Source organism: Oncorhynchus nerka, linkage group LG6 (assembly GCF_034236695.1).
Source record: "Oncorhynchus nerka isolate Pitt River linkage group LG6, Oner_Uvic_2.0, whole genome shotgun sequence".
In the NCBI taxonomy this organism is placed as follows: Eukaryota; Metazoa; Chordata; class Actinopteri; order Salmoniformes; family Salmonidae; genus Oncorhynchus; species Oncorhynchus nerka.
In genome coordinates, this window is record NC_088401.1 from 20,358,555 (window position 1) to 20,481,438 (window position 122,884).

Here is a 122,884-nt window from a genome sequence, read left to right on the forward strand (position 1 = left end):
TAAACAGAAAACAAAACACTGGGTTTAAAGGGGAAGAGTGTGTGAGGAAGTGGGAAGGAGAGCAGAAGAAAGGGATTGGGGGAAATGATCTAACAGCTCTATTCCACAGAGAAAAGGAGTGGAAAGAATTGGAGCATAAGAGAGAGAGAGAGAGAGAGCTGCTTTTGACCTTTTTCCTGTCCACGACCACTCTCTTACTTACCCTTTTTGGATTATTAAGCATCTTAAACTCCAACCATCTGCCTCCTGGGTCTCGCTGTGTGTCATGATAATAATCCCTCCCTTCAATACCTGTGTCAATGCTCTGATTGGACGACATGGCCTCGTTGGCCCCTCTGACGAAACCCATGGCAACTTCCTCAATGCTCATCTCTGATTTGCCACCCATGACCCTGCTGTTGTGTGAATAGACGCTCCCGTTGGCACTGCTCTGGGATTGGTTGGTGGAAAGGAAAAGGTTGATCTCGCGGGTGAGCTGGTGGAAGTGCTTCATGGTGTCATCGCTGAACAGAGGCTCGTCCTTTCCCGGACCAAAGATCCTGGGGAAGAAGGAAGGGAGCAGGCGGCCCAGAACCAGGTTGCCATCCGTCGCGTCAGAGAACAACCTATGGAGATCAGACAAGAATACCTGTATATTAGACCAGGCCTTAGACCACAGTCTACAAGTCAAATATTTCTGTCTTCTGTGTGGTACTACCAAACCAAAAGTGTAGGGCTGGTTCATAATATAGGCAACACTATAAAGAACACACTTCCATACACCCGTAGCAGGAGTCATACCATACCAACCGTAGCAGGAGTCATACCATACCAACCGTAGCAGGAGTCATACCATACCAACCGTAGCAGGAGTCATACCATACCAACCGTAGCAGGAGTCATACCATACCAACCGTAACAGGAGTCATACCATACCAACAGTAGCAGGAGTCATACCATACCAACCGTAGCAGGAGTCATACCATACCAACCGTAGCAGGAGTCATACCATACCAACCGTAGCAGGAGTCATACCATACCAACCGTAGCAGGAGTCATACCATACCAACCGTAGCAGGAGTCATACCATACCAACCATAGCAGGAGTCATACTATACCAACCGTAGCAGGAGTCATACCATACCAACCGTAGCAGGAGTCATACCATACCAACCGTAGCAGGAGTCATACCATACCAACCGTAGCAGGAGTCATACCATACCAACCGTAGCAGGAGTCATACCATACCAACCGTAGCAGGAGTCATACCATACCAACCGTAGCAGGAGTCATACCATACCAACCGTAGCAGGAGTCATACCATACCAACCGTAGCAGGAGTCATACCATACCAACCGTAACAGGAGTCATACCATACCAACCGTAACAGGAGAACATAAAATGGTTTTGTAGGTTACTACTCCACCAGAGCCGTATGTAAAGTTCCCCCTCCCCCACCCAATCAACCTAAAGATGGGGTAGGGGAAAACATGTTCCGTATAGATGGTAAATGTCCGTACATTTTTATTTAACTGAGTGGAACGGATTAAAGACAAATCTGTATCCTGGACAAAGGGGTAGATAGAGTCAAAGGGTAAAAGCTGGGGGTGATGGGGTGTATGATAAACAGAAAACAAAACACTGGGTTTAAAGGGGAAGAGTGTGTGAGGAAGTGGGAAGGAGAGCAGAAGAAAGGGATTGGGGGAAATGATCTAACAGCTCTATTCCACAGAGAAAAGGAGTGGAAAGAAGGGGAGCATAAGAGAGAGAGAGAGAGAGAGCTGCTTTTGACCTTTTTCCTGTCCACGACCACTCTCTTACTTACCCTTTTTGGATTATTAAGCATCTTAAACTCCAACCATCTGCCTCCTGGGTCTCGCTGTGTGTCATGATAATAATCCCTCCCTTCAATACCTGTGTCAATGCTCTGATTGGACGACATGGCCTCGTTGGCCCCTCTGACGAAACCCATGGCAACTTCCTCAACGCTCATCTCTGATTTGCCACCCATGACCCTGCTGTTGTGTGAATAGACGCTCCCGTTGGCACTGCTCTGGGATTGGTTGGTGGAAAGGAAAAGGTTGATCTCGCGGGTGAGCTGGTGGAAGTGCTTCATGGTGTCATCGCTGAACAGAGGCTCGTCCTTTCCCGGACCAAAGATCCTGGGGAAGAAGGAAGGGAGCAGGCGGCCCAGAACCAGGTTGCCATCCGTCGCGTCAGAGAACAACCTATGGAGATCAGACAAGAATACCTGTATATTAGACCAGGCCTTAGACCACAGTCTACAACTCAAATATTTCTGTCTTCTGTGTGGTACTACCAAACCAAAAGTGTAGGGCTGGTTCATAATATAGGCAACACTATAAAGAACACACTTCCATACACCCGTAGCAGGAGTCATACCATACCAACCGTAGCAGGAGTCATACCATACCAACCGTAACAGGAGAACATAAAATGGTTTTGTAGGTTACTACTCCACCAGAGCCGTATGTAAAGTTCCCCCTCCCCCACCCAATCAACCTAAAGATGGGGTAGGGGAAAACATGTTCCGTATAGATGGTAAATGTCCGTACATTTTTATTTAACTGAGTGGAACGGATTAAAGACAAATCTGTATCCTGGACAAAGGGGTAGATAGAGTCAAAGGGTAAAAGCTGGGGGTGATGGGGTGTATGATAAACAGAAAACAAAACACTGGGTTTAAAGGGGAAGAGTGTGTGAGGAAGTGGGAAGGAGAGCAGAAGAAAGGGATTGGGGGAAATGATCTAACAGCTCTATTCCACAGAGAAAAGGGGTGGAAAGAAGGGGAGCATAAGAGAGAGAGAGAGAGAGAGCTGCTTTTGACCTTTTTCCTGTCCACGACCACTCTCTTACTTACCCTTTTTGGATTATTAAGCATCTTAAACTCCAACCATCTGCCTCCTGGGTCTCGCTGTGTGTCATGATAATAATCCCTCCCTTCAATACCTGTGTCAATGCTCTGATTGGACGACATGGCCTCGTTGGCCCCTCTGACGAAACCCATGGCAACTTCCTCAACGCTCATCTCTGATTTGCCACCCATGACCCTGCTGTTGTGTGAATAGACGCTCCCGTTGGCACTGCTCTGGGATTGGTTGGTGGAAAGGAAAAGGTTGATCTCGCGGGTGAGCTGGTGGAAGTGCTTCATGGTGTCATCGCTGGACAGAGGCTCGTCCTTTCCCGGACCAAAGATCCTGGGGAAGAAGGAAGGGAGCAGGCGGCCCAGAACCAGGTTGCCATCCGTCGCGTCAGAGAACAACCTATGGAGATCAGACAAGAATACCTGTATATTAGACCAGGCCTTAGACCACAGTCTACAACTCAAATATTTCTGTCTTCTGTGTGGTACTACCAAACCAAAAGTGTAGGGCTGGTTCATAATATAGGCAACACTATAAAGAACACACTTCCATACACCCGTAGCAGGAGTCATACCATACCAACCGTAGCAGGAGTCATACCATACCAACCGTAGCAGGAGTCATACCATACCAACCATAGCAGGAGTCATACCATACCAACCATAGCAGGAGTCATACCATACCAACCGTAGCAGGAGTCATACCATACCAACCGTAGCAGGAGTCATACCATACCAACCGTAGCAGGAGTCATACCATACCAACCATAGCAGGAGCCATACTATACCAACCGTAGCAGGAGTCATACTGTACCAACCGTAGCAAGAGTCATTCCATACCAACCATAGCAGGAGTCATACTATACCAACCGTAGCAGGAGTCATACCATACCAACCATAGCAGGAGTCATACCATACCAACCATAGCAGGAGTCATACCATACCAACCGTAGCAGGAGTCATACCATACCAAACGTAGCAGGAGTCATACCATACCAACCGTAGCAGGAGTCATACCATACCAACCATAGCAGGAGTCATACCATACCAACCATAGCAGGAGCCATACTATACCAACCGTAGCAGGAGTCATACTGTACCAACCGTAGCAGGAGTCATTCCATACCAACCATAGCAGGAGTCATACTATACCAACCGTAGCAGGAGTCATACCATACCAACCGTAGCAGGAGTCATACCATACCAACCGTAGCAGGAGTCATACCATACCAACCATAGCAGGAGTCATACCATACCAACCATAGCAGGAGTCATACCATACCAACCGTAGCAGGAGTCATACCATACCAACCGTAGCAGGAGTCATACCATACCAACCGTAGCAGGAGTCATACCATACCAACCGTAGCAGGAGTCATACCATACCAACCATAGCAGGAGCCATACTATACCAACCGTAGCAGGAGTCATACTGTACCAACCGTAGCAAGAGTCATTCCATACCAACCATAGCAGGAGTCATACTATACCAACCGTAGCAGGAGTCATACCATACCAACCATAGCAGGAGTCATACCATACCAACCATAGCAGGAGTCATACCATACCAACCGTAGCAGGAGTCATACCATACCAAACGTAGCAGGAGTCATACCATACCAACCGTAGCAGGAGTCATACCATACCAACCATAGCAGGAGTCATACCATACCAACCATAGCAGGAGCCATACTATACCAACCGTAGCAGGAGTCATACTGTACCAACCGTAGCAGGAGTCATTCCATACCAACCATAGCAGGAGTCATACTATACCAACCGTAGCAGGAGTCATACCATACCAACCGTAGCAGGAGTCATACCATACCAACCGTAGCAAGAGTCATACCATACCAACCATAGCAGGAGTCATACCATACCAACCATAGCAGGAGTCATACCATACCAACCGTAGCAGGAGTCATACCATACCAACCGTAGCAGGAGTCATACCATACCAACCGTAGCAGGAGTCATACCATACCAACCGTAGCAGGAGTCATACCATACCAACCGTAGCAGGAGTCATACCATACCAACCGTAGCAGGAGTCATACCATACCAACCGTAGCAGGAGTCATACCATACCAACCGTAACAGGAGAACATAAAATGGTTTTGTAGGTTACTACTCCACCAGAGCCGTATGTAAAGTTCCCCCTCCCCCACCCAATCAACCTAAAGATGGGGTAGGGGAAAACATGTTCCGTATAGATGGTAAATGTCCGTACATTTTTATTTAACTGAGTGGAATGGATTAAAGACAAATCTGTATCCTGGACAAAGGGGTAGATAGAGTCAAAGGGTAAAAGCTGGGGGTGATGGGGTGTATGATAAACAGAAAACAAAACACTGGGTTTAAAGGGGAAGAGTGTGTGAGGAAGTGGGAAGGAGAGCAGAAGAAAGGGATTGGGGGAAATTATCTAACAGCTCTATTCCACAGAGAAAAGGAGTGGAAAGAAGGGGAGCATAAGAGAGAGAGAGAGAGAGAGAGAGAGAGAGAGAGAGAGAGAGAGAGAGAGAGAGAGAGACCTGGGATCAGAGAGGGGAGGTATGTAGGGTCACGACTATAATGTCACATCTCCCTGTAGACGGACTAGAGTGACTTCCACCACATAGACAGTCATGCCCTGGGGAAGTTATGTACTGCCATCTAATGTTTATCTACTAGAGTCATAGGTAGTAACCGTGTGTTAATGGTTTAAGTTACATAAATTACAAAAGGAAAGAAAATATATTTGAATCATTGTACTTCCAAGACCTTCAAGCGGCTGGGTAGCCTAGCGGTTAGAGCGTTGGACTAGTAACCGGAAGGTTGCAAGTTCAAATCCCAGAGCTGACAAGGTACAAATCTGTCGTTCTGCCCCTGAACAGGCAGTTAACCCACTGTTCCTAGGCCGTCATTGAAAATAAGAATTTGTTCTTAACTGACTTGCCTAGTTAAATAAAGGTAAAATAAAGCAACAGACTGTGTACAGTCTATGTAAACATACAGTACCAGTCAATAGTTGGACACACCTTCTCATTTTTCTCTATTTTTACTATTATCTACATTGGAGAATAAAAGTGAAGACATCAAAACTATGAAATAACACATATGGAATCATGTAGTAACAAAAAAGTGTTAAACAAATCAAAATATATTTTATATTTGAGATTCTTAGTAGTAGTAGCACCCTTTGCCTTGATGACAGCTTTGCACACTCTTGGCATTCTCTTAACCAGCTTCCTGAGGTAGTCACCTGGAATGAATTTCAATAACAGGTGTGCCTTCTTAAAAGTTAATTTGTGGAATTTATTTTCTTCTTAATGCGTTTGAGCCAATCAGTTGTGTTGTGACAAGGTAGGGGTGGTCTAGTGGTTAGGATTCTGTGCTCTAACCCCCTCGGCCCAGGTTCAATTCCCGGTCAGGGAACACACATTTACGGGCTTCTGAGTGGCGCAACAGTCTAAGGCACTGCATCTCAGTGCCAGAGGCGTCACTACAGTCCCTGGTTTGAATCCAGGCTGTATCACATGCGGCCGTGATTGGGTGGTGCACACGTGGCCCAGTGTGATCTGGGATTGGCCGGAGTAGGCTGTCATTCTTAACTGACTTGCCTAGTTAAATAAAAAATATAATAAATACAGAAGATAGCCCTATTTGGTAAAAGACCAAGTCCATATTACGTCAAGAACAGCTCAAATAACCAAAGAGAAACAACAGTCCATCTTCAAGTGACAGACACATTTCAACATCAACTGTTCAGAGGAGACTGCATGAATCAGGCCTTCATGGTTGAATTACTGCAAAGAAACCACTACTTAAGGACACCAATAAGAAGAAGAGACTTGCTTGGGCCAAGAAACACAAGCAATGGATATTAGACCTAAAAACTAAAAACATTTGTCATAAGAAGCTAGCTCCCTGGTATACAGAAAATACCCGAGCTCTGAAGCAAGCTTCCAGAAAATTGGAACGGAAATGGCGCCACACCAAACTGGAAGTCTTCCGATAAGCTTGGAAAGACAGTACCATGCAGTATCGAAGAGCCCTCACTGCTGCTCGATCATCCTATTTTTCCAACTTAATTGAGGAAAATAAGAACAATTCAAAATTTATTTTTGATACTGTCGCAAAGCTAACTAAAAAGCAGCATTCCCCAAGTGAGGATGGCTTTCACTTCAGCAGTAATAAATTCATGAACATCTTTGAGGAAAAGATCATGATCATTAGAAAGCAAATTACGGACTCCTCTTTAAATCTGCGTATTCCTCCAAAGCTCAGTTGTCCTGAGTCTGCACAACTCTGCCAGGACCTAGGATCAAGAGAGAGACTCAAGTGTTTTAGTACTATATCTCTTGACACAATGATGAAAATAATCATGGCCTCTAAACCTTCAAGCTGCATACTGGATCCTATTCCAACTAAACTACTGAAAGAGCTGCTTCCTGTGCTTGGCTCTCCTATGTTAACATAATAAACGGCTCTCTATCCACCGGATCTGTACCAAACTCACTAAACGTGGCAGTAATAAAACATCTCTTGAAAAAGCCAAACCTTGATCCAGAAAATATTGGCCTATATCGAATCTTCCATTCCTCTCAAAAATGTAAGAAAAAGCTGTTGCGCAGCAACTCACTGCATTCCTGAAGACAAACAATGTATACAAAATGCTTCAGTGTGGTTTTAGACCCCATCATAGCACTGAGACTGCATCAGACCGAGGCTCTGCATCTGTCCTCGTGCTCCTAGACCTTAGTGCTGCTTTTGATACCATCAATCACCACATTCTTTTGGAGAGATTGGAAACCCAAATTGGTCTACACGGACAAGTTCTGGCCTGGTTTAGATCTTATCTGTCAGAAAGATATCAGTTTGTCTCTGTGAATGGTTTGTCCTCTGACAAATCAACTGTAAATTTCGGTGTTCCTCAAGGTTCCATTTTATGACCACTATTGTTTTCACTATATATTTTACCTCTTGGGGATGTCATTCGAAAACATAATGTTAACTTTCACTGCTATGCGGATGACACACAGCTGTATATTTCAATGAAACGTGGTGAAGCCACAAAATTGCCCTCGTTAGAAGCCTGTGTTTCAGACATAAGGAAGTGGATGGCTGCAAACTTTCGACTTTTAAACTCGGACAAAACAGAGATGCTTGTTCTAGGACCCAAGAAACAAAGAGATCTTCTACTGAATCTGAAAATTAATCTTGATGGTTGTACAGTCGTCTCAAATAAAACTGTGAAGGACTTCGGCGTTACTCTGGACCCCGATCTCTCTTTTGACGAACATATCAAGACTGTTTCAAGGGCAGCTTTTTTCTATCTACGTAACATTGCAAAAATCAGAAACTTTCTATCCAAAAATGATGCAGAAAAATGTATCCATGCTTTTGTTACTTCTAGGTTAGACTACTGCAATGCTCTACTTTCCGGCTACCCGGATAAAGCACTAAATAAACTTCAGTTAGTGCTAAATACGGATGCTAGAATCTGACTAGAACCAAAACATTTGATCATATTACTCCAGTGTTAGCCTCCCTACACTGGCTTCCTGTTAAGGCAAGGGCTGATTTCAAGGTTTTACTGCTAACCTACAAAGCATTACATGGGCTTGTTCCTACCTATCTTTCTGATTTGGTCCTGCCGTACATACCTACACGTACGCTACGGTCACAAGACGCAGGCCTCCTAATTGTCCCTATAATTTCTAAGCAAACAGCTGGAGGCAGGGCTTTCTCCTATAGAGCTACATTTTTATGGAATGGTCTGCCTACCCATGTGAAAGACGCAGACTCGGTCTCAACCTTTAAGTCTTTACTGAAGCCTCATCTCTTCAGTGGATCATATGATTGAGTGTAGTCTGGCCCAGGAGTGTGAAGGTGAACGGAAAGGATCTGGAGCAACGAACCACCCTTGCTGTCTCTGCCTGGCCGGTTCCCCTCTCTCCACCGGGATTCTCTGCCTCTAACCCTATTACAGGGGCTGAGTCAGTGGCTTACTGGTGCTCTTTCATGCCGTCCCTAGGTGGGGTGCGTCACTTGAGTGGGTTGAGTCACTGACGTGATCTTCCTGTCTGGGTTGGCCTCAGGACTACCTGGCATGATGACTCCTTGCTGTCCCCAGTCCACCTGGCCATGCTGCTGCTCCAGTCTCAACTGTTCTGCCTGCGGCTATGGAATCCTGACCTGTTCACCAGACGTGCTAACTGTCCCAGACCTGCTGTTTTCAACTCTCTAGAGACAGCAGGAGTGGTAGAGATACTCTTAATGATCAGCTATGAAAAGCCAACTGACATTTACTCCTAAGGTGCTGACTTGCTGCACCCTCGACAACTACTGTGATTATTATTATTTGACCATGCTGGTCATTTATGAACATTTGAACATCTTGGCCATGTTCTGTTATAACCTCCACCCGGCACAGCCAGAAGAGGACTGGCCACCCCACATAGCCTGGTTCCTCTCTCGGTTTCTTCCTAGGTTTTGGCCTTTTTAGGGAGTTTTTCCTAGCCACCGTGCTTCTACACCTGCATTGCTTGCTGTTTGGGGTTTTAGGCTGGGTTTCTGTACAGCACTTTGAGATATCAGCTGATGTACGAAGGGTTATATAAATACATTTGATTTGATTTGGAAATCTGTCCTTGGTCTGATGAGTACAAATTTGAGATTTTTGGTTCCAACCGCCGTGTCTTTGTGAGAAGCAGTGTAGGTGAACGGATGATCTCCGCATGTGTGGTTCCCACCGTAAAGCATGAAGGAGGAGGTGTGATGGTGCTTTGCTGGTGACACTGTCAGTGATTTATTTAGAATTCAAGGCACACTTAACCAGCATGGCTACCACAGCATTCTGCAGCGATCGCCATCCCATCTGGTTTGCGCTTAGTGGGACTATAATTTGTTTTTCAACAGGACAATGACCCAACACACCTGCAGGCTGTGTAAGGCCTATTTGACCAAGAAGGAGAGTAGTGGATTTCGGCATCAGATGACCTGGCCTACACAATCACCCAACCTCAACCCAATTAAGATTTGGGATGAGTTGGACCGCAGAGTGAGAGCTTCTGCTAAATGACTTAAATGTAAATGTAAATGTAAGGAAAAGCAGCCAACAAATGCTCAGCATATGTGGGAACTCCTTCAAGAATGTTGGAAAGCATTCCAGGTGAAGCTGGTTGAGAGAATGCCAAAAGTGTGCAAAGACGTCATCAAGGCAAAGGGTGGCTACTTTGAAGAATCTAGAATCTAAAATATATTTTGATTTATTTAACACTTTTTTGGTTACTACATGATTCCATATGTATTTTTCCATCATTTTGATGTCTTCACTATTATTCTACAATCTAGAAAATAGTAAAAATAGAGAAAACCCCTATCATTTGACTGGTACTGTACAGATATGTTGAAAGTCCATATTTATGCAGTGTTTGAACCATACTCTGTGTGACCCAGATGTCCTGACTGACCTGAGGAAGAGTTGCCGCCTGCCGCTACTGTGTTGATGTCTAGCTGAGGGGCCTGCAGGGTGCGTGGTGGCCTCAAACACGTGCTCATACTGCCCCGTGTAGCAACTCACATCCGTAGAGGTGCCTAGATGGGGCACAGCGTATCTGTTAGGGGCACGAAGAGTTTAAAAGAGCACAAGTTCCTCCATCAGCCCAGTATTAGTGAAATGCTTTGTATTTTTGTCATCAAGGGCATGCTTCCTGCTATGATGTGTGTAGCCTCCTATGATCCTTTTGACCCCTTTACTTCACAATTCTCTCTCCGTGTCAACAACCCCTTAACCCCTTTCCCTGTCCCCAAGCTATATCGACCACATTTGGCCCCCTCCCCCCTGCCCCTCTTTAATTGTAATTGTTTCTGTTTCCTTCCTCTCTATTGTGGCTGATCTCCTCCTCAACCCCCAATGTCGAACCCGATGACAGGCTTCTTATCTGTCTGGCTGTAGGAGGTGATGGCGTAGTCCATCACGCCAGCGGCAGGCCCAGGCATCACTGCCCGGGACCCACAGAACCGCTCCATGGGAGTGAGACCTCTATCAGACTACATGAAGAGAACACACATCCGACAGCAGAGAGAGGAGGGGAGTACAGGAGGTTGAGGGAGGCAGTCACGTCAACGTGTGTGTACAGAATGTCACTATAAGTGCTAAGTTAATACAGCTACATAACATTAGGCTAGAAGAATAAAACACACATGCATTTACAAAACCACACTGACTGACTTCAGGGGCTCCTGAAGTTGCAAAGTTGACTCATTAACTCATACTGGTTGAACAGCGTGTTAAAAAAGCCTTTCTGTGCACTCCCTTCTATTGAAATGTGTGTTCTGTGGTTATCGGAAATGGCATTAAGTCCCGAAGGTGCCTTTTCAATATACTTACATCCAGTGACTTGACTTCCTTTACAGGTTGAAACTAGGAGTAGAAAGAACCCTGTACGTTAACAAAGTAGATATAAGAAAGGGGAGTGAAACTTGAGTATCTATATGTCAGGAGAAAAGGGAGTGAAACTCAAGTATCTAGAAAGCAGGAGAAAGGGGAGTGAAAGAGGAGGATAAGAGGCCCAGTTTCTGCTTATAACTAAGTTAAGTATAGCTATAAGAAATGTAAGATGTGTCAAATAAATGATATCCAGCTCAGGGCTCCAGCATTTGGTTTGCTAACTTGCTAGCTAAGTGGCTTGATGTCAAGATCAAGCTTCTTGGTTACAGCAGAGACATTCAATCCCCTCCTGGATCAAGATCCCTGTTGCCTAAATTGTTTTGTGCATTACCAGAAGTGGCCCTTGTATGCACTTCCGGTAATACTGATGCCGGAAGTGAGGAGAGCACAAAACAGAGAGAGGAGCAGACAGGACAGAGAGAGGAGAGCACAAGACAGAGAGAGGAGCAGACAGAACAGAGAGAGGAGAGCACAAGACAGGGAGAGGAGAGCACAAGACAGAGAGAGGAGAGCACAAGACAGGGAGAGGAGAGCACAAGACAGAGAGAGGAGCAGACATAACAGAGAGAGGAAAGCACAAGACAGGGAGAGGAGAGCACAAGACAGAGAGAGGAGCAGACAGAACAGAGAGAGGAGAGCACAGGACAGAGAGAGGAGAACACAGGACAGAGAGAGGAGCAGACAGAACAGAGAGAGGAAAGCACAAGACAGAGAGAGGAGAGCACAAGACAGAGAGAGGAGAGCACAGGACAGAGAGAGGAGAGCACAAGACAGAGAGAGGAGAGCACAAGACAGAGAGAGGAGCAGACAGGACAGAGAGAGGAGAGCACAGGACAGAGAGAGGAGAGCACAAGACAGAGAGAGGAGAGCACAGGACAGAGAGAGGAGAGCACAAGACAGAGAGAGGAGAGCACAGGACAGAGAGAGGAGAGCACAAGACAGAGAGAGGAGGGCCTACAGCAGCACCTAGATCTTATGCACAGATTCTGTCAGACCTGGGCCCTGACAGTAAATCTCAGTAAGACCAAAATAATGGTGTTCCAAAAAAGGTCCAGTCACCAGAACCACAAATACAAATTCCATCTAGACACTGTTGCCCTAGAGCACACAAAAAACTATACATACCTTGGCCTAAACATCAGCGCCACAGGTAACTTCCACAAAGCTGTGAACAATCTGAGAGACAAGGCAAGAAGGGCATTCTATGCCATCAAAAGGAACATAAATTTCAACATACCAATTAGGATTTGGCTAAAAATACTTGAATCAGTCATAGAGCCCATTGCCCTTTATGGTTGTGAGGTCTGGGGTCCGCTCACCAACCAAGACTTCACAAAATGGGACAAACACCAAATTGAGACTCTGCACGCAGAATTCTGCAAAAAATATCCTCCGTGTACAACGTAGAACACCAAATAATGCATGCAGAGCAGAATTAGGCCGATACCCACTAATTATCAAAATCCAGAAAAGAGCCGTTAAATTCTATAACCACCTAAAAGGAAGCGATTCCCAAACCTTCCACAACAAAGCCATCACCTACAGAGAGATGAACCTGGAGAAGAGTCCCCTAAGCAAGCTGGTCCTGGGGCTCTGTTCACAAACAAAAACACACCCTACAGAGCCCCAGGACAGCAGCACAATTAGACCCAACCAAATCATGAGAAAACAAAAAGATAATTACTTGACACATTGGAAAGAATTAACAAAAAAACAGAGCAAACTAGAATGCTATTTGGCCCTACACAGAGAGTACACAGCGGCAGAATACCTGACCACTGTGACTGACCCAAAATTAAGGAAAGCTTTGACTATGTACAGACTCAGTGAGCATAGCCTTGCTATTGAGAAAGGCCACCGTAGGCAGACATGTCTCTCAAGAGAAGACAGGCTATGTGCACACTGCCCACAAAATGAGGTGGAAACTGAGCTGCACTTCCTAACCTCCTGCCCAATGTATGACCATATTAGAGAAACATATTTCCCTCAGATTACACAGATCCACAAAGAATTCGAAAACAAATCCAATTTAGAAAAACTCCCATATCTACTGGATGAAATTCCACAGTGTGCCATCACAGCAGCAAGATTTGTGACCTGTTGCCACGAGAAAAGGGCAACCAGTGAAGAACACACACCATTGTAAATACAACCCATATTTATGCTTATTTATTTATTTGTGTCCTTTACCATTTGTACATTTTTAAAACACTGTATATATAATATGACATTTGTAATGTCTTTATTGTTTTGAAACTTCTGTATGTGTAATGTTTACTGTTAATTTTTATTGTTTATTTCACTTTATATATTATCTACCTCACTTGCTTTGGCAATGTTAACACATGTTTCCCATGCCAATAAAGCCCCTTGAATTTAATTGAATTGAGAGGAGAGCACAGGACAGAGAGAGGAGAGCACAGGACAGAGAGAGGAGAGGAGAGCACAGGACAGAGAGAGGAGAGGAGAGCACAGGACAGAGAGAGGAGAGCACAGGACAGAGAGAGGAGAGGAGCGAACAGGACAGAGAGAGGAGAGCACAGGACAGAGAGAGGAGAGCACAGGACAGAGAGAGGAGAGCACAGGACAGAGAGAGGAGAGCACAGGACAGAGAGAGGAGAGCACAGGACAGAGAGAGGAGAGCACAAGACAGAGAGAGGAGAGCACAGGACAGAGAGAGGAGAGCACAGGACAGAGAGAGGAGAGGAGAGCACAGGACAGAGAGAGGAGAGGAGAGCACAGGACAGAGAGAGGAGAGGAGAGCACAGGACAGAGAGAGGAGAGCACAGGACAGAGAGAGGAGAGGAGAGCACAGGACAGAGAGAGGAGAGCACAGGACAGAGAGAGGAGCGAACAGGACAGAGAGAGGAGCAGACAGGAGAATATAGATTGAGGGGGGGAGCCCACACAAGACAAACATGTATCATATTCCTCTCAAGCCAAAGGAAGTAGTTGTTGCTAACATTACCTTTAAAAAATAAATAAAATGCCACTTCTGACAAGTCCTGTGTGTGTAAACTGACCCTGATAGGTTCCCATCACTGAAAGCCGTCATACAGGTTGCGCTGACCATCCATCCCAGTTAGCAACTGCAGCTGTGAGAGATTTGTCAATGCATTAAGACATCTATATACAGTATCTGGTTTAGGAGCCTAATGACCTAAGATAAAAATGCATCATGACAATTGACAAAGATATACTAACACACTTGAGAAAGAGTGAAGTCATAGACAGGTTTGCACAGCTGACAAATAGGCGGTATAGTTTAATGCTACCCTCAACAGGAATATAGCTTTACACAGTTCCAACATAATCCAAAGGATGGCAGTCTAAAATCCCAATCCTGCTATACTGCAACTACAACATTATTTCATGCAAAACATTCATTTGTGGTATAGGCTGCCACCTTTTGGATTATGTTGGAACTGCACAGTGCGCGCAGCACAAACTCACATTAGTTATAGGGCGCCACATTGTCAATCAGGCATCTTGCATTGGCCGTGCAGCATTTTAAAGGAAGTTGTCAAGGAAGTGCGTTTGTGTTTATAGGAAACCTCCCGCCCTCACCTACCGTCAACCAATCATGTCAATGCGGTGCTTTACGGAGCCCTCCGCATTGTTACAAACATTGAGTCTCACAGCGATGCGGTACTGAGCTCAAATTGACCTCTGCGTGCCTCTAGAGGCTCCGCAATTTGCGTCACACCATACATACATGGCAGTAATGTGACCAACATCAACATGAGGCTTTTTGTTGTTGTTGCCAATCACGATATAGTTATGCACTTGTTATTTGTACGTGCTAATAGATTCTTATAAATATTAACAATCGCTACGCAATTAACTAACACAATATTCAATGGGTTTACTGACCACAGTCCGTTGAATTAATATTAAGAAGTGTTGATAATTTGGCGTCATGATTAGCACGGAACATGGAAAAAAGCAGTGAGATATGCAACATAGAGTTATGTTTCTGCCAAATGTTCACTGCTAGCGTGCGGGGCGCTTCATTTCGGTCGCGCAGGGATGAAATCACCCTCCTCCCAGTCAGCCCCAGGTCTTCAGGGTTGAGTCCCGGGTGTTCTGAAACCCTATTCTTATTGACATTGAAAGTCAATCTTACAGATATGCAATTTATTACGGTTTGTAGTCTTAACATCTGGTGCATAATAATCACACATTTGCCAGAAAATGTAACATTCGTTTTTTAAAGTTTAATATATTTTCTCTTGCGACATATTCAAATTCCTTTATTAATCACATTAGCAAGCAATAATTATTATTTTGATGGCAAACCGTATTTAGCTTTTTAGGTCGTTAGAAGTTAAATCGAGATTACTCGAACCTTTATGGAAAAAGGGTTTATTGGCTAAATGTAGCAATTTCCCTCTGCTGCAAAAATGTTTCGGGGTATCAGGCCTTGTGGTCAGGTTTCGAGTAGTCCTTATACTGTACATTTTGTGGGCACCTGCTCGTTGAACATCTCATTCCAAAATTATGGGCATTAATATGGAGTTGGTCCCCCCTTTGCTGCTATTACAGCCTCCATTCTTCTGGGAAGGCTTTCTACTAAATAAAACATTGCTGCAGGGACTTGCTTCCATTCAGCCACAAGATCATTAGTGAGGTCGGGCACTGATGTTGGGCGATTAGGCCTGGCTCGCAGTCAGCGTTCCAATTCATCACAATGGTGTTCGATGGGGTTGAGGTCAAGGCTTTGTGCCAGCCAGTCATGTTCTTTCACACAGATCTCCACAAACCATTTCTGTATGGACCTTGCTTTGTGCACAGGGGCGTTGTCATGCTGAAACAGGAAAGTGCCTTCCCCAAACTGTTGTCACTAATTTGGAAACACAGAATCGTCTGGAATGTAATTGTATACTGTAGCGTTAAGATTTCCCTTCACTGGAACTAAGGGGCCTGAAAAGCAGCCCACGACCATTATTCCTCCTCCATAAAACTTTGCAGTTGGCAATATGCATTGGGGCAGGTAGCGTTGTCCTGGCATCCCTCAAACCCAGATTCGTCGGTCCGACTGCCAGATGATGAAGCGTGATTCATCACTCCAGAGAATGTGTTTCCACTGATCCAGAGTCCAATGGCAGGGAGCTTTACACCACTCCAGCCAACGCTTGGCATTGGGTATGGTGATCTTAGGCTTGTGTGCGGCTGCTCGGCCATGGAAACCCATTTCATGAAGCTTCCGACAAACAGTTTCTGTGCTGATGTTGCTTCCATAGGCAGTTTGGAACTCGGTAGTGAGTGTTGCAACCGAGGACAGACTATTTTTACGTGCTAAAGCACTCAGCTGTCCCGTTCTGTGAGCTTGTGTGGCCTACCACCACGTGGCTGAGCCATTGTTGCTCCTAGATGTTTCCACTTTACAATAACAGGACTAACAGTTGACCGGGGAAGCACGTGAAGGGCGGAAATTTGACAAACTATCTTGTTCGAAAGGTGGCATCCTATGACGGTCCCACGTTGAAAGTCACTGATCTCTTTAGTAACGCCATTCTACTGCCAAGGTTAGTCTATGGAGGTTGCATGGCTGTGTGCTTGATTTTATACAAATGTCACCAATGGGTGTGGCTGAAATAGCCGAATACACTAATTTGAAGGGGTGTCCACATACTTTTGAATATACAGTGGGCTCCAAAATTACTGACACCACTGACTAGCAATGCACAAACAACACTTTAAAAAATATAAACAATATTACTATAGAAACTCAAAATACCAACGTGAGAAATACTGTACTTTTTTAATGTTTCAATGGAACCAACCAAAATCATACAATTATTTAATACAAAATACATTTGACCAAAATCAAGGTTTCATAATTATTGGCACTCCTCATTTAGTACTTAGTGCAACCACCTCTGGCAAGGATAACAGCATGGAGTCTTTTCCTGTAATGTTTGACAAGGTTAAGGAACATATCTGGAGGGATTTTGAACCATTCCTCTATGTAGATCCTTTCAAGATCCTTCACATTCTTGGTTTTGCGGTTATCAACTGTCCTCTTCCACTCAGCCCACAGGTTTTCCATTGGATTGAGGTCCAGCAACTGAGATGGTCATGGCAGAACATTGCTTTTGTTTTCACAGAACCATTTCTGTGTGGATCTTGAGGTATGTTTTGGGTCATTTTCTTGTTGGAAAGTCCACCTACGGCCAAGTCCCAGACTTCTGGCAGAGGCAACCAGATTGTCAGCCAAAATTGCCTGATACTTGGTGGAATTCATTATGCCATCAATCTTAACCAGTGCCCCTGGACCTCTGGAATTAAAACAGCCCCAAAACATCACTGACCCACCACCATATTTCACCGTGGGTATGAGGTGCCTCTCCTTGTATGCATCTCTGTTTTGACGCCAAACATGTCGATGCTTTATCTGACCAAAACATTCAATTTTGGTCTCAACTGACCAGAGCACCTTCTTCCAGTCATAATTTAAATTGTTTGGCAAACTCCAAGCGCTTGTGTCTGTGTCTTGGGGTCAGAAATGGCTTTCTTCTAGCAACCCTTCCAAAGAGCCTGTGGTTGTGGAGGTGTCATCTGATGGTGCCTTTTGAAACCTGGTGACCCCAGACCAAGGCCTGCCATTCTTTCACAGTGATTCTTGGGGATTGTGTTGCTTCTCTCACCATCCTCCTCCCTATCCTGGGGGGCAAATTGCATTTGTGTCCTCTACCCGTGAGGTTTTCAACTGTTCCATATCTTTTGAATGTTTTAATAATTGCCCTGACAGTGCTCAGTGGTATATTTCATCGTTTGTGGATCTTCTTGTAGCCATTAACAGATTTATGAAGGCCTACGACCAACTGTCTCTTTTGAACTGCCAGTTCTTTTGTTTTCTTCATGGTGTTGGATGACAAAGGGATATTGCATGCGTGTTACCTCATTTTTATACCCTTGTGAAACAGGAAGTGATGTAATGGCTCAATACAGTTCCTTAAGACTTAAATAAGTGGAATTGAATTCCTGGTTTAATTTTGGTAGATGTTATTTACAATAATCTTTAAGGGTGCCATTAACTGTAAAACCTTGATTTGGAGGACATTGATTTTTAATTAAATCAAATTATTTTGGTGGGTTCCATTGAAACATTAATAAAGTACAGTATTTCTCACGTTAGTATTTTGAGTTTTTCTCTATAATTATATTGTTTATATTTTTGAAAGTATTATTTGTGCATTGCCAGTCAGGGGGGGCCAGTAATTTTGAAGTTCACTGTATAGTGTGGTCCACTGAACTGAACATGCAATTGAAGCACCCCTTGCCACCTCTGTTGCCTTGGTGATGCAGAAACGAGAGACCACATATGTGCCTGTTTTATAAAAATCTGGGAATATTTGACCAAGGAAACATTTCTGGTTGGTCTCAGGGAATGTAAAACTGTTAAGGGAGACTTTTAAAATGTGATTGAGCGAAGTAACAGCAAATATATTAAATAAGCAAGGAGAGCCTCACAAGTTTGATGAAATTACCTTATATATTTTAGTTTAATACAGCAATTTACTTACTTTTATAGGTCTTCACCAAAATCATAAAATCATATTAGGCCTAACTGTCCTCTTCCGAAAGGATTTGATATGATTGGTTCACAATAGGCCTATTACATTGGGCTAACACCTTGATTACACCGACAGCACCATTACATTTTGGTACACCAGAAGTCCATTAATTTCTAATGGAACGCTGCGTTTGCCTTACAGCATCGTCTTGCAGTTGCAGTGCTTTCTGCATGTGTAAACGGCTTGACAGAAATGGTAGCAGAAGGTGAACTTTTGTTGCAAACATATCCAGATGATGCTGCATAACATTTTGTGCAATGACGCTGTAGGTGTGATCGAGTCGTTAGGCTACTACATCCTTGATGTACACTGAGTACACAACACGTTAAGAACACCTGCACTTTCCATGACATAGACTGACCAGGTGAATCCAGGTGAAAGCTATGATCCCTTACTGATGTCATTTGTTAAGTCCACTTCAATCAGTGTAGATGAAGGGGAGGAGACCAGGTTAAATAAGGATTTTGAAGCCTTGAGACAATTGAGACATGGATTGTGTATGTGTGCCATTCAGAGGGTGAGTGGGCAAGACAAAAAATATAAGTACCTTTGAACGGGTATGGTAGTAGGTGCCAGATGCACCAGTTTATGTAAAGAATTGCAACGCTGCTGGGCTTTTCATGCTCAACAGTTTCCCATGTGTATCAAGAATGGTCCACCACCCAAAGGACATCCGGCCAACTTGACACAACTGTGGGAAGCATTGGAGTCGACATGGGCCAGCAACCCTGTGGAACGCAATCGAAACACCATGTAGAGTCCATGTCCTGACGAATTGAGGTTGTTCTGAGGGCAAAAGGGGGTATTCTTCTCTGCTCATAGAGGAGTACTAAAGGCCTAGTTAAATTGGCAATGTAGGCCTGAATGCAAAACTAATGCATTGCATTGTGAAATGTTTGCAATAAACTCATGATCACTCACTAAGCAAATCCTAAACCTTGTCATATGATGGTCATCATCTTTTAGCTAGGGGTTAATCTCGATTTATCAGGGGATGCTGCAGCACCCTCAGAATCCCTACTTCCACGCGGCTATGGAAGCGAGCTCCCCTATTGTGCAGTGTATCTCAGAATCTTCATTGACGTGCTTGAGGCAAGCCTCATCTCTCTTCCTGTGTTGTCACCTTTCTGAAACCAGATTTACAGCTTTTTAGTATCAGCTAGCTGCAACAGTTGCCTGGCTACCCTGACTCCTTGCTCCTGCCATGCCCACGGACTTAGTTTCTTCTCCACAATGAAAAAAGGGAATAAAGGGGAAAAGTTAATGAAGTATGTAGCGAAAGACAGAGCATAGTAAGAATTTGGCGTGAGTTGTCAGACTACTGCAACAGATGACCATCATATGACAAGGTTTAGGATTTGCCATAGTAGTGTGATCATGAGTTTACTCTAAACATTTAGCAATGCATCAGTTTTGCATTCAGGCCTACATTGCCACTGACTGACATAAAGCTACCTATAATGAAAAGCCTCACAAATTCTGGCATTCTATTCCTCTGTAGGTTACATAATAATAACACATACTAATATTTGTTACATTAAAGGAGCCGATCTGGTAAAAGATAATACAAAGACATTTTTTTTTTTTGTACCATCTTTGAAATGCAAGCGAAAGGCCATAATGTATTATTCCAGCCCAGGCACAATTACGATTTTGGCCACTAGATGGCAGCAGTGTATGTGCAAAGTTTATATTGATCCAATGAATCACTGCATTTCTGTTAAAAATTTTGTATAAAGACTGCCCAAATGTGCCTAATTGGTTTATTAATACATTTTTAAGTTCATAACTGTGCACTTTCCTCAAACAATAGCATTCTTTAACTGTAATAGCTACTGTAAATTGGACAGTGCAGTTAGATTAACAATAATTTAAGCTTTCTGCCCAGATAAGATATGTCTAGGTCCTGGAAATTTGTTTTGTTACTTACAACCTTATGCTAATCACATTAGCCTACGTTAGCTCAACAATCCCGCTGGGGTGACACCGATGCTTTAATGCTTTATCATATTAGATTTAATTAGAGAGACTAAATCTTGTGTTTAGAGTGGCTTTATTGACACACTGTTTTAAAAACTCACTATGGCACACAGCAGTTACTGAGCAAATCTGATTATTCCATGAAAACTGGCAGATAGAAAGTGTTTTCTTGGCATTCATACATTTGTCTGTCTGTAACCAGAGCCTGTGAGTAATAAATAGAGCAAAATAGAACACTTAGTCTTGGAAACAAATCTACATGACAGAGCCTGGCATTCATTCAGAGGTGCTAAAACATAGAAAAACATGCAGAAGTATTCATTTCACATGAACTCATGTACTTTCAAAATGGCTATTAATTGGCACACAACGCAGTGCAGTTTGAAACAGAGATTGTTTGTTCTGTTTCTTATGTCCAGTTAGAACACAGTACGCTCTCTGTTACAACCCCAGAATGCGGTCATTAGTATTAGACTTTGGCTTTGAGGGCTGAAAAAGTTAAGTACACTTAGTTTAATGTGTCCCTGAACAGTATTGCATGACTCGGGCTGCATTTAGACAAGCAGTACAATTCTGGTATTTTTTACACTAATTGGTATTTTGGCCAATCACATCAGGTCTTTTTCAGAGCTGATCTGATTGGTCAATAGACAAATGAGTGAAAAAAATATCAGAATTGGACTGACTATCTAAACACAGCCTAAAGGGAGAACAGAAACCAACAGAAAACGTGCATAGCTAAATGTGCAGTGCAATCATCAATCCTTTGAGTGACACACACTTAATTTGTCCTATCTCACTCTTAACGCACACATCCCTCATTGTCTTTCTCAGTGGCAGTTCTGACACTTTGGGTGACATTTTTGGTTGTTGATGTTACAGCGGCAGCCTCCGCTGGTGTCTCCCGGACCCTGGGAGGAAACAGAAGCACATTAGATATTTTATTGTCACACCGGATAGGTGCAGTGAAATGTGTGGTTTTACAGGGTCAGCCATAGTAGAACGCCACCCATGGAGCAAATTAGGGTTAAGTGCCTTGCTCAAGGGCACATCGACAGATTTTTCACCTTGTCGGTGTGGGTATTCGAACCAGCGACCTTTCAGTTACTGGCCCAACCCTCTAACTGCTAGGCTACATGCTACGTTGGACACGTAGCAGACAGATGTGAAATGTCTGCATTACAGGTGACCGGAGGAGCACAACCATGCTAAACTGAACAGGAGGGGCGGGCTCTTACCCCAGGTCCCCAGCGAGGCCCCCTGGTGACCCAGCAGATCTCACTGTGACAGACAGTGCAACGCAGCCAATCACAGCCCTCCTTTTTCTGCACGATGATGCCGCACTGTGGGCAGTGCATGGCCTCCCCGGAGAGGACCAGGGTCTGAGAGAGACACGGGTATTACATGTTAATATAACAGTTATCTGTTAATATGAAATCAGCAAAGTCTTACTAACCTGAAAACTAACAATCCTTCCCCTAAAATCTCATTGTCCTCAATACTTTGCTGAAATCGATCTACAGGTATAAATTGTGTGTGTAAAAGTGTCTGTGCGTCACCTTGAGCAGATCTCTGGTTCTGCGGGCTGCCGAGTCGTTCTCAGCACGGGTCGTAAGGTCATCCTGGTACTGCTTACAGTCCATCCCTTCATGAATCGCCTGAGAGACAGACAGAGTAGAGAAAGAGGTTTGTTCAAATCCATGGTGTATGCAATCATTGGTGAATGTAAAGGTGATGTGTGTGTACCTTGCAGAGCAGGCAGTTGTGCTTGTTGCAGACGGGGCAGTGGAACACGTTGACGGTGTCCTCGTACACACACCACCCGGCACAGTCTGGGCTGGCACAGTGGTAACTGCCCTCACAACGAGACTCTGCCACAGACAAGCCTCTCTGCAGCCAGCGCTCGTACTCCTCTTCCGACACCAACTGGTAGGCAGGAAGGAATGAAAGAGCAGAGAGGAGAGAGATGATTAGATGACTGATGTATCGTGGGTTTTCTGGTTTGCATTAGCCAGACATTGGGCAGTGTGTTATACAGTATGTCTCTAATATCCAATGGGCCATCGTGCAGCTACTATTAAATACATTAGAAAGAAGCCAGTGATGTCACCACTCACGGCTCTGATCTCTCTCCCCTGCAGGGTGCAGTCACAGGCGTACGTGTCATCACGGTACGGACAGGCCACCTCCGGGTCCTCACACATCAGGACTACTGAGCGCAGGCAATCTCTGTGAACACAACACACTGGCTCCATCTCTGCATAAGAATCTCATCTCACCCACGCCATTCTTGCACAGTGTGAAATCCCCCCCCCCCCCCAATTCTTGTAGAAAGAAAGAATCCGAGGGGTATAAGCAATATGATGTTATAGCTGCACTTAGCAGCTCTCTGGGAGGCTAAGTGGAGTTTCCACCACATTGCTAACACCGCTCCAATGCTTTCAGATCACCTAGTGTCTAGGGGAGGGTCACTAGGTGGAGGGCCAAGAGAATTGTCTGAGTGGTACCTGCAGAAACAGTGGAGACACTCTCTGAGCAGGACTCCCTCCCCAGGCTGCAGGTCCAGGTAACAGATCCTACAGTCCACAGCATCTGGGTTGGGCACCAGGTCCTTTCCATCCAACATCACCAGCCGGGCAAAGTTCTCCCTCCGCTCTGCTTCCCTCGCCTGGGGTGGTGGGGATCCACAATATACAACAACACACACGTTGAACACGCAGGTTGTACACAAACATTGTTCAAACACACAGAAGTTCATTTAGTTTTCTTGCTTTATTACAGTTAAATACACATTTTAAATTGCAACAACATGGATGTTTTTTTGTTCTACATTCAGTCAAAAGGCCTTCATTATTTATTAAATTGTGCATTTGGAAAGTTAACACATTAAAAACAAACAGCCATTGAAGTTGTCCACTTGATGACCCTGACTGTAACAAACAGGCACAGACTGTGCAACACAGCAGTTCTTTGTCTTCTCTGAAATAGTAAGTTTCAACTGGTTGGCACACACCAAGCAAACTAGGCCTACATGGATTTGCAGTATAATTACATAATTCATTACAAACATGCAAAGTTACATTTACATTTTAGTAATTTAGCAGACGCACTTATCCAGAGCAATTTACAGTATCAATTATAATTATGTGCCTTGCTCAGGGGCACATCGGCAGATTTTTTCACCTAGTCGGCTCGGGATTTGAACCAGCGGCCTTTCGGTTATGCTCTTAAACGCTAGGCTACCTGCTGTCCTATATACAAAGCCTTTGACATACAAGAGCCATGATTCTTTAATTTGCTTAAGTCATACAAACACACTTCTGTGCAGATAAACATACACCACATGAACAAAAGTATGTGGACACCTACTCGTCAAACATCTCATTACAAAATCATGGGCATTAATATGAAGTTGGTACCCCCCTTTGCTGCTATAGCAGCCTCCTCTCTTCTGGGAAGGGTTTCCACTAGATGTTGGAACATTGCTGCGGGGACTTGCTTCCATTCAGCCACAAGAGCATTAGTGAGGTCGGGCACTGATGTTAAGCGATTAGGCCTGGCTCGTAGTCGGCGTTCCAATTCATCCCAATGGTGTTCAATGGGGTTAAGGTCAGGGATTTGTGCAGGCCAGTCAAGTTCTTCCACACCGATCTCTACAAACCATCTCTGTATGGACCTTGCTTAGTGCACAGGGGCATTGTCATGCTGAAACAGGAAAGGGCCTTCCCCAAACTGTTGCCACAAAGATGGAAGCACAGAATCGTCTAGAATGTGATTGTATGCTGTAGCGTTAAAAAAGATTTCCCTTCACTGGAACTAAGGGGCCTCAACGAAACCATGAAAAACAGCCCGAGACCATTAATCCTCCTACAACAAACTTTAGTTGGCACTATGCCAGCTTTACACCCCTCCAGCCGACGCTTGGCCTTGCGCATGGTAATCTTAGGCTTGTGCTCGGCCACGGAAACCCATTTCATGAGGCTCCAGATAAAAACATTTTTTTGTGCTGACGTTCCCGAGGCAGTTTAGAACTTGGTAGTGCTAGTGAGTGTTGCAACCAAGGATAGACGATTTTTATGCGTTAAGCACTTCCCCACTAGGCGGCCCCGTTCTGTGAGCTGTGTGGCCTACCACTTCATGGCTGAGCCGTTGTCGCTCCTAGACATTTCCACTTCACAATAACAGCACTTACAGTTGACCAGGGCAGCTCAAGCAGGGCAGAAATGTTAAAACCTGACTTGTTGGAAAGGTGGCATCCTATGACGGTGCCACGTTGAAAGTCACTGAGCTCTTCAGTAAGGCCATTCTAATGCCAATATTTGTCAATGGAGATTGCATGGCTGTGTGCTTGATTTTATACACCTGTCAGCAACGGGTGTGGTCGATATAGCCAAATCCATTCATTTGAAGGGGTGTCCATATACTTTTTTATATATAGTGTATTTGTATCAAACAATGTCAGAGGATAGGTAGCCACAATGCTATGTAATGTACAATCACTGAGATTCTGTCACAACATGAATGAGTATTGCTCAGTAGCGTGAGTGTATGGGTTGAAGAGAATGTTTACAGTGGCAAAATATAGAAAGTGTGTGTGCGCGTCTGTCAGTCAGTGTCTTTCTGCGATGTTACGGAGTGTGTGTGTGCCTGTAGTCCTGGGCCAAGTTTTCCAGTAGTGAGTCATTTTGAGCACCCGCGCCCCTCAGCGCCTCTCTTCTCCCTTTCTCCTTCAAAAAACAAAGAGACAGAAGAGAAGAGAGTCAGCCTTAGAGCCCATCCTACCATCCCTGGTCGTCTCAACTCCTGCTACTCCTACGGAGCCTACCTTTCCCTAAAAAACTATGCACTGTAATTAACTGTAAACTGTGTGCATGTGCAAGACTGTATGTGTGTGTCTAGGTTTCTACACGTCCTGTTGACACTGTCTGACAGCTTGCATTTCCTGCTGTATGCACCATATGAATGTGTTTAGGTGCACGAGTGTCTGAGTTTGTGTATGTGTTCATGAGCATAAAACATCCTACCTGCTGGTACTGTCGGACAGCTTCTTTCTCCTGCTGTATGCGGTGAAGCTCCAGAGGGTCTGGTTTGTAGCTCCCAGGAACAGTATAGCTCTCTGGACGGTCTGTACTGCAGATCTCACAGCCAGGCCGCGTGGGCTTGTTTATGTACGTGCAAGAAGGGCAGGCCCAACCCTGAGACACACAGCGAGACTGTCTTTACAGGTGTGTTGCTGGAAACCTACTGTATGTCAACTTACTGGATCTAGGTATGCATGCAATAGTTAGTCAGTTAACACCAAGGGGTACTGTACAGAGCTTGTGTGTACCTGAGGCCCTGATTTCTTAGGGTTAAGTGCTTTGGTGAGTTGCGGCATCTCCAGGTTGATGAGGTCTTTGATTTCACTGATTTTCAGCCTCTCTGCCCCGGCTCCATTTGGCCCCGCTCCATTTGGCCCCGCTCCATTTGAACCTATCGGAACAAAGCTCGGTCAGGAGGAAGCCAACACAATGGGTCCTTCTGTCAATGGTGTGTATGTGCGTGCATTTGTGTGAGTGTTTAACAGTGTCACCCATGCTGCTGTGGCTCAGTCTGGGGGGCAGGGTGCTGTAACCCCTCCAGTCCTGGGATGTGGGGCCGTTGCTTGGGGTCTCAAGAGGAGGGGTAGCGGGGGTGAGGAGGGCTCTTTCCTGGTCCTGCTGGAGCAGCTGCCGTGTGAGACGGGCGTGGCGGGCAGAGAGGAGGTACAGGAAGGCCGTGTCTCCATCCCTACGCACCCCGTAGGACGCGAGAGAGCGCTGGTCTGCACACAGACATTGGCCAATCACCCAGCGCTGCACCCGCGGATGGAAGCCATACTCCAGGAATACCTAGAGGACAGAGGGACAGACAGAAAAGGTACAAAAACTAAAAACACAGGTAGAAAGTAGGTTTACATTATGTTGAAACTATTGTAGAGCTTGATACTGTTAAGAGTTTTGAATTCAAACTTTTTAAAAATGTAATTCTTATTTAAGCTGTTCAGACTGACCTGCTGCTTGAGTATTGCGATGGTCGCGTGGGGGGGGACTTTCACTGTGACACAACAGGAAGACGAAGAATCTTCGACCACTACAGCCAAGCTTTCACAGAAAGATACAATCGTCATGAACTACTAAAATATGCATTTCCTGTCATCGCACCAGTTCACACAATATTCTGACTCCTTCAATAACTTCCTGTTCTATTACCCAGTAGCTCGTTTGCTCTTAACTCTCTCACCTAAGATCTGTGTCTCCGTAGCTCCTCTCAGAGGGCTGGATCTTCAGCTCTGCCTGCTGACGAGCCAGGGTGGCAGCGTAGATGGAGGCCGCCTGGATGTCACCAGCCTCGATGGCCCTGGTCAGCTCAGCACACATCTCCTCTACAGATGAATGGACACAAGGTTGAAACACAGAGTCCGGGACAGTGAGCAATTGAAAAAGAGTAGAAACTTGGCCAATACACTACTGTACACACACACACCCACTGAGGGCTACCTGTGCGTGGTAAGGAAGCAGAGCTGGGTGTCTCCAAGACCTCCAGAGGAAGTTGTCGGTCATCAGTGGGAGGGCTGTCGGACACTGAGGGGTCAGGAGAAGAGAAGACAGGGGACTCAGGTTATTCGAGCACAGAAAAGATGGGAGGAGAAGACAGTGAAACATCTGATCAAAGATAACAGAGGCAGGAAGAAAGTAGACTAACCCCTGTGTGCCTCTCTGAGTGACGATATCACCACGGTGGCCCACTCCTGAGCCTCCTGCTCGCAGCGGAAGTTGAAGCTGATGCGGTCGTGAGGGGGCATGAACAAACTCAGCTCGTGGCATTTTGGCGATTTCACCTCATAGTGCACCGACCTCAGGTCAAACTCTGCAATGGACTGGAAGACACGGAGGGGAGAGAGTGAAGTGATGCTCATTTTATCACACTGAAATTAGCTGCCTACCACTGTTTGTTCCATGGTAGTATGTTGACTTTAGGTATTGCACTGATGTCATGTTGGAATTACCTTTGAGCTCTGTTTTTGGGAGAGAATGATTGGACAGCACTGCAGCCTATAGACCTAGTCAGTGGGAATGCCTTTGGAAAGTATTCAGACCCCTTCAATTTTCCAAATTTCTAAAATGGATTAAATAAATACAAATCTTCAATCTACACACAATATCCAATAATGACAACGAGTAAACGGGTTTAAAAAAAAACAGAAATACCTTATTTACAAAATTATTCAGACCCTTTGCTATAAGACACGAAATTGAGCTCAGGTGCATCCTGTTTCCATTGATCATCCTTTTTCCATTGATCATGCTTTATATGTTTCTACAACTTAATTGGAGTCCCCCTGTGGCAAATTCAATTGATTGGACATGATTTGGCAAAGGCACACACCTGTCTATATAAGGTCCCACAGTTGACAGTGCATGTCAGAGCAATAACCTCAAGCCATGAGGTCAAAGGAATTGTCCGTTGTGCTCCGAGACAGGATTGTGTCAAGGCACAGATCTGGGGAAGTGTACCAAAACATTTCTGCAGCATTGAAGTTTCCCAAGAACACAGTGGCCTCCATCATTCTTAAATGGAACAAGTTTGGAACCACCAAGACTCTTCCTAGAGCTGGCTGCCCGGCCAAACTGAACAATCGGGGGAGAAGGGCCTTGGTCAGGGAAGTGACCAAGAACCCAATGGTCACTCTGACAGAGCTCTAGAGTTGCTCTATGGAGATGGGAGACCCTTCCAAAAGGATAACCATCTTTGCAGCACTCCACCAATCAGGCCTTCATGGTAGAGTGGCCAGACAGAAGCCACTCCTCAGTAAAAGGCACATGACAGCTCGCTTGGAGTTTGCTAAAAGCTCCAGAGCGCTCACGACCTCAGACTGGGGCGACGGTTCACCTTCCAACAGGTCAAGCACACAGCCAAGACAACGCAGGAGTGGCTTCGAGACAAGTCTCTGAATGTCCTTGAGTGGCCCAGCCAGAGTCCGGACTTGAACCCGATCGAACATCCCTGAAAATAGCTGTGCAGCAACACTCCTTATCCAACCTGACAGAGCTTGAGAGGATCTGCATAGAAGAATGAGAGAAACTCCCCAAATACAGGTGTGCCAAGGTTGTAGCATCATACAAGAAGACTCAAGGCTGTAATCACTGCCAAAAGTGTTTCAACAAAGTACTGAGTAAAGGGTCAGAAATACTTATGTAAATGTGATCATTTTTTAAATGTAAAAAATATATAAATGATGTGGTGGTGTATAGATTGATGAGGAAAAACACGATTTAATCCATTTTAGAATAAGGCTGTAACCTAACAAAAAGACAAAGGATCTGAATACTTTCCGAATGTACTGTATAACTACACTACCGGTCAAGTTTTAGAAAAACCTACTCATTCAAAGGGCCTTTATTTTTTAAAACTATTTTCTACATTTTAGAATAATAGTGAAAACATCAAAACCATGAAATAACACATATGGAGTGACCAAAAAAATAAAGCGTTAAGTTCATCCTCTGCAGCACCTCTGGTTCTTCCTTTCCTGTGGCGGTCCACATGAGAGCCAGTTTCATCATAGCGCTTGATGGTTTTTGCGACTGCACTTGAAGAAACGTTCAAAGTTCTTGAAATGTTCTGTATTGACTGACCTTCATGTCTTAAAGTAATGATGGACTGTCTTTTCTCTTTGCTTATTTGAGCTGTTCTTGCCATAATAAAAGACTTGGTCTTTTATTTTTATTTTATTAAAACAAAATAATAATAATAATTACCCCTTTTTTCTCTCCCCAATTTCGTGGTTCCAATTTCCAATTGTTGTAGTAGCTACTATCTTGTCTCATCGCTACAACTCCCGTACGGGCACGGGAGAGACGAAGGTTGAAAGTCATGCGTCCTCCGATACACAACCCAACCAGCCATACTGCTTCTTAACACAGCGCGCATCCAACCCGGAAGCCAGCCGCACCAATGTGTCGGAGGGTACACCGTGCACCTGGCAACCTTGGTTAGCGCCCGGCCCGCCACAGGAGTCGCTGGTGTGCGATGAGACAAGGACATCCCTACCGACCAAGCCCTCCCTAACCCGGACGACGCCAGGCCAATTGTGCGTCGCCCCACGGACCTCCCGGTCGCGGCCGGTTACGACAGAGCCTGGGCGCGAACCCAGGGACTCTGATGGCACAGCTGGCGCTGCAGTACAGCGCCCTTAACCACTGCGCCACCCTGGACTTGGTCTTTTAACAGGGCCATCTTCTGTATACCACCCCTACCTTGGGAAATAAAAAAATAAAATCAAAATTCAACATTATGTTTGTTTTAAATCCTTTTAAAGTACCATAGCAATTACAGTGAGAAGGGGTGCTACATGGGGATACCTAAGGGGATCTCTAAGCAATTCAATCAGATCTTTTTAAAGTCCTTAATTAAGAAAGCCATTTCGAGGCGGACAAACAAACAAAAACAAATTGCACAGCCACAACACAACTGATTGGCTCAAATGCATTAAGGAAAGAAATTCCAGAAATTAACTTTAAACAAGGCACACCAGTTAATTGAAATGCATTCCAGGTGACTACCTCGTGAAGCTGGTTGAGATAATGCCAAGAGTGTGCAAAGCTGTCATCAAGGCAAAGGGTGGCTATTTGAAGAATCTCAAATATTAAATATATTGTGATTTGTTTAACACTTTTTTTAGTTACTACATGATTACATGTGTTATTTCATAGTTTTGATGTCTTTACTATTATTCTACAATGTAGACAATAGTAAAAATAAAGAAAAACCCTTGAATGAGTAGGTGTTCTAAAACTTTTGACCGGTAGTTTATACTGGACAAAATTACTAAGTGTTGGTTTCATGAGCTGAAATAAAAGATTCCAGAAATGTTCTATGCACAAAAGCTTATTTCTCTCAAATATTGTGCACAAATTTGTTTACATCCCTGTTAGTGAGCATTTTGTCCTTTGCCAAGATAATCCATCCACCTGACAGCTGTGACATATCAAGAAGCTGATTAAACAGCATGATTGTTACACAGATGCACCTTGTGCTGGGGACAATAAAAGGCCACTCTAAAATGTGCCGTTTTGTCACACAATACAATGCCACAGATGTCTCAAGATTTGAGGGCATGTGCATTCGACATGCTGACTGTAGGCATGTCCACTAGAGCTGTTGCCAGATAATTTAATGTCAATTTCCCTACCATAAGCCGCCTCCAACATCATTTTAGAGAATTTGGCAGTACGTCCAACCGGCATTATAACCGCAGACCACGTGTAACGTAACCACGGCAGCCCAGGACCTCCACATCCGGCTTCTTCACCAACGGGATCGTCTGAGCCACCTGGGCAGCTGATGAAACTTTGGGTTTGCACAACTGAAGAATTTCTGCACAAACTGTTTGAGACCGTCTCAGGGAAGTTCATCTGCATGCTCTTCATCCTCACCAGTCTTGACCTGACTGCAGACCGTCTCAGGGAAGTTCATCTGCATGCTCGTCATCCTCACCAGTCTTGACCTGACTGCAGACCGTCTCAGGGAAGTTCATCTGCATGCTCGTCATCCTCACCAGTCTTGACCTGACTGCAGACCGTCTCAGGGAAGTTCATCTGCATGCTCGTCATCCTCACCAGTCTTGACCTGACTGCAGACCGTCTCAGGGAAGTTCATCTGCATGCTCGTCATCCTCACCAGTCTTGACCTGACTGCAGTTCGGTGTCGTAACCAACTTCAGTGGGCAAATGCTCACCTTTGATGGGTACTGGCATGCTGGAGGTGTGCTCTTCGCAGATGAATCCAGGTTTCAACTGTACCGGGCAGATGGCAGACAGCGTGTATGGTTTTGTGTGGGCGAGCGGTTTGCTGATGTCAACATTGAACAGAGTGCCCCATAGTGGGGTTATGATATGGGCAGGCATAAGTTAAGAACAACGTAAACAATAGCATTGTATCGATAGTAATTTGAATGAGATACCGTGATGAGATCCTGAGGCCCATTATTGTGCCCTTCATTCTCCACAATCACTTCATGTTTCAGCATGATAATGCACAATCCTGTTGCAAGGATCTGTACACAATTCCTGGAAGCTGAAAATGGCCTGCATACTCACCAGACATGTCACCCATTGAGCATGTTTGGGATGCTCTGGATCAACGTGTACAACAACGTGTTCCATTTCCCGCCAATATCCAGCAACTTTGCACAGCCATTGAAGAGGAGTGGGACAACATTCCACAGGCCAGAATCAACAGCCTGATCAACTCTATGCTAAGGAGATGTGTCACGCTGCATAATGCAAATGGTGGTCACAAGATACTGTCTGGTTTTCTGATCCAAGCCCCTAGCTTTAAAAAAATAAGATGTGACCAACAGATGCATATCTGTATTCTCAGTCATGTGAAATCGGTAGATTAGGGCTTAATTCATTTCTTTCAATTCTCTAAATTCCTTATATGAACTGTAACTCAGTCAAATCTCTTGCGTTTATATTTTTGTTCCGTGTATTTTGTTGAACTATAAATTGTTTCAAATAACTATGTGACAGTTCAATGCATGGCAGCCAAATGTAAGCATGAGACCAGCGATAATATCTGTTGTTTTAAAACCCTCTGTACACACGTCTGCCTGCCTGCCTTGGTAACGCTGGTAATAATAAAACATCACGTGACATGTAACTTTACTCCATCGAGTTTTAGCTGACAATTTCAAAAACTATTTTTAATGAACACCATTTTGTAATTAGTCAAAAGAAATACCCATTATTTGTCAACATGGCTGACAAATGACATTAATTGAAATCCGCCTTTAACCTTTCTCTCTCTTACCACACTCCGACCCGTTGTTCCGCTGGTGTCCCGTAGCGTGAGACGGAATTCCCCGGACTTCCCGGGGTCCATACTGAGCTGTAGACGGAGTGACTCATCACCTGCCCCAGGAAGACACAGCGGCCGAATACCAGAATGGCAAACTGATACCCGTACCGACATCAAGACAGTATGGCAGCCAGTTTGTGAGGCCCCATAGCCAGGGATTGATGAGGACGGGTCCGGCGGTGGAGTGTGAGTAGTCCACCCGCCTGAGCTCAGCGACATTCCACCAACAGCCTCATGCAGTGTTTGGAGACGTCAAGACACCGTTCCCGGTGTGTTTAACACCACGCCAATATTGTCAGCAACGATTGCTATTAGTATTCCCATAAAATGTGCCGTTTCATCGTAGTCCCTCCATTTACCAAGCTCACAACAACAGCACCGATGAACGACCAGCTAGCTACCAGGAAGTGCGCACTCTGTGTCACTGTTTGTTTGGCTGGCTCTCTCGTGCTGCCAGTGCTCATCATTTGCGCCCCCATACGTTGTACCCATGTACTGCACAACATGGCTTTTCTGCAGGTCCAAAAACGTTTAATTTCCTCAATTTCTCAAAATCAGGTTCACAAATATACAGTATATGTGATGTACTCCTATACTAAATTGTATACATATTTTTAAAACTTGGACCTGCAAATTGTAGTGGAGACAATTGCGTATATGGTTGACCTACTTTCAACAAGACCTTAGCAGATAGAAATGTCTGAGGACTGCAGCACTAATGTCATGCCATCAAAATGTTGCTTTTTTTTGGCCCCACAGTTGTAGTCCAACAACTCAGACAATTTCTAATCCAGTGTTCCTTCATTTAGGCCTGGTGAAACAGCGACCCCCATTGTTTACATTCATGTGTGCGCCAGTGGAAATGGAATGCACATATCCATTGAAGATGCCTGGAAAAGTCCACATCATATCCCTGCACTCACACACACACTGAAATGGGGGAAGTCTGGTCCGCTCTGGTCACTTCCTCTTGCTGTATGGAGACCAGTCAGCCAGCCTGGTCCTGAGATGTGCGTAAGGGAATTTCCATTTTTTTACACCCAACGTTTAACCTAAATCCAATGTCATGGAATTCAAGTTAGTTGACAGCTCAAGCAAATGTAAATCGAAACTAGACCTTGCAACACTGCTGCGTTTTTCACACTCAACAGTTTCACGTGTGTATCAACAATGGTCCACCACCCAAAGGGCAGGGGGGGACTCAATATTAGGAAGGTGTTCGTAATGTTTGGTATACTCAGTGTATATCCCTCTCCCACAGGGGAGTCCATTGAGGAGCTATACCTGTCTGCTAATGTGTTCCTGGAAAGGGGTGCCATGTTTCACTATGATGAGCCCCTGGGCCTGTCCGATATCCCCTGCTTCACCTTCTGCTCCCGAAAGAAAGACAGCAGATCAGGGCTGGGATTCAATCAAACCCAGTAGCTACCAAAAAAAACAAAGGCGTAAATACAGAAATGCTGTTTTGTTTGAATTGAGCCCCATGTCAAGAAGAAAAGCAACCTTAAAAAGTACATATTAAGTCTTTCTCTTGCATTAACTGCAGTTCACGTTACAGGGCGGGAAAGTGTTTGCTATGCTGTTAAATGCATTGATAGGATAGATAGACAGGACGCATTAGCAGGATGCACTGTAGCACAATGGTGTGCAGAAGGGAATTATACGTTTTATAGATTCATGATTAATATAAAGGTTTGTTTCACTTGGATGTATTTCTTAAACTTTAAAAATAGGGTGTATTTATTTGCAGAACTGATTGTTTATGAAAAAACATTTAAGTTGAATCTGGACTACCTACCATGGGTGAGCTTGTGTGCATCTGTGAAAATGTTGCTCTTATATTTGTGAAGTACCTATTTGGACACATTCCTGTGAAGTGCATATTATAACCTCATTCTTCCTCTGCTCCCCTCTCCAGAGATGACTTGATGTGCATGCTGTTGTGGTGAACCAAAATGCCTACCTCATTGCCTGCTTCAATCTCACTTTAATAACAAAAATAGGCCAAGGAGAAGGTTTAATGTGAATTAGATTACGTAGGGAGGAGAGGAATAAATACACTGTGACAACACCATTATGTACAGTTTTTGGATAGTGTGTGTAAATGTTACTGACATACTGTAACTCATGATGTACTTAGATATTAGCAACACTAAAGATGAGTAATTTCATAATTGTATATATTTTATAATTTCAGTTTGTGACTAAACAAGCAATGTAGAGAATCATTGTACCATCTAAACCACTGAAATATCGTTTCAATTTCCAAAAATATTGTATTTTCAGCTGTTTGAAGCTGGTGTACAAAACCTAAAGTAAAAAATGCAAAGGAAATTTAAGAACAGAAAGCATAGAAATAATGCATATAGACTTGCTTTCAATGAGAATGACAGATCTATAACTACATTTCTATGTGAATTTGGTCAGTCACCTCAAAAATGACATATTGCAGTTTTAAGCCTAGTCCTGGATTTACAACCCCTTTGAATTAAGAATCTCCCATAAAAATGCTTATTCTTAGTCTAGGACTAGGTTTAATCTGTGTCCGGCAAACTGGCCCATAGTGAACACAAGATGAAACTCTTGATTCAAATAGACCTGCACCGTCATTCAAATAGCATGCATTAGAGATTCATGATTTGTGAAGGTGCATAATGTCTGTCCAATTACAATTTGTTAATGTATAAATCCTGTATTAAATTAGTTCTTTGCCATTTGTTCTGAATGTCAGGTTCTCTGATTCTGTTAATTGATACAGATTTCAACATACAGTAGAACAAGTTACGTTTCTAAAAGTTCTGACTACTGTTGATTTCAAAATGACAACTCTCTCTTAAAATAAAAGCTTCAAAGGCAAAAATGTCCTCTGCCCGAAATATACTCTCTGATTATGCAATCCCCTACAGAAGGGTAGTGAGCATACATCAGCAGTTTCCCATTTCGCCCACTAGAGGTCCTACTCTTTTCAATGTGAGAGTAGAGAAATGCACAACGTTCAATGCCAAATGTGAGAAGTTCCTTGGTTTTGATTGTTTCCATATATTTCACTTTTTATTGTCTTTACAGTCAATTTTTGTCTCTCAAAAAGTGAAATATATGGAAACAATCATTTATTTTACCAGGCAAGTCAGTTAAAAACAAATGTGTGGACATTCCAAGCAGAATATGCTTATTTTTGGCTTAAGGGTCACTTTTGCAGAAGGCTTGAGTCTGTTTTCAGCACCAGTCACTGATATTGATACTGCTAAAAGTATTTCCTGTTGCCATAGATTAAAGAGGTTCACGCCAAAATGTAAGGTCTTCAGTAGACCAGTAGATCAGTTTCAAAATTATAAAAAACTAAATGCATTGAGGCTGGCTTTGAAAACTGAATTTGGTTTTATCTGCCTGTATCTGATGCACTTTGTGTGGCCTTTGCTCTCATGTTTGTCTGAAAGGTGGCAACTGGAAAGCATCCTCAATAACAGGTGTGGAGCCATAGCAATCATCCCTACAGTTCTGCACAAGGTTGAACTGTCTCACCTCAGCCGAAGTTACCGCCATTTTGGTGACTCATGTCATGACCGAAACACACACACACACACACACACACACACACACACACACACACACACACACACACACACACACACACACACACACTGAGACTAGCAAACAGGTCGATGATTAACTCCTCAAGCCAGGAACACATGCACCTCACACACACCACTATCAATTTCCACATGAAGCATGGTAAGAGAATTCCTAAAACTAAAAAAGTTGTTTACATGATGTTCATGTACTGCTACTGCTGTGACAAATCCCAAGGTTGTTTCATCACAGATTGTGTGATGGCCTTTGGGCATAGCCTTTAGTAGGACAGACAGCCACGCTGTGGGACAGGTCAGATCTCAAAGCACTCGAGCACTCCAAACTATTTGGATCCCTTGACAGGGTTGAAGGAGGCTTCATGTTACTGCCTACTCTCTCTCTCTCGTCCTCCCCTCCCACACACACTCTCTCTCGCTCTTTCGTCCTCCCCTCCCTCCCTCGCTCTCCCCTTCCCTCTCACTCTTCTATCCTACTACCGTTCAAACTTGCAAACATCTCGTTTGTCACCTTTTATTCCCCCTAATATCAGGATAGTGTCAGCATTGGCAATAAAGGTTTCACATTTATCCAGAGAAAACCATTTAAAATAAGTGTTTCTTATTGGACAAGTCCAGGTGGTCCCTCCCTGTTTCAGTCTGTATTCTTCCGTTCGGTGCCCAATGAACACAGCCCATGTGATAGGTTCTTCAAAAGGGTATAGTGGTGATTTGGGGTTGGGGAAACTTCTCTAACCAGTAGGAACCAAGCTGACAAGAAACCTTCCTAGAACATAAAGAACATTTACACCTAGTTCCTGGTTTGTTAGATAATAACCTTCTAACATTATTTGAATATTCCTATTCAGGCATGGAATTAAATTAGAGTTCTTGAAATGTTGCTAGACTGTCTTTAAGAAATGTTGTGGAAAAAACGCCTGTTGCCTAAGAGACTTCAATTGAGGAATGAGTCAGACTCTATTGCACTGACCTGTCATCTCTCCAAAATCCTAATAACCCACTGGGCACACCACGTCATTTCCATGTTGATCAGTGAAATTAAAACCTATTTTCACCCACCACAAAAAGACAGATAAAAGTTTGTTGAATTCCTAATGTGTTATCACAATGCTTTCAACCATGCAAAAGCACAACTAAATTCCAATTGCAAATACATTTCTGATTTTTGGTTTAGTTGTCACCTAAATGTGTTATCACTCGCTTTCAACCATTTAAAAGCACAACAAAGTTCAAATAGGAATACAATGTCAGATATTTTGCTAATTTATACAATTTAATGTGTTCTCACTGTGCTTTATCTAATCGCACAACCAAATGACCAGTATTGCCAGTATTGCAGTTGAGATTACATTAAAGTACATGGTGCAAGTGATCAATGCCATTTGAGATTCTGCACAGATTATTATAGCAATTGTAAATCTCTCCACAGACATGTGACCTTTGCATGCTATCTTGAACATGCACGCTTTCTATGATTACATTAGAAGAGATTTGTTGTTACAGTAACCTCAAAATGCAGACATGGTTGTGTTACTCATTTTAAAGTTGAATAAATGTGGTTACATTAGTTTGTAAGATAGCTTTAACTTTAGGCTATTTACTCTATTACAAAGTGATATTGAATTGTGTTTGGTTGTCATCTCAACCAAATATCAACATTTGAAGGAGATGTATTTTCTGCTTGGATAGTTTTATCTGTGCCACTAAGTCTGGCATTAATTCCAGTTTGTCAACAAATTAATAATTTAAAGAACAGGGCTAAAGCAAACTTTAAGTACAGTTTGATATCATTTAGTCCTATTCTTTAACTTAGATTTTTGGTTGAGATGGAGATGTGAATCCAACATATTAATGATTAACTTGTAAGATGCAATTTGAAATCCACCAAAGCTTGAAACCCTAAGCCTATATGTGTTATCTATTTTAATTGAACCCTGGTTGAAATGAAACAATAGCTGTTGATGACTTCGCAAATGCTATATAGTGTAGGTCTAAATAGCATCACTGATGATATGACTGATGGTTACATTTCATTTGCTCTGTTAAACATACCCTTTGGAATGACTTCGATAGCAACAGTGAATCTATTTAGTGGAGATTTCTCAACAATCTCCCTCACGATAGCACATTGGTAGTGCATTGGCAGGGCTTGGTTAAAACCAAAAGGATACCTGTAGATAGATTAACTCATCACTAGGAGGTGCTGTCCAGCTTATTGTTTTTTTCTTATTGTAGATATTACGTTGAATATCTGATGATGTTTCAAAGGTTGAATATTGGTTACCATGATGACATAATCCTGTGGTTGAAATTTTAGTTGAGGGTGATGACTTTTTGCAAATCCAATGTATTTTCCACGTAGAGTCCACGTCACAATACATTATTGACAAATTAAGTTGAAACAACGTTGATTTAACCAGTTTGTGCCCAAAAGAAAGAGACGTTACCAAAGAGAGAGAGGACATTCTTGCGCTTGTGGCTAATATATACTGTAGTTTCCCAATGTAATTGTTGCTATTCTCTTCACCTCTTCATTTCCATGTATTCCATCCAAACTATTTTATGAATTGACACAAAGGTAGATTAAATGCACTTCAATCAGTAACCCTTATCTTGGGGTCAAGGGTGTTATAGACATAATAACCAAATTATGATTTATTTGTAATTAATGTAATACAAATTAAAACATAAATGGATGACAGATGGATTAGGATGTTTGCAAAACATTTGAGAGATCACAACTTCACTCATCCTCATTTTTTAAGTAATTTTTTTAGCCAAATATACCATACACTTTAAAAATGGACTTAATTAAGGGCAAACTGCGACTAGGAAGTGGGTGCACACCATTTGTTTGTGCATATTGCGCCCCGTAATAAAGAATGAATCAGCAAGTTATAAAGAGAGAATTTACAAGTTGCCCTCATGCACGAAGAGTCTCTGTGCAGCTATAGTGCATTGCAGACTTCAAGGCAAACAACTGTTACCTACAAATCATCCGTCACCAATGGAAACCGGTTTTTCACCACTCCCCCTGTCCTCTTTGCATTTACTTACAAGCACATGCTGGAGCCAGCCAGGGCAACATCTTTAACAACCTGTTTAATGTGTTTCACATAACTACTTACTTTAAGCACAAAGTCCATTTCTGCAACACATATATGTGTCAAAAATTCAATAGAAGTTTTAAGCAGTTAAATAGACTCCATAGGAAAGGAAACTAGACAGTCAGTCCACAGTCAGTTGAGTAAGTGCAGCATGTGCTTGTCATCCCCCACACAACCAACAGGTGTTTATCTCATGTGACTGTCGATGGTGCGAGGGTAGAGTCAAATACAGTGTAATTACTGTGTGTACAGGAAGACAGCGTCAAATAGTTTTTAAAGTTAAAACATAGTGACCCATATACGTCGAGTGCTATCACTTTTTCGACTCTTGGAAAAATGCGCTCGAGCGCGGTTCAGACCAGTCTGGAACTTGTTTTACAGAATGTGAGATGCTGTGGTCGCCTCGCCCACGATGGATGAATCCACCCTTTTGTTACTGTCGAATTGGGATAGTTGTTCCCAGCAACGAGTTGAAGCCATGATTACGTTCAATAAATAACATCACTCTCATTTTTGTGGGTTTTGTGACTGAAGAAAGGCACACTGCCATTTCTGGCAACTAAAATACGCACGTGCGCGCACACGCAATCTCAACTATTGACCACCATCAAGTATAGGCATGCTACAGGTCTTACTGGAAACTCAAGTCAAGTTGATGAAATTGTCTTTTATTATCATAAAATCACATACAGCTTTTTAAAATGCCTATTTGAGAGTTTTGATGGAAGATCATCAAGTTTGAGCAACCTAAAAATTAAAATGGTTATTTAGCATACAAGCCCTTGAAGACAAAGACTGATACCATTAGGGGAAAGGCAACACGTTGGTGAATCAGTTCAAGGCAAGCATGCACAGCAGCTTGAAACTAAATGTGCTAATTACACAAAAATATAAATCATTATATTGCTATGGCTAATTGTTTGTCAATATTGTTCATTGGAATTTGAAAGTAAACACTATTAGATTAGTGATGTAATGTAATTACGTTTCATCGCAGGCTCATGAGGCTGATACTGTGAGTATTTCCTTTATATAGGCTAGGCACTGCAGAATGTGTGTGTGTTTATGTTAAACATTCAAGTTAGAAAAAAGTATATTTATAAACTACTTGACTTGGACTGAAATAGGCTCCGGTACTCATTTTGGGTGCCGGTAATGTTTATATTTAGGTGCAGGAGCTCCACAATAGTTTTGAGGTAATATTCTATAAGAGTAACAGGAGCTCATGCAGTAGAACATTTGAGATGTTGGTACTCAGCTCTGGTGAGCTCCTGCCCAAGTCAAGCACCGTTTTTAAAACTAAATTGATGCACATTATGAATGTGTAAGAAGGTCCATATTTGCCTTTAATTGAATAGCTCACCAATGACCATCTTTCTTTAACTCTGCATTGGCAAATACAGTGCCTTCAGAAAATATTCACACCCCTTGACCTTTTGCACATTTTGTTGTGTTACAGCCTGAAATTAAATTAGATTAAATTGAGATTTTTTGTCACTAGCCTACACACGATATCCCATAATGTCAGAATGAAATTATGTTTTTCAAAGTCTTTACAAATGAATTAAAGATGAGAAGCTCAAATGTCTTGAGTCAATAAGTATTCAACCCCTTTGTTACAGAAACCTAATATGTTCAGGAGTAAAAATGTGCTTAATAACAACTCATAATAAGTTGCATGGACTCTTGTGTGCAATAATAGTGTTTAACATGATTTTTGAATGACTGCCTCGTATCTGTATCCCACACATACAATTATCTATAAGGTTCCTCAGTTAAGCAGTGGATTCCAAACACAGATTCAACTACCAAGACCAGGGAGGTTTTTCAATGGCTCACAAAGAAGGGCACCTATTGCTAGATGGATTAAAAAAAGCAGACATTGAATATCCCTTTGAGCATGGTGAACTTATTAATGACACTTTGGGTGGTGTATCAATACACCCAGTCACTACAAAGATACAGACGTCCTTCCTAACTCAGTTGCAAGAGAGGAAGGAAACCGCTCTGGGATTTCACCATGAGGCACATGGTGACTTTAAAACACTTATAGAGTTTAATGGCTGTGATAGGAGAAAACTGAGGATGGATCAACAACATTGTAGTTACTTCAGAATACTAACTTAATTGACAGAGTGAAAAGAATGAAGCCTGTACCGAATAAGAATATTCCAAAGCATGCATCCTGTTTACAACAAGGCACTAAATTAATACTGCAAAAAATGTGGTAAAGCACTTCACTTTCTGTCCTGAATACAATGTGTTATGTTTGCAGAAAATCCAATACAACACATTACTGAGTACCACTCTCCATATTTTGAAGCATGGTGGTAACTGCAACATGTTATGGGTATGCTTGTAATTTTTAAGGATAAAAAATAAACAGAATGAGAGCTAATCACAGGAAAAAGCCTAGAGGAAAACCTGATTCCGTCTGCTTTCCACCAGACACTGGGAGATTACTTATTAACCTTTCAGCAGGACAATAACCTAAAACACAAGGCCAAGTCTACACTGGAGTTGCTTACCAAGAAGAAAAGGAATATTCCTGAGTGTCCGAGTTAAAGTTTGACTTAAATCTGCTTGAAAATCTATGACAAGACCTGAAAATAGTTGACAGAGCTTGAAGAGTTTTAAGCTCTTAGGGGTGTGAATACTTATGTAAAATAGATATTTCTGTATTTCGTTTTCAATAAATTTGCAAAAAAAATTGAAAAACATGTTTTCACTTTGTCATTATACTACCAGTATTGTGTGTATATGGGTGAGATTTTTAAAAAAAATCAATTTTGAATTCAGGCTGTAACAACAAAATGTGGAATTAATCAAGGGGTATTAATACTTTCTGAAGGCACTGTATGTTAGGTATCTTCTTTGATTTTAAATTAGCTATAAAAAAATAAGATCTAAGATCTCACTCCCAAGATCATATGTTTGCCAGATGTTTTAAAACCTCCTGAAGTGGTCTATCAAGATGAGTCCATGTCTCAACCCTATATTAATAGAAAAGCTAAGCACCATCTAATTTCTTTAATTTATTTGGTGCATATCTTTTCCATTCAGTTGGGGTTGATTGAGCATACAGCTGGATAGAGCCTAGAGTTTAACTTTCTTAGAATGTTTAGTGATCAATGGTCAGATCAATTTGCAATAAGTGTCTTCATAAGTGTCATAAGAATGAGGTGATGCAAACAAAATTACATCCAATTCATCATATTTTGTTTTTTAAAATCTAGCACTAAAAACATCCCAAATTAGCATCCTTATTATATATCATTCCTGAAGAATCACTAGGCCTATTTGCTTGGCAATGGCTATGGAGGTTTAGGTTAGGTATAATCAACAGAAGCCACAATGACCAAACTCTCTGTAGGCTAGGCCTATCCTCTCACATTCACTATTCAGCTCATTAGGCCTACATGAAAGTTGTTCGCCTAGATTTATAATAATTAGTAGCCTAATGTATCTGACTACATCTCAATGGGGCCCAGACAGTGTGAGGGCTGTGCAGGCTCCTACCAGCTCAGCTGCATAGAGGGGAGGGAATGTTTGTCGGCCAGTGGTTGATGAGTAAAGGCACAGGGAGGGGTCTGTATCCAGAGAGGAGGGCTTGGAGGAATGTGGGAGTATGCCAGCACCAGTTGAAACTAAATTTAACAATTTAAACTAGTTAAATATAGTTTGCTTATGCATCCATCACTGGATCCTGTACCTACTTAAACGTGATTTAATCATTACACTTACTTAAAAGATGATAGGTGTGTATTCTTGTTCGGCTTTTATTTTATAAAACGCATATGTTCATCGTTCAAAGTTGCCCCATAAAGAAATGTTGATCAACAACAAAGTTCTAGAACTTTAAAGGGCTCGAGTTTCCTCGGCGTGCACTTCCTCTCTCGACAAGTTTTCATGTTGAGGGTACCACGCCGCTCGATAAAACTTTTTGCTCTTTTGAGACCCCTCCTGTAGAGATGCTTACTGGCTTAAGTCTTGTGGAAGCAGCCTCAGTAACACGTCCCCTTGGAGACTAGCAGGAGCAACACGTGATGCGTCTTACTTATCAGGTTAGGGGAGAGGAGAGAGCTGCGCTTTGGGGACGGTCAGAGAGGATAGCGAAATAAGTGTTTTCCTCTCGTCTCTGGACTCTTTCTTCTATCTTCCTTTTTAGGAATTTGGAAGAAAGAGGGGGGAACAAAGTTGTCGAACTTTGCACATCCTCAGAAACGCCATTTTGATTCCTCTCCGGAACAACTTTGCAGCTTCTTTTTTTTTTCTTAGCCCATCATCACCATCATCAGTATGTCTCGGCGTAAGCAGCCCAACCCCAACAAAGTCAAACGTAAGTACCTAGCTAGCTTATCGGCTTATTCTCTCAATTCTGCCTTATTTGTCTGGTTTAGTCGATATGTGATGTTAATTGCGTGTTTGGCGAAGTTTACAGTTGTTGTGACAAAGTTGTAAAACTTCGAAAAGCGACGTGGATAGGATAGTTTTCTCGACTCCCATTCGCTTCCTAGTTTCGCTGAGGACCTGATGCTCATCCATGATTAAAACGCCTGAGCGATGGAATTTCTCTTCCTTATATGATTATTCGTAACCGACGAGGTTAAGTTACTTATCGCCACTTAAAATTAACAGAAATTTGTTGGAGTTCTAACTTCCATCATCGGTAACGTTTGTTTTAATTCTGGGGGCTCGAGGTGGAGGTTCAAAGTCTGCTAGCTTGCTAACTAACCGCCTGTTGCTCCGCTCGAGCATCCATATCTTCAGTGCACTTTGATCGAGCCTAGCTACAGCTTAGTGGCCATGTGTCGGTATAGCTAGTTAACGTCTTGACAAGGTCAAAATGTTTCGAAACTTATTTGTTTTTCAAGAGTAGCCTGTGTGTTAATTCGATTTATTCAATGATTCGATATCATTATTTTTTCATTGTTCAGGAAGTAAACATAATAGTTATCCGCACTCATCACGCCGCTTGTTATCCTGGTCTATATTTGTCCTAATTATTACATCACTAGAATTAAGAACGTCATTATTTGTCTTTAAACATTATACAATTATCATTCAGTGATATATGCTAATTCATTTTGCATCATCTACGAGGTTGATGTGTGAAGTGTTTTTTGGTGATCATTTATGGTTCTTTTTATTTTTTGTTACTCTTTTAGACGCTCAAAAGTTACTCAAGTAAAGTGAAGAACTGATGCGTTTTTGTCTCTTGTGGAACTGCAACGTAGCGAGGGCTGGTTAGATAATGGTTGCTAGGCATTTTTTTTTTCATTTGTCCCTTGCTCTCGTCGACTACTGTGCGCATATAACCGCATTGGGTAAAAGTGTAACTTTGTCTCTACTGTGTTTCTCTGTTTGCAATAAGTTATCTGGTGATAGAGAAATTACCTGTTGATATTTGCATTGCATACTTTTTTTTGTTGGGGGTTGAAAATAGAAGCAACACGGTTTTAGAGCGTTCGGTGGTCGATGTTCCTCTTCTCTCGAGCTCTCTGACCACTTGGAAGAAGACAAGGAGGAGAGTGCTGATCTGGATGAGCAGTTCGCATTCCATTACGAAATTCTACACTGTAGTCGAGTAGGTCTACGACGACAGCGGGATCAAACGCACTCATTTTGCTGTAGGGAAACTCGCCATCCAAATCTAGACACTATCAAAGATGGTGGGTTTATTTCAGATGAAGAAATACTGAAGTGTGAATAGTTTAGTTGAATGTGTGATGAAACTAACACCTCAAGGCAACAGGAGGGGACGACGATGATGATAATGATGTGTGTGGGGGTAGTAAGCAGGATGCGTCAGTTGACTTAATTGCTTGAAGTGAATTGAGGAAAGCCTGATATAGGCTAGACAACTTTGGTTTAAAAAAAGTACTTTTTCTGTGGTAGAGAAAGATGAGTCTGTCCTGGTTTAGGGCCTGCAGTCATACTCATGCAAGGCCATGTAAATAAAATGGCAGACTAGATCAGAGGAGAATGCTTTTGCACTGTCAAGAAGACAGTTGGTTTAAAAATAAATAATGTAATCATCCCTCATAAACTATCATGTTCTTTTTGGAGGAAGTTATATAGATGGTGTGATTGAATAAATGATCAACAATTTGGCTAATTGACAACATTTGAGTCAATTGGAGTTGTACCTGTGGATGTATTTCAAGGTCTACCTTCAAACTCAGTGCCTCTTTGATTGACATCATGGGAAAATCAAAAGAAATCAGCCTAGACCTCAGAACAAAAATTGTAGACCTCCACAAGTCTGGTTCATCCTTGGGAGCAATTTCCAAATGCCTGAAGGTACCACGTTCATCTGTACAAACAATAGTATGCAAGTATTAACACCATGGGACCAGGCAGCCGTCATACCGCTCAGGAAGGAGACACGTTCTGTCTCCTAGAGATGAACGTACTTTGTGCAAAAAGTGCAAATCAATCCCAGAACAACAGCAAAGGACCTTGTGAAGATGCTGGAGGAAACGGGTACAAAAGTATTGATATCCACAGTAAAACGAGTCCAATATTGACATAACCTGAAAGGCCGCTCAGCAAGGAAGAAGCTACTGCTCCAAAACCGCCATAAAAAAGCCAGACCCAAAACAGATGGAATCATGAGGGAGGGAAATTATGTGGATATATTGAAGCAACATCTCAAGACATCAGTCAGGAATTTAAAGCTTGGTTGCAAATGGGTCTTTCAAATGGACAATGACCCAAAGCATACCGCCAAAGTTGTGGCAAAATGGCCTAAGGACAACAAAGTCAAGCTATTTGAATGGCCATCACAAAGCCCTGACCTCAAACCTATAGAAAATTTGTGGGCAGAACTGAAAAAGCGTGTGCGAGCAAGGAGGCCTAGAAACCTGACTCGGTTACACCAGCTCTGTCAGGAGGAATGGGCCAAAATTCACCCAACTTATTGTGGAAGGCTACCCAAAACGTTTGACCCAAGTTAAACAGTTTAAAGGCAATGCTACCAAACACTAATTTATTGCATGTAAACTTCTGACCCACTGAGAATGTGGTCAAAGAAATAAAAGCTGAAATAGATAATTCTCTCTATTATTCTGACATTTCACATTTTTTAAATAAAGTGGTGATCCTAACTGACCTAAGACATGTCATTTTTTACTAGAATTAAATGTCAGGAATTGTTCAACTGAGATTAAATGTATTTGGCTAAGGTGTATGTAAACTTCTGACTTCAAATGTAGTTGATAAATGATCAATGTGGAATCACACTTTAAAAGAGGAGGTCCCGTTGTATGTCCTCAGCTCTCCACCCTCCACAAGGTCTCCAAATCCACTGCATTATTGGTACTCATGACCCTTGCCTGTTGACAAAATAGACTAGCTATGGGTCTGTTAGGCCTAGGAGTCTGGGGGCAAGTCAGTTTGAACAGTAAAAAAAAAATCTTGATGTGGGATGCATAGAGTGCAATAATGTTTGATTTCATGTGATGTTGACCAGTTGTAGGTAGTTACACACGCCAGAAGGCTAAAGGCATCTTTATGGTTTAAGTTTGTTGGACTTGGATCTTACTCCAGCAAGAACGTCTTACTTACTCTTTTGGTTAGAAATGGCAGTTTGACTGCATGCCATCTTGTGGTGTTCCATCTCTGCAATTTGATGTGATAGGCTTTAATGTAGAGATGTTTGTTTTGTCTTCGGCCTAGATGGTCCTAATAATAACAATGTCATTATACACAGAGTACAAAACATAAAGGACACCTGCTCTTTCCATGAGATAGTTTCCATGTGAAATCACCTGGTCAGTCTATGATCCCTTATTGATGCCACTTGTTAAATCCAATCGGTGTTGATGAAGGGAAGGAGGCAGGTTAAATTGAGACATGGATTGTGTATGTGTGCCATTCAGTGTGTTTGGGCAAGACAACAGATTTAAGTGCCTTTGAACAGGGTATAGAGTACCACAGTGTGGTATGGTATTTATTAGGATCCCCATTAGCTACTCTTCCTGGGATCCACGAGTCATAATGCCCATAAAACCTAGCTGTCAAACAAGGAAATGGTTCCAATAGTTTTTTCACCATTCATATTTCCCATAGGGGATTTTAGAAACACCTAAAATAAGGGCTGTGTTTCGTGTAGGTTTACCCTGGCGTGACGTTTTGATAACTGTGTAAATCTATCTAGGACAAGGGGCCCTTTATCAATATATTCACCTATTTATCCCCCCAAAATGAAATGCTAATGTGGTGATCATAAAGAACTACAAATTCTATAATGATCTGGACGAGACTGCCGCATCGAAGCGAAAGGTAAGAATCTCTGGATTAACTATCTAATGTTAGCTAAATTTAGTAATGAGCAAATTGGCTACATTTCTTTTAAATTAACAATACGGTGAACTGCCTTGTGCATGTTTTAAATTGACACAATACCTTTTAGAAAGGGTGTCAGCTAGAAATGACATGCAGGGATTTGTAGTTTTTCTTGATGTCTCCTTTGATGCTTATTAGTATTTTCGGATCTGAGAGTAAATGGAGCCGACTATATTGATAAACGTCACTTTGTCTGAGAGAGATTTACATGGTTATCAAAACGTCACGCCAGGGTAAGCTTACATAAAACACCGCCCTTATTTCAAGAGTTTCTAAAATTCCCTATTGGAAAAATGAATGGTGAAAGAATGATTGGAACCATTTCCCTGTTTTGACCGCTAGATTTTATGGGTATTATGGCACCTCCACTGTGAGGCTCTATGGTAGTTGGTGCCAGGCCCACAGGTTTGTGTCAAGAACTGCAACGCTGCTGAGTTTTTTACACAACAGTTTCCTGTGTGTATTAAGAATGGTCCACCACCCAAAGGACATCCAGCCAATTTGACACAACTGTGGGAAGCGTTGGAGTCAACAAGGGCCAGCATCCCTGTAGAATGTTTTTGACACCTTGCGAAGTCCACACCCTGATGAATTGAGGCTATTCTAAGGGTAAAGGTGGGTGGTGCAAGTCAAAATTAGGGCTGGTTAAAGAATTTAAATAAATAGGCCACTCAAGGGAATGATTAGTCCAACTAAACACTTGATAAAATCCAGATGTGAACCATGGATTTTCTAGCATCACTGAAACGATAACACAAGTAATTAGGAGTTTGGGTGAGCTAAAAGGACAATCATTTATATATTCTTTGACAAAAAAACAAGTCCGCTGATCAACATTCCTCCCAATAAGGTTTGGGCCAGACGAGGATGCTGTGAGCTCCCTCTAAGAGAGGTAATTAAGAGCCTTCACCCCCCCTCCCCTCCAATCGGGTCCCTTATGCTCTCATTAGCCCACCATTTAACCTAATAATAACCCACCCATACCCCCAAAGACACCTACTTAAACACAATGTCCCCTGATGGCAAGCCGACAGTCAAGTCCCTTCAACAATGCAGGGCATTGGTATTAGCCCCCCCCCCCCCCCCCCCATTCTTTCTCTTCTCTCATTTAGCTGTTAACCTGTTGTTCTCTCTCCTATTCCAATGATTTAGCCTCAGAGATGTATGGGTGGAACCCCCCCGGGAGACACAGTCAAAATAAAAAAGTTGTGGTATTAAGACACGTTTTCTCTCTCTTCCTGGTGGAGATGGGTCGTGGTTTCCCCAAGGGTACAAATGGTTTGGCCCTTTGGCTCCCAGAGCTATTTTTAACCAGCCCTTTTTAGATAAGATTAAGTTCCATCTCCTGGCCGGCCAGTGGGGCATGGAGGGGACACAGGGATTTACTTGTAGGTGCAGGAGGAGGAAGGAAAGAGGGAACCTGAGGAAGATGGTTTCCAAAATGGAATCTGGGGTTGGGCCTCACTGTGCCACAACGCCCCTCCTCCTCTTAAACCCTCTTTGCTCCGGAATTTCTCAAATGTAGGGTACTTGTAGCTGCTACATTGAAAATTGAAGTAATTCACAACGTATTTACTTTGCGATTTTGGGAAATGGTTAAGTTCATACATTTTACGCCTTGATGCAGTTGTTACTAATCAGTGACTACTTGTTTAAATATGACAATGCACTGTATTGCACCTCATATGTTACATACCCAACATTATTGATGGGAATGTTGGGGAGGCTCCAGGTACGTGTGGGTGTTTAATGGGGATGCGGTAACAAAGTCAAGTGAGATGACAGAAATTTGAGAAGTGGACAAAGCGGCTAAGTAGGACGGTGTCGGTGCTTCCATTGTGTGCACATAGGCCGCTTTAAAGGGATGTTTTCATTGGGACCGAGGTGGGAATGGTCTTCTTTTACAGGTGTGTGAATGTACGCTGCAACTAACAAACACTCACTGAGGGACCTTAACAGTAGACATTACAACATGTCCCTGGGTTGAATCCTTAGTTAGCCCTGCTATACTCTGCCTGTGGTCTAGGCCCCAGTGTAAATATAGGCCTAGTGGTGAGGCTCGGTGATATTTGTAGGCACAGTTACACATTTGTGGTATAAGTCCCAAATCTAGATTAATATCAGTGTCTTTTTATAGGCTATACTTGGCTGTACAGATAATGTGCAAAGTAGGTCCTAATGTTTATGTGGCCCGTCTCTCCAGGTACTATTGCATCACAATGCTGGATTCGGGAAACATTTGGATGAATTGATTGCTGCCATGACTACTACAAGCCACTACTAGAAAATCCATACCATCCATCCTACATTGGTGAACATTACATTTTTTGTTGATGATGAATGGATGGATGCCTTTATTTGTTGTTACGGGTACTAGGTGACCTATTTTACTTGCAACCCTTGCCATTACAACCAGGTAGCACCTTGGTTGTCCAATAGTTCTCCTCTCTCTCGTCGATCCGCAAAAGTGTGTTGTTAATATTGGCTAAGTCATCCATCTCACAGGGTGTGTCCAGGGTCTAACTGATAAGCTGCAGGGAGGGAGGGAGGGAGGGAGCCCTGCATCGGGGTGATGTCTGCCCTGTCTCAGTGCAGAGCCCTACGTGTTCTTTATCCCTCTGCCCAGCTCCGAGCTGTCACTACCCACCCCCCCACCCCCACCCCACACACACACACACACACGTATACACCACAAACATACACACACCCTTCCCAACCACCGGCCACCACCTAGTCTTCAACCTCCAGCACAGGCTGCAAATAAAGCAGGTATTTACTGTGGGTTCAAAGTCTAGCTCGACGGCTGTGTCACTGATGTGAAAGAATGCCACAAGGAGGAGGAGGAAGGGGGTAGAAAAAATGAAAATGGAGGCTGCAGCAGGACCTGGGGTGAAGCATGGGGGAGACAGGAAGTTAAACTGCCTCCTTTTCGAAGTGGTGGGGAAGAGATGGAGGAAGTGGAACAACAATGGGTCTGCTCTCCAGTGTTGTCCCCTTCTCCCAAGTCAGCCTGTTTCCAAGCAGCTAGCTCTGTCTCACAGGTGAGAAATAAAGTTTCAAGTCTTTTTTTGTTTTGTTTAAAATTCTTTATTTGAGTTCTAGTCCATTGACTCCTATTTACCTGCAAAATAACCCTAAAAATACTCTTACCACAAAGTGGACTGTCTTTCCCCCTCCACAAGTAGCCATCTCTCTGTGTCGGCTGTCTCGGAGAGGAAAGGGTTAACACGGTAGAGAGAGTGATGGAGAGGAAAAGGGGAGGCTAAATGGAGAGTGCGCAGTAAGAATGTCTCCAGCTCTTTCGCTGTCCCTCCCTCTCTCTCCCTTTCTGCCTCCTCACTCTGTCTTTACCTTTCTCTCGCTCTCTCTCCCTCTCTCTCTCTTCCAGCCCCACATCGCTCCCTCCCTCCATCTTTCTTGCTGACTAAACAGTTTTGTCAGCTGGCAGTTGCTCGCAGGCTGAGGATTTGCGATAGCTTCTGGAGGTTAGGGGGAGGGGGAGGGGTGGTACTCACAGGCAGCACTTGTTGCTCACTGGAGCTAGGCAGGGGAGGGAAGGAGGAACCAATGATGTGTGTAAACCCTGGATGACTGACAGGGGGCGCTGTATTGAAGCCACTGCGCAGCCATCTTGGTACTCCTACTCCATTGTAAAAGAAAGATTTTGGAAGCTATATAAATGTATTTATAAATGTCTAAATTAGTTTTTGACAAGTTTATTCTATTACAGACAACTTTAATGCATACTTATAAATGACATGTGAGCTAAACATAAATAATAATAATAATATATTCCTTAAAGTATATTTTTTAGAGAGTACTAATGTTACTGTCCCCACTACATCAACAAAATACTTAAATACTGTATAATTCCTTTCATTCCTATGGAGGATTGCTCCTACTGGGGAGTGCCAATATGGCCGACCAGTGGCTTCAACGCTTCAATGGCCAATAGATAGCATCAGCAATCCAGGGTTTATATACGTCATTGGGAGGAACAGAGTGAGAGACCGAGGGAGAGTGGGGGAAAAAAGTGAGTATGGCAACCTCATCGTCCAACCAGTTTTGTGTGTGTGTGTGTGTGTGAGAGAGATGAGAGAACATGCAAATATAACATACTTTATCACCAACACAGCCAGATTACTGCAATTAAAGTTTTTGAACTTGTGGACATAATGTTTCAGGCAAACATTTTTTTTATACTACCTAACATTGTGTGGTGTCTTTAGAATGTAAATAAATCTCTTGAGAAATGTAGTCAAATGAATGGATGATTATAGGCTGTATCTGCTAGTTGTAATCGAGAGAAGGCTCTGTTAGTCTGTGTGTCTCAGACAGTCAGTCAGCTGCACAGAGACGATAAATATTGAAGGAAGAGCTGCCCTAATGACAGCCCACCTGAGCGCTGCATGCTGGGAAAAGATGCCAGTGAGGTCAGAGGTGACTGCTAATATTGTGCAGACGTGCTAATATAGCTTTGAGGCTTCTGACTGAATGTACACCCAATCTATTTCCTGCAGTTTTATATTTTCCTTCATTGTGCATAACTATGGTGGAGCATTTTGACATGCACCTGATTCGTGTTACTTTTAACTCAAGGTTTGGAGGTTTAGGCTAACTTCGTTATGTTTTTCTGTATACCTTGGTTTCTGGTACAAAAGAATAAAGAATAAAATAAAAAATTGAAGTCCAAGGCAATATTCACATTTCCTTTGCATTTTAATTGTTAAACCCAACTCCACCTAGGTAATCCCTATTAATCCTGCTAGGCTAGCCCTGTGTAATGCCTCTTCAAAAGGGCATCCTTGGAAGAAACACTGAGCTGCCACTTCCTTGTCCCATTCTCACTCACACACACACACACACACACACACACTAGCCGTCTTTCCCTTCATCAGTTGAAAAGGTACCATTTGTTTGTTCTACAAACAGACGGCACACCTTGTCTCCATCGAGACCGGAGCACATGCCCCCAGACTTGTTGCTTGTCGCTCCTCCTTGGCCATGAAAGGAAGTTAGCTCCATACACCTTCACTCACACACACACACTTTCACTCACCCCCCCACACACACACACACTTTCACCCCCCCCCCCCACACACCTTCACTCACATCCCCCACACACACACCTTCACTCACATCCCCCACACACACCTTCACTCACATCCCCCCCACACACACACACACCTTCACTCACATCCCCCCCACACACACACACCTTCACTCACATCCCCCCACACACACACACACACACACACACCTTCACTCACATCCCCCCCCCACACACACACACACACACACACACACACACCTTCACTCACATCCGCCCCCCACACACACACACACCTTCACTCATATCACACACCTGAGAGCATCCCTTTGCACAGCTGGGTGGGGGAGGGGACAGGGATTATGGGATGGGAGAGGCTTTAGTGTAGGAGGAGACTGGGGGGGGCAGCAGAGTATGACTGCTTGGTGTTACTGGGTTTTTTTTCTTCCTGTTTTGAAATGATTCAGCGCTTACAGCAAGTAGTTTTGAACTAGCCTAGTCCTATATAAATGCACAATTTCTTTCAAACATTTTCAGGAGAGAAACAAATTTAGAGGAAAACACAAGAACTTTTCATTCTTACTGACAGGAGGAACTCTGTTTTGAGTTTCAGTTTTCTCTTAAAAGTCCTCTGGTTATTAGACATGCTCTCATCATCAGCCGTGAGACAGACAAACCACACAGACTTTACAAGATGGGGTAATCTCTGTGACGTCGGCTACACACGTAACTCTGTATCATGTCGTTCCACTGGTTATAATTCAACCCCTCCCTGCCTGCTTCTGTCTCACATCACAGAAGGAAAATGGTGTCGCAAAAACAAACATTTGCTAATGAGATTAAACTATTTGTTTCGAGACAGCTTTTGATTATGATTGGACAATGGATAAAGATGCGCACTGTTTCCAAAATACCTCCTCCGTCCTAAGCAGAGATGGAGCTGGAGAGGAGGAATGAAAAGAGGGGGAGAGGGGTGCTTATTAGTGGGGGGATGGATAAGAGAGGTGTGTGGGGTGGGATAGGTGTGTTCACTCCGTTGATCTGAAGTTAACACTTTCACCCCCCCAACACACACTGGGAGTAGAGTTGATGGGATAGGCTCTCTTCTGACATGCCCTGGAGGCAGTGCACACAAAGGCAAAAACACGGTCCTTTCTCTGGGTTGAAACCTGGCCTCTTCTCCCTCCACCCCCCACAACAGGAGCAGCTCGCTCCCACACAATGGAGGGACCTACCTTTAAAAGCTTAAACCCTGCCCAGACAACACTGGTTATATATAGGCCACACACAGGACTACTTTTTAGCCCCCCCTTCCAGTCCAAGTATCACCAGCAAAGACCCTATTTCATCCTCCCCCATCACTCTCCTGAGCTGTGCTCTTCCCAGCATCCTCGGCTTGGCGTGAGGTCGCGGCACCTCCTTCAAAGAGGAATTATAATTAACCAGCCATTCAGACCAGCCTGCCAGCCAGCTCTCCTCCTCTCTGCCCCCCCCCACCCCCAGGTACCAAAGTTCACCAAAGTGGAATCATAAACCCTGTCCAAGGAGAACATTAGACATCTTTCACAGCTCTCCCGCAGGCATTGGTGCCCAGTTGAAAACCAGGTTAAGGCCTTCCTTCGAAAGAGCAGCTGCATCAGGACAAAAGAGGAGACTTTGACCCCTTAATGTTGCTAACTACTTTCCACTGAGATGAGTGCACTCCCTCCTAGCTCTTGCTCCTTCACTAGGTATTGAACAGTAGTTGGCCAGTTTTGTCTTTGTCCATCATTCATCCTTCCCTGTCTACTGACAAACGCTTTGCTTGTTATTTGTCGCCAAATACCATCAAACATCCTCAGTCCTCTGAGTCATCAAGGCGGTCTCAATCAACACCATCTCTGGAAGATGATGCCATTTCAGGTCCGTTATGTCCAGATATGTCTCCACTTTCTTATCTTTTCAGAGCAAGGTCACCAAGCTTGTGATGCAATGACTCAGTCAGCCCCCTCAGTGTTGAAGACTGTAACAGTGTAGCAATGCCCCGGAGACGGGAGTGTTATGGCCCCGGAGACGGGAGTGTTATGGCCCCGGAGACGGGAGTGTTATGGCCCCGGAGACGGGAGTGTTATGGCCCCGGAGACGGGAGTGTTATGCTCATTGATCCCTCTAATGATCCTAATGGAGATAGACTTGCATGTTGACAATTAAAGGCTCTAAGGAATTGTGTTGGTTTACGTCTGTACCGCCATTTGGTTTGTTCGGTCATTGATGTATTTTGTTGCTGGGACTTAGCATTACTGTGTCATTTATCAAGATTAAGACTACTTAATTCTGTCAGTGCAACGTTTTTGTGAATATTCTTGACATCATATTCTAAACTCAGCAAAAAAAGAAATGTCCCCTTTTCAGGACCCTGTCGTTCAAAGATAATTAGTAAAGATCCAAATAACTTCAGATTTTCATTGTAAAGGGTTTAAAGACTGTTTCCCATGCTTGTTCAATGAACCATAAACAATTAATGAACATGCACCTGTGGAACGGTCGTTAAGACACTAACAACTTACAGACGGTAGGCAATTAAGGTCACGGTTATGAAAACTTAGGACACTAAAGAGGCCTTTCTACTGACTCTGAAAAACACCAAAAGCAAAATGCCCAGGGTCCCTGCTCATCTGCGTGAACTTGCCTTAGGCATGCGGCAAGGAGGCATGAGGACTGCAGATGTGGCCAGGGCAATAAATTGCTATGTCCATATTGTGAGACGCCTAAGACAGCGCTACAGGGAGACAGGACGGACAGCTGATCGCAGTGGCAGACCACGTGTAACAACACCTGCATAGGATTGGTACATCCGAACATCACACCTGCGGGACAGATACAGGATGGCAACAGCACCTGCACAAGTTACACCAGGAACGCACAATCCCTCCATTTGTGCTCAGACTGTCCTCAATAGGCCAAGAGAGCCTGGACTGGTGGTTTGTAAGGCCTGTTGTAAGGCAGGTCTACACCAGGCAACAACGTCGCCTATGGGCACAAACCCACCATCGCTGGACCAGACAGGACTGGCAAAAAGTGCTATTCGTTGACGAGTCGCGGCTTTGTCTTACCAGGGGTGATGGTCGATTTGCGTTTATCGTCGAAGGATTGAGCGTTACACCGAGGCCTGTACTCTGGAGCGGGATCGAGGGGGAGGGCCCGTCATGGTCTGGGGCGGTGTGTCACAGCATCATCGGACTGAGCTTGTTGTCATTGCAGGCATTCTCAATGCTGTGCGTTACAGGGAAGACATCCTCCTCCCTCATGTGGTACCCTTCCTGCAGGCTCATCCTGACATGACCCTCCAGCATGACAATGCCACTAGCCATACTGCTCGTTCTGTGCGTGATTTCCTGCAAGACAGGAATGTCAGTGTTCTGCTATGGTCAGCGAAGAGCCCGGATCTCTATCCCATTGAGCACGTCTGGGACCTGTTGGATCGGAGGGTGAGGGCTAGGGCCCCCCCCCAAGAAATGTCTGGAACTTGCAGATGCCTTGGTGGAAGAGTGGGGTAACATCTCACAGCAATAACTGGCAAATCTGGTACAGTCCATGAGGAGATGCACTGCAGTACTTAGTATCTGTAACAGTCAGTACATTGACTGTTACTTTTGATTTTGAGCCCCCCCCTTTGTTCAGGGACACATTATTCCATTTCTGTTAGTCGCATGTCTGTGGAACTTGTTCGGTTTCTCAGTTGTTGAAATATTTACACATGTTAAGTTTGCTGAAAATAAACGCAGTTGACAGTGAGAGGACGTTTAATTTTTTTTGTGGGTTTGTAAGTGTGTGCTGGTTGTGATGCTGTTAGCCTAGGCCTGACTAGTCAGAATAGTATGCCACCAGAGACATTTTGAGATGGAGGGACAATGTCAGGGATAAATAGAACTCTGAGAGGGAAAAGAAGACTTCTTCCTCATGTCATTCTTTGCTGAGGAAATGGGCCATCCCACAAGACTGCAAAATCTTTTGGACTTCCCCTGAACAGGAAATGGTGGCTAGTGGATGTTTTTCAGCTTTTCATAATTATGATTAGCACTTGTGTGCATCATTAGGGGAATTGTTGTCAGAAGGCGAGGGGAAATAAACTGGTTCAGAAAGAAGTAGTTGACAAAGAGAATAATCCAAATCTAGTCAAAGCTTATCCTTATGGCACTCCCTAAGCCAGCACTTCTATCCCAGTAAACATTCACTTTTTCTTTATCAGGCCTTGTGCTCCACGAGGAGGCACTTTGCTCAGAGCCTTGAGGCAGATATCAGAGCAGGAGCCTCCTAGATGCTAACATGTCTAGCATCACTATTAAACATGGAAAGCAGAAACAAGCTGGCTGTCTTTGTAACTGTTCCTTACTGCTCCATTCTCCCCCTCCCATAGTGTGTTGGGGGGAGGGGGGGGGGGTGTGTGACTTTGAACACTTTCAAGCCCTGAAAGTAGCCCATCTAGCCCATCCTGCTCTACCACTCAATAATGTCTGACATGCAACAGGCTCCATCACTGCCTAACTTGGGCAAACATTGAGCTGGACAATGAGGATGTAAATGAGATCTTTACACTCAGTCAGCTGAAATGTTACATGTCTTTTATTTCCCCACACAACACTGGGCAGAAGACCAGGGCTCATTGTGACCAGCCTCTGATGCTCTGACCCCTCTGGGCTGTAGGGGTCCCTCTGTTTGGGCCACAGACTCTAATAGTTCTACGCATTGTGTGCTGGTGGGTGTATTGGTCATGCTTTCAGAAAATTATTAATCACTTGTCTGTTTTTCTTGCTTTCTTTCTTGTCAAGACTCCATCTTAAGAATCACAATTCTAGACCGTAGATGATCACAAGTACTTTTCAAAAAAATGTTTTTTTTATGACACTTGTTGGATGGGTGTACTTTACCATAAGATGGCAGTTTATTTCTGTGCCCCCCCCCAAAAAACTGCTCTATGTGAAGTTCCAGCATCTCCACCTCCCACCCCACCCTCTAGATGAATCACTCCCTTGTAGGAGCTCATGTCCCCAGGCAGTAAGGCAGGCAGAGAATCCATGTAGTGAGATCCCAGCACTGCAGGAAGAGGGGAAAAAAAAACAATGTGACTCTTATTTCAGAGGGGAGTAGTGGGGGGGAGAAAGGCAGACAAGACATGATGTGATGCTGCTGCTGTGGGAGTCGTTTCAGTGTAGCGGTGCTGTGCTGCACGGCCGGTCATATACCCCCGGGGGCGCCATGGACCCCCCCCCCTGCTAGAAGTTGTGAGAGCCCCCTCCTACCCCCGCTCGCTGTCATTCACACGTGCGGTTCAGACAAACAGCTGGCCGCGGAGTACCTGATTGGGCAGAGAGCAAGGGGGCCGGTGCCCATGTGGGTAGGAGGGGCTTAGGCACTGGGCGGCTCAGTGGGTGAGTGCGAGCTGGTGACGGAAAATAGTTGGCCGATGTTGTCTGGCCTTGTACTTTGGCCTGCATCCTCACTTTAGAGTGTTAGGTCATCTAACATCAAGAAGCCAAAGAAGGGGTTGGAGGATGGGGAGGGTTTGGAGGATGGTGGTTAGGTGTAGAAGGACCGATACAGATAATACCTGGTGGTGCCTCTGCTGAACTGATCCATCTAGTTTTACACTTTGCTAAATGTTGGCAGACACACACACAGAGAGAGGCAATCCTCTACAAGGAGGAGGGAAGAAATGGTCTTGACAGCCACAAATCGTGTGTGTGTATGTGCGCCCGCCTTAGTCCCCAGCCCAGATGAAGGGTGTATTCTTCTTGGCTGTACAAAGAGCTCCATTATGGTGAGAGTGGTGAAGAGGCCTATCCTCCCGACCTGGGCTGTGGTTCCTCTGCTGGGAGAACCCCCACCCCCCTCCAGTGGTTTGTCCTGCTCTGTCTCCTCATCAGACATGGTGGCAGGCAGACAGACAGACAGATAGATGATGCTTCATGCTCCAGTTAAAGAGCATCCCAGACTCATAGGGATGCAGCATTTTAAACACAAAGACCAAATAGTGTCAAAACATTTCACTCACATTTCACTCGCTGCATTTCAAGCAGTTATTGTGTGAAATGACTTACTGCAAATGTCTGAAGTGGCATACTTTTTACATCTGACAAACAAGTAGACCAAACTCATCCCAGCTGTGTATATTCACTGTGTACACAGTGCTCTGTATTAAGATGAACGCTACTGTCTGTAATGACTGACTGTGAATGGCTGAAATAATTGTCTGCTTTTTAAGATCTGACACACAAGCAGTTCAGATGACTACATGGGTTGGGAGATGCTTTGGGTGGGCTTTTTTATTTTTTTGTGTTATGCCTTTGCACATAAGTTTTCATGTAGGATGGGCTAATCCATGTGACGAGGGTGTGAGTCTTGTCTGAGGGACTTGGTGTGTTGGGTAAGTCCAGGCTTAGGCAGGTATGGCATGTATGAGCTTGTAGGCCTGAAGGCAGCCCCCCCCACAACCTACACTCTCACATATACACACACAAGTGCTGAAAGACTGTGAGTGTTTGAGTTTGCGAAAGACAGCGACACACCCAAGTGCATTGTTGTAACACTGGGGATGTTGTTGAACTGAGCCCATCTCTTTTCACTTCAATCTCCCCCAAGATGTTATGTGCCTCAACTGTTGGTGTGTCACCATTTTATAAAGAATCTAACTAGTAGGCTTCTAGTTATTGGTGCTTGGCTTCATGTGGATACAAGGTGTCCTGGACCGTATGTGTAAACCTCAGCAACAAATGTTGTGGGTTGGCGTCGAGTTGGGCCTCATGGCCTACTTCGGGTGAATCGAAATACCAACTGGAGGATGCCCCATATGCAAATAGGAGCAGACCATCCCATACAGCCTTAATGAAACAAAGTGCTTTTACAGGCTGTTCTGCTGTTCATTGGCTTGGAATACTGATACGGTAGTCAATGCCTGTTGGTAAACTAGACTATTAACTGACTTGAACTTAACAGGCCTTTTTAAGAGCTGCACATAAAGTGTGTGGAGCAGAGCAGCATTAATACAGCAGGCTCTGTTGTTGGATGTGCTGCTGCTAGCTGCTGTGTGTGCGTGTGCGCGCGCCCCAGAATTTATGGAGTGGGGCTGTCACTGCCGCCCCTGAATGAATGTGCCATTTGTTGCACAGATAGACAACTGTCAGCGGAGAGCAGTCCAGGCCCACTGTGTCCTCTGTGTGGAGAGAGAGACCCATGTGACTGATAACGGGGAGGTATACTATTTAGTTTTTTGTATTGATGAAACAAATAAAGTTGTGGAACATGAAGTACAAGTAAGAGCTAGACTCATCTTTACCACAGACCTTTACCGGCCCCAAAGTGTACTGTAAAGGTACGTGTGTGTTTGGGGGAAGGGGAGTGGTTGCCAGAGAGGAAAAATGAGCAGAACAGGATAGGTAGCAGACAGAGAAAGATGGATGGGTCTCCGTCTCCCTACATAAAAGTATCTGCTAAATAAAGGACTGGGGGATGAACATAACAAAGGGGGGGTTAAAAGCGTACCCTTTCTGCTCACCACTGTGATTTACTCATGGCGGAGAGACGTGCCAAATAAGTAGCTTGCTAGCAGGGGCTATTTATTCTCAGCCTGTTGGGGATGTCAAGCCAACTCTCCCCTACATCTATCTGGCCTTCAGAGAAGACCTTGCTTCATGTTTTGATAAAGGTATAGGCTAAGGCAACACAAGTACACACACATACACAGCAAAATAAACTCAAAAGTTATCTCTTTGGAAAATAATCAGTCCCCTTTTTTTATCATCACTTTTATTTGTAGGAATGTTTTTAAATGAGCATTAGCTTGTAACTGTAGTGTAGCTGGCTAGCTGTTATGTGTTTGTGGCACTAAGGGCACATGCAGTACATTGCAGCCAGTTAGCTATCTGGTCGGTGCGGTTGGTTGGGTCCACGCAGCTGTCAGTGGGGCTGCATGGGATCTGTCAGGACACAATCTACATCTGCACTCTCACTCTATGTAACTGGCACCCACCACAGCGTCTGTTTGTGTCGTGGGGGGGGGGGGTCTGTGTGTGTGACGTCAATATAGCCTAACTTACATAAAGGTATTTTTGTGTTTGAGTGTGTTAAACTAGCTGCTACTAAAGCCTACTGCTTTGTCAATAGAGTAGTAGAATAATGTAGGATAATCTGGTTGTCGTTATCTCCCCCTACATATTTTCAACTACTAAAGATGTGGCTGAAATAGGAGCTTATCATGCCCCCCAACACAACCACCCCCACCCCACCCTGTGCTCCCAAGTGGCGCAGCGATCTAAGGCACTGTGTCACTACAGTCCCTGGTTCGAATCCAGGCTGGATCACATCTGGCCGTGATTGGGAGTCCCATAGGGCGGAGCACAATTGGCCCAACGTCGTCCGGGTTTGGCCGTCATTGTAAATAAGAATTTGTTCTTAACTGACTTGCCTAGTTAAATAAAAAATAAAAAGCAGGCTCATGTGAGCCTGTCAAACAAGACTCCACTCTGGAGAGTCAACACTCACTCCCCAGAGTGGCCTTGCAGCAGACCTCCATTCCCAGCCAAGGCAGCATATGTCCCATTTAGGGCTTGAATAAAGCCCTGTCTTTTCTCCTCCAGGAGAGAAAGGCCCCCAAAAGTCCCTGGCTGTCGCAGGCACCTGTGGCTGGCTGACAGCTGAGCCCCTGTGTTGCCAAGGACCCTTGTTTCCAAACCCTACTATGCCACCCTTGATCTGTGAAGTGTGTTTGTGCCGCTGGGCATCTTGACAGCTTTCCTCTGAAGCATCCAGTGGCTTATCGTCTTGTTTTTGTGTTAGTGAAATGGTCTACAGTGCCTTCAGAAAGTATTCACACCCCTTGAGTTTTCCACGTTTTGTTGTGTTACAGCCTGAATTTAAAACGTATTAAATAGAGATTGTGCCACTGGGCTACACACAGTAACCCATAATGTCAAAGTACAATTATGTTTTTATATTTTTTATATATATTTTTTTACAAATTAATAAATTATTGTGTCTCGAGTCAATAAGCATTCAACCCCTTTCTTATGGCAAACCTAAATATGTTCAGAAGTAAAAATGTTCTTAAGTCACATAATACGTTGCAATAATAGTGTTTAACCAATGCCTCGGTTTTCCAATACCTTGCAAAGAAGGGCACCTATTTGGGCAACCGGCTGGCCACAGGTTGTGGGTCTAGTAATGCCTCTAGCACTGCTTTTTGACCTCTTTGCCACTCGGGAGGCCCAACTCTCATAGCTTTTGATACAAAGCCTAGAATATACTGTATGGTACATTTTCCCATGCTTTTATCAACCATACTTTTATCCATAATTTTAGCATTCCACCATTGGCTAAGTGCATCTTTTTATATGGGAAGTTATAAAACAATCTTACAATCTGGGCTGGAGGCAGAATGGTAGCAGATGAACATGCAGTCTGTCACTCTTTCATAATGGGCTTTAGGTTCAAATGTGAGACATCATGAGAGAGACTCTTTTTACCTCACAAGAACTGCAATCTCTACCACCAGTTTCTCAGTGGGTTTCACAACTCTTTTTTTCAGGAGTCACATTGATCAGTCTTCTCACAGTTCATGAGACTTTGTTTGTAAATGTTGCATCTCTGTGTGTTCTCAGCTTTGAGAAGGGGAACCTGAAATCACAGCGATCAAGTTGTTTCTCCCTGGTGTTGTATAGAAGGAAGTTTAAAGAGCTCAGCCGCCGTCAAGTTTTTCTCTGATATAAAAACACACACAAGGAACTCAAGACCACATTAGGAATTGCCACACGTTTGACACGTGTGCTGGTTGGTCAGATGACTTCAATTTTTTGCATTGCTGTCATTTTTGCTCTGAAAAAGTATTCAAATGACTTAAAAAAACACCATGGAAAAACATTCCCTACTCAATTCCTCATGATGCTGATCGACAAGTTTGATTTACGTAGCTTATTTAGCTGAGGGCAAGTCACAAATAAGCAACTTACACCAAAGTTTTTGATATTTCGATGTCAAAGTTTTTCTTCTGAAAAAAATAAAACATTCATTAGAATTGTCTTGCTCATTGGAGAAAGCAATCTCTCCAAAGTAGTCAACATGCTGGTTGTTGTGCACTGTTTGTCTCTATAAGGATGCTTAGACCAGAGCGAGGCATGGCTTATCCTGTAGCATGGGTTAGATTTGACTGGAGAGCCAATGAGCAGTTAGTTAGCTTCTCCGCTCTGGCGGCAGCAGAGAGCTGGTGGAAACAGACATGGGGCTCTCTTCCTCTCTAAACCATAATGGAGGAAACTGGCTCGTCTAGTTTGTCCAGATGATCCTCCCTCCCTGCCTCCACCTCTTCTCTTAGTGGGCTGTGCACTGCAAAGCCATTCATCTCTTTCACCTCCCTTTCGCTCACTTCCCTTTTCTCAGCCTCCATCTTCCTTTTTGCATCTGTCTGTTCCCCCCACACCTCTCTCTTCCTCCTCTCTCTCTTCTCTTCTCTTCTCTTCTCTTCTCTTCTCTCTCTCTCTCTCTCTCTCTCTCTCTCTCTCTCTCTCTCTCTAGCTCTATCCACCCCCCCTCTTCGCCCCCTCTCTCTGCTTTTATCTTAACCTTTCCCTGCTGTAACTGATATAGCGGGGATGCTGTCGTGTAGAGCAGGCAAAAAGTGATATCTCCCTGTGCCAACTGCTCTGCTCTCAAACCTCCAGGCTTTAGCACTTGTCTGTGCCTGTCAACCGGCTATGAGAGCAGCACAGCAGCATTCTTACACACACACACACACACACACACACACACACACCATTGTCACTGGCTCTAGTTCTACTCCCCATCCTCATCCTGTAAACTTTTTTTTTTCTTCACAAGACTGCTCTCTACATAATAAAAATATACCAGTATGCCGTTGAGAAGAATTGCCTATCTTGCATACACTAAAGCTATTTTAGGCTACTTTACTTACTAGCAGAAGCTCTAGGTGCCCATAGGTCCCTCCATGGGTTTAAAGTGTCTTAGTGTGGTAATTAGGCTAGCCATAAGCAACAGAGGCTACCAGTTTAGTGAGGGCTTTGTTCTGCCTGCTGATGAAACAAAGTGATAAACCTCCAACCAGTAACAAGCTGATAACTGGACAGCTCAGTTTACGTGCTTGTATCTCAATTAGCACTGTTGAGACTGTTCTTTTTAAAATTATATATACAGTACCAGTCAAAAGTTTGGACACACCTACTCATTCAGGGGTTGTTCTTTATTTTTTGATGAAGACATCAAAACTATGAAATAACCCATATGGAATAATGTAGGAACCAAAAAAGTGTTAAACAAATGAAAATATATTTTATATTTAAGATTCTTCAAAATAGCCACCCTGTGTTGTGATGACAGCTTTGCACACTTGGCATTTTCTCAACCAGATTCATGAGGTAGTCACCTGGAATGCATTTCAATTAAAAGGTGTGTCTTGTTTAAAGTTAATCTGTTGTATTTCTTTCCTTCTTAATGCGTTTGAGCCAATCAGTTGTGTTGTGACATGGTAGGGTTGGTATACAGAAGATAGCCCTATTTGGTAAAAGACCACGTCCATATTATGGCAAGAACAGCTCAAATAAGCAAAGCGAAATAACAGTCCATCATTACTTTAAGACATGAAGGTTAGTCAATGCAGAAAATTTCAAGAACTTTGAAAGTTTCTTCAAGTGCAGTCGCAAAAACCATCAAGCGCTATGATGAAACTGACTCATGAGGACTGCCACACGAATGAAATACCCAGAGTTACCTCTGCTGCAGAGGATAAGTACATTAGTTACCAGCCTCAGAAATTGCAGTCAAAATAAATGCTTCACAGAGTTCAAGTAACAGACACATCTCAACATCAACTGTTCAGAGGAGACTGCATGAATCAGTCCTTCATGGTCGAATTGTTGCAAAGAAACCACTACTAAAGGACACCAATAATGAGAAGAGACGTGCTTAGGCCAAAACACACTAGCAAAGGACATTAGACTGGAATTAGACTGTGTTAGCTAGCTACATAGCTAGCTACATAGTTGTCTTTGCTGTCTTCGTATCCAAGATAATTGTGTAGCTTAGAGTGTGGAGTCTTAGAGTGATAATTGCGTTATTATCGTATTTCGTCCCCCTCCTATCTGCCTAGCAGCTAGCCAGCTAGCATACGTTCACCGGCTACCGTAGCACTGTAGTAACTATCACACTCAACTGAACGACTTGATTAGTGTAGTGTTAGCTAGCTACATAGCTAGCTACATAGTTGTCTTTGCTGTCTTCGTATCCAAGATAATTGTGTAGCTTAGAGTGTGGAGTCTTAGAGTGATAATTGCGTTATTATCGTATTTCGTCGCCCTCCTATCTGCCTAGCAGCTAGCCAGCTAGCATACGTTCACCGGCTACCGTAGCACTGTAGTAACTATCACACTCAACCGAACGACTTGATTAGTGTAGTATTAGATAGCTACATAGTTGTCTTTGCTGTCTTCGTATCCAAGATAATTGTGTAGTTTAGAGTGTGTAGTCTTAGAGTGATTATCTTAATTCACCGAGGTTAGCTAGCCAGCTATTTTGTCGTCCTTAACGTAGGAGACACTCCTAGCTAGCCAATAGCCAGCCAACGTCTACTGAATAGAACTTTCGCATTCCGGTCGCATTCCGCGTCGCTCCACAGGTAGTATCACTTTTTCATTTAATTTCATTACAGTCCCAACGGTGTGATTTGTTTGATCGTAGCTAGCTACATAGCTAGCTACATAGCCGTCTTTGTTTCAAAGATAATTGTGTAGTCTAGAGCGATTTTCTAGGTTAGCTAGCCAGCTATTGTCGTTCTCCTAACGCAACGTAACGTAACCAACACTGCTAGCTAGCCAGCTAGCTCCCGATAAGCAGCATTGTAGAAACTTCACACTCAACGGTACGACTTGATTAGGGTAGTGTCAACAACGCAGCTAGCCTACCCCAGCAGTACTCTATCATTTTAATCATTTTAGTCAATTAGATTCTTGCTACGTAAGCTTAACTTTCTGAACATTCGAGACGTGTAGTCCACTTGTCATTCCAATCTCCTCTGCATTAGCGTAGCCTCTTCTCTAGCCTGTCAACTATGTGTCTGTCTATCCCTGTTCTCTCCTCTCTGCACAGACCATACAAACGCTCCACACCGCATGGCCGCAGCCACCCTAATCTGGTGGTCCCAGCGCGCACGACCCACGTGGAGTTCCAGGTCTCCGGTAGCCTCTGGAACTGCCGATCTGCGGCCAACAAGGCAGAGTTCATCTCAGCCTATGCCTCCCTCCAGTCCCTCGACTTCTTGGCTCTGACGGAAACATGGATCACCACAGACAACACCGCTACTCCTACTGCTCTCTCTTCGTCCGCCCACGTGCTCTCGCACACCCCGAGAGCTTCTGGTCAGCGGGGTGGTGGCACCGGGATCCTCATCTCTCCCAAGTGGTCATTCTCTCTTTCTCCCCTTACCCATCTGTCTATCGCCTCCTTTGAATTCCATGCTGTCACAGTTACCAGCCCTTTCAAGCTTAACATCCTTATCATTTATCGCCCTCCAGGTTCCCTCGGAGAGTTCATCAATGAGCTTGATGCCTTGATAAGCTCCTTTCCTGAGGACGGCTCACCTCTCACAGTTCTGGGCGACTTTAACCTCCCCACGTCTACCTTTGACTCATTCCTCTCTGCCTCCTTCTTTCCACTCCTCTCCTCTTTTGACCTCACCCTCTCACCTTCCCCCTACTCACAAGGCAGGCAATACGCTCGACCTCATCTTTACTAGATGCTGTTCCTCCACTAACCTCATTGCAACTCCCCTCCAAGTCTCCGACCACTACCTTGTATCCTTTTCCCTCTCGCTCTCATCCAACACTTCCCACACTGCCCCTACTCGGATGGTATCGCGCCGTCCCAACCTTCGCTCTCTCTCCCCCGCTACTCTCTCCTCTTCCATCCTATCATCTCTTCCCTCTGCTCAAACCTTCTCCAACCTATCTCCTGATTCTGCCTCCTCAACCCTCCTCTCCTCCCTTTCTGCATCCTTTGACTCTCTATGTCCCCTATCCTCCAGGCCGGCTCGGTCCTCCCCTCCCGCTCCGTGGCTCGACGACTCATTGCGAGCTCACAGAACAGGGCTCCGGGCAGCCGAGCGGAAATGGAGGAAAACTCGCCTCCCCTGCGGACCTGGCATCCTTTCACTCCCTCCTCTCTACATTTTCCTCCTCTGTCTCTGCTGCTAAAGCCACTTTCTACCACTCTAAATTCCAAGCATCTGCCTCTAACCCTAGGAAGCTCTTTGCCACCTTCTCCTCCCTCTTGAATCCTCCTCCCCTCCCCCCTCCTCCCTCTCTGCAGATGACTTCGTCAACCATTTTGAAAAGAAGGTCGACGACATCCGATCCTCGTTTGCTAAGTCAAACGACACCGCTGGTTCTGCTCACACTGCCCTACCCTGTGCTCTGACCTCTTTCTCCCCTCTCTCTCCAGATGACATCTCGCGTCTTGTGACGGCCGGCCGCCCAACAACCTGCCCGCTTGACCCTATCCCCTCCTCTCTTCTCCAGACCATCTCCGGTGACCTTCTCCCTTACCTCACCTCGCTCATCAACTCATCCCTGACCGCTGGCTACGTCCCCCCCGTCTTCAAGAGAGCGAGAGTTGCACCCCTTCTGAAAAAACCTACACTCGATCCCTCCGATGTCAACAACTACAGACCAGTATCCCTTCTTTCTTTTCTCTCCAAAACTCTTGAACGTGCCGTCCTTGGCCAGCTCTCCCGCTATCTCTCTCAGAATGACCTTCTTGATCCAAATCAGTCAGGTTTCAAGACTAGTCATTCAACTGAGACTGCTCTTCTCTGTATCACGGAGGCGCTCCGCACTGCTAAAGCTAACTCTCTCTCCTCTGCTCTCATCCTTCTAGACCTATCGGCTGCCTTCGATACTGTGAACCATCAGATCCTCCTCTCCACCCTCTCCGAGTTGGGCATCTCCGGCGCGGCCCACGCTTGGTTGCGTCCTACCTGACAGGTCGCTCCTACCAGGTGGCGTGGCGAGAATCCGTCTCCTCACCACGTGCTCTCACCACTGGTGTCCCCCAGGGCTCTGTTCTAGGCCCTCTCCTATTCTCGCTATACACCAAGTCACTTGGCTCTGTCATAACCTCACATGGTCTCTCCTATCATTGCTATGCAGACGACACACAATTAATCTTCTCCTTTCCCCCTTCTGACGACCAGGTGGCGAATCGCATCTCTGCATGTCTGGCAGACATATCAGTGTGGATGACGGATCATCACCTCAAGCTGAACCTCGGCAAGACGGAGCTGCTCTTCCTCCCGGGGAAGGACTGCCCGTTCCATGATCTCGCCATCACGGTTGACAACTCCATTGTGTCCTCGTCCCAGAGCGCTAAGAACCTTGGCGTGATCCTGGACAACACCCTGTCGTTCTCAAATAACATCAAGGCGGTGGCCCGTTCCTGTAGGTTCATGCTCTACAACATCCGCAGAGTACGACCCTGCCTCACACAGGAAGCGGCGCAGGTCCTAATCCAGGCACTTGTCATCTCCCGTCTGGATTACTGCAACTCGCTGTTGGCTGGGCTCCTGCCTGTGCCATTAAACCCCTACAACTCATCCAGAACGCCGCAGCCCGTCTGGTGTTCAACCTTCCCAAGTTCTCTCACGTCACCCCGCTCCTCCGCTCTCTCCACTGGCTTCCAGTTGAAGCTCGCATCCGCTACAAGACCATGGTGCTTGCCTACGGAGCTGTGAGGGGAACGGCACCTCACTACCTCCAGGCTCTGATCAGGCCCTACACCCAAACAAGGGCACTGCGTTCATCCACCTCTGGCCTGCTCGCCTCCCTACCACTGAGGAAGTACAGTTCCCGCTCAGCCCAGTCAAAACTGTTCGCTGCTCTGGCCCCCCAATGGTGGAACAAACTCCCTCACGACGCCAGGACAGCGGAGTCAATCACCACCTTCCGGAGACACCTGAAACCCCACCTCTTTAAGGAATACCTAGGATAGGATAAAGTAATCCTTCTCCCCTCCCCCCCTTAAAAGACCTAGATGCACTATTGTAAAGTGGCTGTTCCACTGGATGTCATAAGGTGAAAGCACCAATTTGTAAGTCGCTCTGGATAAGAGCGTCTGCTAAATGACTTAAATGTAAATGTAGACGGGTGGAAATCTGTCCTTTGGTCTGATGAGTCCAAATTTGAGATTTTTGTTTCCAACCGCTGTGTCTTTGTGAGACACAGAGTTGGTGAACGGATGATCACCGCATGTGTGGTTCCCACTGTGAAGCATGGAGGAGGCGGTGCGGGGGTGCTTTGCTGGTGACACTGTCTGAGATTTTATTTAGAATTCACGGCAATTAACCAGCATGGATACCACAGCATTCTGCAGTGATACACCATCCCATCTGGTTTGCACTAGTCCCACTATCATTTGTTTTTCAACAGGACAATGACCCAACTCACTTCCAGGCTGTGTAAGGACTATTTGACCAAGAAGGAGAGTGACGGAGTGCTGCATCTGATGACCTGGCTTCCACAATCACCTGACCTCAACCCCCGTTTGGGATGAGTTGGACTGCAGAGTGAAGGAAAAGCAGTCGACAAGTGCTCAGCATATGTGGGAACTCCTTCAAGACGGTTGGAAAAGCATTCCAGGTGAAGCTGGTTGAGAGAATGTCAAGCGTGTGCAAAGTTGTCATCAAGGCAAAGGGTGGCTACTTATATTTTGATTTTGTTTAACACTTTTTTTGGTTTCTACATGATTCCATATGTTATGTCATAGTTTTGATGCCTTCACTATTATTCTACAATGTAGAAAATAGTAAAAATAAAGCAAAAGCCTTGAACAGGTGTGTCAACTTATGACTGATACTGTGTGTGTGTAATATATATATATATATATATTTTACAGTTTGAAACCGGTAGCCATAGCACTTTTTTTTTTACACCTGCAAGTGTGTAGGCCTAATAAAGTAGATTTGAGACGTTTTATTTATTTTTATGTGCATTGATCAGTATCTAATCATCTGTATCGATCCCTTTTTGCACCACTTGTATAGCTTAGTTCAAACCAAGCTTCTGTGGTGGGTTTTATATGTAGGTTAAGTTATTCTCTGCTCCAGAGTAGCATGACCTTTCACCTGTCCGACAGCTAAGTCGTGTGCGCAGCACGCACGGTGACCCTGCTGGACTTACACTGGGCCACAGTTAGTCTCCTGTGACGTGTACACAGACCAGGACGCGCATGTAGCATTTCATGTGAACAGGACTTGAGATGCTTGGGGACACAGTCCACTGGTCGTGGCTAAACAGGCATTTTGAACCGAAAATGTCTTCTCCGCCCAGCCCCATTAGAACTGCCTCTCTTTCTGCCTCTTAATTAGGCCCTCTTACCAGCCACTAATCTGATAATCTCTGTTCTGTCCCTCCTTTCCTCTCTCTCTCTCGACCCCTCCTCCCTCTCGCTCATCCCTGTCCTCTCCCGTCTCTTTCATCCATCCTATCTGTCCTGTTTTAGCTAGCCATTTTCCTCCTCCCTTCCTCCCTCTTTTTCTTATCCATCCTTTGCTCTCTCTCATACACAGATCCGTAGGCACAGACACACTCCTCTCGGGAGACAACTCCCCACAACACCCTGCTATAGCCACCATTTAGAATGCGTTCTCCCTCCCTTCCCCCCTCATCTTAGTTTTTCACCCCCAAACCTCTTTCCCAAAGTAGATAAGCTGTCGGTGGCTCTGCACTGTAATGCCATGTTGTGTCCATCTATCCTTGTTTGTCTCACCTATTACCATAATAATCAGCTGTCAACAGCTTTTAGTGCTAGTCTGACATGTTGGAAATAAATGCCATAATGAGAATGACTGTCTCGTGTTGGGTTCTTGGTTGGGCCTCCGTTTCAACTCGCCATCCTGCAAAGGGCCACAGTTTCCTGGTTTCGCTGTCGGCAGTGTGTGTGTTGGTGCTCAGAGACAAGTTTATGTGATAAGAGTACACGTTGTTTGATTAATTTACAGCTTAACAAGGCAAGAAATCAGTCTACTACCTCTGAGTGTCTCGCACACACACACACACACACACACACACACACGATCTGTCATTGCATGCTGCTCTGGTCTAAGATGAGAAGGCTGGTTGAGTGTGTGTGTGTGTGTGTGCATGCGGACGACATGACTGTGTGTATTGACGCCGGTCTCTGTGCTCTCCCTGCAGTGTGAGCAGTGGGGTGCTGACACTCGAGGTGGGCAGGCAGGCCGTGGTCTCCCACCCAGGCCCTGAGCTCCGAGCCCAGACGCGTTTTTGCCCTGGTCTCTCGACGGGTAAATATAAGGCTCTCTCTTCCATCCATCCCACCACTCAATACTGTAAACTCCCCATATACTGAAGGCTGTGCTTTAAGCTTCACTCAGCATGTCTACTTTTTTTCTCTCTTTATTCGTTCGTCATCCGTATCCTTTTTCACATTTTCATATGTTCTTCCATTCTTGCGCTTTTTTTTTAGTGTTTTGACATTCATCAGTTGCTTTCTATAGACGTAGGTGGAGAACAGTACAAGTTAAAGGCATTCTAAAGACTCATTTTGCTTCATTACCGATTTTGGATGAAATAGTGTCATTGTTTTCTTCCAGTAGTTTTGGTGTGTGCGTAGAGCACACTGATACTCACTGTGGCTAGCACTCAAGTCATTGTCCAGGCTCTGCGCTATGTGCATGGCATGCTGTCATCTCTACCCTCTCTTTATCTGGCTGTGCTTTTGTTAAGAGGAGTCCTTTTCCTCAATTCTTTGTGTCACACACCCCACCTCCAACGTGTGTAGGTAAGTCACACAGATTACACACTTTGAGTCACCACTCTTTGCCTTGTCGGCAGTATGGTATTCCCACCTCCCTCACCCCTCTGATTGTTGGGTCGGCCCTTTGATTGATGAGTCAGGACTGAACCATTTGAGTATGCACTGATTTATTTTCATTTTCTACCATTCTCTCAGTTCTGTTAGGTGTCATATTTAGACCTGAATATAGGCTACTGCCATGATTTTATTTACATATTATATGCAGCTGTCAAAATCCTGGGCTTGTCCATCCTATCTTTACACGGATGAATGAATGGTGTTCCTATACTTCTTGTACTCCTGTTTTGTACAGTCTGCCTGTCCCTAGTTAGGCTGAGAGCTTGTGTAAAGTGTGTTCTAGAGGAGGCCATGTATCCAGTAAGAACATGTTTGGGTCCCAGCATGCATACAGTCTGTCTGAAACAACTACCCTGTAACTACCAATCGCATTCATACTGAGGAGAGGAGGGGCGAAAGAGAGAAATGAACAAAGTCCTAGAAATCTACACAGTATTACAATCAAGTGTTTTTAAAATGTATTTATAACAATTGAGAATACCTCATTGAACTCGGTGACTACCTCCTTGAATTGTGTGGGTGAAAGTATGTGTATACTGTTATTCTGTGTCTTGGTGCATGAACTGTGGCTGATTTAAAAAAAAAAAAAATGTGTGTGTGTGGAGAGAGACAGACAGGAGGGGAGACAGAAGGGGGGGAGGGGAGAAGAGGACAGACCGATGGACAGACGGGAGGTGAGAGGACATACAGACGGGAGGTGAGAGGACATACAGACGGGAGGTGAGAGGACATACAGACGGGAGGTGAGAGGACATACAGACGGGAGGTGAGAGGACATACAGGGGAGGTGAGAGGACATACAGGGGGGAAGAGGACGGACGGAGGGGGGGGACGGACGGACGGCCGGGGGAGAGAGAAGACGGCCGGGGAGAGAAGACGGCCGGGGGAGAGAAGACGGCCCGATCGGGGGAGAGAGGACAGACAGACCGATCGGGGGAGAGAGGACAGACAGACAGACAGACATACAGACATACAGGGGGGGGGAGAGAGGACAGACAGACATACAGACGGGGGGAGAGAGGACAGAGAGACATACAGACGGGGGGAGAGAGGACAGACCGGGGGAGAGAGGACAGACCGGGGGAGAGAGGACAGACCGGGGGGAGAGAGGACAGACCGGGGGGGAGAGATGACAGACAGACCGGGGGAGAGATGACAGACAGACCGGGGGGAGAGAGGACAGACAGACCGGGGGAGAGAGGACGGACAGACAGACAGATCGGGGGGAGAGAGGACAGACAGACAGATCGGGGGAGAGAGGACGGACAGACAGATCGGGGGGAGAGAGGACGGACAGACAGATCGGGGGAGAGAGGAAGGACAGACAGACTGGGGGAGAGAGGAAGGACAGACAGACTGGGGGAGAGAGGAAGGACAGACAGACTGGGGGAGAGAGGAAGGACAGACAGACTGGGGGAGAGAGGAAGGACAGACAGACTGGGGGAGAGAGGAAGGACAGACAGACGGGGGGAGAGAGGACAGACAGACAGACGGGGGGAGAGAGGACAGACGGACAGAGGGAGGAAGGGAGAGAGAGGAGAGAGAAGAGGAAATAAGAGGGGAGAGGAGAGGGAGGAGAGGATACTGAGAGGGCAGGAAAATATATATTTGGCTGGGCTGTGGGTCTCGACAGACATTTTCCGTGGCCACATTGTTCCGTGGTTGGTTGAAACACACCCCTCCCATCTCTTCCTCCCTCCCATCTCTTCCTCCCTCCCATCTCTTCCTCTCCTCCCTCCTCCCATCTTCTTCACACCAGAGCCCAGATCTGTGAGAGGAATGCAAGCGAGTGGAGCTTCCACATTACTGATGCTATCTGCATGGCTTATCAGATCGAGTTTAAACTATTTGTGGGTATGTGCGTGACTATTGGTAGCCCTATGTAGGTCTAGATGTGTATGTCTCCTTTATTAGTCCAAGGAGAGGATTGAATCCGGTTATGTTAGCAGTTTGTTTAGGAGAGATTATCCTAACTCTCATTTGTCACCGTGGGATGTGGTAACTCACTTCTCTCTGCCTAGCAACTGACTCTGTTGTGACATGCTGCTGCTGCCGATACTGAGCCAAGAACTTTCACTTTAGCAGAGAAACAAATATCCCGTTTTATTGAATGAACTGTGTGTGTGTGTTGACCTGAACACATGGGAGATAGATACTTGCGCACTGTCAAACCATTTGGGGAAAACTACAAAAATATATTAAAATCCCTGAACACAGCCATATAGCCTAACTTGTGTTAAGCATTTACCATAGGTATAGCCTTAGCTTATTATAAAAGGAGGAGGAAGCGATTGAAAGAGGGATGGAGAGAGACCGTGAGAGTGAGAAAGGGAGACTATGGAGGGGAAGGGGAAAAACAGGATGATTGAGAGGAAGAGGAAACGGAGAAGAGGCTCTGTCCGTTCCTGTATGCCTCCCCCTCCTTGCCTCTGTAAACATTGTACTGCACCGACACCCTGACCTTTTGCTCTGTGAGAGGGGGTGGAAGAGCGACAGAGCTAGAGGCATTGTAGATGGATGTGGTTAAAAGTGTGTGTGAATTTTCTCTACCTGTTGCATCTGTGTTGCATTTGAGTTGGCCCTACCTGTTGCATTTGTGTGTGTGTGTGTGTGTAGGTTGTGTGTGTGCGCATGCGATATGTCATGGCAGGGTAGTCTGAGGGAGGGGAAGGAGAGGGAGGGAGGATGGGTAATTGCAGCTGAGTGTGAGCTGAAGGAGGAGAGAAACGGGGGAGGGGGAGGGGTGGTCCTCTAAAAACTCACAAGAAGCTGGCCAGTGAGAAGGGGGAGAGAGAGAATGCTCCCCATCAGTCAGACACAGCCACCACACACACGTGCAGAGAGAAAGAGGGAAGTGGAACACTGACTGGCGAGTCTGTGCTTCCTGTTGTGATCGAGGAGAGTGTCATGCTCTGCCACTTTGTCTAAACGCCAGTCAGTCACATCATCACAGGCAGGCCAGACAGGACCAACTGTACTTTACTGTTCTGTCACTCACAAACACACAAAACTATGCTGCTATGTATTGGCCGAAAGGCTATTCTATTCTGCATTTTCCATCAACGACCCTACATTAACTTGGATTAGGCTATTGCATTTCTTAAACCTTACACTTGTGGGAATTGGCCTATAGTGCCTTCAGAAAGTATTCATACCTCTTGACTTATTCCACATTTTGTTGTTACAGCCTGAATTCTAAATTCATTTTTTTTTTTTTTTTATCTAAATTCTACACACGATACCCCAATAATGACAGTTATTGTACATTTTATAGAAAATATTTAATTTACACCCGTGTCAATACTTTGTAGAAACACCTTTGGCGGAGATTACAGCTTTGAGTCATCTTGAGTATGTATATCAGCATTGTACATCTGGATTTAGGGATTTACTCCCATTCTTGCAGATTTTCTCAAGCTCTGTTAAGTTAGATGGGGAGCAGCAATCTTCAAGTATTCCACAGATTTTCAATGGGATTCAAGTCTGTGGTTTGGCTGGGCCACTCTAGCAGACTTTCACATTCTTATTATGAAGCCATTCAAGCGTTGCTTTGGCTGTATGTTTGGGGTAAATTGTCCTGTTGGAACGTAAATCTTTGCCCCCAGTCTAAGGACGTTTGCACTCTAAAGCAGATCCTTTTCAGTCTCCCAGTCCCTGCCCCATAGCATGATGCTGCCTCAAATGTGCAAACATTTCTAAAAACACGTTTTCATTTTGTCATTAATGTGTATTTTGTGTAGATTTGTGAGCAAAAAAATAGATTTATCAATGTTGAGTTCAGGCTGTAGCAACAAAATGTGGAATGAGTCAAGGGGTATGAATACTTTCTGAAGGCACTATATGGATAGGGCTAAATTGAAATGTTTCTTACAGAAGAATTGAAAAGCATTATTACACTGAGAAAAAAAAAATCCTATCAAATTGTATTTGTAACATGCTTCGTAAACAACAAGTGTAGACGAACAGGGAAATGCTTAATTATGCGTCCTTCCCAACAATGCAGAAAGCAAAAAAAGAGAGAGAATAGAAAACTAACACGACGAATAAATACACAATGAGTAACAATGACTTGAGTATCACGGGGTACCAACACCGAGTCGATGTGCAGAGGTACAAGGTAATTGAGGTAGATATGTACATATAGGCAGGGATAAACTGACTAGGCAACAGGATTAGTAGCAGCAGTGTATGTGATGAGTCAAAAGAGTTAGTGCGAAGAGTCAATGCACATAGTCCTGGTAGCTATTGGTTAACTATTTAACTACACTGAACAAAAATATAAACGCAACATGTAAAGTGTTGGTCCCATGTTTTACGAGCTGAAATAAAAGATCCCATTTGCACAAAAAGCTAATTTCGCACAAATTTGTTTATATTCCAGTTAGTGAGCATTTGTCCTTTGCCAAGACAATCCATCCACCTGACAGGTGTGGCATATCAAGAAGCTGATTAAACAGCATGATCATTACACAGGTAATTTAATAATCATGCCAGATAATTTAATATTAATTTCTTTACCATAAGCTGCATCCAATGTCAGTAAGTCACACCGGCCTCACAACCGCAAACCACGTGTATGGTGTGTGGGCGAGCGGTTTACTGATGTCAACATTGTGAACAGAGTACCCCATGGTGGCGTTGGGGTTATAGTATGAGCAGGCATAAGCTACGGACAATGAGCACAATTGCATTTTATCGATGGCAAATTGAATGCACAAAAATACCGTGACGAGATCCTGAGGCCCAGTTTTTGGGGGTCGTATCTGTGATCAACAGATGCATATCTATATTCCCAGTCATGTGAAATGCATAGATTTTATTTATTTATTTAAATGGACCGATTTGGCATGCTTGTATGCCATCAAAGCGGTATTTATTATAATACTCAACGTCTCATCTTTCCAAATACATTGAGTCTTCGTAATTAACAGCAAATCCCTCACTCAGACAACAAAAATATTGCATAACTGACCCCATATAGCAGGAGGGAGGGGGGGCACTTGTCACGAGTGGTGCTCAAGTTCAAAATGGCTGTCTGTCAAAACCCATAAAGAGCTGTGATGCGCAGAGCCTGAGCTCTGATATCATGTATAGCATGTTACTGTACAGCCACTGCGTTCCAATGTACAGTTGAAGTTTACATACACCTTAGCCAAATACATTTAAACTCAGTTTTTCACAATTCCTGACATTTAATTCTAGTACAAATTCCCTGTCTTAGGTCCGTTAGGATCACCACTTTATTCTGACATTTCACATTCTTAAAATAAAGGTAGAGAGAATGATTTATTTCAGCTTTTATTTATTTCATCACATTCCCAGTGGGTCAGAAGTTTACATACACTCAATTACTATTTGGTAACATTGCCTTTAAATTGTTTAACTTGGGTCAAACGTTTCGGGTCGCCTTCCACAAGCTTCCCACAGTAAGTTGGGTGAATTTTGTTCCATTCCTCCTGACAGAGCTAGTGTAACTGAGTCTGGTTTGTATGCCTCCTTGCTCGCACATGCTTTTTCAGTTCTGCCCACAAATGTTCTATGGGATTGAGGTCCGGGCTTTGTGATGGTCACTCCAATACCTTGACTTTGTTGTCCTTAGGCTACTACTGTTCCACTGGATGTCATAAGGTGAATGCACCAATTTGTAAGTCGCTCTGGATAAGAGCGTCTGCTAAATGACTTAAATGTAAATGTAATTTTGCCACAACTTTGGAAGTATGCTTTGGGCCATTGTCCATTTGGAAGACACATTTGCGACCAAGCTTTAACTTCCTGACTGATGTCTTGAGATGTTGCTTCACTATATCCACATAATTTTCCTTCCTCATGTTGTCATCTATTTTGTGAAGTTCAACAGTCCCTCCTGCAGCAAAGCACCCCCACAACATGATCCTGCAACCCCCATGCTTCACGGTTGGGATGGTGTTCTTCAACTTGCAAGCATCCCCCTTTTTCTTCCAAACATAACGATGGTCATTATGGCCAAACAGTTCTATTTTTGTTTAATCAGACGAGATTTCTCCAAAAAGTACAATCTTTGTCCCCATGTGCAGTTGCAAACCGTAGTCTGGCTTTTTAATGACTGTTTTGGAGCAGTGGCTTCTTCCTTGCTGAGTGGCCTTTCAGGTTATGTCGATATAGGACTCATTTTACAGTGGATATAGATACTTTTGTACCTGTTTCCTCCAGCATCTTCACAAGGTATTTTGCTGTTCTGGGATCGATTTGCACTTTTCGCACCAAAGTACGGTCATCTCTAGGACACAGAACACGTCTCCTTCCTGAGCGGTATGACGGCTACGTGGTCCCATGGTGTTTATACTTGCATACTATTATTTGTACATATGAACGTGGTACCTTCAGGCGTTTGGAAATTGCTCCCAAGGATGAACCAGACTTGTGGGGGTCTACGATTTTTGTTCTGAGGTCTTGAATGATTTCTTTTGATTTTCCCATGATGTCAAGCAAAGAGGCACTGCGTTTGAAGGTAGGCTTTGAAATACATCCACAGGTACACCTCCTATTGACTCAAATTATGTCAATTAGCCTATCAGAAGCTACTAAATCCATGACATAATTTCTGGAATTTTCCATGCTGCTTTAAAGGCACAGTCATCTTAGTGTATGTAAACTTCTGACCCACTGGAATTGTGATACAGTGAATTGTAAGTGAAATAATCTGCCTGCAAACAATTGTTGGAAACATTACTTGTCATGCACAAAGTAGATGTCCTAACCAACTTGCCAAAACTATAGTTTGTTAACAAGAAATGTGTGGAGTGGTTGAAAAACAAGTTTTAATGACTCCAACCTAAGTGTATGTAATCTTCTGACTTCGACTGTAGGTACCTATCAGTGTCCAAATCTGCCATTTTCAACCTGTATACAGGTACAAGTGTAAAGGGCTACACAAAGACAATCCACAACAACCAACTTTGGTCTGCTGTCTCTCTTGGCATGTGAAAGAGAGAGACTGTTAGGAGGGGGGAAGTTGACTTCTCTTGGTGTCAGGATGAGTGAGACCAGTCTCGAGCTGGCCTCAAGCTAGGCCCATCTCATGGCTAGCAAAATAATTACACCAACTACAATACCTCTCTTGCCAATTGGCCTGGACCCTTTGTCGACACGGAGCCCCGCCGATCCATCTCAACTGGTCTGCTGACGTAATTCGGCCAATGTGCTCTTAACCGGCCTTTGCGTCATGGATGTTGGTGATGATTCATCTGATTGCCTTGGCCCGCTAGCTTCTTGAACGCCATGTCTCCCGCTCACCTAGCATAGTCATCGACTACCAAATGGCTCCCTGTTTCATCTACTGCTGCTCATTGGACCATATGATCACTCAGCTACACAGATGATGCCTGCCGGACTGTACATTAACACGGTACTTCATTTTGTTTATCTGTTGGCCCCAGCTTTGAACTCAGACCCTGTGTGTAGCCAACTGACCCTCTCTGCCCATTCAACGCCATTTACCCGTTGTTGTTGTCCTAGCTCTTTACCCGTTGTTGTCTCACCCGTTGTAGTCTTAGCTCTCCCAATCAACACCTGTGATTGCTTTATACCTTTCTCTAATGTCAATATGCCTTTATACTGTTGTTTAGAGCCGTTCTCATTGTTTTATTTTACTGCGGAGCCCCTAGTCCTGCTCAACATGCCTCGGATAGCCCCCTTGTACCACCACCCACACATGCGGAGACCACACCTAGCTTTACTGGCGCCTCCAGAGCTGCAACCTCTCTGTCACTCAATGCCTAGGTTTACCCCCCACTGTACTCGCACCCTACCATACCCTTGTCTGTACACTATGCCCTGACTCTATCCTACCACGTCCAGAAATCTACTCCTTTTATTCTCTGTTCCCAAAGCACTAGACGACCAGTTTTTATAGCCTTTAGCCGTACCCTCATCCTACTCCTCTCCTCCTCTGTTCCTCTGGTGATGTAGAGGTTAACCCAGGCCCTGTGTGTCCCCAGGCGCTCTCATTTGTTGACTTTTGTGTGCTTTAGCACACTCCACCAACTCTGATGTCCTAGCTGTGTCTGAATCCTGGCTTAGGAAGGCTACCAAAAATTCTGAAATTTCCATCCCCAATTACAACATTTTCCGTCAAGACAGAACTGCTAAAGGGAGAGGAATTGCAATATACTGTAGAGAGCCTGCAGAGTTCTATCATACTATCCAGGTCTGTGCCCAAACGGTTTGAGCTTCTACTTTTAAAGATCCATCTCTCCAGAAATAAGTGCCTCACTGTTTCCGCTTGTTATAGACCCCCCCCCCCCTCAGCTCCCAGCTGTGCCCTGGACACCATATGTGAATTGATTGCCCCCCATCTATCGTCAGAGTTCGTACTGCTAGGTGATGTAAATTGGGATATGCTTAACACCCCGGCTGTCCTACAATCTAAGATAGACGCCCTTAATCTCACACAAATTATCAAGAACCTACCAGGTACAACCCCCAAATCCGTAAACATGGGCACCCTCATAGATCTCATCCTGACCAACTTTCCCTCTAAATACACCTCTGCTGTTTTCAACCAGGGTCTCAGTGATTACTGCCTCATGGCCTGCGTCTTTTTATGCGTCCGCGGTCAAACAACCATCCCTCATCACTGTCAAACACTTCCTAAAACACTTCTGCGAGCAGGCCTTTCTAATCATCCTGGCCCGGGTATCCTGGAAGGATATTAACCTCAAACCGTCAGTAGAGGATTCCTGGTTGTTCTTTAAAAGTGCGTTCCTCACCATCTTAAATAATGCCCCTTTCAAAAAATTTGAACTAAGAACAGATATAGGCCATGGCGTACTGCACTAGCTTCAAATAGTTCCCGCGATATGCAACTTTTCAGGGAAGTCAGGAACCAATAAACACATTCAGTTAGGAAAGCAAAGGCTAGCTTTTTCAAACAGAAATTTGCATCCTGCAGCACTAATTCCAAAAACTTCTGGGACACTGTAAAGTCCATGGAGAATAAGAGTATCTCCTCCCAGCTGCACTGAGACTAGGAAACACTGTCACCACTGAAAAATCCACGATAATTGAATTTCAATAAGCATTTCTCTACGGCTGGCCATGCTTTCCATCTAGCTACCCCAACCCCGGCCAACAGCTCTGCGCCACCCGCAGCAACTGGTCCAAGCCCCCCCCGCTTCTCCTTCACCCAAATCCAGACAGCTTATGTTCTGAAATAGTTGCAAAATCTGGACCCCTACAAATCAGCTGGGCTAGACAATCTGGACCCTCTCTTCCTCAAATTATCCACCGCCATTGTTGCAACCCCTATTACTAGTCTGTTCAACCTCTTTCGTATCGTCTGAGATTCCTAAAGATTGGAAAGCGGTCGCGGTCATACCCCTCTTTAAAGGGGGAGACACTCTAGACCCAAACTGTTAGACCTTTATCCATCCTGTCCTGCCTTTCTAAAGTCTTCGAAAGCCAAGTGAACAAACAGATCACCGACTATTTCGAATCCCACCATACCTTCTCCGCTACGCAATCTGGTTTCTGAGCTGGTCACGGGTGCACCTCAGCCACGCTCAAGGTCCTAAACGATATAACCACCATCGATAAAATACAGTATTGTGCGGCCGTCTTCATCGACCTGGCCAAGGCTTTCAACTCTGTCAATCACCGTATTCTTATCGGCAGATTCAACAGCATTGGTTTCTCTGAATGCCTCGCCATGTTCACCAACTACTTCTAGGAGTTCAGTGTGTCAAATCGGAGGGCTTGTTGTCCGGACCTCTGGCAGTCTCTATGGGGGTGCTACAGGGTTCAATTCTCGGGCCGACTCTTTTCTCTGAATATATCAATGATGTCGCTCTTGCTGAGGGTGATTCTTTGATCTAACTCTACGCAGACGATACCATTCTGTATACATCTGGCCCTTTGGAGACTGTGTTAATACCTTGGTGCCTGGCTAGACTGTAAACTCTCCTTCCAGACTCACATTAAGCATCTCCAATCCCAAGTGAAATCTAGAATCGCCTTCCTATTTCGCAGCAAAGCCTCCCTCACTCATGCTGCCAAACATACCCTCGTAAAACTGACTTTCCTACTAATCCTTGACTTCAGCGACATTATTTACAAAATAGCCTCCAACACTCTACTCAGACTGCATCCAATTTGCTATCACAGTGCCATCTGTTTTGTCACCAAAGCCCCATATGCTACTCACCATTGCGACCTGTAGGCTCTCATTGGCTGGTCCTCGCTACATATTCGTCTCCAAACCCACTGGCTCCAGGTCATCTATAAGTCTTTGCTAGGTAAAGCTCTGCCTTATCTCAGCTCACTGGTCACCCACTTGTAGCACACGCTCCAGCAGGTATATTTCACTGGTCATCCCCAAAGCCAACACCTACTTTTGCTGCCTTCCAGTTCCCTGCTGCCAATGACTGGAACAAATTGCAAAAATCACTGAAGTTGGAGACTTATATCTCTCTCTAACTTTAAGCGTCAGCTGTCAGAGCAGTTTACCGATCGCTGCAGCTGTACACAGGCCATCTGTAAATAGCCCATCCAACCAACTCCCTACCTCATCCCCATATTTATTTGATCTGCTCTTTTGCACACCAGTATTTCTACTTACACATCCTCATCTGCACATATATCACTCCAATGTAAATTGCTCAATTGTAATTACTTCACCATTAGTGGCCTATTTATTGCCTTAACTTTCTATTGTGTTATTGACTGTATGTTTGTTTATCCCGTGTGTAACACTGCTGTTTTTGTCACACTGCTTTGCTTTATCTGGGCCAGGTCACAGTTGTAAATGAGAACTTGTTCTCAACTGGCCTACCTGATGAAATGAATAAATAAATAAAAAGAACGTTAGGAGGGAAGGTTGACTTCTCTTGGTGTCAGGAGAGAGACGGTTAGGAGGGAAGGTTGACTTCTCTTGGTGTCAGGAGAGAGACGGTTAGGAGGGAAGGTTGACTTCTCTTGGTGTCAGGAGAGAGACCGTTAGGAGGGAAGGTTGACTTCTCTTGGTGTCAGGAGAGAGACCGTTAGGACAGCAGGTAGCCTAGTGGTTAGAGTGTTGGACTAGTAACCGGAAGGTTGACTTCTCTTGGTGTCAGGAGAGAGACCGTTAGGACAGCAGGTAGCCTAGTGGTTAGAGCGTTGGACTAGTAACCGGAAGGTTGACTTCTCTTGGTGTCAGGAGAGAGACCGTTAGGACAGCAGGTAGCCTAGTGGTTAGAGCGTTGGACTAGTAACCGGAAGGTTGACTTCTCTTGGTGTCAGGAGAGAGACGGTTAGGAGGGAAGGTTGACTTCTCTTGGTGTCAGGAGAGAGACCGTTAGGAGGGAAGGTTGACTTCTCTTGGTGTCAGGAGAGAGACCGTTAGGACAGCAGGTAGCCTAGTGGTTAGTGTTGGACTAGTAACCGGAAGGTTGACTTCTCTTGGTGTCAGGAGAGAGACCGTTAGGACAGCAGGTAGCCTAGTGGTTAGAGTGTTGGACTAGTAACCGGAAGGTTGACTTCTCTTGGTGTCAGGAGAGAGACCGTTAGGACAGCAGGTAGCCTAGTGGTTAGAGCGTTGGACTAGTAACCGGAAGGTTGACTTCTCTTGGTGTCAGGAGAGAGACCGTTAGGACAGCAGGTAGCCTAGTGGTTAGAGCGTTGGACTAGTAACCGGAAGGTTGACTTCTCTTGGTGTCAGGAGAGAGACCGTTAGGACAGCAGGTAGCCTAGTGGTTAGAGCGTTGGACTAGTAACCGGAAGGTTGACTTCTCTTGGTGTCAGGATAGAGACCGTTAGGACGGCAGGTAGCCTAGTGGTTAGAGCGTTGGACTAGTAACCGGAAGGTTGCAAGATCGAATCCCTGAGCTGACAAGGTAAAAATCTGTCGTTCTGCCCCTGAACAAGGCAGTTAACCCACTGTTCCTAGGCCGTCATTGAAAATAAAAATGTGTTCTTAACTGACTTGCCTAGTTAAATAAAGGTAAACTATATATATTTTTTAAAGAATGGGAAGTTGACTTCTCTTGGTGTCAGGAGAGGGACCGTTAGGAGGGAAAGTTGACTTCTCTTGGTGTCAGGAGAGAGACAGTTAGGAGGGAAAGTTGACTTCTCTTGGTGTCAGGGGAGAGACGGTTAGGAGGGAAAGTTGACTTCTCTTGGTGTCAGGAGAGAGACAGTTAGGAGGGAAAGTTGACTTCTCTTGGTGTCAGGAGAGATAGTTAGGAGGGAAAGTTGACTTCTCTTGGTGTCAGGAGAGACAGTTAGGAGGGAAAGTTGACTTCTCTTGGTGTCAGGAGAGACAGTTAGGAGGGAAAGTTGACTTCTCTTGGTGTCAGGAGAGACAGTTAGGAGGGAAAGTTGACTTCTCTTGGTGTCAGGAGAGACAGTTAGGAGGGAAAGTTGACTTCTCTTGGTGTCAGGAGAGACAGTTAGGAGGGAAAGTTGACTTCTCTTGGTGTCAGGGGAGAGACCGTTAGGAGGGGGTAATAAATAGCCAACATGTGGTCATCGGATCTCTCCCTCCCTCTCCCCTTCTCTCCTTTCCCCCAAGTCCCTACCTAACCCAGTCTGTGAACTGACAAGCCAGCCTTGATAAAGATGGCTCCTCTCTCTCATACACGCACACTCACACAAAAACACTCTTCTACGTAAGACAACTCCCCACAACACCCGGCTGTAGCCACCAGTGGAATGCTTTGAAAAGGCATCCATGCATCCTCCCGCTCTCTCCATCTCTCGCTCTCTCTCATATTTAACACAACGCTAGCTAGTTAGCGTGCTAACGTCATGAGGGACCCAAAGGTGAACGGGTTATAAACAACACTGCTCTGTTAGTGCTGGGTGAGAGCAACCCCCTCCCCCCCACTCCCAATGTTTGCTTTGAAGAGCATGTGTCAGTTTTGGCAGTTTGGCTCAGGGCTCATTGTCTCTATCTGCCTTGCTGGTAGAGGACTCAACTTCCTTATTTAATGTATTACTCATTGAACATAAAGCTGCAATATGTAACTTTTTGACGACCCGACCGAATTAACATAGAAATGTGAGTTGTAGATCTGTCATTCTCATTGAAAGCAAGTCTAAGAAGCGGTAATCTCTAGATCTGTTCTGTGTGCTATTTCTATTCTTCCCGTTCTTAAGTTTCGTTTTGGCGTCTTATACTTTCGGTTTTGTACACCAGCTTCAAACAGCTAAAAATACAATATTTGGGGTTATTGAAAATATATATTCAGTTGTTTAGATCGTACAATGATTCTCTACACTAAAATTGCTTGTGTTGTCACATAAACTGAAATTATGCGAACTATTAGGAAATGGCAGAAAGATTTCTGCATATTGTGTCTTAAACAATGGTTGTAGTTTTGAGTCTAATACAAGTTGCAAAGTTGCTCAAGGTGATGCAAAGTTAGCCCTGGTTTAAACACAATGCCTTGGGAAAGTATTCATACCCCTTTACTTTTTCTACATTTTGTTACGTTACAGCATTAAAAAAAAAATTTTTTTTTTTTTTTTTAAAGAACATCCTCAGAAATCTACACACAATATCCCATAATGACAAAGCGAAAACAGGTTTTAGAAATTTTAGCAAAGGCATAACTTTTTTACATAAGTATTCAGACCCTTTGCTATGAGACTCTAAATTGAGCTCAGGTGCATCTTGTTTCCATTGACCACCCTTGAGATGTTTCTACAACTTGATTGTTGTCCACCTGTGGTATATTCAATTGATTGGACATGATTTTTAAAGGCACACACCTGTTTATGTAAGGTCCCACAGTTGGCAGTGCATGTCAGAGCAAAAACCAAACCATGAGGTCGAAGGAATTGTCCTAGAGCTCCGAGAACGGATTGTGTCGAGGCACAGATCTGGGGAAGGGTACCAAAAGAATTATGCAGTATTGAAGGTCCCCAAGAACACAGTGGCCTCCATCATTCTTAAATGGAAGAAGTTTGGAACCACAAAGACTCTTCCTAGAGCTGGCTGCCTGGCCAAACTGAGTAATCGGGGGAGAAGGGCCTTGGTCAGGGAGGTGACCAAGAACCCGATAGTCACTCTGACAGAGATCCAGAGTTCCTCTGTGGAGATGGGAGAACCTTCCAGAAGGACAACCATCTCTGCAGCACTTCGGCAATCAGGCCTTTATGGTAGAGTGGCCAGACGGAAGCCACTCCTCAGTAAAAGGCACATGACAGTCCGCTTCAAGTTTGCCAAAAGGCACCTGAAGACTCTCAGGGCATGAGAAACAAGATTATCTGGTCTGATGAAACCAAGATTGAACTCTTTGGCCTGAATGCCAAGTGTCACATCTGAAGGAAACCTGGCACCATCCCTACCGTGAAGCATGGTGGTGGCAGCATCAAGCTGTGTGGGTGTTTTCAGCGGCAGGTACTGGGAGACTAGTCAGGATCGAGGCAAAGATGAACGGAGCAAAGTACTGAGAGATCCTTGATGAAAACCTGCTCCAGAGCTGAAAATATCTGTGCAGCAACTCTCCCCATCCAACCTGATAGAGCTTGAGAGGATCTGCAGAGAAGAATGGGAGAAACTCCCCAAATAAAGGTGTGCCAGGCTTGTAGCGTCATACCCAAGAATATTTGAGGCTGTAATCGTTGCCAAAGGTGTTTCAACAAAGTCCTGAGTAAAGGGTCTGAATACTTATGAAAATGTGATATTTACATTTTATTTATTTATAAATTAGCAAACATTTCTAAAACCCTGTTTGTTTTGTCATTATGGGGTATTTGTGTGTAGATTGCTGAGGATTTTTTATGTATTTAATAAGGTTTTGCAATAAGGCTGTAACCTAACAAAATAAGGAAAAAGTCAAGGGGTCTGAATACTTTCCGAAGGCACTAATTTTTAATAAAGTAAGGGAGGCTGAATGGTGGCTTTAAATCTATGGAAACGTGTCACAAGTGATTTGTCACCAGCGTTTTGTCCTCACACTGGTGTCCCCTCTAGCCCAGCAGGAGGGCTGTGGTGCGACCACCCGTATGACCTTGTCAGCTGACTCATGCGGTTGCCAGATTGGTGGCAGACTGACTGTGTGTGGAAGGGGATGGTGGTGGCGGTTGCTATATTTAAATCAATGTCTTTGGCTTCTGCAAGTTTCCAATAATCTATTGAAATAGTTGATTGCATAGCCTAATACTTCCATTAATCAATCCAACTTCATGAACTTAGCTGGCTATATACATAATATATATGAGCGCCTTGTAATTAATTGAACACGATTATAAAGTTTTGCAAATAAAGTGTAACAACCAATACAGACAGATGTGTTGTTCAGATTGAGGTTAAGGAGTTACAGAAGTTGACAGGAGTTACAATGAAGAAAAGGAGAGAAGCCGAGAGAGCGCGTGTGAGCGAGGATGGAGGGAAGGACCCAGCCAGGCAGTCAGACAAAACAAGATGGAGAGTGAGGGAAGAAGAGGGTGAGCAAATGGAGGTGGGAGGAGTCTGAGAGGAAGGGAGTGTGAGCTGCAAGGGGCCCAACGATAGATGAGGGGAGGGGACAGGACAGGATAGGACAGGACATGAGAAGAGAGGCGTGGAGAGGCATTCTTGTTTGCTGCTCTTTGGCACAGTGTGGCGACTTTTCCATCCACACACACACACACACGCAGTGTAGTGTCTGTGTGTAGGATGGGGGGGTCAAAGCTGTAGTGAGAGTGATGGCTGGGAACAGATGTAGTAACAGCAGCCACTGCTGCCCCTCCTCCCCCGCACCATCTACACGCATGCACACACTCCTCTCCTGTAACACACAGCACTTTCTCTCCATGAGAGTGTGTTGGAATCTCCAAACAAGTGCAACACTCTCCTCCAGTTGCCTGCTTTGAAACATCACAACAGAAATCTGGAAACCTAGCACGGCCCTTGTGCAATCTCTCTCCTCTCCCCACACCTTTTTTTCCGCTTGGCCTTCTTTCGTTTCTCCAACTCCCCTCTGCATCGGTATCTCTTCTCTCCTCCCTCTCCTCCTGTCTCTCCTCCCCCTCTTTCTTTCCTCCATCTATCCCTCTTTCATCCTTCCTCTCCTCTCCCCTCTCCCTCTTCTCGGTTCCCACCATCTGTTGCAGTTCATTTTAGCAGGCCATAAAAAGTGCTGCCCAAGCGTTTGATCCACCAATCAGAGTGCGGGATGGAAGGAGGGGGTAATACTCAGCTAATGAAAGAAAACAAATCCACGGCTAATCTTGAGATCTGCGGTTAACACACACACACCCCTTGGCCAACCCCCCACTATTCAACATGACCATATTACTTAGTCTGTGCTTTGTATTGCTAGTTAGAGCTGCTACTCCATTAGCTACATACTACTCCACAATACTTTGGTAGTTGTAAACCAGTGGCTTTCATACATTTTTTGCATTATTTAATAAGGTAGTCAGTTTTAATGACTCGGGTGGTCTGGGCATGGTGCTACTTGCAACACCAGGGAGTTTATGGTTTTTATATCCTGTGTGCGAGTGATTCCTCACGAAAACCCAGACAAAAAACAATGTAATCCATAGAATAGTACTTTGGAGGAAGGATTGTTGACATATATTTGACATTTGTATCTAAAAGCATAATTAAGAAATAAGTGATCAAAGTTGGCATATTTATAACATTTTGGCCTTACCCAGGCCTCCTTCAAGACTCCAGTGTTACATCTGTAGGTGCTATAAGGCATTGGTGTCATATGAAGCTTTACAGCTTGCTCTGTAATATGAGTACTAGTAGTGTTTTGATTTCAAAACAACTTTTTTTTAAACATAAATGTATGAATTTTGACTATACCATTTGATTTGTCCCCCAAAAATGATAGTGTGTAAGGAAAGTATTCAGGCCATTGACTTTTTCCACATTCTGTTTCGTTACAGCCTTATTAAAAAATGAATTACATAGTCCCCCCCATCAATCTACAGACAATACCCCATAATGACAAAGCAAAAACAGGTTTTTAGAAATGTTTGCTAAAGTTTTTTTTTTTTTTTTAACTATCACATTTACATAAGTATTCAGACCCTTTACTCAGTACTTTGTTGATGCACCTTTTGGCTTCAACAGCCTCAAGTCTTCTTGGGTAGGAAGTTTGGCACACCTGTATTTGGGGAGTTTCTCCCATTCCTCTCTGCAGATCCTTTCAAGCTCTGTCAGGTTGGATGGGGAGCGTTGTTGCACAGCTATTTTCAGGTCTCTCAGGGATTTTCGATCGGGTTCAAGTCCGGGCTCTGGCTGGGCCGTTCGGATATTCAGAGACTTGTCCCGAGCTACTCCTGCATTGTCTTGGCTGTGTGCTTAGGGTCGTTGTCCTGCTGGAAGGTGAACCTTCGGATCAGTCTGAGGTCCTGAGCGCTCTGGAGATGGTTTTCATCAACGATCACTCTGTACTTTGATCCGTTCATCTTTCCTTCGATCCTGACTAGTCTCCCAGTCCCTGCTGCTGAAAAACAGCATGATGCTGCCACCACCATGTTTCACCGTAGGGATGGTGCCATGTTTCCTCCAGACGTGACGCTTGGCATTCAGGCCAAAGAGTTCAATCTTGGTTTCATCAGACCAGATAATCTTGTTTCTCATGGTCTGAGAGTCTTTAGGTACCTTTTGGCAAGCTCCAAGCGGACTGTCATGTGCCTTTTACTGAGGAGTGGCTTCCGTCTGGCCACTCTACCATAAAGGCCTTATTGGTGGAGTGCTGCAGAGATGGTTGTCCTTCTGGAAGGTTCTCCCAGCTCCACAGAGGAACTCTGGAGCTCTATCAGAGTGATCATCGGGTCCTTGGTCACCTCCCTGACCAAGGCCCTTCTCCCCTGATTGCTCAGTTTGGTCGGGCGGCCAGCTCTAGGAAGTAAATAAGATTTTGTTCATAACTGACTTGCTTAGTTAAAGGTTATATAAAAATACAAATAAAAGAAGAGTCTTGGTTCCAAACTTCGTCCATTTAAGAATGACGGAGGCTACTGTGTTCTTGGTGGACCTTCAGTGCTGCAGAATTTGTTTTGATACCCTTCCCCAGAACTGTGCCTCGACAAAATCCCACCAAAATCCCTCTGACAAAAGTCTCGGAGCTCTATGGACTGCGCTGACATGCACTGTCAACTGTGGGACCTTTATATATAGACGCGTGCACCTTTCCAAATTATGTCCAATCAAGTTGTAGAAACATCTCAAGGATGATCAATGGAAACAGGATGCACCTGAGCTCAATTTTCGAGTCTCATGGCAAATGGTCTGAATTCTTACGTCTGTTATTTATTTAAATTTTAATACATTTATAAAAATTCTAAAAACCTGTTTTCTCTTTGTCACTATGGGGTATTGTGTGTAGATCGCTGAGGATTTGTATTTATTTAATCCATTTTGGAATAAGGCTGTAACATAACAAAATGTAGAAAAATGTAAGGGGTCTGAATACTTTCCGAAGCCACTGTATATGATGTTGAACATAATATACTCTACTGGTATATCAAAGTTCCAGTGTGGGATCTTTGCTAGTTTTAAAGTTATGATCCGATTTGTAAGCACTACTGACAGAGTGAACGTGAAAATGGATTCAAAATGGTGGTGATTTGCAAGATGTTTTTTAAAATGTGTTTAACTAGACAAGTCAGTTAAGAACTAATTCTTATTTACAATGATGGCCTACTCCAGCCAAACCCTAACGACGCTGGGCCAATTGTGCGCTGCCATATGGGACACCCAATCATGGCCAGTTGTGATACAGCCTGGAGTCGAACCAGGGTCTGTAGTGACGCCTCTGAGAAGCGGTGCCTTAGCACTGAGATGCGGTGCCTTTAGACCGCTGCGTCACTCGGGAGCCCACGTGATGTGCAGTGATGCAAGTAAAGGACATAGTCTACTATTGGTTACATTGCCTACTATGCCAATTTCTCTGTATAAAATGGCCCATAACTGTTTTAAACTATCAAGGATCCCACTCTGGAACTTTGATATGCCTGTAGAGTAATTTATGTCAATGAAAAAAGGTGAAATATTTTGTACATGGGATGCAGTAGCTATAAGACTTAGAGTGAGACATGCACACACCCCCCTCGCACTCTGACAGAAGGGTTTGTGACACTGCACCTGCTTAGGCCGTGTTGCTGTTTGTAATAGGGGTGTTGATGAGTAATCGTGTTTTCATTTAAGAAAATACATAGTGTTGGTATTCCGTGTTGGTATGCCTTCATCATAACTCCTACTGATTCCAGGGTTTTTCTTTATTTTGACTATTTTCTACATTGGAGAATAAAAGTGAAGACATCAAAACTATGAAATAACACATATGGAATCATGTAGTAACAAAAAAGTGTAAAACAAATCTAAATATATTTGAGATTCTTCAAATAGCCACCCTGACAGCTTTGCACACTATTGGCATTCTCTCAACCAGCTTCATGAGGTAGTTACCTGGAATGCATTTCAATTAACAGGTGTGCCTTGTTTAAAGTTAATTTGTGGAATTTCTTTCCTTCTTAATGCGTCTGAGCCAATCAGTTGTCTTTTGACAATGTAGGGGTGGTATACAGAAGATAGCCCTATTTGTTAAAAGACCACGTCCATATTATGGCAAGAACAGCTCAAATAAGCAAAGCGAAACGACAGTCCATCATTACTTTAAGACATGAAGGTCAATCAATACAGAACATTTCAAGAACTTTGAAAGTTTCTTCAAGTGCAGTCGCAAAAACCATCAAGCGCTATGATGAAACTGGCTCTCATGAGGGCCTCCACAGGAAAGGAAGACCCAGAGTTACCTCTGCTGCAGGGGATAAGTTCATTAGAGTTACCAGCCTCAGAAATTGCAGCCCAAAGAAATGCTTCAGAGTTCAAGTAACAGACACATCTCAACATCAACTGTTCAGAGGAGACTGTGTGAATCAGGCCTTCATGGTCAAATTGCTGCAGAGAAACCACTACTAAAGGTAACCAATAAGAAGAAGAGACTTGCTTAGGCCAAGAAACACGAGCAATGGACATTAGACCGGTGTAAGTGAACAGATGATCTCCGCATGTGTGGTTCCCACTGTGAAGCATGGAGGAGGAGTTGTGGGGGTGCTTTGCTTAGATTTATTTAGAATTCTAGGCACAATTAATCATCATGGCTACCACAGCATTCTGCAGTGATACACCAACCCATCTGGTTTGCGCTTAGTGGGGCTATCATTTGTTTTTCAGCAGCACAATGACCCAAAACACACACCCAGGCTGTGTAAGGGATATTTGACCAAGAAAGAGAGTGATGGTGCTGCATCTGATGACCTCGCCTCCACAATCACCTGACCTCAACCCAATTGAGATGGTTTGGGATGAGTTGGACTGCAAAGTGAAGTGAAAGCAGCCAACAAGTGCTCAGCATATGTGGGAACTCCTTCAAGACTTTTTGAAAAGCTTTCCAGGTGAAGCTGGTTGAGAGCATGCCAAGAGTGTGCAAAGCTGTCATCAAGGCAAAGAGTGGCTACTTTGAAGAATCTCAACCAACACTTTTTTGGTTACTACATGATTCCATGTGTTATTTCATAGTTTTGAGGTCTTCACTATTTTACAATGTAGAAAATAGTCCAACTAAATAAAAACCCTTGAATGAGTAGAAAAAATTACACAGTCAATAAAAAAATAAAAAATAAAATGTTGGCATTTCAATTCCTTGTGTACCAAAATGGAACCTTGACCCCACAACCGCAATACGTACCCATCCGTGGGTTTGGCGAACCATTACACCCTTAGTCTGTAATGTCACTTCTCTACTCCCTCCCGGGACTCACTAGAATAAACACAACCAGCCGTCACCAGTCTGTTCAAGCTCACCTCTTTCACCCACTCTCCCCCCTCTCATCTCCTCCTTTTCCTCTCCTCCATCTCATCTCTCTACTTCTCCATTTCCAAGGCTTTCCCCCCCTTCCCTTTCTCTCTATCACCCTCAACTCCTGTCCTCCATCCCTTTATTTCTCTAACTTTTTTATTCACTCTGGTTAGGGTGAGTCGTTTGGAAAGCCAATGTAGAGGAATGTAGACACTAAAACACACACACACCCACACACACACTCCAACCCTCCCACCATGAGGAGGAGGAAGTGGCCTGGACCGGAGAGGAGCTTCCTGTGGGGCTGTGAACGGGAATCTGCAATTAACGGGGTGGGGGGGGCTCTCTTATTTGGGCTCTCTCTCACCCCTCTTCTCTCCTCTTTCTTGCTTATTCTGTGTCTGTATCTCTCCTTCCCCCTTCTTTCTTTCCTTTTTCCATCTACCCCTCTCCTGCATCCTTCTCTTTTGTCCTCTCTCTCTGTCATTCGTCTGTTTTTCGGTCACCGTCTGTATTAGCTGGATCTCCTGTGATACTGTGTCATAGCATGTTAGCTGGGCCAGATAACAATAGTAGGCATAGTTAGGGATGTGTGCTGGATACAGGATGGGCCTGGGGGGATGGTACAGAAAGCGCCAGTCTAGCATGGAGTTAGAGATTAGCCCCCCCCAAACCCTCCCATCGGAGACTGGCCCGGGTGCGGAGAGTGGATAGGGAAACCAAGGGCTTGAATCTGTGTGTGTTTGATTGGGTAGTGGCTGGGGGCCTATGGCTTTACTTGACCATGGACCATAGACACTATTGGTGGCCTGCTGTGATTGGTTTCTTACTCAATTGTTTTTTAAATTTTTTGTTTTTTTATTTAACCTTTATTTAACCAGGTAGGCTAGTTGAGAACAAGTTCTCATTTGCAACTGCGACCTGGCCAAGATAAAGCATAGCAGTGTGAACAGACAACAGAGTTACACATGGAGTAAACAATTAACAAGTCAATAACACAGTAGAAAAAAAGGGGGAGTCTATATACAATGTGTGCAAAAGGCATGAGGAGGTAGGCGAATAATTACAATTTTGCAGATTAACACTGGAGTGATAAATGATCAGATGGTCATGTACAGGTAGAGATATTGGTGTGCAAAAGAGCAGAAAAGTAAATAAATAAAAACAGTATGGGGATGAGGTAGGTGAAAATGGGTGGGCTATTTACCAATAGACTATGTACAGCTGCAGCGATCGGTTAGCTGCTCAGATCGCAGATGTTTGAAGTTGGTGAGGGAGATAAAAGTCTCCAACTTCAGCGATTTTGCAATTCGTTCCAGTCACAGGCAGCAGAGAACTGGAACGAAAGGCGGCCAAATGAGGTGTTGGCTTTAGGGATGATCAGTGAGATACACCTGCTGGAGCGCGTGCTACGGGTGGGTGTTGCCATCGTGACCAGTGAACTGAGATAAGGCGGAGCTTTACCTAGCATGGACTTGTAGATGACCTGGATTCAGTGGGTCTGGCGACGAATATGTAGCGAGGGCCAGCCGACTAGAGCATACAGGTCGCAGTGGTGGGTGGTATAAGGTGCTTTAGTGACAAAACGGATGGCACTGTGATAAACTGCATCCAGTTTGCTGAGTAGAGTGTTGGAAGCTATTTTGTAGATGACATCGCCGAAGTCGAGGATCGGTAGGATAGTCAGTTTTACTAGGGTAAGTTTGGCGGCGTGAGTGAAGGAGGCTTTGTTGCGGAATAGAAAGCCGACTAGATTTGATTTTAGATTGGAGATGTTTGATATGAGTCTGGAAGGAGAGTTTACAGTCTAGCCAGACACCTAGGTACTTATAGATGTCCACATATTCTAGGTCAGAACCATCCAGGGTGGTGATGCTAGTCGGGCATGCGGGTGCAGGCAGCGAACGGTTGAAAAGCATGCATTTGGTTTTACTAGCGTTTAAGAGCAGTTGGAGGCCACGGAAGGAGTGTTGTATGGCATTGAAGCTCGTTTGGAGGTTAGATAGCACAGTGTCCAAGGACGGGCCGGAAGTATACAGAATGGTGTCGTCTGCGTAGAGGTGGATCAGGGAATCTCCCGCAGCAAGAGCAACATCATTGATATATACAGAGAAAAGAGTCGGCCCGAGAATTGAACCCCGTGGCACCCCCATAGAGACTGCCAGAGGACCGGACAGCATGCCCTGTTGTGCTGAGGATAGAAAGAAAGGGGAGGATATTTCATCCTCTTTCTCCCTCCTCCTCTCTTGTCTCATACGAGACAGGTTTAATGTCATAAAACACAGGCTATCATGTCTAGCTAGCGACATCAACTTGGCCAGTATTCTTTCGCTCTCCCTATCACAAGGTCATCCTCCTCTTCCTCCTCCCCTCTGCATTAACCTTCAGCCCCCTCAACCCCTCTAGGCCCTTCTTCCACTCCATAGCCAACCTATGCTCTAGTGCACACTGTGAAGTGCACTGCATACTCACTTCATTTACTATCTTCTGACTCCTCATGTTAACAAGTATGTACGTATGTGGCATCAGTATCTCTTTGCGCATGCCTTGTACTTTTTAAATTTGTTGTAGTGAAAAATGCTAATGCTAGTAGCTAGCTACAGAACATTGTGCTAATGCTAGTAGCAAGCTACAGAACATTGTGCTAATGCTAGTAGCTAGGTACAGAACATTGTACTAATGCTAGAGGCTAGCTACAGAACATTGTGCTAATGCTAGTAGCTAGGTACAGAACATTGTACTAATGCTAGAGGCTAGCTACAGAACATTGTGCTAATGTTAGTGGCTAGCTACAGAACATTGTGCTAATGTTAGTAGCTAGCTACAGAACATTGTGCTAATGCTAGTAGCTAGCTACAGAACATTGTGCTAATGCTAGTAGCTAGCTACAGAACATTGTGCTAATGCTAGTAGCTAGGTACAGAACATTGTACTAATGCTAGAGGCTAGCTACAGAACATTGTGCTAATGTTAGTAGCTAGCTACAGAACATTGTGCTAATGTTAGTAGCTAGCTACAGAACATTGTGCTAACGCTAGTAGCTAGCTACAGAACATTGTGCTAACGCTAGTAGCTAGCTACAGAACATTGTGCTAACGCTAGTAGCTAGCTACAGAACATTGTGCTAATGGTAGTAGCTAGCTACAGAACATTGTGCTAGTAGCTAGCTACAGAACATTGTGCTAGTGCTAGTAGCAAGCTATGGAACATTGTGCTAACGCTAGTAGCTAGCTACGGAACATTGTGCTCACGCTAGTAGCTAGCTACGGAGCATTGTGCTCATCTTAGTAGCTAGCTAAGTTATCCTTACATTTTTTGGGACTGGCAACATGTTGCTAGTAAACGTTAATGTAACTTCCTGAATTTAAATGGAATTGACCCCAACCCTGCAAAGTACCGACGCCTTCTTAGTTTTTGTGTATGTTGTGTTCCTGCAGTGATGGAGAGCGCCACAGAAGACAAGCGTCCGGGGGGAGGGGTGAGCGCTGAGTTGAGCACTGTAGAGACTGAGCACTCTGAGGGGCAGGAAACCCCCGACTCCACACACACACAGGACGAGCACACAGGTGAGGGTGGTGTATGTGCCTGTGTCCGTGTCAGAGTGTTCTTGTGTGTGTTGCAAAGCTGGTGTGTGTTAGTTTGCTTTTACTAACTGTGGTTTCCTCACTCTTCCCAGGGAGTAATGGAGCTATGGAGGAAGGAGAGGAGGAAGATGAAAATGGAGAGAATATGACAGAGGGCGTGGACTTGTCATCCATCAATGCCATGTTGTCAACGGTGATGAATGCAGGCCAGCTCAACGGCGCCATGGAGCCCTCAGCCCCTGCCTCAACACCTTCCATCTCCATTAGCAAGACCACCGCACCCAGACCCACTAGTGTCAATCGCAATGCCAGGAGAAACACGGTACAAACACACACACACACACACGTAAAACAAACGAACCGAGGAACAGGGAGGAGACTGAGTCAGTGTGGCATCACATTTTAAATGTGTCAACTGGTTGAAGTAGAAGAGAACAGTACAGTAAAAGCTAGTTTTTCCACCAGCCTCCAACAATGATGTAAAGGTGTGTGTGTGTGTGTGTGTGTGTGTGTGTGTGTGTGTGTGTGTGTCAGTACCGAGGGATGGGGGGGTGGGTTGTAGGGGCAGGTGAAGAAGCGTCCCCCCGTCTCACTCCACAACTCGCGTCCCAGCTTCAAACGAATAGCGACAAATGGTCCTTGACTCTCAATTCCCCTTTTGTCCCCCCGGCCATGGGTTACGTGGCTCCTATTAAAGCATGGGATTGGGGGCCATAATGCTCGGGTGTAGGACAAACAGTTGTCACTTATGGCGCGAGCACACACACACACACACACACACAGGAGAATGAATGATTAAGGATGTTTCTTGACCTCTGTTGCCACACACTATACAGTGGAGATGAGCACCAGATCACTTGAGTCTGTGTGTGGAGAGAAAATGTCTACAATGCACTGGATGCCAGCGAGACGAAGGGCTGTGAAACAGACTTGAGCCCAAGCCAGCGGTGCAAAGGAACTGAACAATTCCTTTACTAGGCCTCTCCAAGAGAGGAAAAGGAAGTGCTTCCTAGAGATTGTTTTTGAAGATTCTCTGTCTGTGTGAAAGAAAGTATGCATATTTGTGTGCAAGTCGGTTTTCTGTGTGCATGCATTTAATTTTGTTTCTGCCACCTTTACACTTATACAGTGTGCGTGCATGGGGCGATCCATGGCAGTCCAGTGCTATGTTCAGTCAGTCCGAGTTAATTATCAGCTGTAGTGTCAACAGGAGAGAGGGAGAGGAAGGTGGGACCTGGGGTGTAGGGTTACACTGAGCTCAAGGTGAAACATCCCCCTCACCATTCTCCACAAACAACATAACACGCATACATGCAAGAAGACAAACGCATCATACCGCACACACGCGCACACACACACCCAGGCTACAGGCGAATGAGTGTCGGGGTCAAATCCAAAACTCGCTGGGACTAGCAGGTGCAATTCTCTGTCTAATTTCGACCGCAGAATACAGATCATCCCGTCTGCCAGACAAAAGCAAAGTACATTTTTCACCTATATTATTTCGCCCTGACCATTCTGGTCTTTATTATTTAAAGAATATAAGTAATGACATTGCTGTATATCCCTCCACTCATGCAGAAGGATAGGATGGCAGACCCTATGGTGAATGGGCTGTGGTTGGCCCCACCAACCACAGCCCAACTATACAATAGTTATGAAAGACCAAGTGTTTTATGGTATAGACTGGTTGGTTGTTTAGCAACAAAAACCGATGAATGCGCAACTGTGGGGCGAAACAGATGGGGTTGGCTTAGATTGTGCAAATTTATTGATGTTTCAGTAAACATTGGAGACAAAATAGTTAACAATGAGCAATTGTTTCTCAAATACATCGTTAAAGTTGTTGGTTAGCTAACTAGCGAATTTGAGCCATATTAGCACTGACATGAAATCAGTTAAAACACCTCAAAACAAGACATGGTATCAAGAAAAAGATGAAATGAGCTGAAATGAGCCGCTTACGATTCCCCACATGACAGTTCCTTGTCATCATTGCTAGCTATCTGGCCATGCAGAATTACAACAAACACAGACATTTGCCCCATTTGAAGCTTGCACATCGTTTTTTTGACTTTGTCAGCCACCCCATCTATTGCCAACCCTCTCAAACTTCTCCCAACGATGAAAGCTTCATAATTTCTAACATACACAACGATCCACAAAGTTTTTTTATTTTCATGCATCTTTTATACTTTCCAATATCAAATTTAGCCGCAGTGGAAAGTTCTTGTCTCACCTGTCAATGGGATGAATCCCAACGCGCATAACCCAGATCCTCCATTGACACAGTATGCTCCCATCTTGCCTCTCTTATTAGTTGTAACTTGTAGTCTTGTGTGTCTGCTTTACAGGAAACCAAAGACGTCAATACAGATTTCATCTGTCCGCTGTGTGACAAAGACTGTATGACCCAGCACCAGCTCACTATGCACATCCGACAGGTAACACTACTATTACCATTACTACTTCTGCTGCTACTTCTACTACTTCTGCTGCTACTCCTACTACTACCACCACCACCACCACTACTACCTCTGCTTCTACTACTACTTCTGCTGCTACTCCTACTACCACCACCACTACTACCTCTGCTTCTACTACTACTTCTGCTGCTACTCCTACTACCACCACCACTACTGCTTCTACGACTGCTACTCCTACTATCACCACCACCAACTTCTGCTACTTTTACTCCTACTACTACTTCTGCTGCTACTTCTACTACTACTACTAGTACCACCACCACTACTACTTCTGCTTCTATTTCTACTTCTGCTTCTATTTCTACTACTACTTCTGCTGCTACTTCTACTCCTACTACCACTTCTACTACTACTTCTGCTGCTACTCCTACTCCTACTACCACCACCACTTCTGCTTCTACTACTACTACTACTGTTGCTACTTCTACTCCTCCTACCACCACTACTACTTCTGCTTCCACTACTACCTGCTACTGCTACTACCACTACTACTACCACTGCTACTATCGCTACTGCTAATAGTACTGCTACTACCGCTGCTACCACTACTACTACCACTAATACTACTGCTACTACCACTTCCGCTGCTACCACTACCGCTACTAGCACTAGAACTACTGCTACTACTGCTGCTACCACTAATACTACTGCTACTACCACTACCGGTGCTACCATTACTACCGCTACTACTACGGCTAATACTGCTACTACTGCTGCTTCTACCGCTACTACCACTGCTACTACCGCTACTACTACTGCTATTACTACTGCCACTACTATTACTGCTACTACTGCTATTACTACTGCCACTACTATTACTGCTACTGCTACTACTGCCACTACCACTACTACCACTGCTACTACTGCTACTACCGCTATTACTACTGCTACTACCGCTATTACTACTGCTACTACCGCTATTACTACTGCTACTACCGCTATTACTACTGCTACTACTGCTATTACTACCGCTATTACTACCACTGCTACTACCGCTACTACTGCTACTACTGCTACTACCGCTACTACTGCTACTACTGCTACTACCGCTACTACTGCTACTACCGCTACTACTGCTACTACCGCTACTACACTGCTACTACTGCTACTACTGCTACTACCGCTACTACCGCTACTACTGCTACTACTGCTACTACTGCTATTACTACCGCTATTACTACCACTGCTACTACCGCTACTACCGCTACTACCGCTACTACTGCTGTTACTGCCACTACTACTGCTACTACTGCTACTACCACTGCTACTACCGCTACTACTGCTACTACCGCTACTACCGCTACTACTGCTATTACTGTTACTGCCACTACTACTGCTACTACCACTACCACTGCTACTACCACTGCTTCTACCGCCGCTACCACTACCGCTACTACCACTACTACAACTGCTACTACCACTACAACAACTGCTACTACCGTTGCTGCTACTACTGCTACTACTACTACTACTACTGCTGTTACTACTACTGCTACTACCGCTACCACTACTACTGCTATCACCACTGCTACTACTTCTACTGAAACTACTACTACTACTGCTACTACTACTACTTCCTCTCACTCTCTGACATTCAGTAATGGAAGTAATAATGTATAATGTGTCGTAATAATATCTCTTTCACTGTCTCTCCCCTCCCAGCACAACTCGGACAACGGGGCGACGGACCACTCATGCAGCATCTGTGGCAAGGCCCTGAGCTCAGCCAGCTCGCTGGACCGCCACATGCTAGTGCACAGTGGAGAGAGGCCCTACAAGTGCTCCTTCTGCGGCCAGACCTTCACCACCAACGGCAACATGCACAGGTCAGACACGCACACACACTCATTCTCCACCTTGCTCAGTATTAAAGGGCTACCTACTAATGTTTAGGCATTGTGGTGGGGGCGGATGTGATTTCTGCATTTGGCGTTGTTTTTATTTTTGCGCATCACACAGAGGCTAGAAGAAAATGTCTCATTGCTAATGTGCGCCTGTACAGCACCTCACAAAATGGACATTAAGACATTTTGTGGACTGTGTTAACTTCTTGGTGACGGGGCAGTATTTTCACGTCCGGATAAAATGCATGCCCAAATTCAACTGCCTGCTACTCATCCCCAGAAGATAAGATATGCATATTATTAGTGGATTTGGATAGAAAACACTCTGAAGTTTCTAAAACGGTTTGATTCATGTCTGTGAGTATAACAGAACGTATTTAGCAGGCGAAACCCCGAGGACATTGATTGTTTTGTTTGTTTGAGGTAACTCTCTTTGCAATGGGTTTTCATTGGGAATCCAGATTTCTAAGGGACCTTCTTGAAGTTCATCTCGCTTCCACTGGTTGTCAACAGTCTTTAGAAATTGGTTGAGGTTATTCCTTTGTGTAATGAAGAAGTACAGCCATCTTGAACGAGTGTCACTTGAAGTGTACTGTTAGATAGAGGCGCATGACCAGAAAGCATGCTACAGTTTGTTTTCTTCCTGTATTGAACACAGATCATCCCGGCTTCAATTTTATCGATTATTTACATTAAAAAATACCTAAAGTTGTATTACAAAAGTAGTTTGAAATGTTTTGGCAAAGTTTACAGGTAACTTTCGAGATATTTTGTAGTCACGTTGCGCAAGTTGGAACCAGTGTTTTTTCTGGATCAAACGCGCCAAATAAATTGACATTTTGGATATATATCAACGGAATTAATCGAACAAAAGGACCATTTGTGATGTTTATGGACATATTGGGGTGCTAACAAAATAAGCTCGTCAAAGGTAAGGCATGAATTATATTTTCATTTCTGCGTTTTGTGTCGCACCTGCAGGGTTGAAATATGGTTTCTCTTTGCTTACGGAGGTGCTATCCTCAGATAATAGCATCGTTTGCTTTTGCCGAAAAGCCTTTTTGAAATCTGACATGTTGGCTGGATTCACAACAAGTGTAGCTTTAATTTGTTATCTTGCATGTGTGATTTAATGAAAGTTTGATATTTATAGTAATTTATTTGAATTTGGCGCTCTGCATTTTCCCTGGCTTTTGGGAGGTTAAAATTGTATGCCGTTGAAAGGCCCAGAGTATTACCAACACTAAAGCTTTGGTCTTTAAGCCTTTCTGTAAATGGTTCCCTACCCAGGTGTGATAGCAGCACCACCCAAACACATGTGGAGAACTGCTCCCACATAAAGCCAGCAAAATCCAAGCGTTAGCACCTGTCGCTAACTGCAGACACGCCCTTTAGAATAGCCCAGCAGTTGTTATAAAACAAAATCATCTGTAAACAAACAAACCTTTTTAGTGCTCAGTTTTTCCCGGAGATAAAGCATTTACAAAAATTATTACAGAAATATTCTGCTTTTACAAAATGTTATACTGTTTGTAAATGAACTAAAATGTCTTGCTCTTGTTATATCTTTTAGAATTGACACGCTAACGTTGGTCAGGGCAGACCGTTTGCCTGGCGGGGGATGGGGGACTGTGGCACAGAGATAAATATATAGGCGTTGTCGGGGGTTGGGATGCTCTGGGTAAGGTGTGTGTGTGTTGACGCTGTTTAGGCAAAGCAGAGTACAGGAAGTAGGAAAATGGCTTTGCCCCACTTCAACACACACACAACAACTGTTAGGGCATCTGCTCCCAGCATACTTGACTGATGGCAGGGTTAAATACCGACTTCCTCTCTCTCTGCTCTCTTAGGGGTTTTATTGTGGGTGTGTGTGTTAGAATTGGGGGCTTGAGGTTTAATTGATGTGTGACGTGAGAAGCTCCATCCCTTTTGAGTTGGCCAGCCCTACAACATAAGCTTCTGAAGTTATCCTGATAAAGTGGTGTTGTAAAATCTAAACGGTTGGCTGTTGAATCTATCTGCATGAGAGGGATGCACCAGGACAGTAGTCTGCCTGCTCCGCCGTCGGAGCGCTCATCTTTTCACCCTCATGTGTATGGAATGAAGAGGTGTGGGCAGGAAGGAATGAGTGTAGGCCGAGTCAATCTGAGAGAATACGAGAGTGTGTTTATGTGTTGGTCTCTAGTGTTAAAGAATGCCACTGAATTCTGTGTAGAAGATACTAGGCGATACTAAGATTGTTGCATAAAAAAAAAGTTTTTCTTTGCCTATTCGTGTTCTTTTTCACCATTCTGTTTAGCATTTTCTCAACACTCCAAAAAGAATCAAAGCACAGGGGTGTATTTGTAACATTCAGAAATTGAGTGGTCTCTATTCATCCTATCTGCGACCTTCCTTGTGAATGTTCCACGGTACTGAATTGATCCAGCCCTAGTCTGATGTGATGGAGCTGTCCATGTGGCTGGCAGGGGAGCAGCCATTTTGTTGCCAGAGCATCACATGAAATGGGGCCTGCTGTTGTGAGCCTGTTGCCAAGGAGAGGCATCCTAACCCTACGAAGGGCCTGGCGAATAGACTGATCCAGGGGGTAGTGGATGGGCACTCTGCTTAACTCTTTACAGGACAGTGAGGACACTAAAGGGTAGTGGGGAAGAGCGGGATAGAGAAGCTGCGATGGTAAGGAGAAGTGCCCTTGGTGTGACATTGCACAAGAGCAGGCGGCATCATTTTGATGCTACAGCGCCCCCTGTCCACCCACTGTGGTGATGCAGCGGATTTTTTTTAGTTTGGATGAGAAGGGAGCTGTTGAATCATCAACCCCCACTGTCAGTTTGAGTCTCTCTCTCTCTCTCTCTCTCTCTCTCTCTCTCTCGTAGACTTTGTTGACATGGCGAGTTAAATTACATACATTGTCAAAGTATACATATAACAAAAAATGGTGGGACCAACAGCAATAAGGCATTAATAGTAGTAGTGGAAATATTAATGAGAATAACAATACATTAAAGCAATAGTAGTAGACCAGTCTCTCTTGCTCTTGATAATGAGTTTTGTTGTAACATTGACACTGTTTGAGTTGTTTGATGTCTGAGTGCCTCTCAGTAAAATTACCTCTTCAGTCCTGAAAGTAGTGTTTTTGCAATTTACAGACAAATGCATTATTGCAGGTGTGCGTCAAACCAGAGCTAACCATCAACCAACTAGATAGACTGATGGGAAATGTTTTTTTTAGGCAGGTGAATTTAGGAGGATGGCTGAGGTGACACAAAGACAAGTTGGTTTCATCCAATCACGCTGTGCTGACATGACAGCTTAGCTCTCTTGGGATTGGCTGACGCAGTGGTCAGAGTCCAGGGGATGCGGCTGCAGCCTGTCAGGTCCCCAGATGGGTGGCCAGCTCGCTGCCTGCCTGCTATTTCTAAACCAGGCACTGACGGCAGAGTGAAAGCTGAGACCTGTGCTGCCGACCCAACACTGGCTGACCTTTCCTCTCTCATGTTGGCGAATGCGCACGCACACACGCACACACACACACACAAAGGCGTGCACACTCACGCCACGGACATACAGTTTTACACAGACAAACACACTTATTGACGCGCAGTCACATGCTCGCAGTCACACTCACACAAACACACGTATACACAGATATAGCTAGAGTACAAATCCATGCATACACACACTATCAAAGTTACTCGCAAACAAGTTCACCCACACAATTGCACAATAATGTACCCACCTTTATTAAAGCAGATGCGCAGGGACAACTTGTGAAGTATGGGTGCACAGTCACGCACACACAGAAATGTTAGTACACTCAGAGGCCCTATGACTGACTACTGATGTAGGGCTCTGTTGGCTAGGCCAGGTCTGTCAGGGATGTACTGATGTAGGGCTCTGTGGGCTAGGCCAGGTCTGTCAGGGATGTACTGATGTAGGGCTCTTGTAGGCTAGGCCAGGCCTGTCAGGGATGTACTGATGTAGGGCTCTATGGGCTAGCCCCAGGGATGTACTGATGTTGGGCTCTGTGGGCTAGCCCCAGGCATGTGCTGATGTGTTTTCCAGGGTCCTTAGTCCTCTTGTCCTCCCTCCCTTCACACACACACACACACACACATACACACACACACACACACACACACACACACGTCCTTAAATCAACTGATGGCATTTGACCTTTCACCAGAAAGAGTAGAAGGGGGAGGAGTTCTGTATGGTTTAGCCCTCCCATTCATTACTCTTCTCCTAGCTCTGCAGTTATCAGTGACCCCCTCTCAAAGTTTAAACTAATGTAATCAGCTTAAGAAGGACACACTCAAGTCACGTACACCTTTGCCCCTATCCCCCTCCCGCAGCTACATTGTCCCCTCCTTTTCCTCCTACATCCTTCCCCCCTCCCCCATAGATAACTCAACTTCCTGTCTTGATTGTCAGGGATAGTCAGGCCTCTTTCATAATGCCTGTGTGACATTATCTCCTCTCTTCTCTTTTTCTAGTATCTTTCCATCTCACATCTCTATCCATTCGTCTGTCTTTCTCCCTCCCCCTTTCTCTCTGTACACTCCTCCCCATCCCTCTCCCTCCCTCCCTCCCTCCCCCTCTTGATCTCTGCCTCCATCTCCCTCTCTCCCTCCCTCCTATTCTCTCCGCCATTTGACTCCAGCCCGACAGCTGAATGTTGTGTTGTGAGGAAGAGAAGAGAGGAGGAGAAGAAGGGGGAGAGAGAGATTAGCAACAGGAACAACAAATGCTTCCAGAGGACTCTGTCTCAACAGGATTATTTTTGTGTTCCAATCATCCACCACAGTACTAATAAACATATTCTATGTCCAACTGTATTACTATATCTGAATGCCATGAATAGAGAAATAAATAGCTGAACTACCCCTGTAAACGTTACTAGAGAAGGCAAATTTGATAGACATAATATTACAGGGATGGAGATGACTGCCCTTCATGGTACCCTCGGCCCTTTTCCATGGCCCGGAGTTAGGTCCTTACATGGACCTGCTGAGCCTGCTGGATAATTGGAGCAACTTAGACTATTACCGCCTTCCCTGCCCTCCTCCCAAGTGTGTGTGTTTGGTGTGCTCGCGGGCCAGAGTATGTGAGCGGAGCTGGATCAGCGAGGAGCGGAGCATGCACAATTTGACTAGTGCTTAACTTCACAAGCTCAGGGCATGCCCGCCCAGCATGCATTTGTAGTCTACTTGTGTGCTGCTATAGCTCCTGTCATGAAGTTGATTAATATCTTCATAAAGAAACTGATAAAACACACATGTGCAAAATCAAGGTTACTTACAAAGATGAGGAGGAGCAAGAGCGGGAGTGTGGTGTCCACAACTATAGAATCATTGTAGAATCTGAAAAGACACGTATCCTGAAAGCATAATGGTGTACTAGGTTCACATGCTAACAGAAAGGAACGAGGTGGGTAGCTAACTAAGTGTATCATTGTAGCAAAGTATTAATAAACTCAAAATCAGATCTCTTAAGTTTCCTTCATTTTGGTTCTATTTTCTATACAATAGGCTATCATTGATTTTGGCCCAATAGGCCTGACCTCTTTCAAGGAGCTTTCTGTTTTGATAAGGTTATTTTACCTGAAAACCTTTAGGCCTACCTATAGATTTAAAAAATAATAACTCTGCATCCCTACACAGCCTGGCAAGAGTGACCCGAAGGGTGTTCAGCATCCGCAGTGCCTGTGCAAGAGGGGAGAGGGTATTCTCCCATGCTGGCCGGCTCTCCAGACACTATCACATGAGCCTGAAGCCACAGACTCTGACCAAACTTGTGTTTCTAAAACTGAATTCAAAGGCATTTTTTATTTAATTCTAACTTAGTTTTACTATATGCACTATTAATAGACTATAATGATTTAACACAACAAAATGTTGTTTAAATGCTGAGCGTTTAATGTCCCTGCCAGCCTAGTGTGTCGCACACGCAAGTGCTTCACAACGTATTTCTTTGTAGACTATAGCCTTGAAATAATAGGCTAGTAATATGGCCTAAATAATTCATTTTTGTTCCTTCTCAGGCTACATGTCTGGCTCCTGTACAGTGTTGATATGCTGTTTAATATGACATGTGGCCTATTTGAAATGATGAGTGCTTCTTAAGTCACCTTTTCCTGTTTTAAGAAATACTTTTCATAAAAATTATATGGTTTGGTTTCAATACTTCAAAATCAAATGGTAGGTTCAGGTAGTCACAAAAATAGTGTTGCTTAAATGGGGATTCTAATGAATGGATTGAATTCGGAACAGCATTTTTTTTTTTTTTGTGAGCGAGAAGCGGGATTTCCGACCGCTCAACCCCGCTCACATACTCTGGCGTGTGCGTGCGGAGATTATTGAGCCCAGCTCCCCGATCTGGCAACCCTCCAAGCTCTCTTCAGTAGATCTGAAGTTCTGGGAATGAAATAAGTGGTGTACATCAATCCAGCATTTGTTTTTAGGATCTTTACTGTAATACACCTTTCAAACCATTCTGGTGGCAGAATTTGTTGTAACTTCTCAAGGGATATGTTTTGTGTTGCACTGTGATGTTATGCCTTTCATAGACTCTTGTTGGCTCATCTATTAGCACTGGGCAGAACATTTTGCCTGCATGTTATGTGGCTTAACAAGTGGATTATTTTGTTGTTCAGTTGCTTAGTAACCTGGGCCTACTGCCGATCAAAAGCCTGTGACTTGTCTTAATCAACCAATGGGATTTTGTTTCACTGAATCTCCGTCTGTATATTTGGTTAATTCTCTGGCTGGGCAAAGAAGTGGAGGTGGTATAGCTCATCTATCACTGATCAGAAACATTTAGAAATGCAATAATGTGGCCTAAATGAAGAGTAGGCCTGCGGAAGTTGTGAAGTATGAACTCAAGTAAGACCCAAATAATTTGGAAAATATAGACTGCTGTTATTTTCAATAGGTGTCATGATGAAGATCCGCTCAATGTAAGAACCTACGCCTGCTCCCTAACAAGGCAGAGTGAGGGTAGGAAAGAGATGAAACATGATGAAAAGCCGCATGGGCTTGCCTTGGGCTCTGTTTCAAAATGTATATATTTTTTTATATGACCTCAGTTCCACACGTTGCCATGAAGTTGTGTGGGAAACATATTTGTTTTCTTTTTATTATGTTTCATAATATTCTTAGCCTATTATAAAATGTGTGTTGACTGTGATCAGGCTAAGTGTGTCTCGTCTGTTTAATGAACATAATAACTATTGATTGCATGTGCATGCCGCAGCCAAATGGGCTGCACAGACCAGTAACAAATTAAACTTCAAATATTTGATTAGTCTTAGGTTTCTTAGGACCTGCCTAAACGTGATATCCAATTGGTAGTTAGTCTTGTCCCATCGCTTCAACTCCCATACGGACGCGGGAGAGGCGAAGGTCGAGAGCCTTGCGTCCCCTGAAACACGACCCGCCAAGCTTCTTGACACACTACCCGGTTAACCCGGTAGCCTGCCGCACCAATGAGTTGGAGGAAACAACAACTGGTGACCTGAAGTCAGCGTACATGCACCCCGGACGCCACAAGGAGTCGCTAGAGCACGATGGGACTGGGACATCCCAGCTGGCCAAACCCTCCCCTAACCCAGACGATGCTGGGCCAATAGTGCGCCGTCTCACGGGTCACCCGGTCGCAGCCAGCTGCAACACAGCCTGGAATCGAACCCAGATCTGTTGTGACGCCTCTAGCACTGTGATGCAGTGACTGAGACCGCTGCGCCAGTCGGGAGCCCATGGATTTATTTTTTATGGTATATTCTCAATGGATTTATTAAAATGGACGCCGACCCACATCTTCACACCACTACTGCCACTCGTCCCCAGCATGCCGACACACGCACGGGCCATATACAAAAGGCATGTTCAGGCAAGAATGTGGTAAAAGTGTGTCTGTTTGTAAAGGGTCATATAAAAAAAAAATATATAACGACCATAGTTGTAGCCTGAGTGCCAGTCTTTTTCTGCTCTCCTGCCAACTCTTAATGGAATTGTCATGCCAAATAGCTTGCCAATGGAACCTGGCTATAGGAGTTTGCTTTAAAGCACAAACTGATCTGGGACCTGGCTACTTGTTCTGATATCTTTTCTCCTTCTCTCCTCCCTGCAGACACATGAAGATCCACGACAAAGACCCAGCCGGCGTCATTCCTATTAGCCCCCCCTCGCCCACCAAGAGACGCCGCCCCTCCGCCAAGAGGAGGTCAGCCATGGACGAGGACACAGAGCGAGGCGACGAACTGCCCAACAAAAAGGTAATGCACACATACACACACACACAGTCCACTCCACCGCATTACATTCCCAGTTAAGTCATTGTTATTGTTACTTGTGTGTGTGTCAAGGTGCTAGAGGAGAGTGTGTTGGAGGAACTGGGATCAGGCCAGGGGGATGATGAGGTGTTGCCGTGCCCGATCTGCTTCAAGACCTTTGGCTGCAAATACGACCTGGAAGTCCACATGGACACACACCCTGACACCACTCTCAGGTACTAGAGCCTAAAACACACACACACACACACACACACAGTGGAATTACATTGATGGCATAAACGCAATACAACACTCTGCGTGTAGTTGATGTAAGAGTTAATAAATTGTCACCAAAATATCAAGCAAATCAACAGTTAGAATTAATGACAGAATGTATGGTGATAAATCCTGTAACAGTAGTGGTTATAAAGCCCCCCCCAATGTCAGGGTTCAATGCTAGGGTCACAGGCCGAATGACCTCTGCCCTCTCTCCACCCAGGTCCTAAAGACATGGTTCTCCATCACACTGCTAAAGGCCACCTCTGTGGCATATTACTCATTGGGAAGACATTTGCATTTAAAATTGTTTTAAACGCTTTGTTATCATGGATTAACCCATCAAATCACCTTCAGACGAAATGTTTCACTTGACAGAGTTTAACTTCAAAGCACTGTGCTGCAAGGCCAATTTTGACCCCTCTCTTCAGGCCCTGAGGCCTAAAAAGTGGGAAAAGTCGTCAGGAAGGCTATCCCCGGAAAGGGCGGGAGGGATGGAGTTGGGGGTTTAATGAGTCAGAGGGGAGGCGTCGTGATGCGGTTGGCTGGACAACGGAAGGGGGGAGGGGAGCGGTTTTCCATGGACAAATCACGATCTCCAGATCACCATAGCGACTCAATTCCAAACTCAAACCCCAACTTGGGTTGAATGGATAGCCGCGCATAACTCACACATAGGAATGTATTTGTCTGAACTGAAAAGGAGACAGATGCAGCTTTCTGTAGTTGAGTTGGGCAGCAATCTGATTATTGTAGGAAGTGCTGCAAATTTAGCCCTAATCCCAGTTAATCACAAGAGTTGAGAGGGCCAGTTAATAGGATATGGCTGCACTGGCTGGCTTGGGTACCCCGGTGTACACGATTTCTAAGAAGCTGAAAAACGACGCATTTGGCATGCAGTAACACACCGGAGAGACACACACACACTTTCATTCTATTCTATTGAGCCATTTACTTTTATCTTTGTATTATTATATTTTATTTATTCTTGTTGCGTTGTCGAGGAGGAACCTGCAAGTAAGCATTTCATTGGACGGTGTATATACCATGTGTGTCCCATGACTAATAAAACTTGAAACACAAACGTACACAGACTCACAAACGCACACCCTTTAGTTGCAGCAGAATTCTCTGGGCTTGAGCCAACCTCTGTGAGATTAGACGGCTCTCGCAGACCTGTGTGAGAGACCGAAAACACACAGTCTTTCTCACAGGTATACACAAGCACGCACAGGCATACACAATGAATGTGTACACAGAGTACCCACCACATACCCACAGAGGTGTGAAACCACAGGGAATGGAGGAGGGGGCTGGGTGTGTGGGATGAGGGGTAGCTGGGCAGGTGTGTAGTGCTGGGTTGAGAATACACGGAAAATACATTCTGATCCATTCTACATCAATTATATTTAATTACCACAAAAAATCCATGAGAAACGATAGAATGACAAACCAAATAAATACGTAGGCTACAGCAGCCTAGATGTAGGTCTTCTGTCTGGTGGTGGCAGGAATGATGAAGAACTGTAGGCTACAGCAGCCTAGATGTAGGTCTTCTGTCTGGTGGTGGCAGGAATGATGAAGAACTGTAGGCTACAGCAGCCTAGATGTAGGTCTTCTGTCTGGTGGTGGTAGGAATCATGAAGAACTGTAGGCTACAGCAGCCTAGATGTAGGTCTTCTGTCTGGTGGTGGCAGGAATGATGAAGAACTGTAGGCTACAGCAGCCTAGATGTAGGTCTTCTGTCTGGTGGTGGCAGGAATGATGAAGAACTGTAGGCTACAGCAGCCTAGATGTAGGTCTTCTGTCTGGTGGTGGCAGGAATGATGAAGAACTGTAGGCTACAGCAGCCTAGATGTAGGTCTTCTGTCTGGTGGTGGCAGGAATCATGAAGAACTGTAGGCTCTGTCAGCAGCCTAGATGTAGGTCTTCTGTCTGGTGGTGGCAGGAATGATGAAGAACTGTAGGCTACAGCAGCCTAGCCTAGATGTAGGTCTTCTGTCTGGTGGTGGCAGGAATCATGAAGAACTGTAGGCTACAGCAGCCTAGATGTAGGTCTTCTGTCTGGTGGTGGCAGGAATGATGAAGAACTGTAGGCTACAGCAGCCTAGATGTAGGTCTTCTGTCTGGTGGTGGCAGGAATCATGAAGAACTGTAGGCTACAGCAGCCTAGATGTAGGTCTTCTGTCTGGTGGTGGCAGGAATGATGAAGAACTGTAGGCTACAGCAGCCTAGATGTAGGTCTTCTGTCTGGTGGTGGTAGGAATCATGAAGAACTGTAGGCTACAGCAGCCTAGATGTAGGTCTTCTGTCTGGTGGTGGCAGGAATGATGAAGAACTGTAGGCTACAGCAGCCTAGATGTAGGTCTTCTGTCTGGTGGTGGTAGGAATCATGAAGAACTGTAGGCTACAGCAGCCTAGATGTAGGTCTTCTGTCTGGTGGTGGTAGGAATCATGAAGAACTGTAGGCTACAGCAGCCTAGATGTAGGTCTTCTGTTTGGTGGTGGCAGGAATCATGAAGAACTATAGGCTACATGTGTGCACTATGACGGCCCGCTGGAGGCTTGACAACTTTGGCCAATCAGAATGTTGAAAATGAAATGTAAATTCACCAACCCCCTCTTGCGCAGTGGAACCCCGAATTATATGTGAACACTTGGTTATGGCGACACTGTTCTGCGAAGGACACCCAAACCAGAGTGGCCACCGCAAAGCCTGACCCCTCTCTGATTGCCTCTCTCATCTTTTTAAGTGGGAGAACTTGCACAATTGGTGGCTGACTAAATACTTTTTTGCCCCACTGTACATGCATACATACATACATACACACCCCTCTGTGCGCTTCCTCCTAATCTGCAGCTTTTTTTGCAATGAGAATGTGCAAGGAGGCATTTTGTCAACATCTACTTAAGCATAAATAATTTCAGTTTTTCCGGATCACAAGTATCAACTGTGAATTTACGAATACGAGTATGAATATTATTATGGCCATGTCAGGACACCCCTAAATCCCAACCCTGTTCCTGGAGAGCTACCATCCTGTAGGTTTTCATTCTAATAATTAGCTGGTGTGTGTGTGTCTCAATGCCACGCCTTGATAAAGCTGTGTGTAATCCCCCTCGGGCACCTCGTCACAGGGTGGCCGATAAGAGGGCTGGCCCTAGGAGACACTGAGCAGCTGTCCCTCTCAGCGCCTAACGAGGTCCGCTCCATCACTGCCACAGGACGTGCTGAGAGTTATCCACACACATGATTTAATTTACACATGATTTGATTTAAGTGTGTTCTTACACCCAACTACAACACAGCACTACAACATAGTAAAGAAAATCACTGTATAATATAGCATCATATTTCTGTGTCTTGTCTCTAGGTGTGACCTGTGCTGCCTCTCCTTTCGGACCCACCGCGGCCTGCTGCGGCACAACGCCGGCATCCACAAGAAGATGCCCACGGACCCCGGCGGACGGCCCTTCATCCAGAACAACCCGTCCATCCCCTCTGGCTTCAACGACCTGGCCTTTATCGACTTCTCCTGCCGCAAGTTTTCTCACATCGCCCAGGTCAGAGGAGAAGTTATGGACAGAATAATGTTGCTGATGCTGCCAATGCTACTGATACTACTAATTAATATGATTATGAAACTGATACTACTAGTATGTTGGTCATCTCTCACACAAGCAGTTATGTAAAGTAGTTAAGTAAAAATACTTTTAAGTATTAGTTTTCTATTCATATTTGACAACTTTTACTCCATGCATAATAATGTACTTTTTACTCCATGCATTTTTCCTGACACTCAATAGTACTCATTACATTTTGAATGCTTAGCAGGACAGGAAAATGGTCTAATTCACACATTTATCAAGAGAACATCCCTGGTTGTCCCTACTGTCTCTGATCTGTCAGACTCACTAAACACATGCTTTGTTTGTTAATTGTCTGAATGTTGTGCCCCTAGCTATCTGTAAAAAAAAGAAAATTGTCTGGTTTGCTTAACAAAAGGAATTTGAAATGATTTATACTTTAACTTTTTATACTTAAGTACATTTGAAACCAAATACTTTTAGACTTTTACTCAAGTAATATTTTACTGGGTGACTTTCACTTTTATTTGAGTAATTTTCTATTAAGGTATCTTTACTTTTACTCAAGTATGACAATTAGGTACTTTTTCCTCCACTGCACACAGGGCCTCAGTCTGCTCTTCCACACTCTAACCTCATCTGTCTGTCTCTCCAACAGGTCTGGTGTGAAACCAATCTCCGCCGGTCCACCAGCAAGTTCCACCGTTTTGTGTGCGAGGCCTGCGACAAGGCCTTCCCCCTACACTCGGCCCTAGACCTGCACAAGACCACCATTCATCAGCAGCAGCAGCCGTCGCCCGTAGGGGGCGGCCAAGAGATCCCTGCCGTCCAGGAGAAGCCGACAACCCCGCCCCCTCAGGCCAGCTTCCTGGAATCCCTGGGTCTTCAGCACATTTCCCAGGTCAAGCCTCAGCCTTCTGAGGATGAGGTCCGTCAAGCCCAGCTGGACAGTATCCGGGTCATCCAGGTGGAGCCTCCGGACTCCACCCTGCCCCAAGAGGCGGCTTCCACAGCTTCTGGATTTCTGGGCGGCCTGGGCTTGGTGGCTGCTTCGTCCCTGCAGGGCCTGTCCCAGAGGGAGGCCCTCAGCCTGTTCTCCCTGCAGCCCTTCCCCACGGGCTTCCTCTTCCAGCCGGACAGTAGCACTGCTGTCAAGCCTGTCTGTGGCGAGGCTGGCCTGATTGAGCTGGCTGACATCCAACAGATCCTGAAGGTGGCCTTGGCCGCCCCCGGTCAGATGGGCCTCCTGCCGACACTGGCCAAGGCCCCGCACCAGGGAGTGTCCGGCCAGGCCCAGGCGGCCAGCTGCAAGCCCATGCCCCCGCTGAAGCCAAAGCCTATGGTGGCACCGCGCTCCAGCCCGGCTGCCTCCACGCCACTGCCGCTCCAGAGCACCCAGCAGGCTTCCCTGGGCTGCATCAGCCCCAGCCTGCCCCCGCCACCCAGCCAGCTGCTCAATATGCCCCAAGAGTCTTCATCATCATCATCATCATCATCGTCATCCTCCTCTTCCTCGGGCAGCCAGACCTCCCTGGAGAAGATGCAGATGGAGGCGGACTGCATGGGCGATGCCCACATGCCCAATGACTTGACGGAGCTGCAGATCAAACAAGAGGAGGGCCAGGCGGCCGGGGGAAAGAAGGGGTCAGGAGGGGCCAACCGTGGGGGTGCTAAGGCATCCTACCCCTGCCGTTTCTGTGACCAGGTGTTTGCCTTCTCCGGGGTGCTGCAGGCGCACATGCGCTTCCACCTGGGCATACTACCGCACCAGTGCAACATCTGTGACTACGTCGCACCCGACAAGGCCACGCTCATCCGCCACCTGCGCACGCACAGTGGCGAGCGCCCCTATGTGTGCCGCGTCTGCCACTACCCTTTCACCGTCAAGGCCAACTGCGAGCGCCACCTGCGCAAGAAGCACATGAAGAACACACGGAAAGAGATTGAGAAGAACATCAAGTACGTCTCGTCAACCACCACCCAGGATCCTTTGGAGCTGGTTGCTGCCGGCGACACTGCCTGCCGCTTCTGCGGTGAGGATCTAAAGAGCTACCGGGCTCTCCAGATCCACCTGCGCACCCACAACGGCTGCCAGCGCAAGCCCTTTGAGTGCCGGCGGTGCGGGGCGGCTTTCCTGGCCAAGAGGAACTGCATCCACCACATGCTCAAGCAGCACCCAGAGGTGCAGGAGCGGGAGATCGAGGAGCACATCGCCACCCTTCTCCCCGCCATCACAGCCTCCACCTCCAGGGCCAGTCCCAGCAACCCTCTGGCTCTCAACGGCCTCACGCCCAACCCCACTGCCACCCTGCAGCCGGTCAAGGTGGAGGATCTCAGCATCTACTCCTCCTCTGGTGACCTGGATCAGCCCTTGGACTTCTCCAACAAGAGCCGCGGGACAAGCAGCACTGCGGGGAGCCTGACCGGGTCTCCTGGGATCAAACTGGAGACGGTCAGCCCAGCAGCTTACGACTGCTCCATGGAACCTATTGACCTGTCCATCCCCAAGAACCCCAGCAAGAGGCTGAAGATAGACACCACCGCTGTTGCCCCGGTGAGCGTGGAGCGCAGAGAGATCAAAAAGGAGCTGCCCTTCCCCAGCGTACTGGACCACCTCCCCTCAGCCCTTCAGCTGGACAAGAGCACTGAGGAGAAGCTGACGACCCCCCAGTCTGGCTCTTACCAGCTCCCCCCAGTGACCCCCTCCCCGTTCCCCATTGGCACCACCACAGGCCGGGCGCTCCGTCTCAAGCCCCTACTGCCCAAACCAGCCTCTACCTCCTCATCCTGCTCTCTGAAAGAGCTTCCCCCTTTGGCTTCCATCGCCCAGATCATCTCCTCTGTCTCGGGGGCTCCAGACCTACTCAAGAGGGAGCCAGATAACAAGGCTCCTGCCGCCCTCAACGGCCTCCAGACAGAACCGGACCGTCCAGCTGGGGGTGACAACAGCTCAGAAACATCGATGGAAGAGCTCCCCTAGAGGGCTTGTCCAGAAAGCGCACTAGAAAGAAGCCAGTGAGCCAGGCCAAGACTATGGCACCTGCCTGTGTGTCCACGCTCGAGCAGGGCAGCGGCTTGGACCTGGAATCCAGTGGTGAGTTCGCCAGCGTGGAGAAGATGCTTGCCACCACCGACGCGAACAAGTTTAGCACCTACCTGCAGACGGGGGCGGCAGAGCTGGGAAGGCGGAACGAGGGGAGACAGAGCCCGGGAGAGGAGAAGGAAGAGAAAGAGTCACCACCTCAGTCTGTGCCGCCCCAGTCCAAAGGAGGGAAGAAGAATGCCTACTCCAACTCAGTGCAGAAGATGACCTGTCCCTTCTGCCCCCGGGTCTTCCCCTGGGCCAGCTCCCTGCAGAGACACATGCTCACACACACTGGTGAGCCATCGGGAAACACACACGCGCACACACACATACACACACAGCTGACTGAGACAGATTGGATAACTCCCCAAATACCCAACACACAGCTGTCATAATAAGTCATGTTGAAATACTGTGTAAATAGACAAGTCACAACGATGCAATGATACCTGGAAGATACTGTTCAGTAATGTAGAAAAACGTTATACAAGATAACTCATTCATTTCTTGGAATTGTACTATTCATTTGACAGGTTTTTCTAAAGGGTCTAACTGCGTGCATTTTGCATATTTAAAACTTCCTGTGGGTCCACAACATGTCCCTAATACTTCTTATGTGACGTTCAGTCTTCTCTAATGTGCTGTCGGCTACAGGTCAGAAGCCCTTCCCCTGTCCCAAATGTGACGCCTTCTTCTCCACCAAGTCCAACTGTGAGCGCCACCTGCTGCGCAAGCACGGCGTGACCAACCGCTCTCTGCGCCGCAACGGCCAAGTATCCAAGAACGGCGATGAGGGTTCACACGACAGCGCAGGTAAGAAACTGTATTGTACTGTATTATAGTATACGGTATTGTAGTATGCGGTATTGTAGTATACTGTATTGTAGTGTACGGTATTGTAATATTCGGTATTGTACTGTATTATAGTATGCGGTATTGGAATATACGGTATTGTACTGTATTGTAGTATGCGGTATTGTAGTGTACGGTATTGTAATATTCGGTATTGTACTGTATTGTAGTATACGGTATTGTACTGTATTGTAGTATGCGGTATTCTAGTATGCGGTATTGTAATATACGGAATTGTACTATACAGTATTATAATATATATTACGGTATTGTACTGTATTGTAGTATACGGTATTGTACTATACAGTATTATAATATATTGTACGGTATTGTACTGTACGGTATTGTAGTATACGGTATTGTACGGTATTGTAGTATACGGTATTGTACTATACAGTATTGTACTGCACTGTACTGTAGTACTGTACTATACTGCTATTCTGTAATAATCCATTTGTAATTTGACAGTCCATTTTGTGTGTTTTTTTCTAGAGAGTTCCGAGAATGAGCAGACTGCAGGAGAGGTTTTGGATCTGAGCAGCATGGACCCTGATCAGAAAGGCGACGCATACGAGTCGCCAAACGCAGACCAAACACCAGACATTGCTGAGCAGCTGCTAGGGGAGATGGAACCGCAACCTAGCAACAACAAAACCAGCAACAATTATGAAAATGAAGACTATGATGACAATGATTCACAGAGCAACAAGAGCTTGGACCTCAACTTCGCCAGCAAGCTCATCGACTTCAAGTTCTCGTCGGATGGCGAGCAGCCTCAGACCTCCCTGGGTGGAGAAAGGGTGGTGGTGGCAGAGCCGGAGAGGGTGATGGACGTCCAGCAGCAGGACCAAGAGTCCTCCAAGTACACCTGCAAGAACTGTAAGAAGAACTTCCGCTACGCCGCCACCCTGGCTCGCCATGAGAAGGCTCACCTTTGTGAGAGTGCACCCCCCGAAGAGTCTTGTGGAACGGAGGGGACCGGGCCAGGCACAGAGCTCCCCAATGCTACTACAGCCACCACCGAGGAGGAGGATCAGGAGGAGGAGGGAGAGAAGGAGGTTCCGGAAAGCGAGGGAGCGGGAAGTGTGATGGACAGCGGCTCGGAGGAGGAGGAGAAAGAGAAGGAGGAGAGGAGCGATGAGGAGGGGGGCTTGGCAGAACCAAAGAACGGAGAAGTAGAGGTGGGAAGAGGGTCAGGAAGCAAAGCAGACAAGAGGAAGAAGATCTGTAACGTGTGCAGCAAACGCTTCTGGTCACTGCAGGATCTGACGAGACACATGCGCTCGCACACAGGTACTAGTTAATTCTATTGTTGTAGCTTTACTTTCTTTAAAGATATTCATACCTGGCCCTGCTCTTGTGTATGTGTGACTATTGATCTACCTGTTTATATTTTTATTAAGGCGAGAGACCCTACAAGTGCCAGACGTGTGAGCGCACCTTCACCCTGAAGCACAGCCTGGTGAGGCACCAGCGGATCCACCTGAAGCCGCGGGGCAGCGATGGAGCTGATGCCAACGGGGCAGAGGCCCCGGCCGGAGACTCGGCTAGCGAGGAGGGAGAGTGCACCCCAACCAGCACATGTCCTCCTTCAGAGAACGAGAGCGAGGGCACTGGAGTGGCCAGGGAGGGAGCTGAGAAAGAGGCCCCTCTACCAGGCTCCACATCCCCGGACCAGTCCCTGTCCACCACTGAACCAGCCCAGTCTGAGTCAGCCTCGGAGGCTGTGGCTGAGCTGCTCATTAAGCCAGCCTCGGAACCTGTTCTGGACCCATCTGTAGAACAGGCCTCGGACAACGTCTCTGAAATAGCTGTAGAACTAGCTGCTGTAGAATCAGCCTCAATAACAGCTAGTAATACAGCCACTGAACCAGCAACAGAAACCCCCAAAGAATCCTCCACAGAGTCCCCCACCCCACAGCCCTCTGATGTAACCCCAGAGAAAGACCCAGAGGGCCCATCGGAAGGCTTCATCCAAGGCCTACTGGAGATCCACACCAAGCCTCCCCGGGAGTTCATCCTACCTGCCGGCGAGGCTCCCTTGGTGGGCGTGGAGTGAGGGAGCCCCAGTCTCTGGTTCTCTTCACGCAGTGGACCACTGTATGTGCCACAGTGCCATAAGATAGAAGTACCCCCCCCCCCCCCCAATAATGCAAGACGATGACATCAAGAAGAAACACCTTGTTTCTAAGTGCCTTACTACTTCTATTTTTTATTTTTTTTGCTATATCTTTATCTACATTTATCTACGGAGGATCTAATTTTATAGCTTTTTATGATGATTACATAATTGTTTTTGGAGTCTATATAGAGATGACCTTTGAATAAGCAATAAATGAAATCTCATGACCGATTTATGACATGATCAAGTGTGTGACAGACGTCAAATAACCGTTATTGTGTATTTAAACCACAGTCGTACCTTAAACAATGCAGAGACTGAGTCAGTTCACAGCAGTGGAGATGGTCACTCATGTAACTGGAAACACCGCTAAAGCAGACAACTGTCAGGCTGTCATAAAGGTGTCCTGAAAAAAGACTGGCGTTGTTCTCTCTCCTTCGTCTTGATTTACTCCCTCATCCCTGATTACCAACGTCTACAGTCTCTCTTTTTGTTTGCAGAATACATGAATGAACTGTGACGTGATTTGGTGTGAGGGGACAGGTGACTCAAAGAAAACAGACTTGACAATGGATAACCTGGCGCAACCGAGAACTCTGCTTTTGTCTTTGGTTTTTAACATGCCCTCTTCCCATAGGTTCTCTATCTTTTCAGAAGTAATATGGGCAATATTTGCCTGAACAGTGTGTTTTTTCAGAATCATTCTCATTTAATTCCATGTGCATTGACCATGTTGCATTTGGAGTATTCTGTGTGTTATTCGTTCAGGTGTCGGTGGGGGGGATATAAGGTTTTTGCGTAAATTGAGCTTTTCCTGAACAAAAGGGCTTGATATGTGTATCTTCCCCATTTCTCACCGTCACCCTCTAGCGTTCCTAGAAACCTCTCTCGGAGGTCCCATGTTGTCTGTACTACCACCAGTGTGTCGAGCTTGTGTCCACTTTCCCCTCTTCCCTAGTGGCAACTCATTTTCTTGCCGCTAATTTAGACGTCTTCCAAAAGGACTGTCACTGTGTTCTTAAAGCCTTACCTGTGGTTCTGCTGGGTTATTTTATATACAGAACTCACCTCGTGCTCTAGGTGGAACACTACTCAGTTTTGTCTACTTTAACTTTAGTCGCCCTGCTGCCTCCCGTTTGGGCAATACCCCCCTTCCACCACCCACCTCACCCCCCTTCCACCACCCACCTCACCCCCCCTTCCACCACCCACCTCACCCCCCCCTTCCACCACCCACCTCACCCCCCTTCCACCACCCACCCCACCCCCCTTCCACCGCCCCCTTAGCCCAAGAGTATATTTCCGAGGTGGGACTCAAATGTCAATCATGTCACCTTGCAGGGCTGAATTTTGTAGAAATGTATTTCCTTTTTTTCCTTCTAATTTTCTATAAAGAAACCTCAGAAGCAAACATATGAAACCTCATGGCGCACATATGAACTGTAAGACGCAGGCAGCATCGGCTGGAGGCTGACGGACAGCCACAGAGCAGAGAGCACTGGACTAGTCAGGCGCCGCCGGACAACTACCCATCTGGCACTAACAACATACAAACAAACCTACTACTATTACTACGACAATAAACGGCTAAGCAATCAGAGAGAGAATGAACCGAAGTGAATTTCTGAGCTGTGTTTGGAACTTCAACGTAACACAGAGTATTAAGTGGGGGGGTGTTGACAGGTGGCGAAGCTGCTACTCCATGCAGAAGACTGTCCTTTAGTGGCTGTACCCCGGTATCTCCCCCATCCCAACCCTGCTCTCAGGCACTGGGAAAGTATTGGCAGACTCGAATGCAAAATGCAATCCTGTCCTCAAAAAACACTGTCAAGGGACTCTGCTTCTCTCATTTGTCCCTGTGTGGGTGTGTGATTATGAGTCCCATAAGAATGCACATGGACTGTTTTTATTGTATTTATTTGGAAACCCAGTGAGGGGTGAAGAGATGTGACTTGAGGAGAAGCCATTTATGATTACGACATTGATGCTGCAGAGAATAATGGATTCAAATCCACAAAATGGTCGCCCAGCATCGGCCTGGAACTTCGATTATCACTATTGATTCTAAAGCTTTATGTACACCATTGTACGTGTTTTATAGATTATGTGGATCTATTTTCTTTTTCTTTTCTTTTTTAGTTTGGCAAAGATTTTTTTTTCTTCTCAGATATATATAAATATGTATAAAACTGTGAAATTAATTGTGTATAATGGGTGAGTTTTAGGTTAGTTTTGCATGTAAACCTTTTGTTCAATTAAGGATTTTATTTTTTTCTCTCGCTCTCAGGGTCTTTATAAAATGCATATTCAATACTTCATTTTCCTGAGTTGCAAGAAGTTCTTCCAAGTCATGATTTTATTTGTAATGCTTAACTGTCAATCACTACATTTAGCACTTGATTGTGAACTCAAATCAGGAGAACAGAGAAAATGATGTGCTCAAAAAATGTGCTCAAATCCTCGTGGTTGAAAGCGTAGTCAAGACTATTTTCATCAGCATTCTTTTTGAACGGTATACACATAAACAAGGTGTTTTTCCTTTTTTTGTCTCCTTTTGATTCTTAATTTTTATCCCTCACTTCAAATTTCTGTCACCCTTGACCATATTATCCTCTCTCGTTTTGAAGAGGAAATCAAGTCGTGACTCTGTAAAAAAATAAAAATAAAGTGGCTGTCTGTGTCACTGTCTGACGTTCTGACCCGTTGTGAAAGGGAACTTTGCGTCGCTGCTACGGCCACACCAGAACTGACCAGATAAAAGGACCTGGATCAGAACCTTCAATGTTCGCTACACTGCTCCCTCCCTCCTGGTATTACGGCGCTTCAGAATCAGAAATGTAAGCTGTTCTGTATTGAAAAAATGAAAGCAATAAAGATATATTAAGGAAAGGTGTGAATCAAACTGGCCTGGTGGTGTTTTTTTGTCTAGCCCAAACTGACCGATCACTGGTACGTGGTTCACACTGTGGCCCAGTACACGCTCTGCTTGCACAACACATCTGACAACAGTTGTGATACCACAGTTTTGTCCTTAAACAATTACACAGCTGTTTTGGAGACACCTCACAATGATTTATGTATCACAAAAATATTGGTTGTCACAACCATGGTGTCAAGTATGTGTACAACCTGATTACTTGGCGTCAAGGTTCAAACTGAGTCAGACCGAGGTACTATGTGTTGGGCTGGCCTGCTTACACATCCACCATAGTTGCTTGAACAGTGTTGGAAAGCATGTGAACAATGTGAAAATAAAATATCCAAGCCAGCCATCATATTACAGTCGAGTTAGCCCTGTCCTATACTGTGAATCAGGCATGTGTGTCTTGTAATCATGAATCCATGACTACGGCGCAAAGTAACCATACTCAGTCAGCATATTCACCCAAGCCCAAGTTGTTCCCAAAAATGTATTACTCTGTCTAGGGTCGTTCCACAAAATGAGTCCCTTTTTGGGTAGTGTAACTTTTTTGGGGTAGGTCAACAAAAATGTTTTCTTTCACCTAATTTGAACATTCATTCATGACCAGCATATGTTCAACTTAATAAGACACATGTTTTCCCATCTCAATAGGCAAAATTAAATAAATTATATTAAGTGCCTATTAATTAAGGTAACAGGGTTGACGCTTTTATCTTAAATCAGTCATGTGTGGAACACGGAGGGGCAAATTAATGCAAGCTTAACAATCAATTGTTTTTGTGAAAACATTTCTAGCCTATCTGGGTAACAGGGTTGACGTGATATGCTTGACCCCCTCAGTTTTTCACTACAAAACACCACGCACACCTCCAACTCAATCATGAAGTTTGCAGACGACACAACAGTAGTAGGACTGATTACCAACAATGACGAGACAGCCTACAGGGAGGAGGTGAGGGCCCTGGAAGAGTGGTGCCAGGAAAATAACCTCTTAATCAATGTCAACAAAACAAAGGAGCTGATTGTGGACCGCAGTGAAGAAGGTGGAAAGCTTCCCAAGTTCCTCAGCTTACACACATCACTGACGATCTCAAATGGTCCACCCACACAGACAGTGTGGTGGAAGCGCAACAGTGCCTTTTCAACCTCAGGCGGCTGAAGAAATTTGGCTTGGCCCCTAAAACCCTCACAAACTTTTACAGATGCACAATTGAGAACATCGGACTGTATCACAACTGCACCGCCCGCAACCGCAGAGCTCTCCAGAGGGTGGTGCAGTCTGCCCAACGCATCACCAGGGGCAAACTACCTGCCCTCCAGGACACCTACAGCACCC

The 122,884-nt window shown here is 44.9% G+C and overlaps 2 protein-coding genes and 1 long non-coding RNA gene across 4 annotated transcripts; 2 read left to right on the forward strand and 1 right to left on the reverse strand.

Annotated features, from left to right (window-relative positions):
* Positions 1–20,913: 20,913 nt before the first annotated feature.
* On the reverse strand, positions 20,914–33,170 carry shrprbck1r (sharpin and rbck1 related). 2 transcript variants are annotated; one of them, XM_029660967.2, is made up of 14 exons: positions 32,693–33,170; positions 27,581–27,755; positions 27,376–27,459; positions 27,119–27,260; positions 26,889–26,979; positions 26,430–26,727; positions 26,187–26,329; positions 25,882–26,052; positions 23,365–23,525; positions 22,975–23,086; positions 22,604–22,783; positions 22,417–22,515; positions 22,096–22,239; positions 20,914–21,768 (listed from the first exon to the last, which is right to left on the reverse strand). In XM_029660967.2, exons 1-14 carry the CDS (start codon positions 32,957–32,959, stop codon positions 21,688–21,690), a joined length of 2,148 nt encoding a protein of 715 aa, XP_029516827.1. In that variant the 5' UTR covers positions 32,960–33,170; the 3' UTR covers positions 20,914–21,687. The 2 variants fall into 2 exon arrangements, with proteins under 2 accessions (XP_029516827.1, XP_029516828.1); XM_029660968.2 differs by lacking the exon at positions 32,693–33,170 and adding an exon at positions 27,885–29,285.
* A 123-nt stretch (positions 33,171–33,293) lies between these two features.
* Positions 33,294–35,454, forward strand: LOC135572169 (uncharacterized). Its single transcript, XR_010464059.1, has 2 exons — positions 33,294–33,750; positions 34,659–35,454. It is a non-coding gene; the product is annotated as an uncharacterized LOC135572169 (long non-coding RNA).
* Positions 35,455–43,353: 7,899 nt separating this feature from the next.
* Positions 43,354–121,527, forward strand: LOC115130156 (ras-responsive element-binding protein 1-like). Its single transcript, XM_029660970.2, is given in 13 exon segments — positions 43,354–43,773; positions 95,954–96,082; positions 96,193–96,422; positions 98,455–98,544; positions 100,249–100,412; positions 108,561–108,705; positions 108,796–108,938; positions 112,353–112,542; positions 113,225–115,538; positions 115,541–115,945; positions 116,306–116,464; positions 116,996–117,796; positions 117,907–121,527. Coding segments are annotated over 13 exon segments (5,466 nt in total). The 5' UTR covers positions 43,354–43,733; the 3' UTR covers positions 118,563–121,527.
* Positions 121,528–122,884: the final 1,357 nt, after the last annotated feature.

Excerpts from the sequence above, each read along its gene's own strand:
- shrprbck1r (XM_029660967.2), bottom strand. The coding sequence starts at position 32,959 with ATGTCGCTGAGCTCAGGCGGGTGGACTACTCACACTCCACCGCCGGAC. Across the intron at positions 27,460-27,580 it reads ACTCAGAGAGGCACACAGGG|TGTCCGACAGCCCTCCCACT; the intron begins GTTAGTCTACTT and ends CTGACCCCTCAG. Across the intron at positions 26,728-26,888 it reads TCGCAATACTCAAGCAGCAG|GTATTCCTGGAGTATGGCTT; the intron begins GTCAGTCTGAAC and ends TCTGTCCTCTAG.